Consider the following 144,179-nt stretch of genomic DNA (forward strand, 5'->3'; position numbering starts at 1 on the left):
CTCCGTTACAGAAGATGAAATTCAAAATCATTTTTAAAAAATCTCCAGACAGACGCCATAGCAGGGACTCAGCGCACTGCTGCGTGACAAGCGTAACAGAAAGCCAAAGAATCAAATGGACGCTCATGGACTGGAGGACTCAAGCTATCCCACAGTTCCTGCAGTCTCCGAAAAGCATTTGCATTCTTGGCTGAGCTCCAAATGCTTCTAGTGTCAAACAGTGTCTGCGGTGGGTCAGGGCATAGCTCGGCAATTTACGCACACACACACCCCCCACCCCCAGAAGTGAAAGGGAAAACAATCCTCTCTTGACTCTTTTACATGTCACCCTATCTTTACTGAATGCTGCAGATAGACAGGATGCTGCAGCACTCAACACCAACATCCTTGCTCCCACCCCACCATGGGTGGCTGATGGTACAATATGACTGATATCCATTGTCATCATCAGCCTATTGGCACATGGGGCAGTGCAAAAGGACTGGTAACCATGCCGACTAGCATCAGTGAGGTCGTTCAAGGGTGCCTGCTCCTAATTTTTCCTGGTAGATGGTGCAGTATGGCTGGTAACTGTCTTCATCATAGCAGCAGGGGGCTGAGCTCCATCAGCCCCCACCCTTCATGTGTAAAGAAAAGATTCAATTGCCCCTAGACTAGCAGTGGGATGCTCCTCTCCTCCACACTGCTTAATGTCCTGTCTGGACTATCATAGCAGCTGGAAGCTGACTTCCACTCATTTCTCACTAACAAATCACTGTCTTATTCCTGCATTCTTTATTACTTCATCACACAAGTGGGGGGACAATGCTACGGTAGCCCAGGAAGGCTGGGGAAGAACGGAATCAACAGGTGGGGTTGTTGCAGGAGCACCCCCTGTGAATAGCATACAGCTCATAATTTCTGCAGGATCTGACACAGAGCAGCTGTGCTCTCTGGTTCTATGATACAGTGGTTCTCTAGTACACTTGCCCATATTCTAGACAGGACTGATTCTATTTTTAGATACCAAAAAGGAGGGATTGACTCAGGGAGTCATTCCCAATTTTGACTTTTGCGCCCCTGGCTGATCTCAGCCAGGGGCACTTATAACAGCAAATGGTGCAGTGCAAAAGGACTGGTAACCATGATCATCTTATTACCAATTTATGGTATGGTAGATGGTACAATATGGCTGGTAACCGTCTCTGCTGTCATGCAAAAGCAAAAGCATGCTGCTGTGTAGCGCTGCTGAATCGCCTCTGTCAGCAGCATCTAGTACACATACGTTGACAGTCACAAAAGGCAAAACAGGCTCCATGATTGCCATGCTATGGCATCTGCCAGGGCAATCCAGGGAAAAAAGGCGCGAAATGCTTGTCTGCCATTGCTTTCCCAGAGGAAGGAGTGACTGACGACATTTACCCAGAACCACCCGCGACAATGATTTTTGCCCCATCAGGCACTGGGATCTCAACCCGGAAATTCCAAGGGGCGAGGGAGGCTTCGGGAACTATGGGATAGCTACGGGATAGCTACCCACAGTGCAATGCTCCAGAAATCGACGCTAGCCTCGGACCGTGGACGCACACCACCGATTTAATGTGTTTAGTGTGGCAGCGCACTCGATTTTATACAATCTGTTTTGCTAAACCAGTTTATGTAAATTCAGAATAATCCCGTAGTGTAGACGTACCCTGATACTAGAGTGTATTATTGCTTGCTTGCAGATGGAAATAAATTAATAATTTTACATGACAAATTCAATTGTAAAATTTGGCAACCGTTGTCTGTTGTTAAAACTACAGCAAACAAACTGAAAGAGGGGAGCTCAAACATAGCTATATAATGAAGAAATGGGATGCAGAATAAGATCCTCTTATTATTTTGGCTTCAAACTGGACCGTGGGAGCTTCATATGCCCTGCTACACTAAACATACACTCAGATCCAACACTAGGTGGGTAGGTAGAACAGTACTTGAATACTATGAACATAAGAACGGCCATACTGGGTCAGACCAAAGGTCCATCTAGCCCAGTATCCTGTCTTCTGACAGTGGCCAATGCCAGGTGCTTCAGAGGGAACGAACAGAACAAGTAATCATCAAGTGATCCATCCTCATTGCCCATTCCCAGCTTCTGGCAAATAGAATGACTATATCTGTTTCTTGCTGTTCCAGCCTCCTGGGAGTTGGTGGAAGCAGTAAATGAAATTTATTGTTTTATAGAGCACTAGTATAAAGACTATGGACAACTTAAATCCTACTTAAATCCATGAAATATAGAGTATAGGGCTTGTGCTTCCCCCACCCCCCACACATGGGGGGCTCTTTGACAGAGGATCTCTGTGAAGGCCAAGACTATAACAGGGCACAAAAAAGAACTAGATAAGTTCATGGAGGATGGGTCCATCAATGGCTATTAGCCAGGATGGACAGGGATGGTGTCCCTAGCTTCTGCTTGCCAGAAGCTGGGAATGGGAAATGGGGATGGATCACTTGATGATTACTTGTTCTATTCATTCCCTCTGAAGCACCTGGCAGTGGCCACTGTCAGAAGACATGATACTGGGCTAGAAGGACCTATGGTCTGACACAGTATGGCTGTTCTTATGGGTGAATTTCACCCAGATGGAGCATGTAACTAATGACAAGATTGTTGAAATGTGATCGCAACAGTAACATTAGGCTGATTCAAGGATTTTGTTTCATCTTGCTCATTAAGTTGTTCAGTTCATCCATCATCTACAAGCTGCCACATGAAGGGCTTCAGCATCCATAATCTTCGACGGCCACTGCCAGGCTTTAGTCACACCAACAGCATTCCTCCTTTCACCCTGACTGCATCTTGTATCCTTTGTACTGGCAGAGGCTAAACACTGAAGCAGGTGTTAAAAATCTGTCTTCCCCCGAGAAAACATCCAACACTGGGAGCTGTCATCACCAATTTTTACAGTGATTTTTCAGCCACAAGAGGATAACTCCCTGTGCACCCCCCCAAAAAAAAATTTAAAAAAATCTTTTGCTTTCCAAAGCCTGAATAAGCCTGTTGTTATGGTTCAACTCTGTGGCTTGGGAATATTAGTAACAGAAGTAGAAACAGTGAGGACAGCACTACTGGCAATAGCAAGTGAGATACTACTGATAGTAATTTTAACAGCAGATTAGAATTGCTCAATTCTCCCATACTCTACCAGTCTCTGTGCAGTTCACTCTGTGTAGTAAATTTCTTTGATAAGAGCTTTAGTAATCTTTGTGCCCTAAGAATAAATTTTCTGCATCAATTTACAAATCTAAGGACTGACCAAAGCTCTTTGATATCTTTGGTGGAGAGGTTTTCATGGATTATAACATTGGCTCTTGCATGCAAATACTGACTTGTCACACACACAAAAACACCACCCCCACTGAAAAAACAGTTTTTACACTGAAAAATTAGTTGCCAGAATATCTGAGACCTATGCAATGCACAAGCCAGCCCAAGAATTGGCTTCATGTGTCTGTTCCCCAAAGGAGCGATCTAACACATACTAAAGTCAAGGAGAGTACTTCAGTAAGCTTTGGATCAGACCCCCAAGTGCAGATTTTCAGAAAGAGCTCAGCATTCACAATCAGAGCCAGATTTTATGAAAAGTTCAACTTCCATAAGTAGCCAGATTCCAAAAGTGCGCAGCACTGTGGTTGTGGAGCTCTATACAGAGTTCCTCTGAAAATCTCACCTCAACTATGAATGCTGGTCATAACAAAATGGAAAATCATATCAAATCAGATTGCACACCCACAAAAAATTCAACAAGTCTTTTACTACTGAAGCAAACACATCATTTGCTTTAATGGTAAGGAGAGTTATGCCCAGTTTTAAAAAAATTTACTGCAAGAATACTCACATGCAATACACCTCTACCTTGATATAACCCTGTCCTTGGGAGCCAAAAAATCTTACTGCATTATAGGTGAAACTGTGTTATATCGAATTTGATCCGCCGCAGTGTGCAGCCCCACCCACCCGGAGCACTGCTTTACCGCGTTATATCCAAATTCGTGTTATATCGGGTTGCATTATATCGAGGTAGAGGTGTACTAAGTGATCATTCATTGTTTCAAGTTGCTGAGATCCTTTTCACAGTATTTACTCAATTTTCTTACTTACAATTCGAAATATATCAAATATGTTTATTAAAATAGTCAAGGTATTACTTGAGTGTATTTATAATAAAATATATAGTATATATCATTTGAAATTATTATTTTTTTACCTAGTTCCCTTTATATTATGCATAAAAAGATCCTGAAGATTTTCAAATGACCTTAGAATCTGATAGGCTTTAAGATGTCTGTACAAAGTGCAATACAAGAAAACTTCTTGATTAGAGAAACTCCATATGCTTGTTTTTATGTTCTGATGGCAAGTGGTTTTCAGCTATCCAGCCAAACAGTCTTGAGGACAAAAATTAGAAACAATTAATTCTGTTCATTTTAATTATATTGTGGCAACAGATTAATAGAAATTATGCACTTTGCCCTTTAAATCAACATACCATAACATTTATAGTAATAGGGATCGCTCCGATTATAATGAATTTCAGAGTATATTGATTAAAAGGTGTAAAGGCACAATTTCTAATTTATTACCACAATCTAATTAGGAAAATGATGAATGAACACAAGTTGCTTCAACTCTTTCTTTTCTCCCTCCCCTCCTTCCAGGACACTGTTTACGCTGCTAAAGGGAAACCAAAATACAAGCAGTTGACAGAGCTGAAAAATGCAGGAGCCTGTATGCCTCCTTCACATGTGAACACGTAGGGGGCCTCCACATGCACATTTCTTCATCTCCACTAAGAAGGGGACTCGTGCCTGTGCACAGCATTAGCCACCATCACACCTTTCTGAGTCCCCTCTGGGTCTGTTTTCTGAATGAGATAAAGACATACATAACAAATACTTGTTTTTCTAAAGTATTATTGTTTATTGTTCAATTTTTTGTAACCTCAATAAATTAAATGTATGAGGATAGATAAAATGCAATGATGATTTGTTTGGCAAAATGCATACTAGTTTGAAACTACAATATATCATTGTGTGTCAAAACAAGACATACTGGTTTCTCCAATGTAGGTCCATAGTTGATGTAACAATTTAACTTCAGACAATGTATAAACAAAATGCTTAATTTCTGAACATACAAACATTCAAGTGATTCCACCACTGTTTCCCAAGTAACATACAGTAGCCACAAACTAAGACGTTTTCCTCAAATAAATATGTTTGCTGATAAAGGAATGTAGTATTCAACTGATAAATCCCTATCATACAGCATATGGGATTCCCATGATTTGTGATTTTACACCACCTTTCAGCTGAGGGCACTTTATTTAATGTTAAATCCAGTATCAGGGAAAATTTGTAAAAGCTAGTTTGACCAATGAAGCTCAAATGAAGATTTAACAAAAGTACATTTATTTTTCTTTAATTAAATTTTTTTCCAGTAACTTATGATTATAGCCAAGTATTTACATTTCTTAGAAGTTCTCTGCATATTTCAGTAACAAAAGAATCTGAAGTTTTCAAGATACCCCTTCTATTTGGACTGAAAATTTTAACTGTGAGGAAAATTGTTTCTTTGAGTTTGACAATGTACATTATACATAATTCAGGGTTTAGACTAATGTTTTTTAGCTTTCAGTAGGAAAGAATTTTTTCCTAATGGTCTTCTTTTCTAAAAATCAGATACAGCTTCTTCTTTCACAAAATAAATGTCTAAATATAGGATTCTATTATTAGTCTATCAGTCACAGTTGTATGTCTCTACTGTCAAGGTTTTCCCTTTTGTTTTCAATAACATTTCCTAAGAGGTTCTGTTACTAAAAAGAAAGAGGTCCATCCTGCTTTCAAGAATATAGCATTACGTCAGACCATTCTTCGGTTAGTAGATGAAGGGCCAGGCCAGCTTATGATTTGCTAAATGCTAATAGGGAAAGAAAACGAAAACTGTTTTTAATTAATTTTTAAATCCCAGGTAGTCATTGTAGGTAATTTTAAAACAGGCTGATTCATTAGTTGTACTGTAGAATTCCAAAATAAATATGACCATTTACTCTTTAGCATGGTGATTTCACTTATTCCAAAACCACTCAGTAGATATTAACAGCTCCCAACACGATCTCTGGGAATAATCCGTAGTTCTGAACCATGCTTTAGGAAAACATTTCCTAAACAAAAAAGAGAAAGTTGGTCACCTATAGGTTAAATACAGGTATGTGTTATCAATAAGAGCTCTTCAAGGAAATCAGTTCCCAAAAAGTGTAAGTATGATCTTAGGAACAATAATATCATCATGTTTCAGTTTTCAATTACATAGTCAGAATTTCTCTCATGCATGAGAAACTGACTGCATGCTTTGTAACATTTTCCAGTTCCTCTCACATATGCACAGTCTAATGAACACTTTGCAATTTAAAACAAAAAAGCCAGGCACAAGATTACATATTAAGCTCATTAGTTAACAATATAAATTAATAGTTTCACCATGATTTTAAACATGACCGACAAAAATTCAAGGAAAGAATAAAAAGCAAAGATACTGCAAATACAATATGCTTTCAAGGCCTCCTGGCATTGTGTACAGCCTGCTATATCTGTTTTGTTCATCCCATATATTGTGTACCGTAGTGAGTTTTTAACAGTCTGGATCAAGTTGCATAGTCTAGCTGGCTGTCACAAAAATTAAACAAAGTGCTAAAAACCGAACACCCTTGCTCTGCCCCATCCCAGCTCATTCTATCCCCTCCCTCCCCCTGCCTCCGTTGCCCGGCCAATGGGAACTTCCCCACCCTCCCTCACTCACTCATTTTCACTGGGCTGGGGCAGAGGATTGGGGTGCGGGAGTGGAGGGGACTGTCTGGGGGTGTGGGCTCCGGGGTAGGGGCAGAAATGAGGGGTTCAGGCTGCGGGAGGGGGCACCTGGCTGGGGCAGGGAGTTGGAGTATGGGGTGTGTGTGAGGGCTCCAGGTGGGGGTGTGGGCTCTGGCATGGGCGTTGATGTGTGGAAGGGGGCTATAGGCTGGGGGTTGGAGTGCAAGAGGGGGTAGGGGCTCCGAGAGGGAATTTGGGTGCAGGAAGGCGTTCTGAGCTGTGGCAGGGGGTGTGGGCTCTGGGAGGGAGTTTGGATGCAGGAAGGGGCTCAGGACTGGCACAGGGTTGCAGAATGGGGTTTGGGGTGCAAGATCAAGGAGGGGGCTCAGGGCTGGTTCCCGGCCAATGGGAACTGTGGAGCTGGTGCTTGAGGTGGGGGCAGCATGCGAAGCCCCCATGGCCACTCTTATGCCTTGGAGCTGGAAGGGCATGCCAACTGCTTCCTGGGAGCCGCGCGGAGCCAAGTAGGGAGCCTGCCAGCCCCGCGCCAACCGGATTTTTAAAGGCTTGGTCAGCAGTGCTGATTGGTGCTGCCAGGGTCCCTTTTTGACCGGGTGTTTCAGTCAAAAACCGGACACTTGGCAACCCTACCCATCACTGATATATATTCCCAACCTTAACTATCTCAACATATTTTTTGTCTTTGAATATAAATATATTATCTTGCCTGAATAACAATGAAGCAGGAAAAGTCAGCTCCTCACTCATTAGCTTGTTTTCTCAAGAACTTTTTTCAGAGGTATCTAATGTATTGAGTCTTCTTACAGGTTTTTAAAGTTCTCCAAGCCTAAGGTGATCTTACTATGAATTTATATACAGACACACATCTCTTGGTGGAAGTACAGGGGCACAAGGTGCCCTTAAACTCAGTACCAGCTACCCACATCATGGGAAGCAACACCGAGGGAGAAGCAGGTTCAGCAGAGTTGCTACTTCCACCCTTTTCTAGAGGGACACAGAAGGGGTGGGGGTGGAATAGGTGGAATCTTAGCTCTGCTCTTTCCCACACACCCAAATGAACCTTGGTGGTGCTGTACATCAGGGAGATTCCACAGCACTAGGTATAGACTTGATACAGTTTAGGCTAATCTGGAGCAGCCAGGAGGCTGGAAAGTAGATTTTCAACTCCTTCAGACACCTGTTTCTTACACTGGGCAGTTTGTAATGTCAAAACGTAGTCCTAAATTAACTTAAATGTTACCTATTCTGTGCTCTACGAACCTCAAATCAATCAAACATCATTAAACTCAGATTTCCTTCAAAATTTGCTATCCTATTGTCAACATATGTTATATGTTAGTACTGTTCACAGGTATTTGCATATCGGGGAATAAAGCTTCAAATGAATAAAGCTTTCTTGATTGGATGTTTAACCTCTCAAATATCAACCAAACTGTCTGTTAGAGACGGCGATTAAAATATACATCTAAAAACAAAAATTAAAAAGCGGTAAGTCATCTTGATTTCCTGATTTCGTAAATAGAGCTATGAAAAATGTTGGGGTGGGGGGCGATGAGGGGGTGGAAAGAGGGTGGGGCAAAGAGGGCAATATTGAAACGTTGCCCTTTTTCAGAATATTTTGACCAGTTCTATATTTGGTTGGAAGGGGGGCGGAGAGGGGGGAAGGAATGTGAAAATTTAGTCAAAATTTTCCATTTTTTTTTATTTTAAAAAAATTATGACCAGCTCAAACTGTAAATGAAATGAAGAAAGAAAGCTAGTGGATCCTTAAGAAAGACGTATTACAATGGTTATAAGTTTATAAGAATCATCTCCCTACATCGCTGCAGAAATACTTTTTAATCTCTTTCCCGAGCAGGACATTGAAGAGAAAAAAATAGACTCACTCATCTACTTTTATGTATTATACTAAAAATGTATCTTCTAGCCCTGTCAGTGGTTCCTCATCTCTGCCTCTGAAAACAGAAAATGATATACTATTTTTGCTTGTCTCTTTTCCTTCTCCTTAATTCCTTCCTTTGCCTTCTCTCTTTCAGCTGTATTGTGCGGGCAGCAAAATGAAGACCGCTCTCCAATATCTTGAGAACCTGCAGACAGTACACTTCAGAGATCAGGAATTGAGTAAATTTCACTTTAACGCTCACACATACACCAGGACAGGTTGGAACAAAGCATCAGGAAAACCAAAGTAGGGAGGGAGAATAAAACAGAGAGAATAACGGTTGCACAGGGAATGATTCAAAACACGACCACAAGGTTGGAGGTGGAAAGGAGATGAGAGAAAGTAAAATGAGAGCGGAGGGGGGGAGTAACTGATAAAGGGACATAAAGGGTAGTGGTAGTGAACAGATGAGACCACACAGGAAATGAAAGGAAGACAGAGTACACTGAAAAACAAGGGGTGAGAGTAAGTCCACCTTTTCAGAAGCACTGTCCAACCCTTGGCTAGCTGTTCCAATCCAATGATAATACAAAAAACACAAGTACACTGAGGGCTTATCTACACTACCTGCCGGATTGCTGGGCAGCGACTGATCCAGCGGGGGTCGATTTATTGCAGCTAGTATAGACACACTAAATCGATCACTGAGCATTCTCCCGTCGACTCCCGTGCTCCACCAGAAAGAGAGCGCAAGTGGAGTCGATGGGAGAGTGCCAGCTGTCGACTTACCGCAGTGAAGACACTGCAGTAAGTAGATCTAAGTATGTCGACTTCAGCTATGCTATTCTTAGATCGATCCCGCGCGGTAGTGTAGACAAGTCCTGAGACTGAGAAGTACTAGTATGACTGAGCAAACAAAACCTAGCTTTTGTATAACCTTAACCATCATTCAAATGGATCGCAGGCGTATACTGCTGGTAGTGACAGGCTTTTAAGGAAGAGAAAGCAGTTTTAAGTAAAAATATCCAATATTTAGGGAAATTTCAATTCTATTCCCCCCCTCCCCCCCCAAAAAAATCTACCTACATGTGACAAATATCTAAATATCCCTTGATACTTATGTGTGAAAATATGTCTGTTACAAGTTCTCTCCCAGAAGCCTCAACATCACTCTGCTAAGTGCTTGCTTTTATGACAGATCAAAATCTCTAACACTTGTCCAAGTTATCACTAGAGTGGAGCAAAATTTACCATTTTCCCTTGAAGTTAAAACTAAGGGACACTTTAGGCACAGTGGCTGAGATTTAAAATACTCTATTTGTCTAGCCTAACGAGGGCTGGCAGATCCACGCATTTGGAGTGTCCTGCCACAAGCATATACTTTTAAGAGGTTTGCCAGGAGTATATATTGCTGAAGCACAAAAAAGCCAAAAGATTTTGTATGGCTATTGTATTATTTTCTGCTACTCACAAAGCCAAGGCACAACAAAGGAAACATGAAGATAAAGCTGATTATATACAAAACACATTAGGTCTTGAACAATGAATCTGATACCCTGAGGACTAAACCTGCTAATCTGGATGAAATGTACTTGTGCCACTATGCACCCGACAAAAGCTGTACAAATGTTATTTAAACAGGCCCACATTTGCCCCCAGGCACATCACTCACTCCTGCCCCTCCCTCCCTGCCTCTACCATTAATGCAACAGTGTTTTCTTCAAAAAGGTACGGCATGCTTGCCCCCAAACCAGAGAGTCTTCCAAATCGAAATCTGTATGGGAGTTAATGCTGGTTGGTTCGCTTTAACTCCTGCTCTGCACCTTTTACCTCTCCCTCCCAAAATGGAGGTAGCACAGAGTCAATGTGGGGGAGGAGGAGAGATTATATTTTGGCAGTATAACATTACTGTTGTTGGGGTTGGGAGACAAGGGAATGGCATGGAAGGACTGTGTCTTCTCATGGAATGCCTGAGATCCACAGGGAAAACATTACATTTTTTCCAATAAATCCTCACGTTCTGAGGTTTTTGTAGACTGAAACAATTGCTCTATCAAATGAGATTTTAAAGCACTAAAAGCATTTTAAATGAAAATATCAAAAACACTAGTTCTTGCATGGTTACTCCTGAGGGCATTCTGCTCCAAATCATTTAAAATCCTGCACTAAAAAATTAAAAAAGTCTGTGCACAATATTTTAAAATTCTGCAAAATTTTTTGTGACAAATAAATGTGGAGGCTTGAGCATGGCACTGGGGGGCACAGGCCACAGGGTTCACAGCGGTGGGAGATCACCCTGAAGCTTCCCCGACTCTGGACTCTGCGGTGAGGCTGCACCCAACCCTGACACAGCACAAGGACTGGGCCTACCCCAGAAACATGCACCTGCACACGGGGCGGTAACAGGCAGGCTCAGCAACGCAGGATCCAAGTGTGGAGGGGCTTAGTGTCAGGGTTTCCAGGTATGGGTTGAGGGTTCTGTGTAGGGCAATCTGGATGCGGGCAGCTTAGTGGGGGATCCAGGTGCGGGAAGAATCTGGATGTACAGGGGCTTGTTGGGGGGTTCTGGGTGCAATGGTAATGGGACTCTGCAGGTTGGGTCCAGGTAAAGGTGATTGGGGCTCAGCGGGGGGGGGGGGGGGGAGGAACTGGATGCGGGGGTATAGAACTCTGTGAGAGGGGGCTCAGAGGGGGGTCCAGATGCTGGAGGAGTGTGGCAGGAATTCAGGTGCAGCTGACTGGGGCTTGGTGGGGTGGGGATCAGGGTGCGGGTGTCTCATTGGGGTGGTCCAGATGCAGGGGGAGTGGTTCATCGGGGGGGTTCTGAGTGCAGGGGAGTGAGGATCGGCGGGAGGGTCTGGGTATGAGAGGGTCTGGATGCATGCTGATTGGATGGATGGGGGAGCTGCTCCCTGTACAGGGATCCCTCCCTCTGCAGCTGAGGAGAGATGGGTGCAGGAAGCGGGAGGATGGGGGAGTTTGCAGAGCTTCCTGTGGTTGAGGGAGACCCAGCCCCAGATGCTGTGCAAGGCAAGAGGAAGTCCCATCCTCCCGAGCCAAGCCAGGACTAGTAGCTGAGTCCGGCACAGGGTAGAGGAAGCCGGGTCTGCCCAGTCCTGCCTCCTGCACCACAGTGATTTACCTCTCTGCCAGCTGCCCTTGGCACCTGAAATATACTGCTGGGGAGGGTCGCATGACCGCTCTTGTGGCTTCCCTTTGCCTCCCCATTAGAAAGTCATTTTTCTGTGGGGAAGCAAAGAAATCTACATGGGAAATACATTCTGTGCATGTGCAGAGGCATAGAATTCCCCCAGGCGTAGTACATGATGCCATGTCTATTGATAACCAGCTTTGTCATAATTCATCTAGGTTAACGTATGACCCATCACAACTGAAGCATGGGGGACTAAATATGAGTGAATGTGCCGAGCCTAGTGCTGGTGAAGACTTTCAACACTCTCAGAAGGGCAATGCGCCAGCATTGCTTAGCAGCATCGGTGCATATTTAAGAAACCATCACCTGATGCTGACAATCTGGCTTCCAATCACCCTGTGTCTAATCTTCCTTTTGCAGCTAAGAATCATGAGAAGATTGTGGTAAGAACTCTTGGTACCTAGATGCCTCTGATTTATTTGACCCTTATCAATTATGTTATTGCTCTTGTAACACTGTGAGATGACTTTCTAGTGGTGATGGATGAAGTTCAAGTATCCATACTGCATTATTAGATTTATCATCTGCCTTAGATTCTGTAAGATGCTATCTTGTTCTCATAAGAACGGCCATACTGGGTCAGACCAAAGATCCATCTAGCTCAGTATCCTATCTTCCGACAGTGGCCAATGCCAGAGGGAATGAACAGAACAGGTAATCAAGTGATCCATCATGTCGCCTCTGGCAAACAGAGGCTACAGACACTCAGAGCATGGGGTTGCATCCCTGCTCATCTCGGCTAATAGCCATTGATGGACCTATCCTCCATTAATTGATCTAGTTGGTTATTTTTAATCTGTTATAGTCTGGGCCTTCACAACATCCTCTGGCAAAGAGTTCCACTAAGTGACAGTGTGTTGTGTGAAGAAATGTTACCTTTTGTTTTAAATCTGCTGCCTATTAATTTCATTTGGCATAGTAAGGAGTAAATAACATTTCCTTATTTACTTTCTCAACACCAGTCATGACTTTATAGACCTTTATCATATTCTGCCTTAGCTGTCGCCTTTCCAAACTGAAAAGTCCCAGTCTTATTAATCTCTCCTCCTTCTCATTCAGTGTGTATTTGAGGATGTTAGTGGATTAGACCCTGATTCAGCAAGGTGCTTAAATCTTTTGTGGGACTGGGCCTTAGGGGGAAAGAAAGAGTTGCTATATCTCCAATGTGTTGAAAACACTCAACTTCATTTTTCTCTCTCTCTTTTGATCCCAACAGAGTGGTTGTGTCTCTTCCACAATGTTTGGTGGAGAATGAGGCACAGATGAGTTAGATCTGGCTGAGGCTCAAGCCAGATAAGGAGAAGATATTGGTAGGCTGGGGAAAGCAATCAGAAGATATGGCAAAAGTCACATACATTCCACCTACTGAAGGTGTTTGTCCACCAATTGTTGCTCATGTTTGCAACATAGAAGTCTTGTTAGATTCCTAATTATCATTGGATGATCACTGTTCAGCAGTAACTAAGACCACTTTTATCATTTGTGTCTGAACACAAGGTCTGACCATTTCTTTCCCAAGTGGACCTTGACAACATATTTCGTGCCTTTGTCATTTGGAGACTAGACTACTGCAATGTTCTCTTAAGGTTACACTTTAAATTTATTTGGAAGGTAAGGTAGGGCAGAATGCAGCAGCCTACTTTGTAAACAGTCTTTCCATGAGCATACTCAGTCAGGGCTCCAAAATCTGCACTGGCTGCCTGTGTATTTCTGGGTGCAGTTTAAGATGTTGATTTTAAGATGACTTCAAACTTTCCTATTTGAGAGACCACCTCTCTCTCGCTCTCTGGCACATTGCCACAGTTGAGCTTAGAAGAGGTTTTTGAACTGGGTCCCCCTCGATCTGAGTGAGAGGGGACTGCTGGCATGGGCAATCAGGGAGATCCCTTTCCTTTGGAATGTTTCTTTCACCCAGTCCAAAGTAGTTTTAATCAGTTGACCTTCAGAGCACACTGCTAAATCTTTTTAGAAAGGCTGCAGAAGTAGTAAATATTGCTGGGTGATGTACAGGGGAAGTTAAGGGTTTTTTTTTTTCCCTGCAAGGTTATTTAGTATTATATATTATGGGGTTGCTATTTCTTTTTCTTTATCATATTAAGTATTTATGAGAGGGTCCTGGAATATTAGCTAGGCGCTTACTGTTGTTTCACAGATCTAAATAAACAAAATATTGAGCAATAACTATATGATCTTAATGATGTTTGACATGAAACTTTGAATGCAGCTTTCAGCCATTGTTTAGTACTTCTGGGTCCCTTGAAAAGCTGTTAAAACTTGGATAAACTAGATGAGGACATAAGTCATTCACTGTGGTGCATCGTAACTGAATAAAAATAATTCAGTTTTTTCTTAATTGGATGTCACAAATATAACTACTTACCCGCTGTCTGTGCAGGGTTTATTCCTATTCCATCTAAGTTTAAAAAATATATATATTAATTTTGGGGGCTAAAACAAAAACAGATCTAAGTATCTAGTAGTGTAAACTTACAACATTAAAATGAATGCAAAATATTCAAACTTCTAAACAACATACTGTAATAATTATTAAATATCAGTCTTTATTAATTTCCTATTGCCAAAAAATATCGCTAGTCATCTTTATTACTTACAGCTGATGATAAAAATTTCAGCATAGTGAACCACAAGATATGCTGTAGGATAAAACCTCTCAAATAGCAATAAAATATTCATGGCAAAACCCCATGCACCAGCATTATGAATAACAGTGAGGTATTACTTTTGAAGCTCATCTGTTTGTATGCTGGTTAGATTATAGAGAAAACCTGCTTATATACTTTTCTGGAATACAGCTTAACTGAATCAACAATAGAAGAACTATTTTCTTACCATTTGTTATAATAGCACTTGTTGCTGCAGGAACTTTGAACTAAATGAAACAAAAGTATGACAAATTAAATTTAAAGACAGACAACAAAGTGGAAAATCCGACAGTGAACATTTAAACTCTGTTGTAATTTTAGCTGCTTAGGCCTGTATGAAGAATAATTATGGAAAAAAAATCCTCTTCAGATTTTATAGGACTATCAAAATAATTGTTTACAATCAACGCTTATTATTCACTAAGAGGTTATATGGAACAAAGTACACAGTGTTAAAACAGTTGATTAGATCTAATCATCTGAAAAAAAATTCTCTGGAAATAATGTCAAAATTATGCTAATTGAAGAGTTCAAAAAAAAAATTCTGATAATACTGTAAGGAGCAGCACCAAAAATGTTGATGAAAATGAGTAACTACTCAATTGCATACATTTCTGGAACAAAGATGCAATTTTGTTTTATAATTTGCTTTAATTTAAATTGATCAAATATAGATGCCAGAACCTTCTGGAATAAAAATGGACAAATAAAACCTTCAAACACTTATGTACATAAACAATTTCATGGAATTTATTCAAGTATCATTCATGGGCACAAAGTTAAGTGTGTGCATAAGCATTTGCAGGACTGGAGCCTTGGTCTTTGCGTAAAGGTGATTTTATTTTATTTTTTTTAAAGACATGGCTATAGCAAAAATGGCTCAAGTCTGAAATCTGACACATACACAGTCCTGGTGTTGAGAGCTATGGTGTTTTTCAGTGCATGAGCAACTGTAAAATCACTTGTGTGCATATTTAGAAACATTTATTAAGATCACAATGAGCAGAATCACAGTGCAGAGTTCCTGCTTGGCTTGACTTGGAGCTGGGCAGGGATGGTCTGCTACTGGGACAATTTATGTGGGGGAATTTACAACCGTTTCATAAACTGCTAACTCCTTAAAACAAAAACACACAAAAAAAAGTCACAGCTGGCCAGATAGAAAATAGTCTCTACTCTGCACTTCTGAATGTATTTTCAGTAAGTCTTTCAAAAGTCTCTTGGATTGAAACACTCACTTCAGGCTACTAGATTTTGCTATATTAAGGTAATACAGTGAAAATAGTTATGAGTTTTGATGGACTACGATATTATTTTTATGTGACAGTACTGTCCATGGGTCCCAGCCAGAGCTGGACCCCACTGTGCTAGGTGCTGTACAATGATATAGTAAAATATAGCTCTTGCCTCAAAGAGCTTCCAATCTAACATCCCGATCCTGTAAACACACAGGTCCATAAAGTTACTCACAAGGTTAAATCTTTGAAAAATCTGACCTAGTATGCTCTGTTTCTGGACTCAGATGGTATCATGCTTAAAATCAGGTCCAGGAGAAAATAGTAGGTGTGGACAAAGGGTTACTGTTACAGGATGATTCAAGCCCCCTTTCCTTTTTTTAATCTGAGTCCTGGTCAACATTTAAAATTTAGGTAAACATAGACAATAATATTTGCAAATGCATCAATGACAGGAGAGGTCTCAGAAAACTGGAGAAAGGATAACGTAGTGCCCATCTTTAAAAAGGGGAAAAAAGAGGAGCCAGGGATCTGTAGATCAGTCAGCCTGACCTCGATACCTGGGAAGCTACTAGAGCAATGTATAAAACATTCAATTTGTGAATACCAGGAGGATGAAGGGGGAAATAACTAGCAGCAAGCATGGATATATTAAGAACAAATCATGACAAACCAGCTTGATTTCCTTCTTTTACAGGGTAACTGGTTTGGTGGATGGGGGAATGCAGTGGATATTAATATACCTGGACTTTAGCAAGGCTATTGACACAGTCCCACATGACAGTCTAATAAGTAAGCTGGAAAAATGTGGGCTCAGAGGAACTGCCATTAAGTGGATATATTACTAGTTAAACAACCACAAAGAGTAGCTATGAATGGAATGATGTCAGATTGGAAGGAGGCCTCAGGAGGGATTCCACAGGAATCTGTTCTGGGTCCAGAGTTATTTAACATCTTTATTAATGATCTAGATGTAGGAATAGAGAGCATCCTGTTCAAACTGGCAGATGACACAAAGCTCTGGGGGGGCTGCAAACACTTTGGAGGATAGAGCTTAAATTCAAAGGGATTTTGATAATAGGGAGATCTGGGCTATAGACAACAAAATGAAATTCAACAAAGACAAATGCAAGGTGCTACAATTAGAGAAGAAAAATCAAATGCACAAATACAGAGTAGGGGATAACCGGTTTGGTAGCAGCACTGCTGTGAAGGATCTGGAAGTTGTGGTGGATCACAACCACAACATGAGCCAATAATGCGATGCTGTTGCAAAAGAAGTAAATGTAATTTTAGGTTGCATTAACAGAGGCATTGCATGCAAGTCATGGGAAGTGACAGTACTGCTCTACTCGGCACTGGTTAGGCCTCAGCTGGAGAACTGTGTCCAATTTTGTTCATCTATGTATAGAAAAGATATGGAGAAACTGGAAAGGATCCAGAGGCAACCGATAAAGATGATCAAAAGGATGGAATGCAAGCCATACGAGCAAAGGCTGAAGGAACTGGGTATGTTTAGTTTGGAAAAGAGGCGATTAAGAGGGGGGACATTACAGTGGTCTTCAAATAGTTGAAAGGCTGCTATAATAAAAGTTGTTTTCTCTTGCCACAGAGGGCAGGACAAGCGGCAATGAGTTCAAGCTACAGCAGAGCAGATTTAGATTAAATCTCAGGAAAAACTTCCAAATAGTAAGAACAATAGGACAACGGAACAGACTGCTTAGAGAGGTCGTGGAAGTTCCTTCACTGGATGTTTTCAAAAGTAGGCTGGATAACCACCATTCTTGGATGGTTTAGATACAACAAATCTAACCCTTTGCCAAGATGCAGGACTACATGACCCTTGTGGTCCCGTCTAACCCTATGGTACTATAGTTCTCCAGTCAACATAATAAAACCACCTCAATGAGCAATGGTAGCTATGTTGGCAGGAGAAACTCTCCCCATCAACATAGCGCTGTGCACACTACCACTTATGCTGCAAAACTTATGTTGCTCAGGGAGGTGATTTTTTCACATCCCTGAGCGACATAAGTTTTGCCGACATAAGTGGTAGTGTAGACATGGCCTAAGTCTAGGACATCTGGGATGAAAGGGGAAAGCAGCAGTAGTCAGGGCTCCCAATGTTACTCAATATTTGCTACTGTTCCAAGGAGCCCCTGAATTCATGCACCAACTGTATGTAACGGAAAGGATACTGTTGGCTATCCCCAAAGAGCAACTGAGCATCCATCTTCTCACATCTCCTATATGACTGGTCTGTATATGCACCATCTCCAGTGAATGACTGAACATGCTTCCTTCCAGCCCAAGGCTACAGAGGAGAAGCTGGACTTTCCCCGTAATGGCTGCTAGAGGCTGCAGCTGGTTTGGCACTGGAACTGAGAGCAAGAAACCAGTCTGTCCTGTGCTCTCAGCGACACCTCTGTTGGAACTCAGCCAGTAAGAAGGTGGAAACTGCCAAATTCAAAAGCAGAGCAGACACAAGGCGGACTTGGGGAGAGAAAAGAGGAGATTCGGTCAAGTAGTCTGGCAAAACTGTGGCTGAAGGGGGCAGAGAAAACCAGAATTGTCTGAGCAAGTGCAGGGTAGGCGGGAGGTGACTGGGGATAAAAGGGAGAGGAAGCTTGAAATGGAAGCTATAGGGGGCAGGGAAACGGAAGGCTTTAATTGGTTGGGTAGGAAGGAAGGGCAGTTTGGAACTGGTTGAACAAAGAGATTATGACTGGGAACTGGGGTGGGAAGACACTGAGATAACACGAGATGAGGAAGTGGGGGGAGGAGGGAGGCTGAACAAGGAGGCTGGATCTAGGAACCAGAGTGTGTGTGTTGAGGGATGGGGAGACAGATCTGAGAAAGATATGGGTTGTGAGGAAAGAACTTGGATTTTCTGGGCAAAGAGACTGGGATAAGACAGTGGGGGATACGGGGAAAAGTGAGAAGGTGGGAGACTGAGATTGGATGATGAATGCAGGGAGGGAGACTAGAACTGGGAGCCAGTGGAAGGAGAGAGGAGACAGACAGATTGGATGGGGAGGTTGGGGCTGGACTGAGACTGACTGGACAAGGAGAATGAAAATGGATGTTGGGAGGGGAAATTTGGAACTGCGATAGCAAGACCAGAGGGGTAGATTCAAGTCCCAGCTTCCTTGTCCAGCTGGTTCTAATGAGAAGCCTGAGGAGTAGAGATGGACTGGACAAGCAAGAGAAGAGGGACTGGGACAGGCTGGAGGGGGAGAGGGAGGGGTATAAGGAGTCACGTTGGGGAAACAAGAAGAGTCTGTTCCCACTAGAGCTCACTCCCCTCCAGAGCTTGAAATGGAACCCAAGGTTCCTATCCCAACAGTCCTCTGCTGTCTGAAAGTGTGTGTGAAACCTATTGGCAAAGTGTCTCATCCCCATTTACTGCTGGCCCACACAGAGGATAACAACTTACTACTACTATCAGTTACTTTGTTAGCTCAGGTGGCAGAGATTTGCATGGTGGATCTATAGGATTGAATCTGGTTGATAAATTATTGAGTGTCCATATGATGGAATTTATGTTTGTTCAGTTTGCTTGTTTAAAAAGATAGGAAATTACACACACCCACAAAAACTATACTAAAAAAAATTCAGATTGCAAAGTCATGCACTTAACAGTTAGGAAATGCCTCAATTAAAGTTTCCAGTGTAACCTTAATTGAGCCCCCTTGTGCATATGCATTACTACACAGCCTTTAATTACATGATCACATACCCTTTTTACCATTGATCCCTGTCTCATTCAGTGCACTGGATGGACAGCTATACAATACTTTGTATTAATCTTTTTTAATGTAAGGTGTGGCCATAGACCTCATTAAACACACAATATTCAAACCCTGCTCCGAAGATATCTGCATGAATTTTTCTATGGCCCTCACCACTCTTATATACGAGTGCTTCATAAAATTAATTTATCTTCACAAACACCCCTGTGAGGTGACAGAGTGGAATTATCTCCATTTTACGATGGGGAGCTGAGGCACAGAGACAGGAAGGTAAAAAGTACCCACCAATTTTGGGTGCCCAAGCTGAGATGCCTAGGACTTGATTTTTGAAAGTACCTAACTTTTCATATCACTTTATATACTCAAATACAGCTCTCCCGGACTTCAACTGCAGTTGTGAGAGATCAGCATTTTTGTAAAACAGGCCCAAGATCTCAAGTTGGGCATGCAGAAAATGAGGAACACATAATTAGTGACCACCTCTGAAAGGTTTGGTCTCAGTGACTTGCACGGTAGCATCACACAAGAACTCTGTCGTAGAAGCAGGGATAGAATCCAGCGGCCTTAACCGTGAAACCATCCTTTCTCTTCTCCAGTTCCCTGCGTTATTCATTACTTTTCAACTTCTGCAACAAATGAGGAAGGGATACCACAGACAGCAGCCTCCTTTACTACACTGCCCTGATTCATCTCCAGAACAAAAGATGTGCATTGAATGAGGGAGTGATCCAGTGGAAAAAATAGTGTGTGATCATGTAATGAAAAACTATCATAACCGGGGGAGGGGCGGGGGCGGCTAAATTTAGGTTGCACAAGCAGTTTCTAACTTTTGAGTGCTTGACTTTGTAACTTGTTTTTAACAGAGTTTTTGTGTCCGTAATACGGATTTGGGGATTGATCCTGCTCCGTTAAAAGAAGGAGGAGCCAGATCAAGAGCTTTTTGCAGGAATGCCTATATTTCAAACCGATGCGGGTAAATAATGTGAAGATCATATTTGATATTATAGAAAAAGCCATCCAATTTTGCTGGACTTATGCTTTTTGCAAGCAAACACCATGTTTATTGTAGAAATGTACAAATTTGTATTCTTTGCAATATTTGTGGCAAAATAATGCTTAGGTATAAAAAGAATGGTTAAATCATGGCTTAAATATTTGCTTCAGAGTCATACCAAAAAAAAAAAAATCATATTGCTATGGGCTGAGTTAAACGTTATTGTTATGGGTCAGGCTTAATCATCTGCTGTATATTCAGGATAAATACGAAGACGACATTGTAATCAGGTGGTTGAAACAATGAAGCTGACTCCACCCTAAACACAGGCCCATGTCTCCGGCCAAAAACAAAGGGGCACATCCAAACTACTCAGGAACATGAACTATGTGGACCGGGGCTCAGCTGGGCATTGTTAGAGGGAGAGGGAGAGCGAGAGAGACCCCGAAGCAGCAAGAAAGCCAAAAGTAACAGAAGTGCTGGTAATGTGGCCCTGATAGAAAGCTAAGAAAGAAAACTATCTAGGCACAGAGTGCTGGTGGCAAGGCAGGTATGGAAGTGCAAGTAAAGAAACTGTCTCCTGCTGTTTGATTCCTATTGTATTCAGGAAAACAGGACTTTATGTATACTTTTTGTAAACAAACAAGATTGCATCAAAGAAAATACCTGTCTTTGTCATCAATTTCTCCTCCTACCTGCAACACCCCAAATTCGGCTAACAGCTCAGTCAAAAGGGGTAATAATCTTAAAAGGTATAGTATTAAAAACATTACTCATATGAAACCTATTCATACTATATTTAATAATTGATAACATCTTAATAAACTGAACAAAATATCTACATATTTCAGATAGCATGCCCAAGTAAAAATTATTTACTTCTCTACCGCTAGAAACACGTAAACAATGCTTTTTTTAAATTTAAAAGAGCACTAGCATGTTTATTCTGAGGGGCTACAAGATATTCTGTATGTTATCTTTAAAAATTCCCTCCACAGTAAATGAATGATTCATCTATTCAAATGATTGAGTTAACATTAAACTAAGTGGTTCATGGAGTATAGTCCATTTATAAAGCCAGAAACCAGGTCTTGTTCTTTTCAGTGACAAATACATGCAGTACCTGTGGTCTGAATTAAAAATTAAATTACACCTCTCCCCTTCCCCAAAGAATGTAGCTAATAAGCAAGGAAGCAAAGTCTTTTTATTCTATGTTTGTATAGCACTTTAGCACACTGGGGTCTTGGGTTCATGACTAGAGCTCATTGGCCCTACTGTAGTATAAATAAATATTATAAATAACAACCACCAAAGACAATGCAGTATTTTGAAAAGCGATCATTTCACTATTTCCTCCTCCCCATAACAGATCCTTGTACCAGCGTGTGAAAGAGCGAAATCTTGTCATATTGTATTATAGGTGGCTTCCAAAAAAACCTATAAAAGTATCAAAACCTATCTTTTAAAAATAAAATGTTTTTTTGTGTGTGCGCGCTAAGCGGATTTATATAACTGAACACTAATTATATGTGGGGTACAAGAGCCCACTACAACAATTGTTCTTCATTTTCCCCACTAAACCGCCTGAAAACAGCTGTAATTATCCCTCTAGGTTGTAAACCTACACAAAGGGGATGATTCAAAGCCCACTGATGTCAACAGAAAGACTCCCATTGATTTCAAAAGGCATGATCCAAAGTACATAAATACACACTAGTTGAAACTGTATCTTGTTTAATGGGACCATTTTAATAACTAATCCTTCCTAACATGGCTGTTTTTAAAGCATGGGCTGCTAGTATACACGAAAGCCTTAGAAATAGAAAAGGCCTATAAAGGTCTAGTCTACACTTTTTGGATGCAGTTATACTGGCAAAACGACTGTTTTAATGGTATAACTTCTATTGTTTGGGGAATTGGTATAAGCTATACTGGCAAAAGCACTCTTTGCTGGTTAAACTGCATCGCCGGTAAGAGGATCTGCCTGAACAGCTATACTGGCAAACCCTTTCTAATATGGAACGTCCTATGTCATCAGGTCCATTCCCTCTGCCAATACACTATTATTTCTTCTAGTACATTTTCCAAGGAGTAATGTGTGATTGTACTTGAGCAGCTAGCCTGAGCCACTGCAGCCATACTGTTATTTTTAGCCATTTAACAGAGAGAGAATAAGGGTTTGACTACACAGGAATGTTTTACCAGTTATACTGATACAATTACACCGGTATAGCTTCTTGTAGTTATATAGTTATACCAGTTAATTAATATTAATATAGTTATATATATATATAGTTATAGTTATATAGTTATACCAGTATAACTCCCTGTGTGGACACTCTTATTTCTTAATAAGAGTGTCCACACAGGGAGTTATACTGGTATAACTATATTAGTTTAAGGGTATATTAGTCGAAGGGGGAGAGCTCTCCCAGCAATAAAAAAATAACCACCCCTAATGAGGGGTGGTTGCTTTATTGCTGAGAGCGCAGCTCCCAGTGATAAAGCGCTGTCCATACTGGCGCTTTTCAGCCCTAAAACTTTTGTCACTCAGGGGACTGGTTTTTTCACACCCCTGAACAACTAAAGTTTTAGCACTGAAAGTGGCAGTGTAGACACAGCCTAAATTCACATCTTACTTTATACTGGTATAAACTTTTCTACAATGGCAAGCCATCAGTAACTTGCTCGAAATCACACAGGAAGTCTCCCAAATCTCAACCTGACATCCTAACCTCGGGACCATCCTTCTTCACTACTCCTTGTAATTTATACCCTTTAAATATTTATAAGCTATGCCTCCACCCTTAATCATCACTTAGCAATTTATAAACATTTCTCTTGCTTTTTCTTCACATTTATCCCTCCAGCCCCTTCGTCATTTTTACTTTCTCTGAAATCCCTCCAAATTATCACTTTCCCTTGAGCAAGGGAATGTTCAAAATATAACAATATTCCAGGTGTAGATTCACCAAAGCCAAGTAGAGATACACCATTTCCCCACTGAACTGTGATGCAGCACTTCCTCATATGCAGCCCAAAACAAGTTACATGTGTTATAGCAAAAAAGCCAACAACATTTTGTTGTCCACAATCACTACCAGAATTTCAGCATTACTGCTTTCCAGGTTACTCTCTTTCATTAACTTAATGTTTACTTCCTATTTTCTATCTCTATATATTTGTAAATCATACACACACATTTTATACCCATGCTATAAGTATGGATCAGATATCTTTTATTACTTTAAAAAATAATAAATATGTAACTGCCTTGATGAAATTCCAATTTGCTTTTATTGAAAAAGCTAACTTCCAACATGACTAATTCTTGCCCCAGCCATCTATAATTTCACACAAAAATGTACACGAGTCTTGTAATTTAACTCTTTGGTTAATGATGTAAACATTGTCACAATTCAAAACTTACTTCTTCTGCAGCAAACTTCAAGACAGCTGTGAAAGGTGTATTTTCAGGCACACTTAACCTGAAACAAAGAAAAGTTAACAGAAAACATGATTTCTAGACCAAATTAGAGACCAATTCCAATGGCCCTAAAGTTATTGATTATAATTTCACGGAAATCAATGGGAGTGCTCCTGCCGTTCAAATTAAGCATGTACTCACATGCTCTGCTAGATCAGGGCCCAAAACACTGAAAGAAGACTGGTACATTGCAAAAAAAATAACTGAACTTTTTATTTTTAAATACATTATTACAGGCATTCCAGAAGAAGTGATGTCAACATGTCTACCACATAAGAATTGTGGAAGACTTCCCAGTATCTAGTCTCCATACCTTTTTGAATGTGTGAGATTACATATTCAACTTTCCCCTACAAAAAGCCTGGTCTTGCAAACACTTCCTATGGGGGATGGTGTTTAATACATGAGTAGTACCACTGATTTAATGATAAGACCTCAAAAACCATATTGTGGTACCAACACAATGAGCAATATGGCCACAGTTACGAACTCAGGGCTTTAGTGAAGACGCTACTACACTGACGTAAGAGCTTCTCCTGTTGGCATGGTTAATCCACGTCCTCAAGAGGCAGCAGCTATGTTGATGGAAGGACACTGTCTATACTGGGGTTTAGGTCGGTATAACTATATTGCTGAGAGGTGTGCATTTTTCACATCCCTGAATGACGTAGTTATACTCATGTAAGTTTGTAGTGTAGACCTGGCCTCAGTGCTACATCATACAGATTAATGAGGTGTCCTGCGTGTCATTCCAGCCCACAGTGATGATACCTAGATAAATAGATCAGGAGCAGTATAAAGCTGTATACCATCTATAAAGAACACATCAGCATGATGTGGAAGAAGATAAGAGCTCCCCTTTTGTGCATCTGTAAAGTACTGTCCAGGTGACAATAATAAAACAATTTAAATTCAGCCAGATCAGAACCAAGTATCATTGAACCACACCCTAATTCTGCACATTTTTAACTTTACCTAGTTATAAGGAATACCACTCATTTTAGACCATATATAAATTATTATTACTTAGACTATGTCTACACTATGAGGTTAAGTCAATGTATAGCCACTGCGGTAATTAAATTGCTGTTCCATGTCCACACTATGCTCCATGTGTCAGTGGAGCACATTCATAGTAGCAGCTCTTACATCGACGCAGAAAGCAGTACATCGAGGGTAGCTATCTCACTGTGCTGTTGGCCCCAGGCTGTTTTGGGAAGAGTTTGCAATGCTTCATGGTGGCAAGTTCAGCATCACATGACACAGGCTTCACAAACCCATCATTCCATGGGCATCCTACTAGATTTCCAGTGCTGTTCAACTGCCCTGGTAACCTGTGAGCCAGCCATCTGTGTCAGAAAGCATGGAACCTGCACTGCTCTTCACTATTGCGCTGTGCGTTATGAGCACAAGGCAGGAGGAGCTCAACGGGGGAGGAGGAGAGCTATTCACCACCACCCTGACTCCAGCCACCTCCTTATAGAAGCAACAGGTCTGCGGCTCTGCACCAGAGGCAACTATTTGCCTCCCATGTCTTCTGCTATGCCTGCCTCAGCTCTTTTGAGTTTTACACAGCACTGCTGTGTGTCCCCTATCATAGCCCTTCCCCATTCCCCAAGCAAGTTCCTGCAGCTGGATTGGAGCTGTGCCTGCACAGCCTCCTCTCCCCACAGACCCAGGAGATCCATCACCTCCAGGCAGGAGTGTGTTTGCTGGGTGAGCTGGCATGCTAATCTGGGCAATTACTATGCGAGTTCTCCACATGGAGCAAACAGGAAGAGCAAGTTCAAAACTTCTCAGGGCTTTATCAGGAAAGGAGTGTTCACCTGTGTACCTGGCTGCAGGGAAGTGGAGTTCAAAACAATGACTAGAGCAGTCATGGTGGGCACTGTGGGATGCCGCCTGGAGGTCATTTATGGTGACGTAAGCAACACAGTGTTTACACTGACACTGTTAATCTAAGGGTATGGCTACACTTAAGGTTTGCAGCGCTGGTAGTTTGCAGCGCTGGTCATCCAGCTGTGCAGGGCCAGCGCTGGTGTGTGGCCACATTTGCAGTATTTGCAGCGCTGTTGGGAGTGATGCATTATGGGCAGCTATCCCAGCGTTCAAGTGGCCGCAACGTGCTTTTCAAAAGAGGGGGGTGGAGTGGGGTCTAGTGTGACAGGGAGCGGGGGGAAAGAGAGAGGAGATTTTTGGAGCCAACACTGTGTGTTTAGCTTCCTGCATTGAAAACTCAGAACATGTTTCCGACCCCTTAGTCTTAACTCTTAATTGCAAACAGCCTGCAGCCAACATGACTCCCCGCTGTCTCACTCCCTCCCTGCCTGCCTCTCATTTGATTGTTTACAGCCAGGTACAGATGATCACAGCAAACAGGAGCTCTGTTTGTTTTTTAGATAAGCAACGGAGCTCTGATCGGCTCGTTCATAACAAAACAAAGAGAGGCTGCATAACAAAACAAAGAGAGTAATTTATAAAAGCATTCTGGGATACATCCTTATACCCTGGAGGCCAATCACAGCGCTGGTGTGTGGCCACACTTGATGACCAGCGCTGCAGCACCAGCGCTGGAATCCTTATTCCCCATGCTGAGTGAGGTGTACGGCCAGCGCTGCAGCCAGGGAGTTGCAGCGCTGGAAGTGCCCTGCAGGTGTGGCCACTTACTAATTGCAGCGCTGGTGGAGGCTTTCCAGCGCTGCAACTCGCCAGTGTAGCCATACCCTAAGTGTTACGTCTCTCCTCGAGGTGGTTTTATTATGTAGCCGTAGCAGACAAGTTAAAGTGGCAGGAGCACTGCAGTGTGTACACCTCCGTAGTTAATTTGGCATAAGCTGCCTTATGTCGACAAAACTGTGTCCTGTGAACATGGCCTTAGTAAACTACACAAAAACATCAATTAAAATAACTATGTAACAAACAAGCTCCACAAGAATACCATTGCTATCCGTGCTACACTTGAAACCAAAATTACAGAAAAATGTATGTTAAAAAAATGAATTCCACACAATGCCACGAGGCTCTTTGAGAATAGTTTATGTGGAAGAGGCTTAACAATCTCCCACTGTGTAACCAAATTTTGCCCAAATATGAGCTGTAAATTTCCAGATTACGTCAGATTTCCTATAAATTGCTATAAATCACTGCATTTGCCCCTATCTTTAGTACAGAGTACTGGACTAGGAGTAATAGACTGCATCATTTATTTTAGACTTTTCTATAGAGCAATACATTAACTAATCTTAATCTCATCCTGTCACCTTCATCCTGCAATGCTAGGTGAGCAGCGTTCACAAGAAGAGGAGTCAGTGTGGGGCAGTAACCACAGACGAAACAGCAGATGTGGAGCAGCGTCCACGTGGAATGAAAAGGAAGCTATAAGCATGGGGCAATACCCACATGGAAAGAGAAGGAAGCTGAAGTGACATGAGCACTCACTCTCATGTGCTTTGCTGGCTTATTCTTGTTCACATGCTCAGGGTCAAACTGACTACCATATATGGGGTTGGGAAAGAATTTTCCCCCCAGATCAGTGAACCTAGGGGGTTTTCACATTCCTGTGCAGCATCGGGTATGGGTCACTTACCGAGATTACCTGGGTATATCTCAATTTTCTGCCTTTGCAGGGCCCTTTGGCATCAGTGCAGTTCAGTCCCTCCTGTTCTCTGCCTGTGGCATATAACAGTCTAGTCTCCTGTGGGCTGCAATACTTTAATATAATTTCACTAGTTGGGTTTAGTGTGGGGTGTTGGTGACCTATGCTACACAAGAGATCAGACTACATGATCTGATGGTCTCTTCTATCCTTAAACTCCCTGATATTCTATGATTCTATAATTCTGTGACTATGGGCATGAGGCAGTGTCTATGTGAACAGAGAAGTCTGTGGGAGGGAGCAGCCCTCATGGGTTCAGGGACAGTGCCTGTAGGCAAGACGGGTGGGTTTGGGGCACAGCTGAGGGTGGGTTACAGATGGCATCAGTAGACGGGGGCAGATCAGTGTCTGTGGGCAGGGCAGTGAAAGGGGGCACAGCGCCCATGGAAAGGGCAGCAGGAGATGGGGGGCTGAGGGGCAATACCCATGAGTGGGGAGGGTCAATGGCCATTGGCGTGGGAGGGGCTGGTGTGGGGATGCAGTACCTGTAGTCAGGGTGATTGCAGGGCTGGTGTGGGGTGGTGCCCATGGACAAGGCATAGGGGTTGGTAGCAGGGAAGTCGGTGGGGGGCAATGCCCATGGGCAGGGCGGGGGGGCTGGCATGCAGGGGTCAGTGCCTGGGGTGGGGCAGTTGGGGGATTAATGGGGGGTTGGTAGCAGGAGGAGGCTGGTGTAGAGGGCAGTGCCCGGGGGCGGGGTGGCTGGGGGGTGCCCATGGGCAGGGTGGGGGGGCATACAGGGGTCAGTGCCTGGGGGATTAATGGGGGGTTGGTAGCAGGAGGCGGCTGGTGTAGAGGGCAGTGCCCGGGGGCGGGGTGGCTGGGGGGTGCCCATGGGCAGGGTGGGGGGGCATACAGGGGTCAGTGCCTGGGGGATTAATGGGGGGTTGGTAGCAGGAGGAAGCTGGTGTAGAGGGCAGTGCCCAGGGGCGGGGCGGCTGGGGGCACAGGGCGGGGCGTGCCCGGGGGCGGGGCGGGGGGGCAGTGCCCGCGCAGTCAGTGGTGCCCCGGGAGGACGGGCAGTGGGCGCGGGAGAGGACGGATGTGGCAGCGCATGCGCACAAGGCATGAGGCAGCGAGGGGGGGGGACACTCACACTTTGTAGGGCAGCCGCGGGTCCGAGGTCAGCGTGATTTTAAAGGTGACTTTCGACCTGGGGAGGCAGAGGACAGAGCGTTAGAGCCGGCGCGGCGGGGGCGGGGCAGCGGAGGGGGGGGGTCGGGTCCGTGTCACTCACATGATCCGGTCCGGGCCCAGGAACCGCCACCGCCGCCGCCGCCCCCAGGCACACGTCAGCCGCCGCTGCGCCGGCCGGCCGAGGGGGCCTTCGCCGCCGCTTCCGCTTCCGCCCCGCCCGAGCTGCCCGGCCGCTGCCTGAACAAAACCGCCACGCAGCACAGGCAGCGGCGGGGCAGCTACCCGGGGTCCTGCCGCTGGAGGCGAGGCCGGGCCTGGCTCCTCCCCGGGTGGCCTGTGCTGCTGGGCCCGCGCGAATACCGAGACTGGGGACTGGGCCACGCGGGGGCGGGGGCGCCGGCCGGAGCAGCCCGGAGGGGGCGGGAAGGGGTTTCCCAGGGACCGCGGGGCGGGGTTTCGCCTCCCCCGGGGTGTGAGTCACTTGCCGGGACAGCTGTGGGCGTGTCTGGCTTTCCCCGCCCGGCCGGCCGGCCGGGTCCCGGCGCGCTCCTGGGGGCTGTAACGCCGGGTGTGATTGGCCGTGGGGTTGAGTGGGCAGGTGCCGGTGGCCGGTGCTGGTGCGGGAGGTCGGTCTGGTTCTTCCAGGAACGGGGCGGGCCTGCCCCTGCCAGCGTGACCCCATTGGGCACCACAGATCGTGCCGCTACCGTGGTGCCTGAGGTCGTGGTGATGGGCAGCGCACCCCTCTTTATGGCGGGGGGGGGGGCCCATCTGAGACCAGACAAACCCACACCTGGTTTTGTCTCGGTATCGCGTGGGGGACAAACACCCCAAAAGAGGACTGTAGACTGGTTTGTAACTGGACGAATGGCCTCTAACTCTGTGATTATGACTGTCTGTGAGGCTACAGGGAGGGAATGGTGGAGCAGAGAAGCAGGTGAGAGCTGGAGCCACCAATGGGCTGAGTGGTGTGGAGTCGGGAAGGCTAGATCAAAGGATGACTGAAGCCCAGTAGCTCATCTAGCAGCCTGGCAAAGGAATCATAGAATATCAGGGTTGGCAGGGACCTCAGGAGATCATCTAGTCCAACCCCCTGCTCAAAGCAGGACCATTCCCCAAATGGCCCCCTCAAGGATTGAACACACAACCCCAGGTTTAGCAGGCCAATGCTCAAACCACTGAGCTATCCTTCCTCCTGAAGAGAGGGGAGTCTGAAAGGATCCAACCCAGAGCGAGGTGGGGGCCCAGGCAGTGTTTGCCCACAATAGAGGCTAATTTCTAGAAAGAAGGGATAGCGGGAACATTGCATGATTGGAGATAGCTTTTTGTGAGGGTTTTTTTATTATTATTTATTTAAGAATGTTATAACGTGTGATCTTACTTGTTACTCTTCTCACTTCCACAACATTAATAATTCATAAATTCCAAGGACAGAAAGGACCATTATGCTTATCTAGTCTGACCTACTGTATAACATAGGCCACAGAACTCCCTCAAAATAATTCATAGAACATATCTTTTAGAAAAACATCCAAACTTGATTTTAAAATTCTTAGTGATGGAGAATCCACATTTTTTTTAATTCTTATCATTAAAAATTTGCAGCTTATTTCCAATCTGAATTTATCTAGCTTGAAGCTATTGGATCATGCTATATCTTCTTTTACTAAGCCCATAATATTTGTTCCTATGTAGGTAGTTTTAGACTGTAATCAAGTTACCCCTTAACCTTCTCTTTGTTAAGATAAATAGACTCAAGAAGTTCAATCTATCACTCTATGGCATGTTTTCTAATCCTTTAATCATTCTCATAGCTCTTCTCTGAACCCGTTGAAGTTTATCAACATCTTTCTTGAATTGTGGACATCAGAACTGGACACAGTAGTCCAGCAGCGGTTGCACCAGTTCCAAATAGGCTGCAAAATAACTTAGAATCATAGAACTGGAAGGGACTTTGAGAGGTCATCTAGTCCAGTCCTCTGCACTCAGAGCCAGACTAAGTATTATCTAGACCATCCCTGACAGGTGTTTGTCCAACCTGCTCTTAAAAATCCCAAGTGATGGAGATTCCCTACTTCTACTTGAGATTCTCTTGTTTCGTCATCCCAGGATCATGTTAGCTCTTGGCCACAGTGTCATACTGGGAGCTGATGTTCAGCTTATTATCCACCATGACGTCCCAAATCTTTTTCAGACTCACTACACATGGAAGATTAGCCAGGATGGACAGGGATGGTGTCCCTAGCCTCTATTTGAGAGAAGCTAGGAATGGGCGATAATGGATGGGATCACTTGATGATTCCTTATTCTGTTCACTTCCTCTGTGGCACCTGGCATTGGCCACTGTCGGAAAACAGGATACTGGGCTAGATGGACCTTTGGTCTGACCCAGTATGGCTGTTCTCTTGTTCTTATGCTTCCTAGCATAGAGTTCCCCATCCTGTAACTATGACCTCCATTCTTTGTTCTCAGATATATACATTTACATGTAGCTGTATTAAAAGATGTATTGTTTGCTTGTGCTCAGTTTACCAAGTAATCTAGATCGCTCTGAATCAGTGACCTTTCCTCTTCATTATTTACTACTGCTGTATGGGGAGATGTCAACAAACCAGTAAAGTGCCTGAACCCACTATTGCTTATTGCTAAAAGCAGCCAAGTCGGCAGGCTTAGCTTATCCCGGGAAGGAGAGGAGTGGATTTTGGGTGCCACAGAAAGGGCAGCTTGACCCCACGTCAACAGTAATTTTACATGCCTGTTTATAGATTAAAATGATCTTTTTCTGCCACTTTTCATTCAGTGTGGTAATTTCAAGTTTTCAGCCAAGGGTAGAGAGAGTTGAGAGACTGTGGATGGAGAATGAACTTCCAGAGGAGGAATTCAGATGATTCTAAAATCTGACCACCTTTAGGAAACACTGTGCAAGCTTTCTGGTTTATAAATCTTTTCTGCCATACCCAGAACATTCATAGCATCAAGTGGTCCCTTTCTGCACCCTCTACATCAACAAAACAAAACAAACCCCTATCTCAAGTAGAGTTTCTATAATCTGGTAATTTAAGAACCAGAGATTCCATGAACTTTGCTATTACCAATATATTTTGCTCAGAAGGCAACTGGGTATGGTCATAGGCAATAATACACAGTTTTAAGTTAGATGGTTTTCACAATGCATCCCACTAAAGAGACAGGGTATTCAGGAGCTTTGGCACAAACTGGGATGAATTGTATGAGAGGTATTAACCATGACTGAGATGTATAAGGAAAGATTAAAAGAGTTAAATATGTAGAAGTTGGCTAAGCAGTGACTGAACAGAGGGATATGATAACAGATGACAAAGATGTAAACACCAAGGGGGAAATAATTTACTGTGGTACACAAAGGTATAAGAACCGGGGCTCATGGGGTGAAACTGAGAAAGGGAACATTGAGATGTCAAAAGAACTTCATAGTGAAATCTATTATATTGTGGCATAATCTTCTCATTTGTTGCAAGCCCCAGAGTTGGGATATTTAAAATTAAATTCAGGACCTAAAGTGTTCTCAGAGAAGTGCTTGCTCTGTCATTGCCAGACACTGGAATTTTATTAGTTCATTGCATTCTATGTCTTGTACACTTGTTTAAATTCATTTATACGGCTATTGTTTACTTTGAGTGGCCCAGCGAGGTTTTTTTTAATACTAAATAGCAGTAGAGTGGATATGATCTGAATTTGCCAATCAGGGAGTATTGAGTTATTCCATATACAGATCCAGCAAGGGATGGACTAGAGCTGAATGCTACATGTCTAATTTAATTATGCACAGCAAATTCCTTCTCGTTTCCAGAGATAATGTAAACAAAACCTCCTAAAATCTACCCCCAACTAAGTCTCCTCTCTTTCCTCAAATGAGTGAGACTTGGGGCAGCAATTCTAGAGTTTGAGGTTCATTATTGTATTCATGTTTTGTGCATTTCTTATTTATACACCCTTGAGGTATTGACTGTGTTGTGTGATAGAAATGAGGCACAGATAATTAGCTGGCTTTTTAGCAGTGTGTAATTATAACACAGAACCTGGAAGGCAATATTAGAGATTCAAACAAATAAATAGAAATACACCAGCAGACTGGAAAGTGTTGGGTATAAGAGTTTAAAACCCCTGCCACAAAACAACAGAAATACCCCTCTGAATGGCATGATGTGAATATATTTGAATTAAAGAAAAAAAATAATGCAGTACTTTAAAATAATAATTGGAGTTGTAATTAACATGTGAAAAAATAAGCAGGAATAGGGAGGCTACTCCTAAAGCTTGCAAAACAGGCACTTTTCTTCTCATTTGCCTGTAATATAAAGATATCCACCCAAACAGGCCTGTTTTTACTGTGTTGAAAAGGAAATTAAACAGGACAATAGGAAGTAGAATAAAAATAGGATAGGTACAAAGTTTTTACGTTATTGGAATCTACTTACTAATGTTAAACTTACACTGAGATGTATTTTCAGAATACTCTTCTTCCTGAAATTTTACATGCTGCATCTCCTCCCAGGGTAACATTTTTTTCTGGAAAATTTGGTTACATAAATAAATAAATCAGACCTCAGGGTCTTCTACATTAAGGCAATTCCATGCTGGCCACTTACGGCCAGAAGCCAATCCCATAATTTATAACAATCCTTTGTTTGCAATCCTCCACTAATTATTTACCCATGTGCCAGGTGGGTGTAAGAGGTTACTATTCTGATTTGGTAGCATTTTAAACTTGCTGCCCAGAAATAAGACTACACAAGGTAGAAAGCAGTGGAGAATTGCACCTAAAGGGTTTTTTAATTATGGATCTAGATTTGAGCTGTAAGTAGCCAGTAGGGAATTTCCCTGGTGTAGAACTCCATGCTCTCACAAAACCAACAGGCTGTTCCTGCACCAGCTACACTATCTTCCTTCACAACCTGGGTGTATTAGTCATATGTAATGTAATGATTGGAGATATACCAATCTCCTAGAACTGGAAGGGACCTTGAAAGGTCATCAAGTCCAGCCCCCTGCCTTCACTAGCAGGACCAAGTACTGATTTTTACCCCAGAACCCTAAGTGGCCCCCTCAAGGATTGAACTCACAACCCTGGGTTTAGCAGGCCAATGCTCAATCCACTGAGCTATTCCTCCCCCCATATCACTACTACTCCATCTCACACATGGAGTAGCAGAGTTTTGCAACACCTATCATCCAGTGGTGTGTTGTCCATTTAAAATGCTACACAAGTGGCATAAATTAGAGAAGATCTAATTCAGGTCAGGACTGGTGCAGACCAGCCTTCAGAACCAGGAAGTCATAATCCGCTCCCTAATTCCTCCCCATTACTCTAGCACTAACCAGAGCTTGACCACAGGAAAGAATCTGGCCCATAGTGTGGAGTTTTGAAAATGCAGCTGTAGCTTGCTTTTTGAAAAGTTTTCCAACAGCTTTTTAACTCGTGATATGTCTAAAATGTATTGGCCTAGAAACTTCGTATTTTGTTGCCATTGCTGATGAGAAATGCCTTTTTTAAGAGTGTAATTTTAATTTTATTCATTGTTATACAGTAGACCCTCAGTTTTACAAACACTAATCTTATGAATGACCAGTGATATGAACTGTTTTTCTTGATGGAAAAATAAAAATCACATAATGAAAGTGATGTTGATTAAAGAACAACTCGACATCCCCTCATATTTCGATGCCTTAAATCATTTTGGAGTGGTTTGAAGGGCGAGAGGAAAGTGATGCACCACATTTACTGTAATTCTGAGATGTTCAATTAACTGTTTGATCATATGAACTTATTCCCCAGTTATTTTATAAAATAGGACATTCTTCTGTACTAGAAGATGAGGCAGTTGACAAAAAGTTACCCTCATCTTCCAGAGAAAGATCAAAGCAAATACAATATAACTATGTGTGTGTATATATGTTTAAATATACACATTAAACAAAAATTGCCATGCACAAAGTGTTTGTGTCTCTTCAAAATGAGACATTAAAAAATTAAAGCTTTAAAATCATGTCAACATCACGTCAAAATATATAAAGTAAATATCCTTAAATCAAACTTTAACAAATGATCAAGCAGCATTTTTCTTACTTTGCTTATCTGTAAATTTCAATTATCGATGAAAATGTTTTTTTCATTGCTTTGTACACATACAGTGAAATGAAGGTTTACTGACCTTTACCAATAAAAATCTAATCCTTCCAAAATCACATAATGGAGAATCTTAGGGTGTGTCTACACTGCAATTAGATACCTGTGGTGGCTCATGCCAGCTGATTTAGACTCGCTGGATTCAGGCCAAGGGGCTGTTCAGTTGTGGTGTAGACGTTCAGACAAGGGATGCAGCCTGAGCTCTGGTAACCTTGCAGGCCCTAGAGCCCAGGCTCCAGCCCAAGGTGGAATGTCTACATTGCAGTTAAACGGCCCCCAAGTCAGTTGCCACAGGCCAGCTGTGAGTTAGACATACCCATAGACTAGGTCTCATATATTGCAAAATTTCTTTTCTACGTATTGATATAAGGGCAGTCTACATACATATATAGTTCTGATACTTGGCTGCCAAGCAAGCAGTTAGATTCCTCCAAAGCAAGAATACTGAACGCATTCATCAGTTGTAGATGATGGTCTTCTTTTCTGCATGTGGTCAGTAACATTCTTTAGCTAAGAGAAGTTGATTACTGAGATTTAAAAAAATGAATCACAAGGATATTTAGCATCCTACAAGTAAAATGGCTGGACCAAGTGGATCCTGCACTCCTGTGATCTCATTTGTGATGTCTTTGACCTTGGACCAGAAATTTAACTCTAATGAAAGGACAAAGCCACCATAAACATATAAAGGAACCAGGACATTTTTTTCTGAATTTTTATGAAGTGTCACTTATTTTGTGTAATTTTCCAGGTGTCCCAGATTGATTCATGTTTCTTTCCTCATGTATGATGAGCACTATGACATTTTTACAGTGATATTTAGTGTACATAATATTTTCTTTTTATATATATATATGAATGCTTGTTTTTACAACAAAAATTACTTATTTACTTATTCCCATAATATGTACTTATTTCCATAATGCAAGAACTGGGGTCACCAAATGAAATTAATGGGCAGCAGGTGTAAAACAAATAAAAGGAAGTTGTTCTTCACACAGTGCACAGTCAACTCGTGGAACTCCTTGCCTGAGGAGGTTGTGAAGGGTAGGACTATAACCGCGTTTAAAAGAGAACTGGATAAATTCATGGAGGTTAAGTCCATTAATGACTATTAGCCAGGATGGGTAAGGAATGGTGTTCCTAGACTGTTTTTCAGAGGGTGGAGATGGATGGCCGGAGAGAGAGATCACTTGATCATTACCTGTTAGGTTCACTCCCTCTGGGGCACCTGGCATTGGCCACTGTCAGTAGACAGGATTCTGGGCTAGATGGACCTTTGGTCTGAACCAGTACGGCCGTTCTTATGTTCTTAAGAACATATGAATGGTTTACAAAACTTGCCAAACTTGGTCGGCACCTAAAGTCACTTGGTGCCTAAGTTTCTGAGACAATTCTCGGGGTGCCCAGGACTGCCAGTGACCTTGTTACTCCCCGCTTCCATGGGAAGGAGCTTTTCTTGTGACATCTGTGTGTTGGCTCCTTAGCATTGCCAGCCCTTCAGCCACTCAAGCACTCTCCTCTGGCAGGCATGTTAACAGAGGGTACGCTCAAGTCCCTTTGAATCTTTCCCCTATGATATCAAGCTCCTGACACTGGCTACTCACAGAAATTCCACATCCGTTGCACTCAGAGATGCAGTGTATACCTGCTTACTAGTTTATTATTAAACCATGGCTCCTGTAAACTAAACAGCACTTTTGAATACTTATAATTAGGGCTCCTTGTCTGTCATGGAGATTGCAGAAGTCACGGTTTCCATGGCTTTCTGCAAACTCCATGGCTTCTTCAGTGGCCAGCGTGGCTGATCCCAGGGCTGCCCAAGCAGCAGGCCCCAGAGATAGCCACACCAGCCGCTCAGGCAGCCCCACAACCAGCCACATTGGCTGCTCCTGGCGCTGCTCCAGGGCCAGATGGATCGGCCGCTGCTCAGGTGGCCCCAGGTAATTAGCCCTGGGGACCGCTTGAGCAATGGCAGTGTGGCTGGCCCTGAGGACCACCTAAGCAGCAGTCTTGGGGGCATTGGGAGCAGTGACAACTCAGCCCCCAACAGCAGTCCCAGGGGCAGCCAGAGCAGCGACGGGGTGGGGGATGCCCGGGGGCGGCCAGAGCAGCCATGACTCAGCCTCTCCCGGCAGCTGGTGCCACTGGCCCTGCCCTCCCCCACCCCAGCAGTGGCTCCCGGGGACCGTCCAGAGCATCAGCTCCTGCCTCCCCCAGCAGCGCCCCCCCCCGAGCAGCATCCCTCTGAGGCCCTGCAGAGCAGCCACCCCCCCCCAGGGGCCCGTCCAAGCAGCGCCTCCCCAGAACCTTCAGACAGTGGCCCCCCAGCTAAGATTTAGTCAGGCGTATTTATATTACAGGTCATGGGCTGTGAATTTTTGTTCATTGCCCATGACTTTTATTAAAAATACCCATGACTAAATCGTAGCCTTACTTACAATAAAACAAGTGGTTTTTTTAAGCAAAAAGATTTACCTAGAAGTGAGAGAAAGTGATGGGACAACTGATGACAAAACAAAATAATAAAATGCGAATCTGGCTCTACACTTATCAATACCTACCTTTCCAATATAATAAAGTAGGCTTTTTTCCCTCAAAATTCAGGCTATTGCAGATCTGGCTGGTTTCACAAAAGCCAGGATCCAAACATTCATGAAAGCATCCCCCTCCATGAGGGGTTTTCCTGAGTGAATGAACACAGAGTGCTTCTCCCTCCTCTGTGTTATACTGAAAACAATCTTTTGTTTCTATTCACAGACAGGGCAAACTCCTGTCTTGTTGTAATATTCCTCTTTTGCCTCCTAGAGGTTTCAATCATTTATAGTTGTTTCTGGTGGTTTTCAGTTGATAATCTTGGGAGCAAGCAAGGCTAGACACTTCACTGGCTAACCCCAAGGTGTGGTGACAATTCTCCTTGCATCAATGAAACACATTATCCCTGGTGAATATTTTTCACTCTAAGTCCGTAAAGCATACCTTCAATATAAATACATAATTCCTTAAATATTGCCCATACTTCCACCTCACAACGATTATGAATCTTGACAAGTTACAAGATTTCTGTAGATACCTCACATGATACTCTTTATAGATAAATATTCTGTAAGACATATTTGGTGTGCTGAGTTTGCCAGGTCTGAGCTGAGAGGAGTTTGCAAAGAACAAGAGACTCTTTGCCAAGGGGTTTCAGTGTCACAGTTTCTGTCTCTGGGCATACTCATTGCTGCCTCACTCAGCATCTGGATGTCTGTCTCCCACCAAAGTCCTAGAGCAATTCATGAACTAGGGAAAGACAGGCATTTGGCCACCTAAGTCACATGCAGGGCCCGAACTGGTGGTGACCTCTGGCATGCCAGCCAGATTGGGTGCCATTCAAAATCAGGTCAAAGGAGGAGTTGGTGCTGCTGCCCACTGTATAACTTTTAGCCCCATAGTTAGAGCACTCACCTGGGATGTGGGAGACACAGGTTCAATTTCCGCTTCTACCTAAGGTAGAGAAAGGGGGATCTCCCACCTCTCAGGAGAGTGCTCTAATCACTAAGCTATGGGATATGCTGATGTGAGGGCTCCCTCAATCCTATTGAAACTGTTCCACTGTGCATACATAATGAAAGAACAATGGTGTGCCATCTGTGTAAACAATGCATGCCTCACATGTCCCGGGGCTGGCTGTGCCCGTGGGGTGATTCTGTCCAGCTCCTGAATGTACATGGAGGATGCCACTTTGTATGCAAGTGTAGAATTGCATGCCTAATTAAAAATGTCACAGCACATTGAAAGAATGATTGGAGCAGGGGGACTGCATCCTGGCTCTCCCATCTCTCAGTCATTTTCTCTCTGGCACCAGTGATTTTCACAGTGGGCAAATACTTAGGTAGTCAAGAATGGGGGGAGAATATGAATGAATGATTCTGTAGTCAGGGTACCCACCTGACAGGTGGGAGACCCCTGTTCAAATCCTTTTTCCTCCGACAGAGAGAGGGAAATTGAACCCAGGTCTCACATTCCAGGGGAATATGTTAACCACTGATTGCTAGCTCCTTACTTAGTCTCACAAGAAACCCCTTAGTGACCTAAACTGCCTGACTCCAGGCATCAGGTTCCTATTCCTGGATCGCTAAGCAGAGATAGGCATCTTCCTGCTGCCCAGACGTAGGTGCCTATCTCCAAGAAAGGGTCAGGGGCCAGGGCTTAGCACACCCACCTCTTGTCAGCATCCTCCATTGGCTGGCTTAGGTGGCTTCCTGCCTAGCATGCTGGGTTTTGTGGGTCACATTTTTAGGCACCTATCTCACCTCATTCATTATATGGAGAGCCTAGGCGCCTAACTCAGCTTTGTGGATTGCAGTGCTGTTCTTGTAATTTTCTAGGTGCCATGACACTCAGCATTGCAACACCTTAGTCCCTTCATGAATCATACCCTTTGTGCCCATACTTTGTTGAATTGTGATATCATTGTAGCTATGTTGTACAATTTAATCGCAGGGGTGCTTATTTCTTTACTGCCGGGTCATTTACTGTTACCAGCAAATGCAAAAGATCATCCTTATATGATCACACTCCATAGTTCAAGGAAGTAGTTTCATCCAGTTATACAGAATGCCTTACCCATTAAGCTTGCCTCTGGGTTGATTCCTCTACTTCCATAATCAGGTCATGTAATGCTATAATTGACTTTATTTATACACAGTAATACTGTAGATTGGCTTGTTAATGGAGATGAAATGACCTTGTTTACAAGATGACTCAGAGAATCAGGCAATGTGCACAGACATTACAGGCTCATACAGTAAAACAAAACAGGGTAAAAAGATTTAAATTCAGTCTGAGTACATTTTTATTGCAGTCTGAGTATCTTTCTGTTTTTGGAAAACATTAACATTATTCTAGACCAAGTTACTTCCTGATTTCTAACAGTAACTAATGCGACCCTCTCACCGTTTTTCTACTTCAGGTTCTTGGTAGAGCACTGCTGTATATTCAGGGTGAAATCCTGGCCCTACTACAGTCCATGAGAATTTTGACTTCAGTGGCACCAAGATTTCACTCTCATCTAGGGCAATGATAGAGAAACTAGAAACTAGGGCCCTATTTCTACTGTTGCTGTAATTCAGCTATTCCTGAAGTGCTTATGCTGTTAGGACTACATTTCTACTGCAGTTAATTTAGTTTATTGTAATGACTTCATAGTTAATATTGATTTAGTTTTATTTTCTTACTTCAAGAAATAGCAGGAATTGGACTATATAATAAGACTTTAATGTCAGCTTCTGAAAGGTTGATTAGGACAGACTGAGTAAAATGTCAGTTAAAATAACCATCACAGTACTCTAAAAAAGGTCAGTGGGCGTATATTTCCTTTATTCTGTCATTCATTACTCTTCTATTCCTCTTTTTATGTTCTTTGATGGCAAGCCCAGAAAAAGGCTTGTAAAGTCTGCAAGTGGTGCTGCAAGAGGACTGTTTTCACTGTCAGGGAAGTGAAGTTATGCAGATCAGTAATCTAGTGTTTCTGAAGAGTGTAAAAGAGAGATTTATTGAGACAGCATAGGATAGAGCATGTGTCTGCAATTTACAGAGAAAACCTGCATTGTGTTTGTGAAATCGGAGGTTTTCAATTGCTGAAGCCCTTGTTTGGCAACAAAATAAATATGACCTTTTATTTTCTTCATCCAGGACAGGTCTTTCTAACCTGTTGCAGCAGAAGACATCAGAAAAACTCTTAAGACTGTGTATTTATCAGACTTCAGCTTCTAATTTCTTTGAGTACAATGCCAAGACCCACTCCTCATATGTCTCTTTTCTGTGGATTTCCTAAGGAGTTAGAAGCTTAGTGGAAAAGTTCTGAATTGGGAAACATATCTGCAAATGAGTTACCTCCTCTAATGCAATGCTACAGTGCTAAAATGTTTTTGGTAAGTAGAAATTTAATACACTGGCACAGAGAATTTTTTTAAGCTTCAGAGAGTAACAAACAGTTTAAGGTAATAAATAATATCTAAAAAACAGTAGAAAGTGGCCCTTTAATATCAGAGAAGAACCTGAGATATGCATTTTTATATTATATTTTAGTTTAAAACTCAGTCCATGTGATTCCTTTGATGTTGTACTTGCTTTCAACTGCAATCTTTCTATAACACGTTTACAGGTTAAGACAACTTTCTGCCACTTTCTGCACACTTTGTTTTGGCAATATGTAGACTTCTAAATGTAGTATGTATTAATCTCAGGTGCACCACTATTAACATTAGGGTTCATGTCCTGGGTGTCCTGCTGTTGACACTACCGATGTGAGCCCTATGACCATCTCCAGAGCTCGCTGAGCGAACACTGATATTTTGGGAGCTCAGCGATGAACCTGGAGACTCCTCTTCTTTGTGGATCAGGAAAAAATTGATTGCTGGGAAGAAAGAGACCATCTCTGCATGTGGTCAGACTAGATGGTCACATTGGTCACTTCTGGCTTTATAATCTATTAATCTAGTGGTCAGGGCTGGGGCATGGGCAGCCTGGCCTAGGGGTTAGCGTCAGACATGGGCTCAGGGGCCAGAAGGCAATTACCAGGAATGAGACTAGGTTAGAATGTCAGGAGATCAGAATCGACAGTCAGGATACCAGGAGGTCAGGATCAGAAGGCAGGAACAGGTAAACACCAGACTAGCAGTCCATGGCAGGATGAGACCCAGTTGTACAGAAAACTTCCTGTTTCTTCCTCTGGCTTAAATAGAGGCTGCAGCCCATTAAGGAGTTTTGGATCTCACCCAGTCAGAGTGTAGGGGCAAGTCTTGTGGCCCAGTTGGGCTTCATGGACCCCAGTCCTAGGTGCTGTCTGTGAACTGCTAGGTGGAGAATTGGAATGTGATGACTCCCAGGACACCTATGCACCCAGGTTTGAGACCCGCAGGGCCTGACATCACCCCCTCTCTCCAAGGAGTGCCCTCTGGTGCTGTGGGTCTGGACTTCTCAGGGTGGTTCTTCTGGAAGGCTTATTGCATTAGAGCAGGTGTATGAATGTATTTCCCTGGCTCCCACATATGCTCCTCAGGACCATAACCTTCCCAGTCAATAAGGTGTAAAAGTTTACCCTGCTGGCATTTAGAATCCAAGATCTCATGTATGGCATATTCTTTGTGGCCTTATACACACACTGTTAGGGGAGGTGGTTGGGTCCGGTGTGGAAATGAGTTCTTGATATAGGGTTTCAGGAGGGATATGTGGAATACCGGGTGAATCTTGAGAGATTGGGGTAGGTGTAGTTCAGTGGTGACCTGATAAACTTGATGATGGATTCCATAAGGGCCAAGGTACTGGAAATCCAACTTATGCAAGGGGGTCTGTTCATGCAGAGGTGTTCTTTTGAGAGCCACACTTTTTGTTCCACTGAATAGGTGGGACCTGGTTGATGATGTTGGTCTGCATGTCACTTGTAGTTAGCTTTCACTTTTTTTTTCCAGGTGGCCCCTTACTTCCTGAATTTGATGAATCGTCTGCACTAAATCTGAAGTGATGGAGTTAGGAGAGGTTGTAGGTAGTTGTGGGTAGAATCAGGGGTGGAACCCATAGTTGGCAGAGAAGGTTTTTTTCCCCTGTGGATGCGTGATCTGCGTTATTGTACACAAATTCCATGTAGAGTAGTAGTGCGGAGCAATCCTCTGGTTAACATAACATTGTAGATATTGCTCTAAAATCTGATTGACCCTTTCCATCTGGCCATTAGACTGAGGATGGTAGGTGGAGGAGTAGTGAGGCTGGACCCCCAGAAAATGTAGTGCCTCACACCAAACTTGAGCTGTAAATTGTGACCTTGGGTGTCTCTTTGGTAGAAGGTAACCTGGCGCAGGGCACAAAATAGACCAGAGGTCGGCAACCTTTAATTTAATTTAAGGTTTCGCGTGCCAGTAATACATTTTAACGTTTTTAGAAGGTCATAGAATCATAGAATCTCAGGGTTGGAAGGGAGGTCTGTTTCTATAAGTCTATAATGTAAAGTAAATAAGGTTTTTAAAATGTTTAAGAAACTTCATTTAAAATTAAAATAAAATGCAGAGCCCCCTGGACCGGTGGCTAGGACCCGGGCAGTGTGAGTGCCACTGAAAATCAGCTCACATGCCACCTTTGGCACGTGTGCCATAGATTGCCTACCCCTGAAATAGACCATTGTGGTGAAGTGGTCTACCACTGTCAAGATCATCATGAATCTGTTGGACTCAGGGAGCTCCACAATAAACTCCAATGCCATAGTGGCCCAGGGTCGAGATGGAGTGTCTAGAGGTCGAACTTATACTGCAGGGTTTGTGGCATAGCATCTTGGCTCAAGCCACATCACAGGATGGTATGACGGCCCATATTCTGGGGCTTATTCGGGGCCACCAGAAAAGACCAGGTATCAATTGCTGAGTTTCAAAGTAACCCACGTATCCTGCCAGTTGGAGTCATGTCATAACTGTAAGACTGCCACTCTAGCCTGACTTGGAGGAATGTAAATGCTGTTATTCACAGACGTGACCCCCTCCTGAGTGTCATGTCGTTCCCTGTTGATGGCAGCTAGTTTGCTGGACAGAATTTCCGAGTCAGAGTCAGAACAAATCAGTGCAACTAGGTCCTAGCAAGGAGCAGCATTCAGGAAGTCATGGGGCTTGAGGATGTGGGCTGGTTCCCAGCTAGGTCCATGTGGTTCAGTATCAAAGCTCTTGGACAAAGCGTCGGCTTTGCTGTTTCTGGTTCTGGGGCAACATATGATAGTGAAGCTGAACTATGAAAAGAATAGAGCCCACCAGAGCTGCCATTGATTTAACGTCTTTGCCTTTAGCACATGTTCCAGGTTTCTGTGGTCAGCGTATAGTTGGACTGGATGGTGAGCCCCTTCCTAATAATGTCACCACTCCTCAAAGGATGTCTTACTGGCTAGGAGCTCCTTACCCAGGATCTCATAGTTCGGTTTGGTGGGGGTCAGCTTCTGCAAATAATAGGCACATGGGTGTAGTATTTGTTCGGGTCCATGTTGCTGGGAGTATTGCCCCCGTTTGCCGCACTAGAGCCAATGGCTTTTACTAGAAAGGCTCATGTGGCAGCAGACAGAAAACAATAATTAGGCTAATCAGTTTCCAAAAATCTGGAAAAGAAATTTTAGGGTTAGGCCCTGGACTGGGATTCAAGAGCTCTGGATTAAATTCCTGCCTCTGCCACAGACTTTCCATATGATCCTGGGCAAATCATTTAATCTCACCGTGCCTCTGTTCTCCATCGGCAGAGTGGGACTGACCCTTCCTTTCTCCCACTCTTGTCTATGTAGGCTGGTAAGTTCTTTGGACCCTGTGTTAGTGCAGGCCTAGTACAATGAGGCCCTCATCTTGGTTGTGGCCTCTGGGCATCAACTTACAAATTTAAAGCTTCTTGACATGAGAATGTATAAAATTTTCTCTGTTGAGCAATGTGCCTTCAGTTTTACAGGATCACCTCTCCTTTGTTGTCTGTGTCCCCACTGTCTCTTAATTTGAATATGATCCAAGGCATGAGCACTATTGATTGGCAGACTACCACCACTATGTAATTTGCAGGGACACTGTTAAGTAGTTACAGTCCAAAACTTGTTTTGTTAAATTTTATAGATAAAACCTTAAGTGTCAATGAAAATTCCTGATTTCATAGTAAATTAGCTTAAACATTTTAGCCATGAACTGGAAGGTTGAATTATACTAATGCATTTAAGGAACATTCTCATCCTGAGTAAATTAGGGAATATAACAGTCATGTAATTTACAGTCAAAATGATGTGCTGTGTATTGTAGTAGACATAACGTTTACTCCTGGGAGAATTCTATGCCACTGTGTGTGCCCAGAAGTCACTTTCCCCACAGATTTCTTTGCTTCCCCACAGAAAAATGGGGAAACAAAGAAATCAGCAGGGGACATGCAGCCCAGGCGTGTCTGTTCGAGTGCTCGCAGTAGCTGATGGAGATGCGCGTGGGGAGATGTCAATTACCATCGCGGGGCGGAGCTGCATGTGTAAGCGAGAGAGACTCTGTCCCTCTTGCTCGCTATTGTGACGCACCTGACGTGGAGCAGCAGGGCTTCAGGGTTTGGAGGAAAGCATGAGGCAGGCTCTGTCCCGGCAAGCAGAGCAGAAAATGTAGCAGCCTGCCTGCATAATTGTTCCTATTGTTGTTAGTTGATTGTTCCCATTCTTAGTGAATTCCCCCAGGAGCATAAAACAGGTGTAAACGTTTTAGGGCTCCTTTACATTGCCAGAGTGATGTAAAGGAGCCTTATTGTAAATGACAGTAAGGGAATCCTCAGCTAGGATGATCTATGTGCTTTCTTGCATTTTTCCTGTGCCCGAGAGGCACAATGGGGTTAGATTACAGCTCAGGATCTATTTTACTTACCCATTAGCAAAAAGACTTTGAGGGCAAATAAAATGTTTATCAATCAATCAATAAAATGTCAGGACAGTCAGAACCAAGTACTTCCAAAAGTAGCCAGCCAGGATTATAACTGGAATGCAGGGTATTGGTTAGCAAGTATCTGTAACTTAACTTTCATGTGTTTAGGAAATGCTGAATAGTTACTGTGACTTTTTTTCTGTGTTGTTTTTAAATAAATTACCAAAATAATTGAAACTGGCGTGATTATATTGCTTTATTTGACAACATAGGAGGATGCGACGTTCCCTTGGTGTGATCTGTTAGGTCACTCCAATCCTCGACTCTGGGAGCCAGCCTTACTCTGCTCTGCTGTGAGAACTCCCACTCCTGGGCTGTTCACACACAACCTCTGGCATGTAAGCTGCTCCCAGCTACATGAGTGAGCACTTTTGGCCAGCTGCTTCTTGGATTGTGCAACCGAATGACACTAGCAACATCTCCGGTCCCAGGCACAACCCTAGGAACCTCCGTATTACAGTGTCCAGTTATGCCCGCTGGATGCTGCAAGCCTATATGAGTTCGTCAATTTAACAAAGAAATTGATATGTACCAGGCTTGTTATCCCAAGGGAAGTCTCTGACATGCTTCAAACCAAATGCACTGCTTCAGGTAGAATAAACAAACAAATTTATTAACGCATTCTAAACTGATCTTAACACTGTCAGTGCCCTTACAAACTTAGGCCTTGTCTACACTAGGGGGTGGGGTGGGGTACACTACACTACGGGAATAGCATAGCTGAAGTTGAAGTATCTTATTTCGACTTACCTCCTGTCCTCACGGCGCGGGATCGACGGCCGCGGCTCCCCCTGTCGACTCCGCTACCGCCGCTCGCCCTGGTGGAGTTCCGGAGTCAACGGGAGCACGTTCGGGGATCGATATATCGCATCTAGATGAGACACGATATATCGATCCCCGATAAACCGATCGCTACCCGCCAATCCGGTGGGTATTGTAGACCCTTAGATGCTTCTCACCACAGGCTGGCTGGTTGCCCTTCAGCCAGGCTCTCCCCTTTGATCAGCACTTCAGTCGCTTGGTGGTGATGTCTGTAGATGTAGGTGGAAGAGAGAGGAAGATCATGGCAAAGGTCTCTACCTTTTATCATGTTCTTTCTTCCCCCTTGGTTTTACCTCCCCTCCTCCCCCGTTAAGAGTCAGGTGAGCATTACCTCATTGTAGTTCTAAACTAACCAAGGGAAGTGGGGTGACTTACTTGAGGGTCCAACATATCCTTTCTTGCTGCCTAGGCCAATGTCCTTTGTTCCTGTGAGATTGGGCTGGGTTTGTCCCATACATGTCCTGATGAGGTATGAACTGCCCCTCTGTTCCTGGAGAGTTTTGCCTGGGCTTGTTTTAAGCCATGAGGAGACATTTTAGCCTCATAACTATATACATGAAATTACAACCTATAACATAACATTACTATATCAACAATGCTCAGTGCATCATGAGCCTTCCGAAGACTCCCAACATTACAAACTTTGCATTGGATACCACACAATTGTATTATAAGGATCCTTGAGCGGGCCATTTAGAGATCTGGGACAAAAAATCTGTCTGGGGATTGGTCCTGCTTTGAGCAGGGGGTTGGACTAGATGATCTCCTGAGGTCCCTTCCAACCCTAATATTCTATGATTCTTTCTATGATTCTATGAACATGGGGGTGCAGGGTGTTCCCCAAGATACAGAGTGTCACAGAAGAATTTTGCAGTATTTTTAATTTTTTGGCACAGATTTTTTTTGGGGGGGGTGCAGAATTCCCCGAGGAGTAAATGTTATATTGATCTTACTTGTGCACTGTTAATTTTTCTTTATAGATTTATAGAATTAATTTCTGCTGTTCTTTATGCTCTGAGTTATTGTGATACAAAGGAACAACACTGAATATGTGCAACACTTTTATTCATATCCATAAATCATGTCATTTGTAGGAGAAGGAGTAATAAGACATCCTTTGAATTTTACACACTAAATGTATACTATAGCTCATTTGAAGCATTTATAAAACAAAAATTATGACCTAGAGGATATATTTTTTAGCTGAGTGAAGAGATTTGTTAAATTTTCTTAATCATACAGGTAGTTTATGTACACTCCAATATGTGCATATATATTGTTAAAATATCTGCTTATCTCAATAGAATATTTGCTGTAACTAAGGAAAGCAAAAGATTCACAGAAGATTCTTGAACTCATTAATAAAATTGGGATGATTAACCAGAGGGCAGTAGGAAGGTGAAGAGAAGATGCAAACTGAAGAGCAGGATAGAAATTGTGTATGGTAGGGCAGTTTTCTACTTTTGTTAAATGGTTCTCCAATCTATCAGGGCTTAGATACTTGTGATTTTTATAACAGAATAGATATTGCCCAGAGGTTACTTAGGAAAATTCTTCTTAATCTCATAAATCATATGGTAGCATTACATATATAAACAGAATCTTCAAGACAGTGCTACTGCATGAGACTAGAGGAAGGAATCCTGGCTCCAGTGAAGTCAATGGAAGTTTTGCCATTGACCTCAGTAGAGCCAGGATTTCACCCTTGGTATTTAGGAGGCTGTAAAAATGGTTTAAAAACCAGAATTGTCTAATAAAAAAGATATTGTTCATCCTCAATTTTCTCATTGAACTGTAGATCTGATTAAAAAATGGGATGCAATTTTCATTTTTTGACAGAGGACAATGCATAAGTCCTGAAAAAGCAAAGTATCAGATAATTGAGAGAATTTGCAATGTAATGTATAGACCTTGGGATACATTAGCTTGTTTTGGATAACTGCAATAATTCAGTTGAAACTGCAAGTCTGATTCAACAAAGTCTGTGTACAAACTTTGCCATACACACTTTAAAATTTAGATTAGAAATTCTAGCGGGCTTCTTGGAGTAACACTCATCTGAAGCATGAACATAGTTCTGAGTCCCAGGATACAGACAGCTGTCTTTCTTGTTCACCAGGCCTATTTTTTTCAAGCTACATCACATTTTATCCTTTGTCTGTGTCAACTCTTTCAGGGATTCTCATAACAAATATTTTGGTGCCCTCAGACAATTTTTCCGGCACGTTCTTGTCTTTTTTCTTATTGTTTCTTTTGCTTTTTTGGTTGCTTTTTTAAAAGACTTGCTAGCTACTAAGTTTGCTGTGAAAAGTGATATTTGTGTCTTTGTTAATATCACTTTTCACAGCAGATTAACTCAGCCCTGGCAACCCCAGGGACAAATTGAGCCAAGGATGGGGAGGTGGGTATGGAGGCAACAGGAGCCAGGGACAATAGGGAAGGCAGCGGGAGCCAGAGGTGATGGGAGGGATGGTGAGCTTGGGGAATAGAGGCCAAAGCCCTGGGGCTGGAGCCTGCCACTTGCCACCCCAGTGCTGAAGCCTGACCACACTGCCTCTGGGGAGGTGGAGAACTCACTGCCTAGCTGCTCCTCCAACTTTTGTGTCCTCAGAGAGGGGCTACTGCTTTGCCATGCGCCCACCAATAACCACCCAGAAGGCTGTGGCTGCAAGAAAAGCCCCTGGTGGCCACATGTGGCCACCATGGCTGCATTTAAGAAACGCTGCTCTAGATGCCCCAATTTGTGGATTTACAATACAGTTTTCCCATTTTTTCTGTCACCTGTTCCATAATCAATCCATGGAAACACAAACTATCTACATGAGGGAAAGAGTGAAACTGCTATACACAATATTGCCAGATACACAAAGTAAACAAAATGGTGAAAAATAGAGAATTTCTGTTCTGTGATTATGTTCATTTTATAGTAATCTTCGCATTGCTTGTAAAAATAACAGGTAAAAAGAATCAGACAGATGTGATCTTTAAGTTAATGTTATTCCTATCAATGCATTCTCACTGTAGCTACGTTGCTAACAGCTACTGCACCCCAACAAGACTAGAGATGGTGAGGCTCAAGCAAGAGAAGCTGCATTCACAGTTACTGAAATGCATGCATGTGTTCTTCAGGGCAAAACATTCACTTGTACTTTGCCACAGCCTTAATCTCATTGAAATGAGTGCAAAGCAGTTGGGGCAGTGGGGGAGCAGAGTGAGGGCAGCTGGCTTTAGGGCCGGCTCCAGGCAGCAGCAAAGGAAGCAGGTGCTTGGGGCGGCCAAAGGAAAGGGGCCAGGTCTTCGGCAATTTGGCGACAGGTCCCGCATTCCCTCTCGGAGCGAAGGACCTCCAGCCGAATTGCCGCCGAAGAATGAAGCGGCATGGCTGATCTGCCACCGAAGTGCCACAGATCGGAGCTTTATCTTTTTTTTTTTCCCCGCTTCGCTGCTTGGGGCAGCAAAAAAGCTGGAGCCGGCCCTGGCTGGCTTCAATAGTGTTACTGAGCATGCTCAGTCCATGCTCAGTACAAGCCAAGCAGCAAATCTATGGAGGCACGTGATCCCGCATGTCTGTCCTATTCATCTCCTCTGTTCTGGGGGATGGAAGGAAGGAAGGAAGGAAGGAGAAGAAGCATAAGGAGCTGAAGCATTTCTACCACTGAGTATAGTTTTCCTCAGCATGTTTTCACAGATTTGTTAGGCAGATGTCACTTGAATCACTCCCGTCCTGCCAGGATAATGAATAGGTGAACTAAGTAAGGGTTTATGCAATTGGGCCCCTTTATTTTATCTCCAATTAAGAGTATTTCTAATCTGATTTAGTTGTAAAAAAAAGGAAAAAGAGGGAGCACAATCTCTTCTGAAGCTGCTTGGTACTGGGGAGCAGGGGTGGGATTTGTACACTTTGCAGATTAATCCTCATGGTGTGTTTTCCCCATTCTATGGACCAGACTAGAAGCTCAAAATAAGTTTGCATTTGAAGAGCTCTTATGCAATCAGAAGTGTATGGCTGGAACTTTTAGAGAATTGAACAGTATGGGTTAATGTAATGAGAACAGCATTAAGCAGATTTAAAAAAAGATAATAGGCATCTATGTCACCTCTCAAACAGATTACTTCATCATACTCCAGTAGAGACACTGACAGTGAGATCACACACAACACTCATATACCATGCAGCAGGTGCAGTGAAATCACTCCCAATCTTCAGCACTTCAGTACAGGTGAGATGTGATGTCTCTGCTGACCCAGTAAAATGAAGAGCCTCAAGCCAGACAGTAATACCAGAAGACAAATGTAAGAAAATTGATAGTAACCTAATGAAGAGTATGAGAGAGTTACAATTACTTTTCTGACTATAGCCTATAATGAGGGTTGACAGAAAGGAGTGAGGCAGAGGTGCAGGAGCGGGGAATTCATTTAGTTAATTTTCAAGCTAGCAAACATTGCTAGAAGGAGGGAAAGTTAGGCTTAATATAGACTTCACTAAACTGGGAGAGATGCTTCCCTAGATACTTTTTAGTTTTGAGTCACATATAGTAGTAAATTCATTTTAAAAGAAATTCAAATTACTGTGCTTCATAAGCTGTGCTGTTCAACCAGCCTGTTTTAGTATAAACTGAAAATACACTGATCCTGTACTACTCACACTTGCAAATTGTTTTTTTTGGGGTGGGGGGAATTAATTTGTGTAGTCTGCTTTTGGCAACAGCTCAGTTTTGCAATACATATTCAATATCCATATCTTTAGCGATTCCTGTGCTTGTTCAAACAATGCCCCTCCCCTTTTAATGCTTGGCTGATCAAAGCAGGAAATAAATTATAAACCTGGTTCCCCGGTGAGATCAAAGCATACAGTAATGATATAACTTTGTCCTGTCTTCTTTTGGAACTAATAGGTCTGGGTTCATTGTCTAACAGGGAGGGTGAGATACCTCAATTGGAGTACTGCTTGAAAAGCCGGATTTCTTTTTTTGTATGGTATACTCAATTAAAATGGTTGTGAACACATTTGCAAGAACTCCAAGAATTCCTCTAAATTACAATATAGGCAACCACACGTAAACACTTCTCAGCTATAGAAAGAGTAAGGAATACAGAAAACAAAGCCCCCCATGACTTTGTTGCGATGTCTTGATTATAAGAAATACATTCATCCAGTCAGGAAACAGGAAGGGCCTCAAGTATCTTATGTGGCCAATTGCAACTAACTAATGCAACTTGAATTTACAGTATAAAATATTAAATACTGGCAACACCCTGTACACACCTGATCCATAAGATTAAATAAGTTTTCTAAATAAATCTGAGTTAATTCAAATAATGAACAAATGAGAGGACATCACAATCTGCATGTAGACATTCTGTGAACTGAAAACAGTCTAAAATTGTTGAGTAAATTATTTGCTCACTATTATCTACCATTACATGTACATTTTCAAGTTGATTCCAAGTATCTGCATCCAATAATACATTGTTTTGTATTATTTTCTTCAAGAATATTAACATTGTATTGTACAGTAGTGTAGAACTTGCATATTTCAGTAAAATAACCTTTCACTATAACAGAAAAGTACTGAAATACAATAGTATCAGAGGGGTAGCCATGTTAGTCTGGATCTGTAAAAGCAGCAAAGAGTTCTGTGGCACCTTATAGACTAACAGAAATACAATAGACTGAGAAGGGCCGAAATGTAAGCTCTCTAATGGACTTCACTAAATGTAAGAATCTGATTCTCCACTCCAGTAGAACACTTATGTCAATGTGACTTCAGTGGAGCAGAGAATCAGACCCTAAGGCTTTGTCTACACTAGCACTTTTGTCAGTCAGCGGTGTGAAAAGAATACACCCCTGACCCAAGTGCTGGTGTAGACATTGCTGCATCAGAGAGAGACGCTTTCCCACAACATAGCTACTGCCACTCATTGAGATGCTTTAATTATGTTGGTGGGAGAACTCTTTCCTGCCAGCATAGAGTGGCTACACAGGAGACCTTACAGCGGCGCAGCTGTAGACAAAACTTAAATCTCCATATGTTTTAATGAGGTTGTATTTTCAAAAGGCCTAAATCACCAAGGTGCTTTTGAAAACTGTCCCCATTATCCCATTATTCCTCTGAGTTTTTAAAGTAAGAACATATTAATAGACTAGACTATATTTAATAGTTGCTTTAAAGACTTTTGTGAGGGGTATGGGATAGAGACAGCTTTGTGTTCTAAACAGCATGACAGCTGATAATTGTTCCGCAGGACAGAGCAGTGGACAGTGGTGTTAAAAATTGTCTTCCCCCTTTTAAATAATAGCATTCTTATCATCATTTTAAAAGTACAAAAGTATATTAGGCAGGCCAAAAAAGAATTAAAAAAGTAACTAGCCAAAGACTCAAAAAGTAACAGCAAATTATTTTTTAAATACATGAGAAGCAGGAAGCCTGCGAAAAAATCAGTCAGGCCACTGGACGACCTAAAGGAGCACTCAAAGAAAATAAAGCCATTGCGGAGAAACTAAATGATTTTTCTGCAACAGTCTTCACTGCAGAGGATGTGACTGAGATTCCCACACCTGAGCCATTCTTCTTAAGTGACAAAATCTGACGAACTGTTCCACATTGAGGAACAAATTGGTAAGTTAAACAGTAATAATTCACTAGTACCAGATGGTATTCACCCAAGAGTTCTGAAGGTACTCAAATATGAAATTGCAGAACTACTAACTGTAGTATGTAACTTGTCATATAAATCAGCTTTTGTACCAGATCACTGGAGAATAGCTAATGCAACACCAATTTTTTAAAAAGGCTCCATAGGCGATCCTGGCAATTATAGGCTGGTAAGCCTAACTTCCAAAAGCCTTTGACAAGGTCCCTCACCAAAGGCTCTTCTAAAGCAAAGTAAGCTGCCATGGGATAAGAGGGAAAGCCTTCTCATGGACCAGTAACTGGTTAAAAGATAGGAAACAAAGGGTAGGAATAAACAGTCAGTTTTCAGACTGGAGAGAGGTAAATAGTGGTATCCCTCAGATCTGGAAAGGGGTAAACAGTGAGGTGACAAAATGTGCAGATGATACAAAATGACTCAAGATAGTTAAGTTCAAAGCAGATTGCAAAGAGTTACAAAGGGATCTCACAAAATGTGACTGGGCAACAAAATGGCAGATTGCATTTATCAACATTGAATGTCAAGTAATGCACATTGGAAAACATAATCCCAGCTATAAATACAAAATGATGAGCTCTAAATTAGCTGTTACCAATCAAGAAAGAGATCTTGGAGTCACTGTGGATAGTTCTCTGAATACATCCACTCAATGTGTAGTGGCAGTCAGAAAAGCTAACAGAATGTTAGGAATCATTAGAAAAGGGATAGATAATAAGACAAAAATATCATAATGCCTCTGTATAAATCCATGATAGATGCCCAAATTTTGAATATTGCTTGCAGACCTGGTTGTTCTACCTCAAAAAAGATATATTGGAATTGAAAAGGTACAGATAAGGGCAACAAAAATGATTAGGAGTATGGAACAACTTCATATGAGGAGAGATTAAAAAGACTAGGACTTTTCAGCTTGGAAAAGAGACGACTAATAGGAGATATGATAGAGGCCTATACAATCATGACTGGTGTGGTGGAAGTGAATAAGGAAGTGTTATTTACTCCTTCATATAACACAAGAACCAGGGATTACCTAATGAAATTAATAGGCAGCAGGTTTAAAACAAACAAAAGGAAGTATTTCTTCACAGCATGCACACTCAACTTTTGGTACTCATTGCCAGGGGATATTGTGAAGGCCAAAATGATAATAGGGTTCAAAAAAGAACTAGATAAGTTCATGGAGGCTAGGTCCATCAGTGGCTATTAGACAGGATGGGCAGGGATGCAACCCCATGCTCTGAGTGTCCCTAGCCTCTGTTTGCCAGAAGCTGGGAGTTGACCACAGGGGATGGATCACTTGATGATTGCATGTTCTGTTCATTCCCTCTGATGCACCTGGATTTGGCCATTGTCAGAAGACAGGTACTGGGCCAGATGGACCATTGCTCTGACCCAGTATAGCCATTCTCATGTTCTTAATTATTTAACACATTTTAATAATTTAGTACATTATCTTGCCATTCAGAAGTCCCAATAAGGATCAGGGCCTCATTCTGCTAGACACTGTATAAAAACACACAAAGACCTGGGGACAAGTTTGTAAATATATTTGGGCACCTGAGATGGTGTTTCCTCTCCATTCACAGCACCTCCTGCTGGTCACTTTGGGGATTAGCTCAGTCTCTCAACCCATCTTCTCTATGTATGTGGCCTCTCCTGCTCTTGCCACTTCTGGTCCATGGCTTGGCTCTCCAGTCAAGTCACTAAGTCCCTCACCTTCTGGGGAAATCAGTCTTTTCATACCAGCTGTCACCTCCAGCATCCTGACCCACAGCTGGTAAGGTAACCCAGGCCCACTCTCTACACTAGATTCCAGCTCAGGGACCCTATAACACACAGCCAAGGCCTATACTTCCTTTGATCTTGCTGCTGTTTCCCTGGGCCTTTTTCCTTACCTGACTCCCCTGTCTCTGGGTTCACCAGCTTCTCCTCTCAGGGAGTCTGTGCAACCTGACTTTCTACAGACCACATCTGTTCCGGCCCAGGTGAGCCCATTCCTCCTCAATTAGCTTCCTGGCTTACAACCTAATTGGTAGCTTGGGCCCATCTGGCCCCACCCAGCTCTTGCTGGGCCAGTATGGGGTGCACACCCCATCACAGTCCCTAAGGATGTGAATGGGTGCCTAGGCACTTTTGAAAATCCCAGTAGGCACTTACCTTCATCTTTTAGGCACCTAAATACCTTTTAAAATCTGGTTCTTCGTCCCTGCTTCAAAACATTTGTTATTTAATTTTGAGTATCGGTATATATTTTAAAGGGAAGGGTAGGGACTGTGCTCATTTTGGAAAATGTGCAACATTGAACATCCTGTGCAGCAATTTACTATGTTCCTGTGTTTATGGACTATGTTCATTTGTTTTGATGTCACCACATGCCTCTGCTACCAATATAACAGCTTGCTCATGAAATGTATTACTGTGTAAATGCTAATGTTCTTAAGGAGAAATGATTTAGATGGAAAACTTCACACTATTGTAGGTTACTCTAAATTATTTCATTTCCTCTACAGAGGGGCCAAATTCTGTTTCTAATTTGAATTTACCCTTTCATTTTTGTGTCCAATTAGGTGAATGATCAGAAAAAAATAAGTTTTTCCTTCCATCCTCATTCTGTTTTCTGTGCAGTTGAAATATCATTAAACAGCTAGAGAGATTTGGTAACTGCACTCATAATCGTGACCTGAAGTAAATCTAGAGCCAAACATGGCATAGCTAATTTCCTGCTCACTGAGGAGTAGATTGTGTATCCCTTACTTAAGATGGCAGTGGGGTTTCCAATGTGAGTAAGTGCTCACTGAGGAGAGTAAGGGCTGTACAATCTAGCCCCAAACTAAGTGGCAGTTTATAGTATTGTTACTCAAAATGTTCCTTGGCTGTTGACATTGGAAAGGACTATATAAAGTGGATATAGCCTAGCTAAACATTTATAAGTGTTATGGATTCTTAGGCATTTAAATTACTCCCTCTTGTGCTTGTGCCTAATCTTATTCCATTCATTGTGACTTTCCCCTTGAGACAACACGCTGGCATATAATTAATGGACACTAAATCCTTGGGCCAGTTTTCACATCTCATTCAGAGTAATTCAATTCATAACCTACCTGCCAACTTTCTTTTCCTTCCATAGTAGGAGCCAAGATTAAATGTTCAGAGAGAATGAAATTCCCCAGTTCTACTTGGGATTCCCAAACATGCCTACATATAAGTGGACAGTAGTGTGTGTTTAACTACTATAAAATTTATCCAATGATACTACTCCAACTACTGGGCAAAAACATCTCTTTCTTCTTGTAAGCAAGGACCATTAGCTGGGAATTTTGGGAAAGGGATTAATTTTATGTGGACATGATTTTAATTCTAACCTTTTTGCATTAAACCAAAACATATTAGTCACCCTGAGGATATTTTTAGCACATGGAAAGGTAATCAAACACAGTATGTGCCTTTTGATATGAATGTTAATGAAACATGTTGTATTATGGATTCTTCACATTATTACAAACAGTGTTTTCTGCAAGGTAATTCTCTGATAGCCAGAAGAGCTGACCACCTATATAAACCATACCACTAGCAAAGGAAAACATTGGGTCAGGGGATATAACAAAGAAATATTTACCTACTAGATTAAGTGTCGATGACACATAACAAAGGGGGTGGGGGAGAGAAGCAGATTTGTGCTAATTGGACCTAATGCCTTCCGACCACTCATTTCCCAAAGCAAGCCTCACCTACAATGCAGTACTACCGTCCATTGTAGTGAATATTCATTTAAATATACTGACTAGTTAAATCAACTATCTGCATAACAATTTTGTGGTTTTATTCTGACTGAATTTTATGTTCTGTTTACAGATAGATAGTTCAATTGGAAAAGCAGTAGATTATATGCATCTTGTCTGATAAAATGAGACTATGGCAACCTGAACTTTGGGTCTTGCATAGCTGTATATATATATATCTGTTATGAACAGACACAACCAAAACAAAGTGCAGGACAATGGATCAAGGGTGGGGAAAAGGATATAGCACAATTATGCAACATTTTAAAAAGTTGAATGCCTTGAGAGTGCAATTTGGCTTTTGTTTTCTTTTGTTTTTTTGTTAATTGGGCTTAAGTAAAAGATTTAACAAGAGGAACTGAATTTCCATTCTGTCATCTCAGACATCCAGTTGTATTCTCCCCCCACAGGCCAGTTTCACTGGCAGATATCCTAAGGACTCACTGACCTTGGCAGGATTGTGAAGCAATTTTTGAACAGTTAGAGAACAATACCATCAATGGGTTAGGCACACATATGGTTTACTTCAACATCATGTATTTCTCACAGATAGAAGATTGGTGTCTAAAAGTACCCAGGACTCACACTGTAAAGGGATTTATAGACTGAAACTAACGTCTTAATTTACAACTAGAAATTGGAAGTGAGTGCAGACTATGGAGCACAAATGTTATACGCTCCCTGTTTGAAAATGGGGAGCTATGTCCTGTGCTGCCTAAAACTTCAAAATGGTCTTTGGATGTAGCCTAAGGTAGAACCCATCATGGTAAGCCAAGCCAGAGGTGAGAAAGGCATAGCTAAGGTGACCATGTATTCCAGAGGGAAAATGGGACACTGCGTGGGGCTGGCCCAAGCATTCACCCGAGCCCCTCATCCTCTACTTCCCCCTCGCAGGGCTTGAATTGCTGCTGGCCCGAGCCCTGCCTGCCCCCCACTCAAGCCCTCCCCACCCATATGGGGCTTGCATTGCCGCTTGCCCCCACCATGTTCCTCCACACCCCACTTTTTAGACAAAAGTGGGCATATGTCCCATTTGTTCTTGCCAACTGATCAAGCCTGTACTATACATTACACAGCAATGAGATAATAGGACATTTTGGCTATCCAAAAGATACCCCAGAGGGCAGACATGCACTTTCCGAACACTATCCTCTGGGTCCTTAGCCATACACAAATGTGTTGTTGGAATAAGTGATCAGCCAAACCAGAGCCAGTGCCAATTTGCAGTTATATATTTCTTATGTCCCTTCTGCTGGAAAGCACTGTTGAGGTGCTAGGGGGGAGAAAAAAAAAGACAAATGTGTATTCCAATGCCCAGCGAATTCCTAGTAGAAGTTTGATGCGTCCAGCCTTAAGCTTATTAGATCCACCTTCTCACCAAGACTATTCACAATTCTGACACATTTCCTTTATGTCCCACTGCTTGGCTTCTGAGACAGCCTGTCATTTTAGAGTCCTCCTTAATGCACCTGAAATAAACATGAAGATAGTAATTTCTTTTGATGATGTCCTTGTATTGCTCAATAAAATGTCAAAATAAAGAGCAAGTGATGGCATTTCAATGTAAAGAGGAACAAGTAATCCCTTTTGTGATTCTTTTACTGAGCTGCAGAATGGGGGACATCAACAATGGTGGAAGGAGCATTCTAAAATTTGAGAAGTTGAAGGGGGTATAATAAGACTGAGAGGAAGCCATTAGCCTCGCTGAGATTTATTTATTATTGCGATGGTTCTAAGCTACTTACTGAACTTTGGAGGTCATAGCATATCACCGGCTAAAACTGCACACAACATTCTCCATCTGTCTTCACATCACATCACACCAAAAGGGCTTTATAGCACTGCTTCATGTTTGGCTATGTTATGAGATGATGCGTTTTCATACTAAACTGTGTCAAAATGCTCAGAGACAATATCAGCAGTTTTTCAAACTTATATATCAGGTGCCTGAAATGTAAAATAATTGAGGCCAAAAAACCCTTTTCTCTCAACAAAGCCAATTCCAGTCTCCCATTCGAGTCTGTGGCACTTGAATCTGGTTGCAGTGATCTTCTGAATCATAATCAGCGGCTGTGGCTTTTAATGTCACTTTAGTTTTTTTTAAATGTCACTGTAGTCTCAAGGTACAAGTTTACTGACTATACAGATTACTTTCATATAGTTAATTATGTCCCTAGTTGAGCTTTTTAAACTTGGGAGTTGTCCAGTTTATTAATTCTTATGTAAAGTGGTAGGGGAAATAGCTTTAAAATTATTTTTTGCTTTATTTTAGTGTTTTATTGCTTTAATTTAGTTAGTATATGCCAGTGTTGCCAGCCTTTACTGCCTATTGACTCATTTCTCTTATACACATCTCTGCGCTTTCTCCCATGCTGTCCCCTATGTGAGGCCTCCCCCATAAAGCCATGCCCTTATCTTCCATCAGATCCCTCCTTTTGACTCATGTCTGCTTTGATACCTATAGAACCCTGTCAGCTGATAATTAGATGGGTGGTAGGCTACTGTGTGTGCACAGCTAATCTACCTAAAAATGTGGTCATATGATTGTTACTTTGTCATGCTTATCCCCTCCATATCCCCACCCCCACCTCTTGGTTTCATCAATAACCTAGATTGTAAGCTCTAGGGCAGGCACTGTTATTTCACTACCTGTTTCTAGACACCTAGAATGATGGCGATCTAGACCCTGCCTGTCAGGGCCGGCTCTAGGTTTTTTGCCGCCCCAAGCAAAAAAATTTTTGGCTGCCCCCCCCGCCCCCAGACATGAGCCCCCCCCGCCCACCAGTACCCCCCACTCACACCCCTGTTGCCCCAGCACTGGCCTCCCCCCCAAATGTGGGATCCGCTACCAGCACACTGCAGCCAAGCCCTGGCCCAGCTGCGACTCCGTCCCCATGCGGGTGGAGCTGCTGGGCGGCGCGGAGCGGGAGTACTTCCAGGTGGCGGCACGGCTACGGGGTGGCGCAAAGAACACGGCCCCCTCCCTGGGCTTCGCAGCACTGCTTGTGGCCAAGGTGGATCAGTTCGCGCTCACCGCCCTCACCCTCGACATGCTGGCGGCCAAAGACCTGGAGAGCCCCCTGGACCTGCTGCTCTTCAGCCTCACGGTGCCCTGGCCCAGCCCTGGCAGGAGGGAAGGCGAGGATCTCCGGCTGCAGGGCTACCTGCTCAGCACCGACGAACCCAGTCGGCCGCTCACCTCCTCACACACTCCAGGAGCCCCTCGCCACCATCGCAGCCTGGGCTCGGCTCCAGGGGACCCCGTTTCCCTCCCTCCCTCCCCGGCTCCTCACACACACTGGGTAGGGCCGCCCAGAGGATTCAGGGCAAAGCAATTTTGGGGGCCCCTTCCATAAAAAAAAGTTGCAATACTATAGTAACATGTATTTGGAAATGTAAAAAATAACTAGTGAAAATTAATTTGTAATAATTTGAAAATACACCAAATACATTATTTAAAAACATTAAATGCTTTACTGGTCTGTATACATTTGCAATTACAAAATGGGCTGTTGCTGGGTGATGGTTGGTGCCAATGGGCTGTCACTGCCTGGAGGTGGTGCTGCTGTTGCCCAGGGCTGGGTGGGGAGCTGGGCTCTGGGGGGTGCCCGGCTCACAGGGGCTGGGCTCAGGACTGTGAGGAGATGGGGTCGGAGGTTGTCTGGCTCAGAGGGGCTCGCCTCAGAGCTGGGGGTCTGGGGTGGGGGGATGGGGTCGGAGGGTGCCCACCTCAGAGCAGCTGGGCTCAGAGCTGGGGGTCAGGGCAGTGGGGGATGGGGTCGGGGGTGTCCGGATCAGAGGGGCTGGGCTCGGAGCTGGGGGTCAGGGCTGTGGGGGGAATGGGGTGAGGGGTTGTCTGGATCAGAGGGGCTGGGCTCGGAGCTGGGGGTCAGGGCTGTGGGGGGAATGGGGTGAGGGGGGTGTCTGGATCAGAGGGGCTGGACTCAGAGCTGGGGGTCAGGGCTGTGAGGGGGATGGGGCCGGGGGGTGCCCAGGTCCTAGGGGCTGGGCTTGGAGCTGGGGGTCAGTGCTGAGTGAGGAGGATGGGTTTGGGGGGGGCCCACCTCAGAGGGGCTGGGCTTGGAGCTGGGGGTCAGGGCTGGGCCTGGGGGGTAATGGGGTCGGGGGGTGCCTGACAAATACCTCCCTGAGACCCCCCCAATCCAACCCCCCTTCCCTGGCCCCTGACCGCCCCCCCCACAGAACCTGTGCCCCCTCCCTGCCCCCTGAGTGTCCCCGGGACTCCCTGCCCCTTAGCCACACACCCCCCCCGCCCCGGCTGCTCACCCCCGGCTCACCGCGCGGCAGCCGCATGGCTCCGGAGGGGGCTGAGCTCTTCCCCGCTCAGAGCCGCGTGGGGAGGGGGCGGGGCCGCGAGCTCCAGGCTCAGCCCAGCTGCCTCCGCTCGGCCCGGAGCTTGTAGCCCCGCCCCCTGACCACGCGGCTCTGAGCGGGGCGGGGCTCAGCCCCGCCCCCCTCCCCCCAGCCAAGCGGCTGCCGGGCTGTTTAGGACCCAGGGAACAAGCGGAGGAGGAGCGGCCCATCTTCTGCAGCCAGGCGGGGCCGCGCTACCGGTAAGGGCCCTCCCCCCTCCCCCAAGCGGAGCCGGTAGCGCGGCCCTGCCCGGCTGCAGGGGACGGGCCGCTCCTCGGCTCGCAGCGGCAGGATGAGTTGGGGCCCCAGCCCCAGCCTTTTGCCACCCCCTCTATTTTGCCGCCCTAGGCAGCAGCTTGTTTTGCTGGTGCCTAGAGCCGCCCCTGCTGCCTGTGGTCTCTAAGCCTTACTGTAATATATTAAAAATAAGGTAGGAATTGCAGGCTTTTTTTCTCCATTGCTTTATTTTAAATTAAAGACTATAAAAAGTTAGTTCACTGTAAGACTCCAGGATGAGTAGTGAATCAGTCTCCCCTAAGCTCGTAACAAAATCTTTGTCTTTGGAAATTTCCCCTTTCCCACTTGATGATATTGAATATGTTGGATATTACTGAGACAACTCTATTTTGGATGAGGGATTAAAGTTACATTTTTTCCAAGTTATTTTGCAGTCCTGTGAGAGGATTAAAAGAGTTCTGTCAAACCTACAGCAAAATATTTGTTTGTGCAAATATGTAGGTGTGACTGAGTATAAATAGATATTAACTTACTTCACTGAGCATGAGATTTGCATTCCTGTTGTTACAATAGCTGGTAAACATAAAAGAAGAAAATTCAAAAGTAACTGGAAGTAGAAATGGCATGTATTGATTCTCATGACACAAATGCCACGGGTCAGCTCATCAGTTGTATCAGAGTCACAATCAGCAGAACTGGTAGGTTGGGGCAAAGGTGTCTTTTTGGCCCATTACAACTTGGAGCAGCATTAAGTTGTGCTTGCTTTTAATGGCTCTTTAAAGGCCACGACACGAGGGACAATTGCTGAAGTGAAGTGTACTCCACCCATAGCCTCTATGCCAGTGGGGCTAAGATAGGGTATCACAGAGCCAGCGATGCTGTCCTTATCCCATTTGGGGGATTTCCCCATTCCAGGGTCTCCGCAGCTGCCCATTTAGGGTAGCTTGAAGTCTCTCATGCACTGCTGGAGTGGTGCAAAGAGGAATTAGAGGGTCTGAGAATCTGGCCTCAAACACCTAATTGCCCCTTTTATGAATTTGGTTCAATGTATCAGAAACTCAATACAGTAGAACCTCAGGAGTTACAAACACCACAGTTATGAACTGACCAGTCATCCACACACCTCATTTGGAACCAGAAGTATGCAATCAGGCAGCAGCAGAGACAAAAAAAGAAAAAGTGAATACAGTACAGTACTGTATTAAATGTAGTGGTTTGAGCATTGGCCTACTAATCCCAGGGTTGTGAGTTCAATCCTGAGGGGACCACTTAGGGATCTGGGGCAAAAATCAGTACTTGGTCTTGCTAGTGAAGGCAGGGGGCGGGACTCGATGACCTTTCAAGGTCCCTTCCAGTTCTAGGAGGTATATCTCCAATTATTAAACTACTAAAATATAAAGGGAAAGCCATATTTTTTCTTCACATAGTAAAGTTTCAAAGCTGTATTAAGTCAATGTTTAGTTGTAAACTTTTGAAAGAACAACCATAATGTTTTGTTCAGTTATGAACATTTCTGAGTGATGGACAATCTCCGTTTCTGAGGTGTTCAGAACTCTGAGGTTCTACTGTACAGAATGATAAAATAAAATAATAATTAGTAGGCTATTTAGTCTACTCCAAGCTGACCCTTTGATAAACATCTGCTTGAAAGAACGTGTCTAAATCTTCAAGAAACTTAGTATTCTATTTGTGAGAAAAGTTGGGTGAGGTAATATCTTTTAATAGACAAACTTCTGTTTGGTGAAAGAGACATGCTTTTGGGCTTACTCTGAAGAAGAGCTCTGTGTAAGCTCAAAACCTTGTCTCTTTCACCAACAGAAGTTGGTCTGATAAAAGATATTCCCTCACCCACCTTGTCTCTCTAATATTCTGGGACTAACATGGCTACAGCTACACTGCAAATAATTAGTATTCTGTGAAAGTCAGACTAAGCCCCACAAGAATCAGTTATTAGATTATAGTCCAACATATTTTGAAAATATCCATAAATGGCATCCAATTAAATATCCATCAGGGGATTAGATCTTTGGGGAAATTCTGTCATTTAAAACAATAGGACTCAAACATTAGCAAATGTATTAGTTACTCGGGAGGCTTATAACATGTAATACTCTAAATTTTTAATCTAGTTGTACTAGACTGCATATATTCAATCATTCTGGACAATTATGAATACAGAGGGGCAGATCTGTTACTGCTAGGCATTGTACTGACTAATGAATTACTAATTTATGATAACTTTATTTCACTGAACTCACCAACATTAGTGAATCAAACCCAGTTTAAGGGTAGTGTGCCATCAGTGTACAACTGCAACACAAATTAGAGTCTGGCTTTCAAAAGTGTGTATAAAACTGGTATTGTGGTAGTCTGTTTGTTGTGTCAATGATTTTCATAGCAAATTTTCTCAATTTACAATATAATTTAAATGCCAGCCTTGCAAACTAGTCTTGGGCTCTGCAAGTCAATTTTTTATGACTATCATTATTTTAATTCCTGCATATTACCATCAGTAATAAAGCTGCTGCAGACCATGTTATGCTCTCAGTTAAACCTATGCAATCAAAATAAGGCTAACCAAAGGGCTGAACATTTTAAAAAATTTCTCTTTATTTGTCAGCTGAGGAATTTCAATATGGAAGTCACTGAGGATAACAGATATGGAACACCACATTTTTAGGGGTACTTGTGAGACTAGGACTGTATTTTAAATTGGGGCAATCCTTGTTTTTTCATCCCCATTCCTCTGGTGATCTTGCCCACTCCTATGGTCTCAGCTCCTCTACCACTACAACAGCCTGCTGCCCACTTAAGGATCTAGCGCTCTCCCCAGGATTGTTCTGCATCTGACCATTATCACAGAACTGCCCACCTCTCAGGTATCTCAGCCTTGATAACCCAGTGCTATTTCAGATTGAATAAAACAAATCTGAGCTTCCTTATCTCCAATGCCTTTTCAGTCACCATTAAATATTGAACTATTTTACCCTCATGAAGATTCACATCTTTGATCATCTCTGACTGTTCTCGGTCATTCACTGCTCCTCCCTAGTAGTCCTAGCTCTCACCAAATCCTGCACCTTTACATTATACAAATCTACCCCATTCCTCTTTGTTTTATCTGTTACAATCCTGGTCCATGCCATGGTGATTTCTCAGTTTACAGTCTATTTAAAATATTGCACCCCAAATATTCTTCCTCTCTGACACTGTCTCATACATAACTTCTCTGGCATCCTTTCAACCTCAAATTCAAGCTTACGGGACTTACTTTTAAGACTTTGAAAAGTATGACCCCTAGGTTCTTTGACCTGGTTTCTTCCTATACAAGGATTAATGTGTTCCACATCAAGTTAGATTTATCCAAAATAGATTGGCAAATGACAATATTAAATGCATATGTTCAAAACAGACAAAAGCAGGTGGAAATCATACTCTTAATGTGGCAAAAGCCATTCATCTAATGAATTGAGCTGTTTGTACCTTTAAAAAAGTTTGGTTATGGCGAAACTTCTGAACATGGGTAAAATGGTTGTGTTAAGTTGTGAACGAATAAGTAATAATGATGCTGCTGAGAGGCTTGCTGAATATATAACCACAACGCGACATGGGCGTGTTCTTACCATTAGTCAAATTAAATATTGTCAGAGAATAAATGTTAATAATATTAGGAAAGATTATTACTTTGAATCAAGTTAATATTGATTTTGGATATTTCAGAGACTTGTTTAGGTTAAGAGATTTAAAAAAGTTATCTCAAATAACTAAAGCATGAGGGATGATTTTGTTGAGGCCTAGTCTAAAAGGTGCACGTTACTAAAATGGAAATAGGAGTTTGGCTTTTCTCCAGTCCACATTTTTAATACAGCAGCATGTAATGACTCCAAATGATGGATGTTTAGATATGGGATGGTTTGTGAGACACAGATTTCAGTGCCCACAGGGAGTTCAAAGTCACAAATACTATATTAATGATTAAATGATTGAAAAATCAGATCCCCAAACATGCAATTAAAGGACACTAAAAGATAGTAAAAGTTTTTATGCTGCAAGTCTTTTTGCTCTACCGCTTTTTATAATGTGTATTACTGTCATTCCTGTCAAATAATAATGTCTCTTTTTTTCTAGAATTCATCTTATAGTTTCATATGCCTTTTAGGCAAAGCTTAAATAAGACCTAGATAACAAAGTTAACAGCCATATCTATATTAAAATACCACCCATTTGTTGCATTAAGTACACAAAAGTAAGGCAATTAAGAGTCCCAATGTCACTCTGCCCTCCTGTGTATATGTATCACAAGAGGTTTGGTTCATTCAAGCACCTAAAGGCGTGCATGCTTATATAAACATTTTGGGTATGCAAAACTGAGGTGAAAATCATATGAAGACTGGCTATATCATTAGATTTCTTGCTTCCAGTCCTGCTTCCAGTCATTAGATTTCCTGTTCCTTGCTATACCTCCAGAATAGATTTATTTTTTGGAATGTTGGCACTTTCATTTCCATCTGAAGCCAGGAAATGCTGAGGCATGCAACAAGAAAATCAGTTTAAAGTAAATTCATTCCTGACCTCTTTGAACTTCAAAAAAATCTGTTCTGGTCAGTTCTTATTTTATCCGAACTGATTCTCCCATCCCTACTCACCTTATTTTCAGTTTCAGCAATTTGACTGGCTGTTGAAAAAGCTCTCCCTCCCCTCCAGTCAGCCTTATCTGCAGAATTATTACTCTTTTTGTCACCCTTATTTTATATTTGCTCTTTAATGGATGTTTTGAGATGTGCAGTGAGGAACTAACCTAAGGGGCAACTGTAGTAAGGGTTCTCGTGAACCCTTATGGGATTTAATCACAAGAGTTCAAGAAACTGTGTCTCACAGTTTTGTGACGCACTACTCTCAGGGGCATTGCCTACATCTTCTGCAAACGCAAGGACCATATATTTAAGCCTAGATTCATAGTCTTATGTATGTGTCAATTGCATGAGTTTGGTAGGTGCACCATAATTTAGGAGAAAGCTAAACAATGCTTCCACAACCCAGACCTAAGTCTTATTACATTAACTTCCTTATCTAGCTGAGTGAGAATTTGATTTTATGCACTAGCTAGTTTTGGGAGTAAGAAATATGAAAGACAACAAAAGCATCAGTTACAGTAATAGCATTGTTATTTATAGTGCAACAAAATTTTCTTTAAAATGTAACTATGTAAGAGGCTGCAAATTTTCATAAATATCGGTACATTTTAGCATTACAAAGTCATTCACTTCAGATGTGTTTCTATAGGGGTCCTGCAGAGAACAGTTCTTGGTCCTACCCTATTTGCCATTTTTATCAATGACTTGGAAGAAAATATAAAATCATCATCAATACATTTTGCAGATGACACAAAAATTGGGAGAGTGGCAATTAATGAGGACTGGTCAGTGATACAAAGCGATCTGGATCACTTGGTAAATTGGTTGCAAGCAAACAATGTTTGAATATTGCTAAAGTAAATGTATACATCTAGGAACAAACAATGTATGCCATACTTACAGGATGGAGGACTCTATCCTGCGAAGCACTGACTGAAAGAGATTTGGGAATCATGGTTGATAAGTAACTGAACATGAGCTCCCAATGCAACGTTGTGGCGAAAAGGACTAATGTGATCTTTGGATGCATGAACAGTGAAATCTCGAGTAGGAGTAGAGAGGTTATTTAACTTCTGTATTTGGCACTGGCGTGACTGCTGCTGAAATACTGTGTCCGGTTCCGGTGTCCACAATTCAAGAAGGATGTTGATAGATTGGAGAGGGTTCAAAAAAGAGCCACGAGAATGATTAAAGGATTAGAAAAACCTCCATTATTGTAATAGATTGAGCACCTTGAATTTATTTAGTTTAACAAAGAAAAGATTAAGATCACAATCTATAAGTACCTACATGGGGAACAGAAAATTGATAATGGACTCTTCAGTGTAGCAGACAAATATATAACATTTCAGGAAGGATGTGGACAAATTGGAAATAGTCCAGAGAAGAGCGACAGAAATGATTAAAGGTCTAGAAAACATGACCTATGAGGGAAGATAGGAAAAGTTGGGTTTGTTTAGTCTGGAAAAGAGAAGACTGAGGGTGGACATAACAGTTTTCAAGTACCTAACAGGTTGTTACCAGGAGGAGAGAGAAAAATTGTTTTTCTTAACCTTTAAGGATAGGACAAGAAGCAATGGGCTTAAATTGCAGCAAGGGAGGTTTAGGTTGGACATTAAGAAAAATTTCCCAACTGTCAGGGTGGTTAAGCACTGGAATAAATTGCCTAGGGAGGTTGTGGTATCTCCATCATTGGGGATTTTTAAGAGCAGGTTAGACAAATACCTCCCAGGAATGGCCTAGATAATACTTAGTTCTACCATGAGGCAGGGGACTGGACTGTATGACCTCTCAAGGTCCCTTCCAGTCCTATGATTCTATGAACATGATCCAATGGCTGGAATTTGAAACTAGACAGATTCAGACTAGAAATAAAGTGCAATTTTTAACAGTGAGGATAATTAACCAACAGAACAATTGGCCAAGGGTCACAGTTGATTCTCCAACAGGCAATTTTAAAATCAAGATTAGATGTTTTGCTAGGAGATAGTAGTTCAAAAGGAATTATTTTGGAGACAATACTCTAGCCTGTGTTATACTTAGGTCAGACTAGAGATGATCAAAGCAGTCCCTTTTAGCCTTGGACTCTGAAGCCCTGCCAGTGGTGGACTCTCAGACTCCATCCTCTCTGATTGTCTTGTATAGCAATCAACAATAATGGAATGGTTTCAAAGAGCAGGATCCTCCCTGGCTGACTGAAGGAGAGTGGCCCATTGGATTGAACATCTCATTACCTCCAAACTGAGATTGGGGATGGAATTTCAGAGAACCTCACCTCAACAATTTTTAAAAGCAGCAAAGAATCCTGTGGCACGTTATAGACTAACAGACATTTTGCAGCATGAGCTTTCGTGGGTGAATACCCACTTTGTCGGATGCAAGTAGTGGAAATTTCCAGGGGCAGGTATATATATGCAAGCAAGAAGCAAGCTAGAGATAACGAGGTTAGTTCAATCAGGGAGGATGATGCCCTGTTCTAGCAGTAGAGGTGTGAAAACCAAGGGAGGAGAAACTGTTTCTGTAGTTGGCAAGCCATTCACAGTCTTTGTTTAATCCTGAGCTGATGGTGTCAAATTTGCAGATGAACTGAAGCTCAGCAGTTTCCCTTTGAAGTCTGGTCCTGAAGTTTTTTTGCTGCAGGATGGCCACCTTAAGATCTGCTATTGTGTGGCCAGGGAGGTTGAAGTGTTCTCCTACAGGTTTTTGTATATTGCCATTCCTAATATCTGATTTGTGTCCATTTATCCTTTTCCTTAGAGACTGTCCAGTTTGGCTGATGTACATAGCAGAGGCGCATTACTGGCATATGATGGCGTATATTACATTGGTGGACGTGCAGGTGAATGAACCAGTGATGGTGTGGCTGATCTGGTTAGGTTCTGTGATGGTGTCGCTGGTGTAGATATATGGGCAGAGTTGGCATCGATGTTTGTTGTATGGATTGGTTCCTGAGCTAGAGTTACTATGGTGCGGTGTGCAGTTACTGGTGAGAATATGCTTCAGGTTGGCAGGCTGTCTGTGGGCGAGGACTGGCCTGCCACCCAAGGCCTGTGAAAGTGTGGGATCATTGTCCAGGATGGGTTGTAGATCCCTGATGATGCATTGGAGGGGTTTTAGCTGGGGACTGTATGTGATGGCCAGTGGAGTCCTGTTGGTTTCTTTCTTGGGTTTGTCTTGCAGTAGGAGGCTTCTGGGTACATGTCTGGCTCTGTTGATCTGTTTCCTTATTTCCTCGTGCGGGTACTGTAGTTTTGAGAATGCTTGGTGGAGATTTTGTAGGTGTTGGTCTCTGTCTGCGGGGTTAGAGCAGATGCGGTTGTACCTCAGCGCTTGGCTGTAGACAATGGATCTTGTGGTGTGCCCGGGATGGAAGCTGGAGGCAATTTGGTGATGATAGACACCCCCGATGGCCTGTGGAATCATGGATTCCATAAAAGGTTTGTTTATAATGCATATGGAGGCACCACAACTGGCTGGACCAAATTGTTGTACCTCACAGCCTATCCAGTATAACATCTCTCATTCCACTACAAGAGCATGTCACGGGGTTCATATTGCTCATCTGTTTTCTGACTTTTCTCAAGAATAACAAGATTATTGAAAATTAAGATGTATTTGTCCTTCCTTTGGAATTGCCTTCACTCAGTAGGTGGAGTCTCAGGTAAACAAAAGAGGATATCTGACTATTCTCTGGAGCTTCATATTCGTCTAGCATAGTATTTCCTTCACGAGAATTCTTCTAGCCCTGATCCTAGCTTGTCACTCTCAAAACTTTGTCCCATACCACACTTAAATCTAGGAGAACCACAAAAGGTGATGTGGTTATAGTCTTATAGTTCTCCTGCTGTTGTCAAGCTGTGGAGATCATCCTTCATAGCCTCTCTTTCACTTTTCTTAGTCATAGCATCTTCATACATCCCCTGTGCGATCTTTGACAAACTCTCTGAATCACCATTCTGGATCCCAACCTTTCATTGGATGTCAAAACAAAACTGTGAGAGTGCTGCTAGCAATTAATGGCTCACTGCATCTGACTCAACTATCGTGAGAACTTATATTAGTGAACTGTTGTCAGTGGTTACTTCAAATCCTACACTGTATAAGATAGAAATTTCATGTCTTACCTCTCTCCATTTCTGTGCAAGAAATTGAACTTTTGGACAGTATAATTTCTCACTTCAGATCAGCCCACTTCTTACACTTGCAAACTTGCTTTCTTGGATCTGACAGAAATGCTGCTTCCAATCTTGGGAAACTTGCCTCAGTATGCAGGATAAGGCAACTTCCAAATGCCTGTGCTAGTGTAGAGATTAACTTCATTTTCCAGGTATTTACTGAACACCTGCTAGCATGCCACTGTCCAGAAACCTATGATGTCTTTATTGATGCACTTCCTCAGGCCTTTTCCTTTGTTTTATAGCTTAGTCCCTCCAGAAGGGCATTCAGTGGCTTTGCAATGGCAGGAGACTTCCGGGCAAAATACAGGTAGTATCTGGCAAATCCCAAGAAGGAGAGTAGATCCTGGACATAATAAACCTTAGCCATTCCTCTGTCACAGCTGTTTTGTTTATTCTGTCTTCTGAGTTTGTGTGTTCCAAAAACTTGACAGATCTTTCAAACAGTTTGCATTTTGAAGGGGAGAAGTTCAGCACATGATCAGGTAGTTGCTTCACTAGGTGTGATTTATGTTCCTCCACTATTGAGAGAGTGAATAACCTCAGGAGGTAACCGCATCTTTGAGACTCATGACTTACCTCAACATGTTTTGGAAGACAATTAGGGTATCTGTCAATACTTGGGGCTTCCTCTTGAATTGTTGGATCCCCACAGGTGTAGATAAGGCTGTCCTTGAATACTCTTTCTCCACTTTCACATAGTAGTAAATCATCCTTTAAATTCTGGACAGAAAACCATAAGAATTACCATACCAATGGTCCATTTAGCCCAGTATCCTGTCTTGTGACAGTGTTCCATGCCAGATGGGAACCATTGGGAACAAGAAACCAGGGCAAATACCTCCTCTATTCATGGAAATTGATAGGCATCTTTATAAGTCAAGTCAAATGATTAAGCATCTAGTAGTCCATAACCATTTAAAGAGAGTTCTATTTTTCTTTCAAATAATTACTACTAGTGATGTATAAAGACTGTCAGGCTCTTCAGTGATTAATTTGACCTTTAGTTCATGTTGAATGCAAATCCTCAAAAACTACTTCTGGCTCTATGTCTGAAAAGACTGTCATCCTCCAGCCAGATCCTATTGGTAACCTGAAGATATGTTCACAATACAGTTCATACCTGCAGAAGGAATTCTCAAATTCCTCAGAGACCCCTTTTTCAATGTATTCTCTCCAGTTTATCTGGAGTTGCCTTGTCAAAGTCTAGGTGCAAAGATGGTGCTTCAATAACCCTCCCTTGTGTTTTCCCTCGCTCTCTCCTTCTCTCCTGTCTTCACTCGAGCTTTGTTGTCTAGGATTTTGCTCTGTCCTCAGGGGACCTGGGTCCCCCCCTCACTCTGGGTGAGGGAGGTAAGGGTTTCCCCTCTCTTCAATGGGGTCTCCTTTCCCCTTTGGGACAGGGCCCCAATCTGTCCCCAGGACCATGGTGTACAGCAGGGATTGGCAACCTTTGGCCCGCGGCCCGCCAGGGTAAGCACCCTGGTGGGCTGGGCTGGTTTGTTTACCTGCCACATCCGCAGGTTTGGCCAATCGTGTCTCCCACCGGCCGCGGTTTGCCATTTGAATGGGGGCTGCGGGAAGCAGTGTGGGCCGAGGAATGTGCTGGCCACCACTTCCTGCTGCCCCCATTGGCCTGGCGCGGTGAACCGCAGCCAATGGGAGCCACGATCAGCCGAACCTGCGGATGCAGCAAGTAAACAAACCGGCCCAGCCCTGCCCACCAGGGTGCTTACCCTGGTGGGCTACATGCCAAAGGTTGCCAATCCCTGCTGTACAGCAACCCCACTACCACCCCCTCTCTTTGCCAAGCAAACCAGCCCCTGACCTCCAGAGGCACCTGGGCCATGGGGTAGAGCCTCCAATTCCTGTGGATGCACTTGCACATTATTCTTGGCCCAGGTATAAACCACTGGGGTGTCACCAGCCCTCTCTGAATGAGGGAGCAGGCCAAGGCAGTATCCACTAAGCCCCTCTGGGGCTTCCTCTCCACCCGCATGGGGATGGTGGCCAGTCTTCACCCCTGCTTCCTCCCTCCACCATTCATTCAATCTCAGAACTTGGCTAGTCCACACTCCATTTCTCAGCAATCTCTGCATTTGTGTCCCGGCCATTCACATCGCCAGCAGATCAACTGGCCCAGGTGATTAGGGCTCCCTTAGCCTCCTCCTTCTTTTTCTCTGCGTTCCTCCCTTGGGGGAGGAGGGGAGGAAGGGGGTTCTTGGAATGTCTTCCCTGAGTCCAGGTCCTGGCCTGTCCACCCGTCCCTAAGAGGAAAGTCCACCTTGGCATATTCCTCGGTCAGTTTAACCACGGCCTCCACCGTACTCGGCTGGTGCCGCAGGACCCAGACTCGCAGGTTTTCCAGGAGGCCATGCAGATTCTCCAGAATCAACCAGTCCATTATCTCTCCCACTGTCTGGGTATCTGGCCTTAACCACCATGTAGCCCAGTCAGTAAGTTTTTGGGCAAATGCTCGGAGCTGCAAACCCCTTGTCCACCAGGCCACCCAAAACTGATTAAAGGCATTCCTAGCAGTGCCCTGCCACATCTTCCCTTCCTCAGTTTCCTGACATCTTCAGATTTGGCATAAAGTTTGGCCCTTTGATGGTTCTGCATTATAGGACAGATTTACAGAAATGAAGACCCAAGTCCTCTGCTTCTCAGGTATTCCTTTGTCTGAACGCTAATCTGTCTTGCTATGCAGTAGGGCCAAGAAAGGTCCCAGAGCTCTTACTCCTATGACTGCTGTATGTGCTCAGCAAAATGATATAGACTCACTGGGAATAAAAGAATATTGCATTGTGTGAGAGGTGGGAGCAGGACAACCTCCCTACTGAATAGGTTGGCTTGTTTCACAGCTAGAACCACAGATATTTTCAACAGGATAGAGCTTTAAGTGCATTAGTAAGCCATTTGATTCTGAGAGAATAAAAGATATAAAGAAATTGTAAGAAAATCACACCCCCTCCTATCAGATTTGAACATACTGGATTTGCAATATAAACCATTAGGCTGCACACAATCTTTCATTAGAATCCACGGGAGATGAGATTATTTTTTGCAATAGGAACATACTTTAGTGAAAATTACAAGTAAAAATTAATAAAACAACTGACGGATAAAGTGTGCAAGCCAAATCTCTTTCCTTGATTGTACCAACAACTGAACATATGACATTTCATGCAGACCAGATTTAAATTCATGTATGTTTACTTTTTTGCAGTAAAAATATAACACCAAGAATTTTCCTATAATGTAACTACCTATTTCTCTGTGAAAATGGCACATACAAGAATCTTTTTTAAATGTGATGTTAGAATGTTTATTATGACTGTACAAAGGCACAAAGAATACGGATCCAGTGCCTGGTGTTGCCCAGGCTTCTCCACCATATTTGATCCTTTATAGACAATGCTCATGATTCACCACTGTGCTACTCCATTGATTTCAATGGAGTTACATTGGTGTAAAACTAGAAGAACACAGTGGTGAATCAGGCCCCATAACGCCAGTGCATTATTTCTAACATGGTTTGAGTCACTGCTCTGATTCTCAGTATCATTTGCCTTGGCGTTTGTTAAAGACAATTAAATACTGTCACTTCATTTCACAATCTCTAGTCTAGAGTTTAACTGATGGAATAGATTGCATTGAGCTTGCTTGCAGTATCTCAATGAACCGGCTCTTTCCTGTGATGCCTGAATCTTGTACTCCAGAATCCAAGCTTTCATTTATAGAAAAATAAGTCTTTTGAATATGATAACTACAGCTGATTGGAAAGTGGGGATTGTTTAATGAAGAGTTGACAAAATTTTGTTTCCATTCTTTTGTTGAGATTTAAAAAAATCTGAATGCCACTTCCCAGTATTCTTGCAAATTAAGAAATTGCATTTTAAAAAAAATCTATTCCTGGGGCAAATTCCTTGTTTTCATAGAGACACCTAGGGGAGGGGAAGAGGAAAGCAGGAAAACTCTTAGGGAGGAACAACTCCTGAGTTTCTTGTAGAATATCCCCTTTAAGAGAAGGTGATTAGAAAGCCATAGAGTTCTCTTGGAGAGAGGTCTCCCAAATATGTGGAGTGAGAAATAGAGCAAATTTTCAACTTTATTGAAATCCTGCCCACACTGTTGTCATTGGCAAAATATCCACTGATGTCAGTGGGGGCAGGATTTGCTAATACTGTTTGATATGTTCAATAAGGTATGTCTTCGGACAAGGCTGCCATTCTTCTAATTCAAATAATTATGATTTTAAAGCATTTTAAAGCATTGTTTCAAATCTTTAATTCCTTCTAGGCTTTCCAATTAAAACAAGTAAATTAGTGTATTTTTAATGCATTCATTGCTCAAGACAATGCACAGTAAATGTTTCAGCTCTTGAATGCATTTTGGTTATAATTAGAGAAATGCAAAGTGAAAACATGCTGGGGAAAGAAACACTCACTGAGAAATATTGCATCCCTTCAAAACTTGTTTTTTTGTCTTTGCGGCAAAAATAATCTCTCTCTAATAGGTATTCCTATTAACTTCCAACTATCCTTTGTCTATGTATCTCATGGCCAAGTCAGTCACAGGGACGTCATTTTTCATAATGTTTCAATGGGTGTTTTTTTATCTGGTGGTGCCCATCTCTTCCCTGGAACCTGTTACAGATGGGGAACTGAGGTACAGGGGAGCTAAGTGATTTGCCCAAGGTCATCCAGGACATTCGTAGCCAAGCAGGGAATGTGAATCTAGGTCTCCTCTGTCCCAGGCCAGTGCCCCCAACTACTGGGTCATCCTTCCTCAACTTTGGCACAGATTAATGGCCCAATGGTCACCCTAAATTTTGGAGAACTGGGAATAGAGTGTTTAAGGGGGAAGTTTATCCATAACAACACCAGCCAACCACAGGTACATGAGCTAATGCCAGCTTTTGCATATTTTACATCTGCAAATGTCTGACCACAAGAGTGCCATGACAATGAACTGATGTATCTTATAATAAATTGGAATCATTAATATCCTAACCCAGTGTTTCCTAAACTTGGGATGCCGCTTGTGTAGGGAAAGCCCCTGGCAGGCCGGGCCGGTTTGTTTACCTGCCGCGTCCGTAGGTCCGGCCAATCGTGGCTCCCATTGGCCGTGGTTTGTTGCTCCAGGCCAACGGGAGCTGCTGGAAGCGGTGTGGGCTGAGGGACGTACTGGCCGCTGCTTCCAGCAGCTCCCATTGGCCTGGAGCAGCGATCCATGGCTGGTGGGAGCTGCCATCGGCCAGATCTGCAGACGGGACAGGTAAACACACTGGCCTGGCCCGCTAGGGGCTTTCCCTACAAAAGTGGCATCCCAAGTTTGGGAAACACTGTCCTAACCTATAGAAGAAGAGCACCCCAACATTAGTAGGGTGAGGAAATACAAATAAGGAACAGTGGAGACACCCCTACTATATATGCATTAGGCATAGTGATACCAGTGTAACATATTATAAAAATTGTAGCTCAGCCTGTGTGCAGGGGAGGGAGAGAGAGAGAGATGTAGCACTTGAGAGGTGCCAGGATGATGGCCATTGATGATGAGGAGGAAGGTGATGGTGGAGAGGAAGATAACGACTAACATATCAGGTTGTTCTCAAGGGATGTTGTGAGTATATGGATGTTCAGATGTACATTCTGTATTATCTCTATCTACCTTGCTGGGTTAGAATGTTTGCGACTTTGCTAAATGCATTAATAAACTATTAGAAATACATAAGAAAGGCTATATTGGGTCAGACCAAAGGTCTGTAGCCCAGTATCCTGTCTTCCGACATGGCCAATGCCAGGTGCTTCCTATGGAATGAACAGAACAGGCAATTATCAAGGGGGGAGGGATAGCTCAGTGGTTTGAGCATTGGCCTACTAAACCCAGGGTTGTGAGTTCAGTCCTTGAGGGGGCCACTTAGGGATCTGGGGCAAAAATTGGTCCTGCTAGTGAAGGCAGGGGGCTGGACTAGATGACCTTTCAAGGTCCCTTCCAGTTCTAGGAGATTGGTATATCTCCAATTATTACTATTACTTTACTAAGTGATCCATCCCCTGTCGCCCATTCCCAGCTTCTGGCAAACACAGGCTAGGGACACCATCCTGCCCATCCTAGCTAATAGCCATTAATAGACCTATCCTCCATGAACTTATCTAGTTCTTTTTTGTGCCTTGTTGTAGTCTTGCTATATAGTATTCCTAAAGTGAGTGTCGCAACTGTGCACATCAGGATTCCCAACTGAACACTGATTTTAATAATATTGGCCTGATCTTGGGACAAGAACCTGTCAAACCTCAGAGTGATAACTGAGAATTCTTATGTAATCAATATAGTTAATACACAATCCATAGATCAGGCTACAAAACTAGCCCTCTCAAACTGATAATTTCAGTGTCAGCTCCCTGAGATTAAAATTGCATTGATTTTCCACAAGATGGCAATGTAAGAATCACAGTATGGGCATTTTAATTAATAGAATCCATTTAATATATACTTTATATATGTCAACTGCGTATGCATATTCATAGAAGTGATACCTTATAGGTTGGAGTGTGCTATTGATGTTCTGTTTAAATAACTATAATCACAAAGTGATATGCTGGCTGCAAATAAATGATTCTGTTGCCCAGCATATCACTTACATAATTAATGAAAACTAAATTCTAACAAACCTCTTCCCACCCCTGCTCCACCCCAGCTTTGCCCCTCCCCATCCCAAACCTTGTCCCCTGAGCTATGCATCCTGGGGGACTGCAGCAGGGGTTGGGGTCGGGCCCGCCCTGCATTCACCAGGCGATGTGAAGTGGAGCGACCTGGCCCCAGCCCACTCTGCTACGTCGGCTCCCAGCCGTGCTGCTGATGAGTGCTGGGGGGCAGTTCCCCCTCTTCCCCCAAGCCTGGGAGCCAGGGGAGCAGAGTGGAGCGAGCTGGGTCACTCCACTTCCCACCACCCCATGAGTGCGGGGGTGGGCCTGGCAGAGCTGCCAGGGACAGGGCTGAAACAGTTCCCGTCCCAGACAGCTTGATGTAAGTCTGCTTGCCCACGGGGCCTCTGTCTGGGCTCAGTTGTGGGGGTGTTGCTTAAATGTGGAAACCAATGCAGATTGCCCCAGTGCCCCCTGTCTGAAGCACAGGCCCGCCTGGGACATGGTGTTTACTACAGGCTAAGTGGGGGGGGTCCCCCTTGATCAAACAGTGTCAGAGACTCCCTGATTGGATGCCTAGGCACTACCACAGTGGGCTCTATATAGAGCTAGAGCTGGGCAAACAATGGATATTTCAGTTCAGTGGCACTTATGAGAAATACGTTATTTTAAAGTTTTGTTTTGGGTCAAACTGAATGTGAAATTTTTCAGACTTTTCAGTGACTCAAGGACAGCCCATGGTGGGTCTATTACAGAGCAGAGATTTGAACTGTTGCCTTTTACAGCGAGGGTAAATGCAGCCTAACCACTGGACTAAAGGCAGAGAAGTTGCAACACTACCAGCAGCACCACCTTTCTCCTTCTCTCCTGGCCCTTTTGTGACTGGCCAAAACTGTATGTGTCAAATGCGCTATTCATTTCAGGTCACTCAAAACTGCATTTTTCATTTAGTAATCCTCTTCATCCAAAGAACGTCACCCAGTTTGACATAGAACACCAAGAGCTAAATTCACAATGTGACTGAGGTGTGGTGACAGTGAACGTCACCATGCCTAACTTTTGGATGATTCACAAAACCTGGGTTGGTGCCTGGGCTCCCTGTAGAACAACTGGGGCGAGACACACACCTGAGAAAGGGACTCACAAAAGCTGGCAGTGGATAAGACTCCAGGTTCAAGGCCAACCCTCTAGCTGAGGGGAGAAGAATTTGAATGGGGATCTGCCACCTGTCAGGTGAATACACTGGGCTTTGGGACAGCCTGACAGGGGCTCCCTCAATCACTTCTGTTGAAGCTGTTCCATGGGGGTGGGGGGGAATAATCAAAAAATCATTGGTGCAGGGAGCCTGGACACTGGTCATCCTTTCCTCACCCTCTGTAAGCTCACTTAGAGGAGCCTGATTGGGTCCCACAGCCAAGTTAGGTGGCCAGACTCCTTCTGCCATGGTGTGGGTGCTGCAGGGAGCATGCTCAGAAACACAGATGCCTAGTGAACTTTTACTACAAAAAATGTCACTGTCGAGCGAGTTTAGGAGCCTGCAGTGGTGAGCAGCAGCTGGGCGGGGGGTTGGGCATCCCAGTGGGGCCTGATTCTGGCCGTTAGGTGCCTAAAGAAGCAGTTAGGCACTTAAGCCCTGTGGTGAATCTGGCCCCAAGAGGTCGGCAGAGCTGGGAAGGGATATGAGCTCATAGGAAGAAGGAATCACAACTGGGAGGGGCTCAAGAAGTTTTGGGGTCTTAACTACGTGGGATCCCCTCTGAGGCATTCCCATCTCTTGGAAAGCAAAGAAGTTCCTCATAGACTTTAAGGCCAGGCGGGAACATTGTGATCATCCAGTCTGAGCTCCTTCACCTTGCAGGCCAAAGAACCTAACCCGTCCCCTCCTGTAATAGACCCATAACCTTCCCGGGCCTTTATGGCTTGGGGCAAACCAACCAGTACTTGGTTTTGTCAGAAGTTGATCTCATCAGGTTCCTTGGGCTAGATACCTCAATAATTCCCAGGCTTGAGAAGCTCCTTGTAGAGGTATCAGCTACAACACCTTCCCTGGGCCCTAGTGCCACCCCATCCAGCCTCTCCCCCCGCCCAGTGATGCTGGGGATGGCTAGCCAATGGGTTGCTTGTACTTGAGGCTGCTATCCCTTGAAGGCTGGAGAGTCCTGCTGTAATAGTACCTGCCTCTCTAAGGGGGTTAGCAGAACCTTCTCTCCAGCCACTTGTCTGCTCCCAGACATTAGGTAGATGGCCCACATTCTGCTCTCCAAACCTTGGCCTTGCTACGTTCCTGTGCTGCAGGTAATCGAGCCCAGGAAGCTCAGCTAATATGTGGAATGCAGGCGCAGTGGACTGGGGTTTAAGTTGCAGGGCACCTCAACTATCCAAGCCTCAGTTCTTGAGATCTCTGTTTTCCACAGCTTGGCCGTGGCCATTCATTATACTAAAGCCCCCTTTAATTATTAGTATCTTCCTCCCCTGCTCCGACACCTCAGCCCCATGGCATCTCAGCTCTTGGATGGTGTGCTGTAGAGAGGAGAAATTGGGGTTAGTCATACTCCATTCGGATGGCACTCCCCTCGGGTCTGTGGCAGATCTCTCCTTCTTTCGCTCTTTGGTTCAAGGGCCTCACTTCCTTCCTGCCCCAGCCCCTCCCTCGGGTCTTGTGTCTGCCAACTTGGAAATGCCAAACCAACTTTCCATCACCCCAGGAAAGCCCTGCCCTTTATCTCCTAGGAAGTTTCTCTTCTGAGCCCTGTGCAAACCAAGTTCCCCTGGGAGTCCCCTGCTTTCCACCCTCTAGTATAAACATCTCTGGGACATTTCTGCCCACTGATGCCACCGTTCGATGTCTAGCACAAGGTCAGTTTCTGAAAACTTAGAGGGTTTGCTATTCTCCTCCTCCATGGGTTGTTGGCTTTTATTCACACACATGGTCAAAACATCTGTAAGGATGAGATTTCGGCCATGCATCTGCCAAGGAAGGATTGATTCTTGAACCAGATGAGGTAAAATAACAAATCCAGTGAGCTAGTCACACCATCAGTCTCATTGAAGCCCTAGGCCCTGCTTTCATCTTGGAATCTGGGGTTAAACGTCATACCCCAAGGAGAGTCTCTTATCATCAGTCTCTGTGTCCGAGGTTAACAAGCCATTGTTCTCAGCCACTTTGACCCATGCTTACAAGCTCCGCTGGTTGCTAGGGAGATGGTGGAATTAGTGGGCCCCTTCTGTTAATGGGCATGCTGGCAGGGTGGGATTCAGTAGTATGGAAACCAGAAATAGTATAAGGGACCTATCATCAATCAAACCCTAACCCCTCCCCTTGGCCTCTTAAACCCTGCCCCTTGATCCCTTAAGCCCCGACCACCTGTCACTGGAATTCCCACCCATGGGATCAAGGAGGACACATGACCGGAAGTAACGTGTGTCATGTGACCCCTCTAAGAACTCCTCCCACTGCCCTCTACCAATCAGGAGGGGTTTCTCCCCTGTAGGCCCACCCCGAGAGGAGATTTGTCCAATCAGGGGTGTTCCAGGGCATGATGACCCATCCGGAAGTGGTTCGTGTGGCCCCTCTAAGAACTCCTCCACTGCCCTCTGCGAATCACGATGGGTTTTGGCCACACAGCACTGCCCTGAGAGCAGATTTGACCAATCGGTGGTGTTCCGGGGCGGGGTAACCTGCCCAGAAGAGGGTCGTGTGACCCCTCTAAGAACTCCTCCCAGCGCCCTCTGCCAATCAGAGCACAGCACCATCACCCAATAAGTCCCAGCAATCGGGGCAGAAGCGGCCATCTTTTACCAAAAACATGTGCTTTAGAAATCATGGAAATATGGACTCCTTCACCACCCTAGTGAGAACTTCAGACTTTGTGTTAGCCCCGAGGGCCTTTGGACTTGTGTGAAGAAAGCGCTACATGAGCGACAGTTCCGACGAGGGTCCTTTGACTCAGTTGTTGATGGATACGCCAGAACCCGAAACCCAAACCCTCGTGAGGCACCCCAATGAGCATGAAGGCCTCTCATTGTCTACCCCCCAGAGGTGGAAGACGAACGCAGCTCGGGGGAGTCACCAGAGGACAAGGTGAACAGAAAAGATGTCGTTCAGGTAAATGAATTATTAAGAAGTGACGGTTGATGATGAGGTGTAATGAGGTTAGGAACCGGGAGGTTGTGTAAATCTAAAAACAAGCAGTGAGGTGCTTACACTGTTTTTTTTCTGAAAAATTTTCAATAGCTTGATGATGCCTTTCTAGAGGCCTTTGAGAACTGACATTGGTAGCCCCGTGGGAGTAAATATATCATGCATCAGCTGTTTTTGCTCATGTCTGTGAGACAGATCTCAAGAGGAAAATCCAGAAAAGGACAAAATGGAAGAATGAACCAGCTCAGACTCCCTTATGGTAGGGGTCATGGTGTCCATTTTTACAGGCGGCTGTAAAAGGTCGTGTTAAACCAGGTGATTAATAAAACTTATTTATTTAAATGTGTCAATATGAATGTGTCCCCCTTCATATTTGTGTTAGTAAAAGACAGTACTGGTAACAGTCATTTCTACACAGGTAGCTCTGTTAAAGAAAATATATTACACCCCCGGGGAAGTTGGGAGCTTCAGCAGGGTGAACCCTCTTTCTCAAGTGTCCAGAAAGCATAGTAAAACTTTAAATAGAAGACAGGTACAGCTTGGCTTTCAGACAGGGACACTTCCACTTTACATATTTCCACCCCACCATCAACCTCAGCCTGGACCATTCCACACAAGAGACACTACAGCACTAATAAACGATGGTCACATAAACACCACCCTATACCGGAAACCTACTGACCGCTATACTTACCTATATGCCTCCAGCTTTCATCCAGACCACACCACTCGATCCATTGTCTACAGCCAAGCTCTACGATACAATTGCATTTGCTCCAACCCCTCAGATAGAGACAAACACCTACAAGATCTCTATCAAGCATTCTTACAACTACAATATCCACCTGCTGAAGTGAAGAAACAGATTGACAGAGCCAGAAGAGTACCCAGAAGTCACCTATTACAGGACAGGCCCAACAAAGAAAGAAACGGAACGCCACTAGCCATCACCTTCAACCCCCAACCAGTGGCGTATTATCACCTAGGCCAACAAGGCCTAGGCCTAGGGCGGCAAATTTGCTCATGGCCCCTCCCCAACTCTGCCTCTTCCCCAAATCCCTGGCCTGCCTCCTCCCCCAGGTGCGCCGCACTTCCCTCCTTCCACTTCCATCCCAGGCTTGCCACGCAAAAGTGCTGGGAGAGAGGGAGAAGTAAGTAGGGGCGCACTCAGAGGAGGCGGAGCAGAGGTGAACTGGGGCCTGCGGGCATGGGGAGTAACCTGGGGAGGGGCCCGGGAACTGCACCCTGCCCTGGCTCATCTCCGCTCCACCGCCGCTATCCAGTGATGAGCTGCCAATTTTTTAACAACGGGTTCCCTCCTCCCTCCAAAATTTTAACAACGGGTTCCCTCCTTCCCCCCCCCCGTGGGGGAGGGTCGTGCCCCATCCAACCCCTCATGTTCCTTAACACACACACTCCGAGACCCCTGACCCATCCCCCCCTTCCCTGTCCCCTGACTGCTCCTTGCCGCCCCACCCAACCCCTCCTCTCATTCTCAATGGCCCCCCAGAACCCCTACCCCATACAACTACCCCTTCTCTCTGTCCCTGAGTGCCCCCACCACCTCATCCAACCCTGCTCTTTCCTGACTGCTCCCCGGGACCCTTGCCCCCATTCAATCCCCCTGTTCCCTGCCCTCTGACTGCCCTGACCCCTATCCACCCCCCCACAACCCACCCCCTCCCTGCCCCCTTACCACACTGCCTGGGGACCGGGTCCACTCTGCCAGAACCACGACCGGCGCCGCTCGGCCCGACTCCCCGGGCCGGGCCGGCGCCGGGGCCCGTCTGCTTGGCCCGACTCCCCGGGCCGGGCCGGCGCCGGGGCCCGGCCGCTCGGCCCGACTCCCCGGGCCGGGCCGGCGCCGGGGCCCGGCCGCTCGGCCCGACTCCCCGGGCCGGGCCGGCGCCGGGGCCCGGCCGCTCGGCCCGACTCCCCGGGCCGGGCCGGCGCCGGGGCCCGGCCGCTCGGCCCGACTCCCCGGGCCGGCACCGGGGCCCGGCCGCTCGGCGGCAGCCGCGGGGCCCGACTCCCCGGGCCGGCGCTGGGCTGGAGGGAGCCGCGGTCTGGGACCGGGAGCTGCTGAGCCAGCCGCACCTTCCCTCCCCCTCCGCGCCCCAGCTTACCTGCTGGCTGCCTCCATGCTGCTTGTTCAGGCTTCCCGCGAACATCTGATTCGCGGGAAGCAGGGGAGGGGGAGGAGAAGGGGGCGGAGCAGGAGAGGAGTGGGCGGGAACTTTTGTTAAATTTAGCAGCCCTTAACAAGCGGTTCTAAAATGGCTGCTAAATTTAACAACGGGTTCCCGCGAACCCGTGCGAACCCGCTGCAGCTCACCCCTGCCGCTATCCCCCAAGTGCGCCACAACTCCCCTTCTCTCCCCTCCCTCCCAGGCTTGCCGTGGGGGAGCGGAGGTGAGCTGGCGTGCAGGGGGGGAGTGCACGGCAATTTTTTGAGGGCCTAGGGGTGGCAAATTTGTTAATCCGCCATTGCCCCCAACTAAAACCTCTCCAGAGCATCATCAAGGATCTACAATCTATCCTGAAGGACGATCCATCACTCTCACAGATCTTGGGAGACAGGCCTGTCCTCGCTTACAGACAGCCCCCAAACCTACAGCAACCACACACCAGACAACAAAAAAACTAACCCAGGAACCTATCCTTGCAACAAAGCCTGTTGCCAACTCTGTTCACATATCTATTCAGGGGATACCATCATAGGACCTAATCACCTCAGCCACACTATCAGAGGCTCGTTCACCTGCACATCTACCAATGTGATATATGCCATCATGTGCCAGCAATGCCCCTCTGCCATGTACTTTGGCCAAACCGGACAGTCTCTGCGTAAAAGAATAAACGGACACAAATCAGACATCAAGAATTATAACATTCAAAAATCAGTCTGAGAACAATTCAGTCTCCTTGGCCACTTGATTACAGACCTAAAAGTCACAATATTACAACAAAAAAACTTAAAAAACAGACTCCAACAAGATACTGCTGAATTGGAATTAATTTGCAAATTGGACACCATTAAATTAGGCTTGAATAAAGACTGGGAGTGGATGGGCTATTACACAAAGTAAAACTATTTCCCCATGCTTATTTTTCCCCCCACTACAGTTCCTCACATCTGTTGTCAGATGCTACCGGTGTGGTGGTCTGCTCTGTTCAATGTTGATATCAATCGGCTGCGTGTGTGTGTTCCCTCTGTGTGCTGTCCCAGCTCTGCGCAGATAGCTGACACAGCAGACCCTGAGAGAACCCCCAATGACCACAGACTCTAGTAAGGTACGAAGGCATGTCGGCCAGGTTTATTGTTGAAGAGAAACACAGTCTCCAGCTCCCTGACAAACCAAGTCCAAGGTGCTGCTAAGGTGCAGCTAGCCAGTACTTATGTGCTCCCTGGCAATGGACTCAGCTCAGTCAGTGGCGGGACTTTCCACTGCCCCCTAGGCTGGACAAAGACACCGCCCCAGGGATGCATTCTTATACACAGGTACAAACAAGTTACACATCACTCCTGACGTACTGAGGTGCAACCCCTCTACGTAGCAAGGTACAACCCCTCTACGCAGTAAGGTGCCGCCTCTCACCTTGTACAAGTTGGTTCGAACAAAACAACTCTATCCATCATATTACCCTTTTGGCCCTGTCATTGGGATGGGTCAGCCTGTCCCTTGTTATCTGTGTGGAGTGTACAAGTATGCGAAAGTTCCGCTATCTGGTGTCAAGTACCTTTTAGGTATGTCTCTTTTTGCAGCATCAGCCCTTTCCTTGCCAGCTTCTGTGAGCAGGGCCTGCCTCTGGCTCACAGCTTAACTTTGCTTTATGTTAGCAAAGTCTTGACCATTACCTTAGTTCAGGCCTTAGGCCTCAAACCAGGCCTCTGATACCAAGGTTTATATCTCAGGGCCTCCTCTTACTACAACATCTTCTTGTCAATTGCTGGAAATGGCCATTTTCATTACCACTACAAACAGTTCTTTTTCTCTCCTGCTGATAATAGCTCACTTTAACTGATCACTCTCCTTATAGGGTATATGGTAACCCATTGTTTCATGTTCTCGGTGTGTATATATATATATATATATCTTCCTTCTGTATTTTCCACTGCATGCATCCGATGAAGTGGGCTGTAGCCCACGAAAGCTTATGCTCAAATAAATGTGTTAGTCTCTAAGGTGCCACAAGTACTCCTGTTCTTTTTTCACTTTACACAAACCGGCTCGAATACGTTTTAAAATAAACAAGACCATTGTTTCAGATGTGGATGTGCAATGGCAGGCAAATTTGGTGGATATGCACCGGTTCTCCAAATGCAACAGCGGTTTTAAGTACATCTTAACAGTGATAGGCATTCTATCCAAATATGCCTGGACCTTAGGCCTAAAAGACAAGACGAGTGGTGAGGTATCCAAGGCCTTTCAAGCTATTTTCAGCAAATGTCACGTGCCTCAAAAATTACAAACCGATCGGGGGAAAGAATTTTTAAACAAACCTTTAAGCAGATTATTAAAGTGGCATGGAGTTCACCAGTTTGTTACTAATAATGAAGTCAAAGTAGGGGTTGTAGAGTGATTTAACAGAACTTTAAAAACTAGGATGTGGAGATATTTTACAGCCCATAACACCTTTTGCTACATTGATGTGTTACCTGACTTTAAAGAGTTACAACCAGAGTTTCACAGAACTATATGTACCAGACCCGCTGATGTTAACCTTTCAAATTCTTTGAAGGTATGGGAAACGGTTTATGGAGATGGTTTAAAATAAAACCGGTTGTTGCCCCCTTGAGAAATGCGACCACATGAGACTATCTAAAACCAAAGGAGCTTTTGAAAAAGGTTATGAACAGACATTTACCAATGAGATATTCCTTGGGCATGCCTAGCCTTGCTCAAAACATGTTTCAACAAGCACAGACATGTATCTTGCGATGATTTTCATAGCCATGTTACCCAATAAATACCCCAGGTGAGGGGTTTAAAGACAATTGATGTTTGGTGTTTGTTTGTTTTTTTTAAAAAGAGCAATTCAGAAAAAAGTACACAGATTATTATTTTTCTAATTAAAATAATTGCTTGTGAGGTCCCCTAAATAATCACTCACTCTCCCTTTTCACAAATATCACCAAGTCAGTGTCGTGGTACAGGCACCACTCTTGCAACCTCTTTAAGAGGTTGTATAGTTCTAAGCGGGCATAAGCGGTGGTGAAACAGGCTATGAAGACATTGGTATTGCCAGAGACAGAGAACTGGTCTTTTGTGTGCTTCCAAGACACACACGTAGTTTCATCGTTGATAAACTCACAGGATGAAACCTTGTAATTGGGGGGAAACAGGTACTGAAAGAGTGGAGAAATTGGAGAGGGTCCAGAGAAGAGCAACAAGAATGATTAAAGGTCTTGAGAACATGACCTATGAAAAAAGGCTGAAAGAATTGGGTTTGTTTAGTTTGGAAAAGAGAAGACTGAGCGGGGACATGATAGTAGTTTTCCGGTATCTAAAAGAGTGTCATAAGGAGGAGGGAGAAAACATGTTCACCTTAGCCTCTAAGGATAGAACAAGAAGCAATGGGATTAAACTGCAGCAAGGTAGGTTTAGATATTTAAGAGTAGGTTAGATAAATGTCTATCAGGGCTGGTCTAGACAGTATTTGGTCCTGCCATGAGGGCAGGGAATTGGACTCGATGACCACTCAAGGTCCCTTCCAGTCCTAGAATCTATGAATCTATGAATCTATAAAATCTAAAGGTTTATTCATAAAAGGAAAAAGATACAGATGAGAGCTAGAACTGGTTAAATGGAATCAATTACATACAGTAATGGCAAAGTTCTTGGTTCAGGCTTATAGCAGTGATAGAATAAACTGCAGGTTTAAATTAAGTCTCTGGAGTACATCCCCAGCTGGGATGGGTCATCAGTTCTTTGTTCAGAGCTTCAGTTTGTAGCAAAGTCCCGCCAGAGGTAAGAAGCAGGATTGAAGACAAGATGGAGATGAGGCATCAGCCTTTTATAGTCTTTCCCTGGTGTAAGAACACCTCTTTGTCCTTACTGTGGAAAATTACAAGCAAAATGGAGTCTGGAGTCACATGGGCAAGTTCCTGCATACTTTGCTGACTTACAAGGCGCATCTGCCTTCTCTCAATGGGTCAATTGTGTAGCTGATGGTCCTTAATGGGCCATCAAGCAGGCTAGGCAGAGCTAACACCAACTCGTCTGGGATGTCACCCAGAAGCATAGCATAAGTTTGAGATACAGACAGGATAGAGCCAATATTCATAACTTCAACTACAAAATGACACATTCATACAGACAGCATAATCATAACCAGCAACCCATAACCTGGTCTTAGACCCCTTATATGACCCCCTTTACATAAGATTTGGTGTCACTACAGGACCTTGGTTGCAACCATGTTCTATACGGTCCCAGTTCAAGTCAATAATGTGACACAGGCATCTTCCGGTTTGGTCATTTTCTTTAAAACATGGTTAGAGTCTGCACTAAATTGCACAGCATTTATCAAGGTCACCCCTTACGCTAAATGTTCTTGGGTTAGGCACAGACATTGCATAGCATAACCTATGGCAAGAACAGTGTTCAATAAGCTTTTCAAACACAGCTCAGCACACAGGCCCCGTAGCTTGCAGTTTATATCTACGGAAGTCCAAGTCACACAGTCATGGTGCCGTTGGGCTGGCGCATGTATGACACAGCCCTCACAATGTTCAAAAAGCTTTTCCCTAAGGCAGTGATTAAGGACAGCATAAACAGCAACACGTACAATAGTCCGCATGACTTTTTAATGCTCACGACGTGGCACTGGCTCAGTTAGTTCCATGCCAAGTCTCCTAAACTCCTCATAGCCGTCAGACCAGGTTGTTGTGGAAAATCTCCTCCTAGTTTTTAAAGAGGACTCTTCAGAGTCCTCTTCAACAATTTGTATCGGCATTGAGCAAAATCAAGGAGAACCTGGTTCATCTTTGCTGCTTGATGCAACGCTGTCCAGGACCTCTGGGTCCTCTAGAAGGCATTGTCAAGCTGTCGAGAGATTTTCAGAAAAGAAACACTGTAAGTTCCCACTCTCTTGGTAGTCCATCGATCCGATGATGACAAATCTGTGCAGATCATCTATTGTTGGTCTCATGGTGTGCCCTCTGATGACTGTACAAGCCAATTCTAGAGGTGCACATTTTGCTGCAGATGGTGCATGGGAAGTTCGCGGTCGGTGGATTGTGTGCTGCTGATGCTCTGTGATGTCGTTCGCGTGCCTCTTGTAGACGCCAGCAGCGGTCTTCCTCAAAGGTGATGCAGGTATTTCTAACTGTTGCACGCCACTGTGTTCTGTCACTGGCGGTGTCCTCAAGGTCCCTAGGTTTGATACTGCTGTACTGCAAATTGGCTTTGATAGTGTCCTTGTAATGTTTCCGTGGACGACCTAGATGCCGGATGCCCTGGGAGAGCTCACCATACAGAAGCTGGCGGGGGATTCTGTTGGCATCCATGCGGCTGACATGACCGGTCCAACGTACCTGTGACTTCATGATCATCATTTCAATGCTTGTCATCTGGGCTCTCTTGAGGACCTCAAGATTGGGCACTTTGTCTTGCCAGCAGATCTTCATGATGTGGAGGAGGCAGCGCATGTGGAATGCTTCGAGAATCAACAAAAGATGGTGAGAACACTTTAGCAACCTTCTCAATAGACCATCAACCGTGAATAATAATGTCCTCAATGAAATTCCACAACAACCTGCTCTGACAGATCTTGATTTCCCGCCCACTATAGAAGAGATTAAGAAAGCTGTTAGCCAGAGGAGTTCAGGAAAAGCTCCTGGAAAAGATGGGATACCAGCAGAGATATGCAAAGCAGCAGGTCCAGCAGCACTAGCAGCGTTCCACAATGTGATCATCAGCATCTTGGAGGATGAAAACATACCACAAGACCTCCGCGATGCTACTATTGTCCCTCTTTTCAAGAACAAAGGCAGCAAAGCAGAATGTGGAAACTATAGAGGCATATCCCTCCTCTCCGTTGGTGGGAAGATCATTGCCCGCATCATCTTGAACCGCCTAATAGCCAGTATTTCCGAGGCAAATCTACTTGAAAGTCAATGTGGTTTCCGACTTGGCGGAGCACAGTCGACATGGTGTTTGCTGTCAGACAAATACAAGAGAAGTGCATTGAACAGAACACGCACCTGTATGCTGTCTTCATAGATCTGACAAAGGCGTTTGATACCATCAACAGGGAAGCCCTTTGGACCATTCTAACACGACTTGGCTGCCCAAGAAAATTTGTCCAGATTATATGCCTTTTTCATGACAGGCGAAGTATTGTCTGATGGAGCCATATCAGCCCCCTTCAACATCACCAATGGTGTGAAACAAGGATGTGTTATCGCTCCTGTCCTATTTAACCTGTTATTTGCATGCGTCCTTAACCATGCAATGAAAGATCTGGACTGAGGTATATACTTGAAATACTGGCATGATGGTTCACTTTGACTTCCGTCGCCTGAATGCAAAGACTAAGACAGTGCAGAAACTCCTTCTTGAGGCACTCTTTGCCAACGACTGTGCCCTCATGGCTCACACTGAAAATGCTCTTCAGCACATTGTCAACAAGTTTGCTGAGGCCTCGCAACCTTTTGGACTAACTATCAGCCTTGGAAAGACAGAAGTTCTTCATCAACCTGCATCTGGATCAAATGCTTCTGTCCCGAGTATCTCCATTGATGGGACTCAGCTTAAAGTAGTGGAGAACTTTAAATACCTGGGTAGTGTCATATCCAGTGATCACTGGATAATGAGATCAACGCACGAATATCCAAAGCAAGCCAGGCACTTGGCTGTCTGCGTGTCAAAGTTTTAAACCACCACAAATCCGGATGTCAACAAAACTGCTTGTGTACAGAGCTGTTGTTCTCTCATCTCTTTTGTACAGGTGTGAAACATGGGCACTATATAGGCATCACATCAAGCAGCTCGAAGCATTCCACATGCGCTGCCTCCGCAATATCATGAAGTTCCCACTGCTTGTTTTTAAATATACACAACCCATCCCACCCCCCGGTTCCTAACCCCATTACACCCCATCATCAACCGTCACTTCTTAATCATTCATTTACCTAAGCAATGTCTTTTCCGTTCACCTTGTCCTCCAATGACTCCCCCGAGCTGCGTTCGCCTTCCACCTCTAGGGGGGCGGACAATGAGAGGCCATCACACTCATCGGCTTGCCTCACGAGAGTTTGGGTTTCGGGTTCCGGTGTATCCATCAATGGCTGAGTCAAAGAGCCCTCATGGGAACTGTCGCTGATGTAGTGCTATCTCCACACAAGTCTGAAGGCCCTCGGGGCTAAAACAAAGTCCAAAGTGCTCACAGGGGTGGTGAAGGAGTCCATGTTTCTACGATTTCTAAAGCACGCGTCCTTGGTAAAAGATGGCCTCTTCTGCACCAATTGCTGGGACATATGGGGTGATAGTGTTGCGCTCTGATTGGCAGAGGGCACTGGGAGGAGTTCTTAGAGGGGTCACATGATCCTCATCTGGGCAGGTCACCCCGCCCCGGAACACCACCGATTGGTCAAATCTGCTCTCGGGGTGGTCCTACGTGGCCAAAACCCATCATGATTGGTAGAGTGCAGTGGGAGGAGTTCTTACAGGGGTCACATGAGCCACATCCGGATGGGTCACCCCACCCTGGAACACCCCTGATTGGTCAAATCACCTCTTGGGACAGGCCTATGGGGGCGAAACCCCTCCTAATTGGTAGAGGGCAGTGGGAGGAGTTCTTAGAGGGGTCACATGATACACTTTGCTTCCGGTCATGTGTCCGCCTTGACCCCAGAAGTAATACCCCCATGGGTGGGACTTATGGTGATAGGTGGGCGGAGTTTAAGGGGTCAAGGGGTGGGGTTTAGGGGTCAAGGAGCCAGTTTGGGTTTGATTGATGGTAGGGCCCTAATAGTACTACTGGACACCCTTAGAGGCCCTTGCCTTCCAAAACGGTAGCTTTGTAAATTTAGTGTCAGCTCTTCTTGAAGGAAGGATTGATTCTTGAACCGCATGAGATAAAGTAAGAAATCCAGTGAGCTAGCCACACCCTCAATCTCATCCAAGCCCCCAGGTCCCCCTTCATCTTGGAATCTGGGTTTAAATGTCATACCCCAAGGAAAGTCACTTATACATCAGTATGTGTGTCCCAGGACAACAAGCCATTCTTCTCAGCCACTTTAGCCCATGCTTACCAGACCCACTGGATGATAGGGAGATGTTGGAATTTGTGGGCCCCTTCTGTTAGTGGGCATACTGGCAGGGTGGGATTCAGTAGTATGGAAACCGGACACCCTTGGAGGCCCTTGCCTTCCAAAAGGGTGGCTTTGTAAATTTAGTGTCAGGTGTTCCTGAACGAGAGTCCTTGGACATTCGGGACTTCACTTTGTTTTGAAGCTTGCTGAAGGTTTGCTTGAGGCACATTAACATCTGTTTGAGAACTTTGCTCCTTGAAGGGGATGGTGTCCTAGCTCTGGAGGTCTTTGTTGACTTTGGGGGAGAACCGTCAGGACTCCCAATTGATTTCTCCCCAGCTTGCGAAAGCCCTATTGTACTCGTAGCAATGGACACCATCTTTGGTTGCTTGGTGGGAGCCTTTTTCCCCATTCCATCCTGCGTCTTGCTCTTGTCTGCTGGAAGGAGCCACACCACTGGCATCTTGTTGTGGTTGGATGATGCTGAGGAGTCTCCTGGAGTCCATCGCTGTGGAATTCCATGGGATCCTCTGGGCAAGTCAGCACCTGCAGAGCCAGCTGGTCTCTTCCGTCGAAGCTTACCGCACTTCTTGCAAATTTTGATTGGCGGCTGGTCCCTGGAGAGCTTTGAATTCACAGTTCCATCAAACCCATGTGAATCCATGATGTCTCGAAGACCATGCAGCTCAGCAGATGTCTCCTTCTGAGTTTTCTTACCTTTCATCTTTCCTGGATGTGCCTTGCGGCAGACTGAGACCAAGGGGCGGGAGCTGCTCAACATTTCCCTCAGGTGCTTGATCAGCAGGTCGTGTGCAGCCTGCCCAGCAATGAGAGAGTCAAGGGTGGATCTTGTTAGCTGCTCACAGCCTGGTGCCTCTGGGGCAACCTGGTGGCATTGGGTCCTGGGAAGATCTGCCCTGCCCTCACCTGCCTGTGCCGCTGGCCCCAGGCAGGAGCCTTCTCCCAAGATAACCTTCCTCTCCATGTGCAGCTCCAGCTTCTCTTCAGTCCCTTTGGTGCCACTCAAACTGGTAAGGGGCTTTCTCAACTCACTCCTATAAAGGTGGAGTGTCGCTGTGAGTGTCTTCTCTGTTATTGTGGTCCTGGAGGTGGCGATGTCAGATCCACCCTTGCTGGCAGAGTGCAGCGATCTGGGTTAATCTGGTTTCCTGCCACGCCATCGTTCTTGCCTGTCTCCATGGTAGTATCTTCCACTGGCGTTGGAGGACGTGTGGAAGAAGAGGAGCTTGTGCTTTGCCTCCATGTCTGCAGGAAATTGGCCTCCATCTCACTGAACTCCACACTGGCTCCCCTGCCTTGGACGGTGTGAGGCAGCTTTGCTGAGGGCTCTGGGTCCAGGGTGAGCAGCCCCCTCTGCTTGACGAGATGATGACGCCTTATGTAGAGTTCGATGGGGTGGGCAGGCTATTGTCCCATCATTGAGAATGCCGCTGTCCTGTGCTTGCCGGGAACTGCAGTGTCCTCTTCTTCACTCAGCGTTTCCCCCTCTTGCAGGGTACAGTCCTTCAATTGCCTGTCACTCCCACAGTGACCCGGACAGTCTTCCTGTTCACTGCCCCGCCGGTCTATGCCATGCCCTCGGTGGCTGGTAGGGAAACCTGGGACCACACTTCGCTCCAGGCCAGGGACCCTCAACCCAGCAGTTCTGGGCTTTCCTTTCCCAGCGTGGACTGCTTCCTGGTTCCCTTCTTTGCTCTGGGTGCACCAGCTCCAAACACTCCCCCCCTCTTCCCAGGGAGGGGCTGCTCTTTCCCAGCGGCAGCCCCTGTCTGTTGCCAGCTTCCTGGCTTCATAGGCCCCGCCTATTCCTGCCCAGCTGAGCCTGCTTGGAATCAATTCCCTGCTCCATGGCTCTTCCTCCAAGTGCACCCTGTGGAGTTAATGGGCCTGCCTGGCCACCTTAGCCCCTCCCAGTCCTATGTGGGGTGGACACCCCCTCACAGTGTGTCATTTGATTACTTTTTCTTTCAAACACAGCGCGGGCAGGTTCTAGACAGTCGCCTGCTGGCAGATATTGTCATACAGAAGGATTTGATCCTACTCACAACCCCAACTTGTAGTCTCTGCATTTAATTTCTGATAATTCCTCACCTCACTTTCACTAGTATCTCATCTGTTATTTTAGGACCCTGGTGTGTCTGGTTTTCCCTGCTCCCTCCTCTCTACATTCACTATCCCCTCCCACCCAGCCCCCAGTCTGGTGCCCCCCGTTCAGTTGCCTTACGGTATCAGAACTTCATCCAGGTGTCTGGCCACGTACTGTAGCCTCCTCTCAAGGAGCCTGAGGCTCTGAGCCAAGGGAAACTTCTCCAGGGGCACAGGGCAGCTGTGGAACAGAGAAAGAAGATAGCTGAGTGCAGGCTCTGCCCTCAGGCCCTCTTTTACCCAGAGGTGCGGCACTGAAAGGCTCCCTGTCCCATTCTCCACTGAGGCAGCTTCCTCCCCTGCAATACCCGGGCCTTGGATGTTCTGGTTTTGGGTTAGCTGGATTGTTAGGTGATCCCTGTCTAGTGCTGAGGAGGTGAGAGTGTATCCTGCTGACAGCGTGTGTGTCATGTCCCTGCCACAGAAGCTAATCAACATATAGGATAACAGCCTACTATAGCTACCAACTAATGCAGCTACCTCTTTAGCTCTAAGGGGTGCTTTATGCTGCAGAGCTGAAGGTCCAGGGTTCAAATCCTACTGGGAACCGATGCTGGGGGACTGGAGAAGGGGCCATTACCCAAGTGCTGCTGGATCCCTACTCACCATACAAGAAAGGCCAGCCTTCCTCCTGACCTCTCCACTTCACCTCCCCGGGGTGCACGGGGCTGATCCCAGAAAACATTTTCTCTCCCTCTTGGGAGGGGAGGATGGTCCAGTCCAGTTGACACAATCTACCCCCCCCCCACTGCCCCAGGTTAAATGAGCCGTATGATGCTCGAGGAAGGGAGTGACCCACTGTACGAGGCATGGGGATGGATTAGAGATGGCAACTTCTGCAGGGTGGGAATGAATTGCATGAGTCTAAAGGAGAAGAGTTGCTTGTGTGCTACATAGGTCGGGGCAGGGGAGGGATTACTCAGGCTACTGCCTCTGGGTGGGGATGAATTGCATGACGATAAAGGAGGGGACTGACCCACTTCAGATTTATGGAGGAGGGCATTGCTTACCATGTCTCTAGGGATGCACAAGCCTCCTCCAACTCTTCCTCACTTATGCAAATCCTCCCAAACAAGTGCTGATATAACCCCTATATCATCCTTAAACGGCAGCTGTTTTACACCAAAAAACAACAACAACAGTTTGGCATGAGTTCAGTCCACTTGCCTGGGAGCTGCAAAATTTCTTGAAGGTAAACTGCACTGCTTGCAGCTTAAATATCCAGGTATTCCTTTCACAGGCTAGATGTTTCTCGCCTGGGCTCAGCCCCTGCCCTCCTCCCCCACAGTTTAGTTCATTTCTCCAGTTGTTTTCAGCAGTCTTCCTTTTTGGGCAGGGAGGTGGTGGAGAAGAACCTAGATTAACTCACTTCCAAGCCTTAAATACGATTTGGCTATGACAGGAATCCTTTGTCTCCCAGTTTGACCCCCCACTCCCTCCTAGTGGAAAAATACCACCAGTCCAAAATGATGTCCATCAGAGGGAACTGGGATTGTTTAGTCTGCAGAAGAGAAGAATGAGAGGGGATTTGATAGCTGCTTTCAACTACCTGAAAGGGGGTTCCAAAGAGGATGGATCTAGACTGTTCTGAGTGGTAGCAGATGACAGAACAAGGAGTAATGATCTCAAGTTGCAGTGGGGGAGGTTTAGGTTGGATATTTGGAAAAACTTTTTCACTAGGAGGGTGGTGAAGCTCTGGAATGGGTTACCTAGGGAGGTGGTGGAATCTCCTTCCTTAGAGGTTTTTAAGGGCAGGCTTGACAAAGCCCTGGCTGAGATAATTTAGTTGGGAATTGATCCTGCTTTGAGCAGGGGCTTGGACTAGATATCTCCTGAGGTCCCTTCCAACCCCGATATTCTATGGATTCTATGATTCTATGAGGTGACATGATCACATGACCCTGCAGTGTCAAAGCAGCATCTCAGGAAACTTCTCAGGAAGGAGGAAGATTAGTATCTTCAAAGTCCTATTGTCCTTCCTAATGGCCCATCCAGGCCGATTGACTACTGTTTGGAGGCATTCCCCTGGTGCAAGCACTTTTGTAATTGATACAGAGACCATATTCCTAACTTCAGATACAGAAATGATAGATCCATACAAATAGGATAATCCCATTCAGTAAATCATAACCTTTCCAATGATATCTCACATGACCCATCTTGCATAAAACATACCGTAGTTATGCCATATTCATAGAACAATATTTCTATGAAGAATATGGGGCGTAATGTCATAGGGGTGAAGAAGCATGTGGACAAGGGCGATCCAGTGGATATAGTGTACCTGAACTTTCAGAAAGCCTTTAACAAATCCCTCCTCAAAGGTTCTTAAGCAAAGTAAGTTGTCATGGGATAAGAGGGAAGGTCTTCACATGGACCAGTAACTGGTTTAAAGATAGGAAAGAAAAGGTAGGAATAAATGGTGAGTTTATGAAGAGAGATAAATAGCAAGGTCCCCCAAGGATCTGTACTGGGACCAGAGTTGTTCAACATATTCATAAATGATCTAGGAAAGGGGGGAAACAGTGAAGTGGCCAGTTTTGCAGATGATACAAAACTAAAGATCGTTAAATCCCAAGCTGAATATGTCCTCCTTGTTCCCAGATGTATAACTCTGTGTTGGTCAGCCTGTGTGAAAATGCATTTTGTTTGAATTGGCTCCATTTGCCAATCAAACTCTCCAGAACTCTCTGTATGACTGCCCTGTCCTCATCGTTATTTACCATTCTGCCAATCTTCATGTCATCAGGACATTTTTATCAGCAGCAATTTTGTATTTACTTCCAAGTCATTGAAAAAATATTGAATAGCATCAGACCTAGTCCTGATTCCTGCAGAGCCCCATTAGAAACACCCACATTCGATGAGCCCTTTGACAATTACTTTTTGAGATCTGTCAGTTAGCCATTAGCCTGTTCTCAATCCATTTAACGTGTGCTCCATTGATATTGTATAGTGCTATTTTTTAATCCAAATATCCTGCGGTACTGGTATGCATAAACAGGGGAATCTCAAGTTGGAGGAGAGAGGTTATTTTACCTCTGTATTTGGCACTGGTGCAACCACTGCTGGAATCATGTGTCCAGTTCTGGTGTCTAACACTCAGGAAGGATGTTGATAAATTGCAGAGGGTTCAGAGAAGAGCCATAAGAATGATTAAATGATTAGAAAACATGCCTTGTAGTGATAGACTTTAGGAGCTCAGTCAATGTCGCTTAACGAGGTTAAGGGTGGTTTGAGGAAAAGTCTATAAATACCTACATGAGGAACAAATAATTAGAAATGGGCTCTTCAATCTAGCAGAGAAAGGTCTAACATGGTCCAATGGCTGGAAGTTGAAACTAGACAAATTCAGACTGGAAATAAGGCGTCCATTTTTAACAGTGAGAGGAATTAACCATTGGAACAATTGACCAAGGTCATGGTGGATTGATTCTCCATCACTGGCAATTTTTAAAATCAAGATTGGACATGTTAATAAAAGATATGCACTAGGCATTATTGTGGGGAAATTCTTTGGCCTGTGCTAGACAGGAGGGTCAGACTAGAAGATCCCAATGGGCCCATCTTGCCTTGGAATCTATGAAAAACAACACCTTACAAAAGTCTAAGTTTGTCATATCTATGTTTGACATGGCCCATTTTCCATAAAACATTGTTAACCTGCTTTCAATACATTCCCGTCCTTTAATTCCTTATTGATTGAATCCCATATCAGTTTGTCCATTATTTCAGGCTCACTGGCCTATAAGAAGCCGGGCCAGCCTCCCGTAGCTTTTTGAATATTGACAAAACATTAGCACACTTCCAGCCTTCTGGAATTCCCTCAGGAATCCTAAATTTGTTAAAAAATTAATGTCAGTGGGCCAATAACCTCCTGAGCCAGCTCTTTGAGGACTCTTGGGTGGAGATGATCTGAGCCTGCTGATTTAAAAATACTTATGTTTGGTTCCTGCATTCAGCTGGCATCAATCCAGCCTTTCCATCTCTCTAGGAGTCTCACTTACCTCAGATCTGGCGAGACTTATCACAGCATAACAGACAAGACAGAGCAGCGTGAATTTCAGGATCGTTAGGCAGGAGGCAGAGTTGAGATAGAGGAGGAGTGAACTCATTTCCCCGGGCTCAGGAACTAAGAAAAACAGACACTCTCAATCCAGCAACAAGTACCCAGACTACACCTGAGGGCAGGTTGCTGCTCTGGCACCAGGCAGGCGTTGATGTCGTCTCTAGGTCACAATGGGGCTGCCCTCCTGCAATCTCCCTCTAGCCTATGAGGTGTCAATGCTGTACTTAGATCAGGAGATAGGCTGGGGCAACTGCCCAAGGGGGCTGAGCTGCTGAGCTCAGAATAAGGCAGGAGAGAGGGCATCAGGTTTCCCAGGAAAACCCTGGGTCTTTTCCGAGCTCTATGACTCTCAAGCCTCTAGGCAAGGTACATTTTTTCCCTACAGAATCTACCAGCCTGAAGTGAAAAGCAGTCCTGAAGTGATTATCTAGTGCTACGAGTGCAGAAAAATGTTCACGGTATCGCCAGCCCAAGCATTCCAAAACCTTAAGCTGGGCCCCAATCAAAATCATGAGATTGGCTTCAAAATAATGAGATCTTCAAAAAACATTCATCTGGGGAACTCTTCATTTGCCTTCTGGTGTCTGAGCCGCTAGGGTGCACTCAATTCACGTTCTCCAGCTTCTCTTTGAAACCACGAGGGCTTAAAATTGGCTAACAAATAAAATAAAATAAAATAAAGAGCAGAGATTCTCAAATAAATCACTTGACTCCAGCAGTGGGTGCTTTAAGAAAAGCACCCTATATCATAAGATAATAAAGAGCCCTACCTCTTATCTAACGTGTTCAATCAGTAGATCTCAAAGCACTTTACAAAGGAAGTCTGTAGCATTAGCCCCCTTTTCGAGATGGGAAACTGAGGCACAGAGACGAGCAGTGACTTGCCCAAGATCACCCAGCAAGACAGTAGCAGAGTCAGGACTAGCACTTAAGTCTTCTGAGTTCCATCTAGTGCTCTATCCACTAGGCCACAGTGCATTTGAAGTAAGGGGTCATAGTCAATACATTCCTGTAGTGGTTATTTTGGGCTGTTCCAATACCATTGTTATTGAAGTTACACATTTTGACCTGCAGCCTGTGCTGGCACAGGGGCATCCTTGTTAAAACGAGTTTCTCACAGCAGGTTGCGTCTGAGTTCTTGTTAGGCCTGAACATAAGTTCACTGGACCATGTCTCCGATGTCCCCATGGGAAAGTTTAAAAGCCATTGAAGGTCTTGCAGTGCACTGACATACCGGGATTTTCAGAAAGCCTTTGACAAGGTCCCTCAGCAAAGGCTCTTAAGCAAAGTAAGCTGTCATGGGATAAGAGGAAGGGTCCTCTCATGGATCAGTAACTGGCTGAACCATAGGAAACAAAGGGTAGGAATACTGCATGCAGATGTGGTCTCCCCATCTCAAAAAAGATATCTTGGAATTGGAAAAGGTTCAGAAAAGGGCAACAAAAATGATTAGGGGTATGGAACAGCTTGCATAGGAGGAGAGATTAATAAGACTGGGACTTTTCATCTTAGAAAAGACAACTACAGGGAATATGATAGAGGTCTATAAAATCATGATTGGTGTGGAAAAAGTAAATAAGGCAGTGTTATTTACTCCTTCTCATAACAGAAGAACTAGGGGTCACCACATGAAATGAATAGGCAGCAGGTCGAAAAGAAACAAAAGGTAGTATTTCTTCACACACTGCACAGTTAACCCAGGGAACTCTTTGCCAGAGGATGTTGGGAAGGCCAAGACTATAAGAAGGTTCAAAAAAGAACTAGGTCCATCAATGACTATTAGCCAAGATGGGCAGAGATGCCAGACCATGCTCTGAGTGTCCCTAGCTTCTGTTTGCCAGAAACTGGGAATGAACGACAGGGGATGGATCACTTGATGATTCCCTGTTCTGTTCATTCCCTCTGAAACTCCTGGCATTGGCCACTGTCAGAAGACTGGATACTGGGTTAGATGGACCTTTGGTCTGACCCAGTGTGGCCGTTCTTATGTTACAGCTGTTCAGCCTCCTTGATACCTGTGATGTCATAATCCTGCTCAGTTCTCCAGTCTTCCTTGGAGTCTGGATGGAAAGACAGGGTAGATGTCACCTAGTGAGCTGGGCCTGTAAGAGCAACCTGTGTTCAGGCAGAGAAGGGCTCCTGGGAGAGCAGAGTCCGTGCTCCATTAAAGAGTCAGAGACAAGGGCCTGGCCTGAGTGTAATCCACCAAACTTTGATTACACCCGTACCCGTAATAATTCCATTGTATTGCAGGGATAGTGAGCAGGTTCAGTCTGTTCTGACAGCAGAACTCCCACCTGTGGAGAACAACACAAATATGCAAATTGGGACAGGTGCGGATGCCAGTACCCAGAGTTGCTCCGATTTGGAGGAAAGACACCACAGTGTAGTAAAGCTGCTCAGACTAAACAAAAAAATTCTTCCATTGATAAGACGACAATCTGTGGGTTAACTAAGACGCCTCATATATCGAAACATTCTGTTATCATTACAGGAATACAGCACATACCGGTCAAAGAAAAATAACAGGATCTAACATACAGATTTCTTCAGTACTGAAAGGTACACGGGCCACTAATCCTATGCATTGAAAGCACGCGCTGCTTATTTGGCATTTATGTCCTCACACCCTCCTGAGCTGACCAAGCAGCAAGCACCCTGTTCTTTGAATAGGCTGGGATCCTTTTCCTGGCAGTTATCTGCTTGCTGCAAGTAGCCAAAGCAGGCCTGTGAACATCAGCCCTCAGGGCAGAGATCTTCAGCGCCCTTCCGATATGGCTGTCTCTCTCTGGGGCTGGCTGAACTGGCCAAACAGGTTGGCACCCCCTTTTTTTTAAACTTGGGAGTGGAATTGGCCCTCCACCCTTGGAGATGCCCTACTGAGCATGTGTGACCCAAAGCAGCCCTCTAGTCACACCCGGCATGCGATGGTAATAGTCTTTGTACAAAATATGCCTTGTGAGGTACCATTTGAAAACTAACAACTCTCTGGTCAATAAGATCATGATGCAACATTACATAGAGAGTTATGAGTTCCCCCTGTACGACATTACTTGTGAAAACCCGACAGTCCCTCCTAGGCAAACGCTGTTAAAGAGGTCTGTGCTAAACAAAAGAATGGGGGTTTATATAAGTAGCAAACAGGATCATCAAGACAGCAGGGGAAGGAGATGGTAGTGAACAGAGCAATTTACATTTCAGCAAACACAAGTGGAGGGGGAGGGGGAGGGAGAAGAGCACGTGTAACGTTGACAGACACTGGTTGTTAGCAGGCAGGATCTAACCTGGGACTTCTGGAGCTTAGTGCATGATCCTCTACTGCATGAGCTAAGAGCCAACTGGCTGCTAGCTAGGGCTGTAGGGCAGACTCATTTAACTGTCTCTAAATGGTCTCGGTGCCACTAGATAGGACAGAACACCACACCCAGGAGGTGTGTGGGTTACACACGGAACCTTCACCACCAGACTTCAGGTCACCTTCCTCACAGCTTGGATAAACTTTGCTTTGAAGGGATCCTTTAGAACAGTGGCTCTCAAACTTTTCAGTCTACTGTGCCCCTTTCAGGAGTCTGATTTGTCTTGTGTACCCCCAAGTTTCACCTCACTTAGAAACTACTTATATATAAAATACAGATATGTCACAGCACACTCTTACTGACAAATTGCTGACTTTCTCCTTTTGTCTGTATGAAATTTTAATCTGTACTTATTTCGCTAGTGCTTGTTATGTAGCCTGCTGTAAAACTAGGCAAATATTGACAGGAGTTGATGTGCTCCCTAGAAGACCTCTGTGTACCCCGTGCCCCTGGTTGACAACCACTGCTTTAGAAGAATCAGCTTCCAAGACTCAATGGACTAGAAAAGAAAGGGGCAGACAACCCCACATTCTTTCACCTAAGAAAACAAAACCGCCAGTACCTTTGGGCCCCTGGAAGAGAGCCAGTCACCATTTTGCTGGGAGACTGTGGCTGAGAGAAATCATCTTGAACAGAGCCTGTGTGAAATAAGGCATACATTTATATTGGTGAGAGTAATTAATAATTGGAACAATTTACCAAAGGTTGTAGTGGATTCTCCATCACTGACAACTTTTAAATCAAGACTGGATGTTTTTCTAAAAGAGCTTCTCTAAGAATTATTTTGGGGAAGTTTTCTGGCCTGTGTGATACAGCATTCCGGCCTTGGAATCTATGAAAGCACCTTTCAAAGGGCAGTATGGGTTAATAGACTATTAAACACATGAGGAAACTGAGGTACAGAGAGGCGACTCATCCAGGCTCATGCAACAGGTCAATAGCAGAACTGCGACTGCACTGAGGTTTCCTGACTGCCCAGGCAGTGCTCTGCCCATTGGAACACAGTCTCCTCGATAGTACATTATATTCCCTAAAAATCAATTCTGAATAAAGAAAGGAGAGCATTCACGCTATCAATCAGATTTCTTGGAGTTCTGTTCATCCAATCAGGGAACAGAAGTCAAGTCATCTGACCCGAGTGTCCAATCCACACACTGTGAGTTTTAACTAGCAAACTGATTCCTGGAGAAGAATTATTCATTGAACTCACCCCATGATTATTTTTGAAATAGGGATAAATTTGAGTACCCTGTAAGCTTTTTACAGAGAATTTGTGAAGAGGAAATGGGATGGGTTCACAGCCTAAATTATTCCCCATGAATTATTTGCTTGGCTGTAAAGATAAGTGCTTCCATACCCCCCACATATCGGCAAGTACTGCCGACCCAATACATTCAAACATCACAAGTCAGGTCTCCCAAATCATGAGATTTTAAAATTATCTGGGGGATTCTTTTGATTTGCCTTATACTTTTTGAACCATTAGGGAGGTCACATTTTGAAGCATGACGGGCTAGACATTTACTATTTTTTAAATGAAAGTGGAGATTCTTGTGTGCTCGGGGGTGGCCCCACTCCGGGGTACTCTCTCTGCACCGGCCGCTTCCCTGACCCCTGATCAGCACATTAAGTTCAAACCAAATACAATTGATTAAACAGCAACTGTAAGGAAAATAAGGAAAAATGGAAGAGGGTTAAGGGGAACAAGGGACCCGCCCTGTGGGCTCGGGGGCACCACAACCGGCATCTCTGGGACGTGAGGGCAGGTCACAGCCTGTTCCTCACACTCCCAGCTCCCTCGCAGGCCTCAGGCTCTAGCCAGCCGGGCCCTTCTCCCCAGCATTGCCCACCCCCCCAGTCAGGGTCACATTCCCTCTCCCCTGAGTCCGGCTTGCATGTCTGGGGGCATCTCCCTGTGCTGGGTCCCTGCCCAGGGCCCCCCTCACTCTCCTCAGCCACTCCCCGCACCTGGCTCCAGCGTGACCGGCGCTCTGGCCCCGCAGCTCCCCGCTGCAGCTTGGCCCTGGCTCCCTGACGGCGCGGCTGGTCTGCGCTGCCCCAGCTCCCAGCTGCTCCAGCTCCTCTATCTCTGGCTGCTGCTCTCCCCTTAGCTCTGCCCCGCTCGCCTCAGGCAGCTTCCCTCACATGGAGGATGGGATCCTGGGCTCCTGGCTCCCTCATTGGCTGGCCTGCCCTGTCAGTCAGGCTCACCTGGAGCGTTGGCATTTCCCCCTTGGCCCTGGGGACTGTCAGTCTCAGGATCCTGATTTCTCTTCATCCATTCCCCTTTCTTTTGGTACTGGGAGAGGCACAGGTGAAAATAAGCCGGTACGGGCTGGTACGGAGGACCGGTAAGAAAAGGTGCAGTAGCTACCAGCAAGAAAATGGAGCATTCTCTCCCTCTCTGACTCTGCCTCCTGGCTCCAGCAAATTTGAGGGTCCGTGAGCCCAGCTCCACAAATGTTCAGGGCCGGGTCTCCCACCTGGCCCCACCTGCTGCCCCCCTGCGCCTCCCCTGAGTGTGCCTCGGCCCCCCTTTGCTGCCCCCATGCACCTCCCTGGGTCCCGGAGCAGAGCGTTTGTCTCGCCCCGTCCCCTGCAGCTCCATGCTGCCTGCCTGCATTAACTGCAGCCACATGGTCCTAGTGCCCCACCACCACTCTTGCCAGGGCAGGCTGCCCTTCCCTCTCAGACCCTTCATTTTCCAGTGGGACCCTCCACAGTACAGCCGCCCCCTGCCCACAGTCACTGCTCTTGCCCTATGCTGGGCAAGGGGTAGCCCCAGTGAGGCTACAGTGAGGTGCAGCAGCAGGGAGGAGGTGCACATGTGATGGCAGCCCCCCCACCCCGGCTTGGCACCCACCACAGCGGAGGCAAGGGGGATTCCTGGACCTGAGAGAGGCCCTAGGAGCACGTGCAGTGACAGTGGGGGGGTGAGTGTGCTGGCAGGGGGGAGAAGGGGGTCCCTACCCCAGAGCTTGTTGCTGCTAGCAAGGAGAGGGCTGGAGGGAGTCCTCCTCTCTGGCTCCAGTCCCAGGGCAGCCTGCCTGCACCCCAAACTGATCCCCAGCCCTGCCCTACCCCAGAGACCACACCCCCAACCAGAGCCCTCATCCCCCGCACCCCAAACCTCTGTCCTAGCCCTGAGCCTCTCCAACACCCCAAATCCCTTATCTCCAGGCTCATCCAGAGCCCTCATCCCCCTGCACCCTAACCCTCTGCTTCAGCCCTGAGTCCGTTCCCAAACCCCTCATCCCCAGCCACATCCCAAATCCGCCCCTAGCCTCACCCCGCAGCCCTCACCCCAGCAGCTAGAGCCCCAGGCCCTTTAAATCACCCCATTTAAATTGCCCCCAAACCTCAGGGCTCCCAGACACCTCTGCAGTTGGGAGTTCAGGGGGTGATTTAAAGGGCTTGGGGCTCCCAGCTGCTGCTACCACAACCCTAGCCCCGGGATCTTTAAATCCTGATTTTAAGGGCCTGGGGATTTAAAGACTCCATCTCTTCCAGTGGAGGCCACGCCCCTCCTCAGGATTCCAGAGTACCAGCAAGTCCTTTAAGTTACTTTCACTCCTGGGGGGAGGCCAGCCAAAACCCCCACTAAGTGTCAGTGGGGGGGCAGCAGCCCCCTCCTGCTGGCCTAGATCCAATCTTCAGAGCAGGCCCCTTGGATTGAACTGGAAATTGGGATTCAAAACACACACACATCCAGCCCCTGATGCTTTGAGCTCCAAACAGTTCTTAGATCTGGCTGAGGTTCCACTCTCACAAGCTCTTCATCTACCCACCCTCCTGTCCCTCATCCAAGTGCACGGGCAGCCCGGGGCTGCACTGACAATATCTTCAGCAGTACCAGGGATTTCCCTTCACCCCCCCTGAATTTCCCCAACACCCCCCCTGAGTTTTGTGAACTAGTTACATGCCAAACCTGGCAGCTGAACTTTGCGACTTTGTCCTCACCCACAATTATTTCACATTTGTGGACAATATATACCTTCAAGTCAGTGGCCCTGCTATGGGTACCCGCATGGCACCATAGTATGCCAACATTTTTATGGCTGATTTAGAATAACGCTTCCTTAGCTCTCATCCCCTAACGCCCCTACTCTCCTTGCGCTACATTGATGACATCTTCATCATCTGGACCTATGGAAAGGAAGCCCTTGAGGAATTCCATCATGATTTCACCAATTTCCATCCCACCATCAACCTCAGCCTAGACCAATCCACACAAGCGGTCCATTTCCTTGGCACTACTGTGCTAATAAGCGATGGTCACATAAACACCACCCTATGTCAGAAACCTACTGACCACTATACTTACCTACATGCCTCCAGCTTTTGCTCCAGTCCCTCAGACAGAGATAAACACCTACAAGATCTCTATCAAGCATTCTTAAAAACTACAATACCCACCTGCTGAAGTGAAAAAACAGATTGACAGAGCCAGAAGAGTACCCAGAAGTCACGTACTATAGGATAGCCCCCCCCAAAAAAGAAAGTAACAGAGCGCCACTTCATCCCCCAACTAAAACCTCTCCAGCGCATCCTCAGAGATCTACAACCTATCCTGAAAGATGATCCCTCACTCTCACAGATCTTGGGAGACAGGCCTGTCTTTGCTTACAGACAGCCCCCCAACCTGAAGAAAATACTCACAAGCAACCACACACCACAGAACAAAAACACTAAGCCAGGAACCTATCCTTGCAACAAAGCCCGATGCTAACTCTGTCCACATATCTATTCAAGTGACGCCATAATAGACCTAATCACATCAGCCACACCATCAGGGGCTTGTTCACTTGCACATCTAGCAATGTGATATATGCCATCATGTGCCAGCAATGCCCCTCTGCCATGTACATTGGCCAAACCGGACAGTCTCTACACAAAAGAATAAATGGACACAAATCCTGACATCAGGAATCATAACATTCAAAAACCAGTAGGAGAACACTTCAACCTCTCTGGCCATTCAGTAACAGATTTAAAGGTGGCAATTTTGCAACAGAAAACCTTCAAAAACAGACTCCAATTAGAAACTGCTGAACTTCAATTAATATGCAAACTAGATACAATCAATTTAGGCTTAAATAGAGACTGGGAATGGCTGAGCCATTACACACATTTAATCTATTTCCCCATGTTACGTATCCTCACACCTTCTTGTCAAACTGTCTTAAATGGGCTATCTTGATTATCACTACAAAAGTTTTTTTTAATCCTGCTGATAATAGCTCGTCTTAATTAATTAACCTCTTAGAGTTGGTTGGGCAACTCCCACCTTTTCATGTTCTCTGTATGTATATATATCTCCTCACTATGTGTTCCATTCTATGCATCCGATGAAGTGGGCCCACGAAAGCTTATGCTCAAATACATTTGTTAGTCTCTAAGGTGCCACAAGTACTCCTGTTCTTTTTGCGGATACAGACTAACACAGCTGCTACTCTGAAACATGCCAATTTAGTGACTGTTTGGAAATTTGAATTGAAATTGAAACATTAATACATACTTTAAAAGCATATACAGTGTATGATAAAATACGTGTATCTGAAAATATAATAGATTTGAAAAGTATGAACATAGACTAGCTTCCTTATACAGCTGTTGTTTTTTATGACAATGTCAGTGCATTCATTTCCATGATGTTGGCCAACCTAATAATTTCAAATGATGATTTGTAAGCAAAGTCTCAATGAGCTCTCCCTGACAGCTAGTGATGAGCTGGGGGCTGGGGGGAAAGGCTTCAGGACCAGATTGTATTTACATTCACACCTAATCTACCTAGGTATCCAGCAAACAGAGCTGTGTTGCCCAAGTGATAGATTTTGGCTGGGGTTGGGTTACAAATCACTTGAATGACGGGGTGGGGTTGGGAATGAAATGTTGTTGTTCTTATTGTATGAGTAAAAGGCAGTAGAACTGTACTTAGCTTGTGCTGATTGAGGGCATCAAAAGAGAGGGTGGGGACCTGTCCCTCTCCACTGTTTAAAGACAGAGCTGATTAGGCTCCATAGATAGTCTTTTGTTCTGTTAAGTGACCACTGCAGCTGAAATCACTGATAATCAGGTCTAAGTGCTTAGTCCTGCTGTGGGGACAGTGTTCCTGTGGGTACAGTGGTTTTGAGTAAAAGACAACCCAGACTGCACTAGCAGCGAGGTTACCCCACTGAGAGTTCAGCTGAAATCACTGAGGTCACAATGGCAGGTGGCAGCAGAAGGTGACTGCACAGAGCCATTGGCAACAGAGTGGTGGAGTGAATGAACAGCCATGGCCAGAGCGAACAGTAAGCAGCTGGAGGAATGAGCAAGATGCCTTCTTGCCCCCCACCTAGGAGGTGTACTCATGTGAAAGCACCTCCGACGGCTTAAATAAGGGGCACATTAAATAAACATTTGTTTGTTGGACTATATTTTAGTGACTTTGCTCCAGAATGCTAGATTTGTGACTGGGAATGGAAACTTATATAAATATGTTTCCTAGTAGGCCAAGATTTTTAAAATGCAGTGTTTGCCAAGGTTGTTATCTCACATTGTTGCTATCTTTAGAGGTCATTATGTTGGGGAGTTTCTGTACTAAACATTTTTATTATTATAATTAATTTTTACATAAGAATGGTCAGACTGGGTATAGTCTAGTATCCTGTCTTCTGACAGTGGTCAAGGCCAGGTGCATCAGACGGAATGAACAGAACAGGTAATCATCAAGTGATCCATCCCCTGTTGCCCATTCCCAGCTTCTGGCAAACAGGCTAGGGATACTCAGAGCAGGGTGTTGCATCCCTCCCCATCCTGGCTATTCTCCAGGAATGTATCTAGTTCTTTTTTTAATCCTGTTATAGTTTTGGTCTTCACAGCATCCCTTGGCAAAGAGTTCCATGGGTTAAACTTTATGTTGTGTGAAGAAGTACTTCCTTTTGTTTTTTAAAAACTTGCTGCCTATTAATTTCTTTGGGTGACTGCTAGTTCTTCTGTTATGTGAAGGATTAAATAACATTTCCTTATTCACTTTCTTCACACCAGTCAAGATTGTATAGACCGCTATCATATCCCCCCTTAGTCGTCTCTTTTCTAAGATGAAAATTCCCAGTCATTTTAATTTCTCCTCCTGTTTCATACCCCTAATCATTTTAGTTGCCCATCTCTGTACCTTTTCCATTTCCAATATAGCTTTTTTGGTATGGGGTGACCAGATCTCCTCACAGTATTCCAGGTGTACAAGTACCATGAATTTTATATTTTCTGTCTTATTATCTATCCCTTTCTTAAAAAAGCAACGGTTTCAGAGTAGCAGCCGTGTTAGTCTGTATCCGCAAAAAGAACAGGAGTACTTGTGGCACCTTAGAGACTAACAAATTTATTTGAGCATAAGCTTTTATGAGCTACATCCAATGAAGTGGGCTGGAGCCCAAAAAAGCTTATGCTCAAATAAATTTGTTAGTCTCTAAGGTGCCACGAGTACTCCTGTTCTTTTTAAAAAAGCAAACAGAATGTTGGGAATTATTGACTGCTGCTGCACATTGAGTGGATGTTTTCAGAGAACTATCCACAATGACTCCAAGATCTCCTTCTTGAGTGTTAACAGCTAATTTAGACACCATCATTTTGTATATATATAGTTGAGATTGTTTTCCAATGTGCATCACTTTGCATTGATCAACATTGAATTTCATCTGCCATTTTTGTTGTCCAGTCACCCAGTTTTGTGAGATCCCTTTGTAACACTTCCCAATCTGCCTGGGATTTAACTATCTTGAATAGTTTTGTATCGTCTGCAAATTTTGCCACCTCACTGTTTACCCATTTTTCCAGATCATTTATGAATATGTTGAACAGTAATGGTCCCAGTACCGACCCCTCAGGGATACCACTATTTATCTCTCTACATTCTGAAAACTGATAATTTATTCCTACCCTTTGTTTCCCATCTTTTAACCAGTTAATGATCCTTGAGAGGACTTCCCTCTTAACCCATGATGGCTTACTTTTCAAAAGTCAATTTAAATTAAATACATTTAAAAAAAAATTATATGTTTTTAGAAATCTAGACCTGTTATATGTTTTGGTGTAACTTGCATCATCCTTATGTTAAATTTGCATCATCCTAACAAAACATTTACTTTATTCATATCTCTTTTATATATCTCATCGGTCCTGACACCTCCCCCCTGTAAATTCGAACACCTCTCCTAATTTCAGTTCCTGGGGAAACCACTGGCCTGACCTCTGCTGCCTTCCTGCATTGGCTGCTCCTGCCTCCCAAAGTCGCTGGGATGCCCTCCCCTTGGAGGCCTGGGGCCGTGCCCTCCCCCACAGAGGGGCTGCGTAGGGCACCACAATCTCTAGGGATAGCTCTGCTAAGACTGTACTACTATTTTTTAATTCAGTGTTGTATACTTCAGCATCCTCTTCATTTTCTAGTTCTGCAGCAAGTAACAGGAAGAAAAGCTACTAAACTAACATGAACAAGGCTGTTCTTGCAATATTTAAGCCTGAAGTGCCAGAAATCAACTGTACTCACACTTTTAGCACAATTTTGCAGTCCAGAGAGATTTGGATAAGCAGCATATAAACTTTTGAGTGTTGAGCTGGACTGAGCAATGCCCCTTCTCCCCCGCAACTTTAATAGGATTCTGCATGGGCTCAGGGGTCTACCCTAGCCCTAAAGTGCCCGAAAGAGGATTGGAACCTAAGCACCACACTCTCGGCCCTGGTAAGGCTGCATTGCACATCTAGGAACACAAAAGCAGTCTTAAAGCCACTTTAGTTGACCAACAGAGAATGCCCCATGCATAGTGGATTTTTTTCCAGTGGTGAAAATTGCAGTACCCACCTCTCCTCCAGTCCCTACAGAAGGGAATGCAGCTCAGTCAAGAAAAAGGGATTGTCTCTATGTGCTGAGAACAATCTCTGGTGGTCAGAATAGCCCCTTGGGGCCACAGACTGCTAGGTATAAAGTGTATTTGCCTTGAGACTGCTCTGCTTAATGCCAGAGACTGGCCTACTGGCCAGGAAACCTCAGGATCTGGTGCACTACCATTCTCCTGAGCTTTATGGGTCCTAGCTGCAGCCCCTGGGCCTGCCTATGTAAATAACGCACACAAAGAAGGAGCTCTGCCTGAGAGATATGCAGAATGGGCAATAATTTCAGTAGGGGTCCCAATATGTTCATAACTGGCAGTTTGTTTTTGAAAATTCAAAGCTTTAGACAGAGTTCAGTTTTTTACAGATTTACAGCCCAAATCAGTTTGGGGGAAAAATCAATTTGGAGGTTTTACTATCTCAAATGAACAATTCATACAACAATGCACATTGGTGAACCTCTTTCAGTTGTTTTACTGCTGTCTGCTGCTTGCTGAAAATTCCATTATTCTAGTCTTCACAGATGAAAACACTACATCTGAGAATACAGAACACAGGGCTATAAATACTGAAGGCAGAAAGACCTCATTGATCTGACCTCTACTTCAAAGGACACTCAGTCAACTTAGATTAAATAGATTCATTGGCAAATAATAAACTACCATAATCTCTTAATTACAGTGAAGAACAAGCTTTTCAGTTTTGTTCTTTTCACATAAGAAGAATCTTAGAAGGAAAACAAAATCTTATATGGAGTGATTAAATGGATAATTTAGCTAGAAATGTTCTATTATAGATTTTTTTGGTTAAATAATGTAGGGCCCAATGCTGCTCCCTATTGAAGTCTCCAATCTCTTAAACACACACATATTAGCTATTGAATATATATAGATATGAAGGCTGTTTTATGAAACATTACCTTTGTTTTGTGCAATTATGGTTTTGTTAGGTAGGGTTTAACTTTTTTATTATATACAATGTCACAGATACTAATTTTTAGGTGAGACTTTATGATGATGTCTATCATTTTAGATGACTGAAATTTGGTATGATGTCATCCTGAATGTTCTTAGTGTCACACTAAAGTAGCATGAGAGAAGCATATTACACATGCTATGATCATGCGAGGCCAAGAGGGCAACTGTCATCCCAACGCATCCTTCTCATGGCGTGGGGGGAGCCCCTACTGACACCCTACCTCATCTTCCCCCTTAGTTCTTGGTAATAAATTAATCCCAGGCTGGAGTATTTCAACAAGTGTAGCGCCCCTTCTGTTCACTGGCCCAGTATGAGTTTGTTCAAGATAGAGGAAGTCTGCCTTGTGACTTTTTACACAACTATGGGAAACTGGGACTGAGGCTCCTCTGTGTGCTTTGCATTGTGTGTCACTGTGTGTTCACCTCAGACCTGACTCACTCAGATAAACCACCAGGAATAAGGTTTTATTCTGTAAAGAAAGATAGAATGGGATTACAGTCCAGCAGAGTCCTCCCTTCTTGCCTGCCTCATGCTCCCAGCTTCAGTCAGTGCTGGGACTTCCTGCTGGGAGGGGCTGAGGGTACCTCCCGGTAGGAACTAGGAAGTTTCCCAACATGCCACACTTTGTAGCCCACAATTTGTAGTTCCCATGGCTGCTGCTGATGAAGGACACTGGACCATGGGCTACACAAGCATCCCCTTTTGTGGGGAATTACTTATTTAGTCTTTACCACAAACAAAGACTTATTAGCCCTAACACTTCTCCTTCATTCAGGAGTCCTGCAGCCTTCTTTCTTGGAGTGCACATTGGTTCAGTCAGACGTCTCCTCCTAGGAGCCACAGTCCCTTCTTCGGGGGTCTGTATCAATTCAGGCGAGCTGCAACCTAAGAACCAGATTCTCCCCAGCTGGCCTTCCCTTTGTTGCTCAGACCTTTTCCTTCGTGGGCTGGGAGAAGGCAGTAAACCACAGGGCTATGGGATATTCTGATATGGGTCTCCCTCAACTTCACCTGTTGAAGTTGTTCCACTTTAACTGAATAATTAAATATTAATTGGGGTAGAGAGTAAGACTCCCTGTGTAGCCTGGTGGTTAGCACACCTCAGCTGAGAGGTGGCAGATCACTGTTCAAATTCCTCCTCTTCAGCAGGCAACAGGGAGACTTAAATTGGGGGGTCTCCCACATGCCAGGTGAATACCCTAACCACTGGGCTAAAAGTTATAAGGGAGGGCCTTCTCTTTCCTATCCTCTCACGGCTGTTTTGTGTGGAGTTAGGCAGTCTCACGTGCAAGTTAGGCCTGTGAATATCTATCTTCCCCTGGTTCATGGATGGCTCTGAGGCTTAAGTAGAAGACAGGTACCCAAGGGGAAGCAGCTGTGCACATGCTCAGAGGCAGGATCATAGGCTACAAGGAATTTTGGCATTGAATGAATTAAAAATTAGGCAGCTGCCAAGTGACAGTTTTCTAGCCTAAAAATGGGTCTTAGGCACCTAAGTCTGGGAGTCCGGTACGAAGAACCACTATGGATCTGAGGCTTTGCCTCTTGAGATATTGGCTGTGGTAAACGTAGGCACAGTCTGAGGTACTGTAATTCTTTGTGGATAAAGGGCCTGATCCATAGCCCATGGGAGTCAATGGAAAGACTCTCACTGACTTCTTTGGGATTTGGATAAGGGCTAGCGTTACGGAGTCCCATATGCAAGGGCATGCCAAATCCAGGCCAGTATAGTGAGTAAACAAAAGCAAACCTGAGAGATGTCTTGCCACATCTAAAACTGAGATGTGTGAATGGTATAGTGACTGAGTCATGGAGCACACAAACAAATCACCTTTATGTCAAATCTGAGTAGCAGCTGTGCTAGCTGCATAATACAGAAAAAACTAGTAAAAACTCCCCTCTGGGCTTAAGAAACTCTGGATAATAAATCAAGTTGTATTGATATGTCATTTTCATTAATACACCTCTACCCCGATATAACGTGACCCGATATAGTGCGGGTTTGCATACAACGCGGTAAAGCTCTGACACGCTGCTGTGAGCAGTGTGTTAAGGGTGCTGGGTCAGGCTGGGGCCGAGGGGTTCGATAAGGGGCAGAGGGTCTCGGGGGCGGTCAGGGGCTCCCCCCCAGGGTCTGGGGGGCAGGAGCTGTGGGAGGGCACTTTTGGGGGCCCTGCAGTCTCAGAGTGGCCCGGGGATTAGCGGGGGGCCGGGAGCAGCCTGTTCTACTTCTCTTGCCCTGGCCCCAGCCATGCCACTTGGGGGAGGGGACTTGGGGGAAGGGATCCCCCCCGCACTCAGCCCGCTCCACTCCGCCACTTTCCAGCCGCAGCACTCCGCTTCCCGCCACAGGTGAGTACGGGGGCCGTCCTTTCCCCAACCTCCCCGCACTCACCTGCAGCGGGAAATGGAGCAGCCCAGCCCCAGCCAGCTCCACTCTGCCAGCTCTCAGCCGTGGTGCTCCACTTCCCACCGCAGGTGAGTGCAGGACCTTTCCCCAGTGCTCCACAGCGACACAGCTGGGGCTGGGGCAAGGAAAGCGGAGTGGGCTGGGGCCTCGTCGCTCTGCTTCCCGCCGCAAGTGAGTGTGGGGGGGCATCCTTTCCCCAACCTCCCCGCACTCACCGACGGCAGGAAGTGGAGCACCGTGGCTAGGAGCAGGCAGGGTGGAGTGGACTGGGGCCAGGCTGCTCCGCTTCCCGCCGCTGCCAGTGAGTGCCTGTCAGGGGGCGGGGGGTGAGGGGGTGGATAGGGGTCGGAGCAGTCAGGGGACAGAGGGGTTGGGTAGGGGGTGGGGTCCTGAAGGTGATTAGGGATGGGGGTCTCTGGAGGGGGCGGTCAGGGAACAAGGAACAGGGGGCGGGCAAAGCAAGTTTGATATAATGCAGTCTCACCTATAGTGTGGTGAGATTTTTTGTCTCCTGAGAAACACGTTATATTGGGGTAGAGGTCTATTGCAATAGTCACAACAGTCCTTGTGCCGTGTATATGTAAGGATGGTTTAAATATTCTTTGGGCTCTTTCCATCACCTCGTCTATTCATAGTTTTATGTGAAGCCAGTCATTCAGATCAGAAACAAATGGAGACTTCTGAGAGTCTGAGATCTAGTGTCCCTTTTTCCTTCATAGGGTCAAAAACTGGTGAAGCTTGAATGCTTTATATTGGAGAGCGATAGCACAACTGAAGAGTGGAAGGAGTAGTTAGGGAACCTCAGTGTGCAGAGTTTATGAAAACTGAAGCATTTTGGCAGGTATTAGGATATGCCTGGTAAGATATTTTCCGCCTGCAACCACCCCAGATGCTTCAGGAAAAAGTCATGAAATTGCTTAGCTCAGGCAACAAATAACTCACTTCACTTTATAACAGACCTGTGGCACCTCCACCACAACAGTCACCTCCTGGGTGATTTTCTTCACCGCATCATTGGTCAGTCTGACAGTGATTTTTCCATTTTTCCTTTTCTTCATAAGAAAAACAATGTCCTATGCCAACTCTGTTAGGCACTAGCATAGAACAGTTCCCTGAGAATGTGCTTGGGGTACAGATTTTCCCGTCCCACGGAAAACCAATAAGATGCATGGGGGACGATCCCCTCAGAGTTTTCTCTAGACCATTATATTGGGGGACAGGGTTTGTCCCTTGTAGAATAAGCAGGCTGGTCAGCTTCCATGAACAGTGGATTTCAGGGGACCCACCTAGACCAGAGTCATTTGTGATGCATTCTTGTGTCGTCATAATGTCTCCAGGGCCCTCTGCTCCCCACTTCCATCCCTCTGGCAGCATTGCTTTGTTAGGGACTCCCTATTTACTGCTGCCACTAGAACCTCTCCTCTCTGACCCAGCCCCATAAAAATGAGTTCTGCACATGGTCAGGGTCATGGATAAGGAAATGCATATGTCAGGCTTTAACTTTTCAGCAGAGCCACCTCTGTCTGCATATGATGTGAGGGGGGAACAAAGTGTATAGAGCACCAGTTTTTGCTACCTGCCCTTTACAGAGGGCTCTCTGCAGGTCCAGGGGTGCGGAAGGAGCCCCCTTCCCTTCCATGGAAGGAGGGGAAGGTCTATGTGCAACTCTTGTGGGATGATTTCTTCCCCTCTCCCCTCAAAAAAAAATACAGATGGTGTTTTGAGATCAGTAAGTCTAGATAGAAATATTCAGTTTTTATATGTAGCACTTTTGCAGAGTTTTTTGTTGATATTTCTCTCTCTCATTTGAGGAACAAGACAATCAGAACATCAATACTGTGAAAACAGACGTCGTAGGGCCTGATCAACCACACTCCAAAGGAAATGGTATCTTAACCAAACTACAATGCAGCACAAAATATTGTCTAGACATCTAATTAAGCATTCTCTTTGCACTGGAACTCCAGCTTTCTGTATGAGTGTAAAGACAGCAATGGATGATTAGTCTACTAGAGTCCATATCAAAACAGACAGAAAAGAGTGGCTTGCTGTCTACTAGAAAATGCTTGCTGTTAAAGGTCTTATTAGCCGTTCCTACACTATTCTGAGACTGTCTGGTTGCTATCATAAGGGTAGAGAAAGAGCAATAAGTGCAATTATTTCAAATGAGCATGAGACAACAGTAATTACAAAGGTGACAGTCGTCTCTGTCCATCTTATGTCAAACCTGGGTCAGCACCATCTGTGAATTAAAGGCAAGAAATATGATCTACAGCATGCCCTTTACTACCAAATTCTAAATTCAGAGCCAGTGAGATGAGCAACAGAGACATAGAAAACCATTTGTAGTCTGGATCACTTGGAGGATACTATTGACCTAAGCGAACTCTAACATTTGCATTTACTGTTTTTAATCAATGTAAAAGTTACTATAAAACAGGAACATTCTGGAGAAGTCACTTTGGATTCAAATTCCAAAAGGAAAATCTTTCAACTCTGCTGCTAGTACTTTCCCATCTCAACAAAGCATACCATAACGCCTGAAAACGCCCACATGCTGGCATCTTTTGGAAACAAAGCTTTCAGCAAATGTAGAAAAGGGAAGGAATATGATGAGGTGAATTCGCAATCAAGAAATGTAATGAAATCAGGCTACAGCAACAGGGCCTCATGTGCTCCTGCAGTCACAATTAGGAACATCTTTAATGTCATAGTTAGTGATCTATAGCAGACATCGACTCCTTAGCCACACTGGTGGCATTCACAGCTGCAGTATAAACAGCTGGTTTAGTTAGCAGGACTAAAACCTTTTGGCCTGAGATTGCTGCATCCCTTCCTAAGAGGTTGCTCCATTAACCCATGATGTGAATTTCAAGTTGGGATCCACCTTTCCTCACATACAACCACTGCTTCATTAGCCCAAGATGTCAGCTTCACCATGAAAAGTTCAACAGCCAAAACAACAATCTTACTTAACTTTGGAGTTCAAACTGAAAATACTTTGAACCTAAAACTTCTAAGCCAAGGGAAGCCAATTTCTACCTTATAACTTTTAACAAACTTAGGGCCAGATGTGTCTAGCCTCTCTCTAGATATGTAAGAAGGTAAATAGCCAGAAGGAGCCTTCCCTGTGAGCCTGCACACCTATGAACAGGGGAAGCTATAGTCCAGGTTTTTGTGATCTCTGAGTTCAAGAACTTGGTAGTGATGGCACCACTAATAGTGCAAAGTATTCCAAAAGGGTGTAGTATGACAGAGGTAGAACCATGGTCTTACCTCCTTCACTTACTCCCTTCTGCATAAAGGAGGGATAGCTCAGTGGTTTGAGTATTGGCCTGCTAAACCCAGGGTTATGAATTCAATCCTTGAGGAGGCCATTTAGGGATCTGGGGCAAAAATCTGTTTGGGGATTGGTCCTGCTTTGAGCAGCGGGTTGGACTAGATGACCTCCTGAGGTTCCTTCTAACCCTGATATTCTATGGCTGACAGGCTGAAGCTGGTGCAATGATGCTACAGTGTAAAAAAATGAGCCACTATTAATCACATTCTCTTCAGTACCCCAAAGGCATTCTGCCTGCCTCTGCCCTGCAAAAACAGAACATCTTCAGAAGACGGTCTCAGTGCAGCAACTGTGCTCCCTCATCCCAGCTGTGTCAAGCTAGGTAAAGCTCTAGCAGAATCTTCATCTGTATTTTAAATACTTCCTCATTATCATACCTAATACTGTTGTAAACAGCTGGCTAATACACAAGGCAACTCATTCGCTTACTGTGAAGCTTTAATTATCAACTATTTTCAGTAATTAAATCATTCATCTGAAATTGCAAGTCCACACAACTTATTGTTAATTGTATCCCTTATAATTTTAACAAGATGATTCTTAAATCTTATTTTAAGTAGTAGCACTCATTTGGTGACTATACTAAATCTGTTCCAGCAATAATTGTGCTGCTAAATATGAAAATTGCAGTAGCTTAGTTTTTAGTTAGAATAATTCCTTCAAAATGCTCTGAGCAATATTTGTATTGTCCCAAGGAAGTGCTTCAAATAATAACATATGGATGTTAATGAAAATAGAATTCAATAGTACAGTTTTAATTAGTCCTCTATAATTAATTGGACACATTATGTGCTGAGTAAAAAAATAATTGGGGAGAAAACAAGAATATTAAAGTGAAATAAAATTCAGTATTACAGTTTTAATTAGCCCTCAATAATTAATTGTACACATTATGTGCTAAGTACAATTTTTGGGGAAAGAAAATAATATTAAAATAAAATAAAGAAAAGTTTTGTTCATTTGCTGTCTCCATGAAAAAAGCAAAGTTAAAACCTTTATTCTTAATAACAATCAGGTGAAAGTCCGTAGATTTACATTTGTAAACAAGTTGTCAATTTCCCATACCAGTATTGCTAATAGCATGGCCCAAAAATGGTCAAAGTTTCCGTGATGTGCAGACTTGAAGTTTATTTACAGAAAAAGCAGAGATATTTCTTGTACACGATGCCACTCTCACCACCAGCAATGGTGAGGATGGGTGGCTAGTGGAGAGGTAAATGAGCAGAGAGTTCCTTGGTTGCATGAAATTATGAGTATGGGGCAATAGCACTGAATACTGGCATCAGTTTCCAATGGCAGTGGTGATTTTAGCTGATACCTCAATCCTGAGAGTTACAAAGGCACAGAGAACACAGCTGCTGCTGGTGTCCCAAAGCCATCCGGGCCCATATGCTGCTAGCCTGTTTACAGCAATGATGCCCTAGTCACAGGCTTCTGCTGTAAACAGCAAGGACGAGGAGGAGGTGGATGATGGGGGGCATGCGACTGGGGGATGGTCTGCCTATGCCCCGAGCCAGGACCTAGCTGAGATTCCACCACAAGCCAGTCAGTTCCAGCAGTCGAGCACAGGCGAGCCCAGTGCAAGGGAAGGAACCTCAGAGAAATGTGTAATTGTATTTTCTATTACACTGATGTCCTGATGGACAGAATACAGCTATTGACTTTCCATTAATTTACTCATACTAGAGGAGGTAGTGGTCAGGGGCGGCTCCAGGCCCCAGCACGCCAAGCGCATGCTTGGGGCGGCATGCCGCGGGGGGCGCTCTGCAGGTTACCGGGAGGGCGGCAGGCGGCTCCAGTGGACCTCCCGCAGGTGTGCCTGTGGAGGGTCCGCTGCTCCTGCGGCTCTGGTGGTCCACCAAAGCCGCGGGACCAGCGGACCATCGGAGCCGCCTGCCGCCCTCCTGGCGACCGGCAGAGCGCCCCCAGCGGCATGCCGCCCTGCTTGGGGCGGTGAAATGTCTAGAGCCACCCCTGGTAGTGGTACAACAAAGAGAGGCAGTGTTGTTATCTACTTTTCATTCCTCTGTAGAGTTAAGCAGCGGGACTATGTGGATCAGTTTGTTTAGGTACACAGGATGTCCCTTGAATCTTCCTGAGCTATCTCGATTAAACTTTCATGGAGGCACTCTGCAATCCTCTCCTGAAAGTTTCTAGGGAGGGTAGGCTTATTTCTTCCTCTGCAGTAGGACGCTTTCCCATGCCAGTCAGTGATAACTTCAGCAGGCACCATTGCAGTAAACAGGGTAGACAGCATATAGGCTTGCTCGGCTTCAGGACACCACCAGCAGCTGTGCTGTCTGTACCTTTGTTATCCTTAGGAATGAAAGATCAGCTTAAATTACCACCACTAGTGGAAAATGGTGTCAGTATTCAGTGCTATCGCCCCATACCCATAGTTTCATGCAGCCAAGGAATTCCCTGCTCATTTCCCATGGCTGGTGCTGTGAGTGGTGCCACACACAAGGATTCCAAAGCAGAAGTGTCAATGAGCATGTCTGGTTTAAAACTTTAGGGGAGCAAGGGAAGGGGAGGGATAGCTCAGTGGTTTGAGCATTGGCCAGCTAAACCCAGAGTTGTGAGTTCAATCCTTGAAGGGGCCATTTAGGGAATTGGGGTAAAAATCTGTCTGGGGATTGGTCCTGTTTTGAGCAGGGGGTTGGACTAGATGACCTTCTGAGGTCCCTTCCAACCCTAATCTTCTATGAACAGCTGCAACTTTTATGCTGACATAACTTGTGTCAACCAAAGCTTGTAGCGTAGACATGGCCATAGACACATGAACAGCTAGGTTGACACAAGGTGACTTACATTGACCTAACTTTGTAGTGTAAACCAGCCCTAAGGGAAAAAAGAGTACAGGAAATTTGACAGTAAGGTCTCTTTGAAAAACTAAGAACACAAGAGCAAACTATCCCAATGCATAGGAAAGACAGGAAGTATGGTAAGAGACCACACTGGCTTAACCAGGAGATCTTCAGTGACCCGAAACTCAAAAAAGAAGAATCATTAAAATGTGGAAACTAGGGTCAAATTATGAAGGGATGAATCAAAAATAAAAACATTATGAAGGGACAAAATTAGAAAGGCCAAGGAACAAAACAAGATTAAACTAGCTAGGGACATACACAGTAATAAGAAAACATTTTACAAATACACTAGAAGCAAGAGGAAGACCAAGGACGAGGTAGTATGAGCAGGGTGTCAAGCAGTCTGGCACAGCTCATGACTGTGAGTGGCTATATCAGGGCAGGCTGTCAAAAGCAGGGCAGAGCCCCCAAACTGGTGGTACATTCTATAATTAGATTTCACAAACAGTACCAAATGTGAACCCCCAAAGTTCCACAATAGTCTTATAATGGAGTCACAGACTGTTCCCTTAGGCACTCTAGTCTATCTTGCCATTCAGGCAAGCTGGGCTATGTGATAAATGGCCACTTAGATGAAAAATCACAAAATATTCAGGTTACACCCAGACTCAAGAGAATAGTTACTCACCAAGGTCTATTTGCTTCCCAGATCTGACACCAAAGACAATACTGGTAGCCAGTTCTATAGTAAACTAAAGGTTTATTAGCTAAGAAAAAAGGAATAAGAGTTATTGAAAGGTTAAAGCAGGTAAAAAATATAGGTGCAGGAGAGTCACAGTCTATAATTTTAAAATGTAGCAGAAATGTAGTAATCTACTAATTTCCCAGAAGTCTTTTAGGACTTCCAAGAGTAACTCTGGGGATCTCCGTCTTCTTGTTTGGTTGTTCCACCAAGTTAGAATCCAAACAGTTCAGAAATGAAGATTTTTTTCCTTGTGTCCATATTTATAACTTCTCACAGAAAAACAAGCTGACAGGTCGGCTACCCACTTGGGCTCTTTCTTTGATGACCGAGAGAAAGGAATGCATTTAGAGTCTTTGATCTCTGATCATCACACAGGACCGCTTGCTTTGAAATGCACAGGAATTAGCACCTTCCAGTTATAGTCCTTCATTTGCATTTTCATTAGGTTTCCTTCTTGAGTCACTTAGTTAAAGGGTACATACAATGTAAAAGTTTGCTACTACAGTCTAACAGGATGCAGATAAATGAAAACAATAAACGCAACATCCCAAACACATTCTAATGCATTTAACAACCACTGTGGTCCATACTAATACACAAGTGAACTGGCCGGTTTTGCAAGTTTGTCAGTTTTTTAGCTGATGTCTATGGCCTTAGCCAGAGATGACAAAACACAACAATGGTCAAAGTGTTAAATGCCTGTCTTTTTTTTTTTTTTTTAAGTTTTCATCAAAAAGATTAGCAGTGATTGGATGACTAACATAAAGAACATCAGTGTAAATGGGGTAGGAGCTGAGGCTAAAATAGGAAAATAACAAATTAAGATTTGCTTAGACAAGTTAGATGTTCTCACGTCAGCAGGGCCTGAAAAAATACAGATTGTTGCAGCTTAGATCATTTGATCATGGATGTGTTTAGTTGCATGAGGAGTTGTGGCTTGGATGTGAGCTGCTGAGATTTATTAGATTTGCATTCACAACAGGGATTCTAAGTATAGGCCACTCATCCTGGCAAGTATGATTCACAGATGCTGTGCATCTGCTGTGAACCCCATAAGACCATGTCTGCCTGTCAAAATTACCTACATATGAGTCTATAAGATGCCACAGGATTCTTTGCTATTTACACAGTGATGTCCTGCTCTGGGGACACATACTCATGCCACCATGATCCCTCTGCCCCCCAAGCCCCTGGGGCTCCCTGGAGTGCAGTGGTATGAGCCACAGAGTACCACATGATGATAACATTGATTCACCCATCACTTCTGGGTCAAACAATCCTAAGCATCAGGAGAGTGCACCATGCAGAACCTTGTGGTGAGCCCTGTAGCTGTGCCTATGTCTCCACTCATGCTCAAACCACTACTGCATCCAGAGAGTTCCTTCACAACATGGCCCTGGTGCAGTATTGGGGGTGGATTGTGCACATTGGTCTACAGGCCCATTGAAGGTCGTGGCTGATTGAAGGACCACCACAGATAGTTTCCTATGTGGTGTACAGTCCCAGGCCAGCAACAGTGCAGAATTTATGGGATCATGACACAGAGCAACTGTGCACCAGTTCTGACTTCCATGAGCAGTTCCTCCAGGGCATTAGAGGAGAAGTGGGTATCCAGATCCAATGGATGTTCGGATCCAAGAGTCATTTATTTATAGGGAATCAAGGGTGGCCTCCCAGGAAAGGATCAAGAGGTTGAATTGTCTGACAGATTGTGATACAGCATGGCCAGAGGGCAGCAGGAGAGTGTTAGCAGGGAGCCTTATTCCCTGCAAGGGGTGGAAGGTTTGCTATAAATTAACTAGAGCACCTGAAGCCAATTAGAGCACCTGAAGCCAATTAGAGTACCAGCAGTGAGTCACATGATATAAACCCCTGCTTCAGGTCAGACAGTGTGGGTTGTTGGAGCAGGAAGGTTTGGTTGGAGCAGAGAGCGGTTTGAAGGAGTTGAAGCAGAGAACAGTTTTGAAGAAAGACAAAAGGAAAGTTTGGAAGAGTGCTGCGGTGGGCTGAGAAGTCCAAAAACCCTAGGTAAGGGGTACCTGGCTTGTGTAGAAGGAAGGCAAGAAGCCCCTCCACAAGCTGAAGGGCAGGAGAGGGAAGTAACCCAGGGGAAGGAACCACCAGTACAAGTGGTTCACCACTAACCTCAGGGCCCCTGGGTTGGGACCTGGAGAAGAGGGCGGGCCCAGGTCCCTCCCTCTCCACTCCACTCCTCAAGGACACTAGTGGGGTAATTAAAAATACTGGTTCAGAGGCAAGCAATGGCGCCCTGAACCTTCCCCAATGAAGAGAAAGCGCGAGACCCAGCATAACAGTACCGGCAATTTGCCACACAGATGTTCTCCCAATGATGGATGGCCTCCCCTAACTCTATTTCCAACTTGGTGTAAGGCAGCCACACTCTCATTTTTCCATAACGTTCCCTGATAAGCTATTTGAGCTCTTCTAGTAATGCTATTTTTGTATGTTTCAAGTCAAATAAATAGATATTTATCACAGCATGGGTGAGGTTTCATATATACTGTGTCATTTGTATTCGTGGACACTTTCTTTTTTTAAAAATTATTTCCCCCCATACATTGTGAGTAGGTCACCAGTCATTATCTCTGTGCAACTCTGTGTAGGGAAGCACATAAAGGGTCTATACTAGAACTGACTAGTGGACAACAATTTTTGTTTCATGACAACTTTAGAGGTTTCAAAATTTGGAATGAAAATAAAAGCATGTGTGGTGCACATGGCAATTAGATCATTCCAAATCTGGCATAGCTGGGATTTGAACTCTGCTGGCACCTATCCCAGACCAGTTACCTACACACCCAGGTAGAAGAACTTGTGGGGGAATTATAGTGAGGTACAGTGGGACTGAAAGCCTAAATTCTCAGTCTGGCGGGAGAAGGACATGGGTCTCCACCTGAGATACCTGACAGCTGAGAACTGGAAACCTTAAGAGGGTGCCCTTTAGGAAGATCTGAAGTGGGGATAAAGGTGCAGTTAAGCCTGAAACTGTGACAGAAAGGTCAAGGATTGAATGTCTGTAGCTGCTGAATAATGGACCCTTGTAAGGGAAATGTTGCACTGAACCTCAGAGCTGTGTTGTGACTTCATTGAGTCAGCACCTGACAAGGAGGGAAAAATGAGGCAATGGGCAGACCCAACATTGGACTGGGTGAGCATCTGTTAAACCCAGTTATTTCACAAAAAAAACAGAAAAAAAAATTGCTTGCAAACTTGTTAGTTCCTTCATGGAACAGACTAGCAGTTATACGGACAGCTGTTTCCCACATGTCCTGTGGCTCATTAGGCCTACTGAGGGTGGTACTGTAGCCTGTAGCCCATGAGGAAGGATTTCCTAAGCTCCTGGGTTAGCAAAAGCAGAGTTAAGAGGCAGTAACTGTTCTCAGAAGCCAAGCACACTCAGCTGTGAAGTACATCAGCAGGAGGGTGCATTTCTCCTCACCACTTTATGTGACAAGAGAACAGAGGCAGTCCCAGTACAAGGAACACAGATCAATCATGCACATGCTGCATTAGAAGCAGCACATAGGAGGCAAACATATGTGAATATCTCATCTTGGCTTGGATATGCGAATCTCATCCTGTATTACCATGTGTTCATTATCTACCAGCAGAAAGGTAAAAGCATCTCTCAGAGTTTTCTCCAGTTCTAGCTCTTTGTAATATCAAGTCTCATAATGGATCCACCTACATCTGAACATAGAACGGAGGAGAGTGCTGAAAGTCTAACTGTGCGTTTTTTTTGGCCAGTCAATTCTATCAACACAAAGGAAATTGTGACTTCAAGAGATGCAGCGTGTACTTCAAACAAGATAGAGGCAGGGACCCCTGACACTGCTATCCAAAACAATCAAAGCCATAATTTTGCTTGGAAACATTTCAAATGCTACCACATTTCTTTGGAGCAGGGGTTGGCAACCTTTGTCATGCACGCGGCTCGCCAGGGTGAGCACCCTGGTGGGCTGGGCTGGTTTGTTTACCTGCTACGTCTGCAGGTTCGGCCGATTTCGGCTCCCACTGGCCGCAGTTCGCCACTCCAGGCCAATAGGGGCTGCGAGAAGCCGCAGCCAGCACATCCCTCGACCTGCGCTGCTTCCCGCAACCCCCATTGGCCTGGGACAGTGAACCATGGCCAGTGGGAGCTGCGATCGGCCGAACCTGCAGACGTGCCAGGTAAACAAACCGGCCCGGACCGCCAGGATGCTTACCCTGGCAAGCCGCGTGCCAAAGGTTTCCGACCCCTGCTTCACAGCATTGATGATAATTTCTGTATGTTTATAGAATCATTAAATCACAGAATAGAATAATAAAATATTAGGGTTGGAAGGGACCTCAGGAGGTCATCTAGTCCAATCTCCTGCTCAAAGCAGTACCAACACCAACTAAATCATCCCAGCCAGGGCTTTGTCATTATGCATATTACTGTGCAATAAAGAAGTGAAGTGTAAAAAAGTGAATTCCTGGAAATGTGCACAAGATTGGCATGCCTACTCAGACACAGAGGACATAGGGGAACAAAGGTTATTCCAAACAAACAAAGGACAGAGACAGTTAGGTGGGTATCCCCAAACAGTTTTTGTATTCAGCCAGCAACAGCCCAACCCTTGAAATCAAAGGCAAAGACATTGAAAGACAATTCAGGTGAGTACTGCTACATGGAAATCATTCATGGTCAAGACAAAGAGGAACATTTCATTATGCCCTGGGGCCTCCAACAGCAGATGGGAGAACATGCCGGGCACCCAGTCATTGAAACATTCCAGGAACCATGTCCTTGATGAGACCGTAATCACTCTTGCATGAAGCAGGGATGCCCAGATATGTTTCCCCAAGCAGATTCATACATTGTAGAGACCAAGTCCAATCATCTGTATAACATAGGCCATACAATTTCACCCCTTATTTCCTGCATCAAGCTGATAACTTCTGGTTGAGCTACAACATATTTTTTTAGAAAGGCACCCAATCTTGCTTTAAAGACATCAGATGACAGAGAAACCACCACATCCCTTGGCAAATTGTTCCACTGATTAGTTACCCTCACTATTAAACATTTTTCACTTTAGGGCTTGTCTACATGGTGGGGTAATGTGCACTGCAGGGTGATGGTGGTATAATTTCTAAAGCGCACTAATTGGTCTGTGTAGACCAGGGGTCGGCAACCTCTGGCACATGGCTCGCCAGGATAAGCACCCTGGTGTGCTGGGCCAGTTTGTTTACCTGCTGCATTGGCTGGTCCAGCCAATCACGGCTCCCACTGGCCGCGGTTCGCCGTCCCAGGCCAATGGGGGCTATGGGAAGCAGCACGGGCGAGGGATGTGCTGGCCACGGCTTCCCACAGCCCCCATGGGCCTGGAGCGGTGAACCGCGGCCAGTGGAAACCACGATTGGCTGAACCTGCCAACGCGGCAGGTAAACAAACTGGCCTGGCCCACCAGGGTGCTTATCTTGCCAAGCCGTGTGCCAGAGGTTGCCAGCCCCTGGTGTAGACCCTACTGGTGTGCACTGAATGTTCCATAGTGCACTCCAGCAAGGTTTATACAGACCAGTTAATGTGCAACATACAAGTGCACTTTATATATCACATCTCCTATAGTGCACATTGTCCCACTGTGTAGACAAGCCCTTATTTCCAGCATGAATGATGTATCTCCCAGCCACTGGATCTCATTATGCCTTTGTCTGCTACATTAAAGTGTCCTCTATCTACCAGATAACTTCTCCCCATATAGGTACTTCTAGACTATGACTGAGGTTACGATTTTGTCAAGGTTATTTTTTAGCAAAAGTCATGGACAGCTCACAGGCAATAAACAAAAATTCACGGAGGCCCCCCAACCTGTCTGTGACTTTTATTAAAAAGGGAGGAGGCTGACAACTGGGGGAACTGAAGCCCAAGGGCGGGGGGGACTGATTGACAGCCCAAGCACCGCCACACAGCGGGGGGGGGGGGAGCAACAGCCTTTGCCACGGCAGCTGACAGCTCCAGCCCCGGTTGCCATCTCAGGGGCTGATAGCTCCATCCCCTGTTGCCATCTGGGGGGATGACATCTCCAGCCCCACTGCTGCTGCAGGGATTGAAGCTGAAGAATCACAGATGTTCATTAAAGTCGTAGAATCCGTGACCTCTGTGACTAAACTATGATCAACTCACCTTTTAAGAAAAAAGAACAGGAGTACTTTGGATAAATCTGAACAGTTTGAAAGCTTAGTCATCAAAGTCCCTATCTCTGAAAGCAAAGATAAGTTCAGATGAAATATGCTACAGGGAATGAAGTGTTTATAGCAATTAATGTGCAGAGTCTATAGAAAAAGTCTCTGGTGTTAAAAAGAGACACACAGTGAGCTTGATTGCCAGCTCTTTTGTGTATCAAGTTGTGCAGCATTTCAGTAATTCCTGAACTAGAATCTGTGCAGGATGGAATGTTTTGGTCAGGATCCTCTGACATTCAGCAGCTGGTTTTGTTGATCAAAATGTTACATCTAAAACTCAGGATTTTGTGTTTTGCAGCTTTTGAAAATAGAATTGGGAGATGGTCACCTTAGAGCAAATGGCAAATCTGGGTTTCCTAGTATTTAATTATGATGAGCTCTTTTGGTGCTAATGTGAAACAATATGTAATTTCATGGCCTTTTCAACAGCACTCTTCAATTTATATCAAAAGGCAGAAAGAGCTTTTGATCTGGTCAACATTAATTAACTACAGAAAGGAAAATGAAGAAAAAATTGCCACTCTAACTTTTACTCTGAAAGCAGGTGAATCTACGACAAATGAACAGTGAAATGCAATGCATACATATAATATTTATTTTCTTTTAGGAAAATAAATAAATTAATATACGGTGCAAAAAATAGGACAGTACTGAAAGTGGGAAAGCAGCTAAACTCAGTGAAAAAGGTACCCTATCGTGACTATACCCCTATATTCAGCACTTTTACAAAACTATGGTAAATTTGTACAAAGTATGCCTTGTGAGGTATCACTTAAAAACTCATAATTTGCTGATCATTATTGTCTTGGTAAAATATGTCTGGCAACATTATATGCAAAGTTATAAGAGTCTACTGTATGATGTTACTAAGGCATATTCCAAATCTGGGAAAATAGTCCAAACCAGTATCTCAGAGACAAAAGGCAAACGGACATCTCAGCCAGGTGTGAACAAAATCGACTGAACAATCATCTGGGTAAGAGGCCATTCTTTGGCAGGAAGAGGGTATGAGCGAGAAATTTACATCTTGGCAAAAAGACTTCTTTATTTTGAATTCACTTAGCTTGATAAGTTAGGTATTAGTTTGTGTTTTACCTTTTATTTCTTTGTAATCAATTCTGACTTTTATGCCTCATTACTTGTAATAACTTAAAATCTATCTTTCTGTAGTTAATAAACTTGTTTTATCTAAACCAGTGTGTGTTTGGATTGAAATGTTTGTGAACTTCCATTTGAGATAACAGAGTTTGTGCATATTATTTTCCATTAATAAAATGATGGACTTTCTATGAGCTTGTATTGTTCAGGAGGATGCTGGACAGTACAAGACTCACATTTCTGTTGACAATTTTGGATCTGAGAATTTGCTGGTGTCACTCTAATTTAATTCAGGAGTGGGTGGCTAGAACATTCATGTCATTCAGCTGAGAGTAATTTTACATGTTAGAGGCATTGTGTGAACAGGCCAGGTGTGGTGGTTCTCACAGCAAAGCAGTTTAAAAGGCATCCAGGTTGGAGATTTGAGAGGACACAGATGTTCAACCATCCAGATTGTACCATGGGGAATGTCACATCTACCCTCGCTGTGATTAGCCTTGCTACATCCTGTGGCATGGTGTTAAACTGAAGATGCTGCTTAGCACCTGGCCAGTCTTCCTCCTCAGAACTCCTCCTTCTCCACAATGGTCTCAGTAACTAGGCTGATCTTCTCCTCCATGTATTTAGATGATCTCTCAGCAGGTCTACTGGATTGGGCCCCAAAGGCAAGATTGGTGGGGAAACATCTACTTTATGACTCCTTTATGAGCTGAGGTGTGTTTTAGGCCCCAAAGTGGCTGGGCAGTTTAAGGACTGAGGCAGCTTGAGCATGCACAGCCACTGAAATTCAAGCTTCTTGGGGACTTGAATGATGGAAACTAAGGAACCTAGGGGCAGATTCACAAAAGAATTTAGGCATTGCAATGCTAAGTATTGCGGCACCTAATTTTTAGGTGCTTAGAAAAATCACAGGAACAACACTGATCCACAAAGCCTGAGGTAGACACCTAAGTTCCCTATACAATGCATGGGGAGAGATAGGTGTCAGATTGCAATACACAAAGCCAGCATGCTAGGGAGGGAGCTATCTACATTAGCCAATAGGAGATGCCAGCAAGAGGGAAGTGTCCTAAGTGCTGCCCCCATCTCAGAAATAGGTGCCTCCCTACAGCCTTGATTTAGGTGCCTATCTCTGCTTGCGATCCACAACTGGGAAAACCTCTCCCAGAGTCAGACAGCTTAGTTGGGGTTTTTTTGGTGAGAATGAGTCAGGCTGCTGCCTCACTCCCCAGAAAGTGGGCAGGGGCAGTGGTGCCAACTTTATAACTTTTTAGGCCACTGGTTAGAGCACTTTTTCCCCATGTAATTCACATAATGGTTACTGGAATTGTTCCTTTCTCCCATGCATCACTAGTTATTTCTATTTATATGTAAGAAGAATATCCAACCCCCACAAGGGACTGTTAAGCTAAAAAGGCAAATGTATGTATTTACCATATGTCAAAAGCACTTACATTTATGAAGACATCTAAGAATTCTGAAAAGGAGGATTCATATGTGGTGTCAGCCCTAGAGTACCAATAGCTTATGCATTAACCTCATACATAAAATCAATACACATAAAACTAGTGTAATTGTACTCTGAGGGATTCACATAAAAATACCTCTTAAAATACTTTCAACGTGATGCACACACCCTCTGTGAGATACAAGGCATATTAGGACTATGAAGATTTGCTATAGCAAAGGAGACAAATCTAGTCTGATGGCCCATTGGCGTGAAATATCCTAGATATTTCATAGGAACAAAATTCACCATATTAACAACAATTGTACTGGACCCATTTCATAGAGTCACTACAGTGATTTGGAACTTAAGGGACCACTTACTAGGTCAGCTATGTCTAACCCCTACATGATGGCAGCCACAGGTAAGAGAAGAAACAGTATGAGGGAAGGGAGGACAATGGGTAAGGGTAATAAAATCAGACAGTTACATAGGCTAAAACTCTGGACAATTCAATGGTTCCAAATGATTTGAAAGGGTTTATTTTCCTTTTTTATTTTACATACAATCAGGTATTTGAGTACTACTCAACCTGGTCCACCTTGGCTGGCTGATTTTTGGTGGGCAATACAGTAGACATGGAACTTGAAGAGGAATGTGAAGGAGAAGACAGCAATGACTTTAATTCAGGTCACATGTCACCATTAGAGGACTAACTGCATCTTTATCCCCTTTCTAGACTCTGAGTGAACCCCCTCAGGTGATAGGTGTCTTGCCCTTACCTGTCTCGGGGTGGAGTCATGCGATTCTCACACTTAGACCAGGATCTAGCTATAGCATCCTGTGTATAGCAACTGCTTACCACCCTTCAGGTCCACCTGGGTTTCAGGCCCCAGCGTTTCCTTTCCTTGGGAACCCATGGCCAGCGAGTGATAGTATCAACTGCTTTCTTGAAACAAAGTATGTGTTATTTAGCAGTAGGAACAAAGCATTAGAGAGAGAAGAGGATTTTAAAACACAGGCTACAGGAATAGTTAGTATCATCTACACTTCATTACAAGCTAAGTTAGAGAAGAGTTAAGCCTATGTTGCAGGAACTGAACTTACATTTTTCGAGCAACCCAAGGTCATCTTGGGCTGCTGCTTGGTCTCAGTTTGTCTCTGAGGGTCTGTCTATACAGCCTGCGTAAGTGAACCTCCCAGCCTGGGTCAACAGACTTGCGCTAGCAGGGCTTGCACTAGCATTCTTAAAATGGCTGTGTAGACAGTGCTTTTAAGTTGTGACTTGGGCTGGAACACCTGCTCTGAAGCCTATGGAAGGGGTAGGTTTCAGAGCCCAAGCTGAAACTTCAATGTGCTTTCTGCACAGACATTTTAAGAATGCTATTCTCTCCTCTCCAAAGGAAAAATACCCCACCCCCCCAAATGCCACTTCCTCTGTGTGTCTGGGTTTGATTACCAGTGCTCAGAGATGTCTCTGTTACAGGGCCTAGGCGTGGAGACTTCCTTCTGCCTCAGACTGGTTTTACCCAGTTGGCCCAACAGGCCATTTAGGAGACCATTCCATCCATTGTTGGTAGTTAGACGCATTCCACCTTAATGACTTGTAATCATTGGTATTCTTTCCACCATATCTTCTTATGGGGGGAGGAGGGTGTGCTGAAGTAGTCTGACATGATCTTAGACCAATACATAGAGCACATTTTGGGATACAGATCAGTAATCCTTAGGCACTGTTCCTTGCATACTGATCAACCAGGCAGTCAGGGGGTATGTTATAACCCCTGAGGAAGTATCTTTTTTTTTTTTTTTTACCAAAGGTTTTATTCATCCTGATCATCCATTTGTTGCCTTTAAAACTTCTGGAACTGCTTCTTGGTGCCAGCAGCCTTTGTAACCTTGAGGATGTTGAATCGGACTGTATCATAGCAGGCACACACCCCACTCTTCAGGGGGAATTCTAATTGTCTGAGGCAGAATTCATTCCAGAGAGCTCCTTGGGGTGGTGATTGTGAGGCACATCGGAACCCTTGTGTAGTCCTTTGCTGCTACACAAAAGTAATCGGATCCTATTTTCTTTCTAAATAAGAAAGTATTCCACCCCCCCAGTAATTGCTCCACATAAACTTTATTTATACAAACACAAACCACTTCTGACAAGTAATGAAATGACCTTGCCAAGAAAAATTATTCTCCGAATTTTTCGTGTTGTCATCTAAAATTTCATTAAGATCCTTAATTGTGATTTAACTGCTTTATATTAATATTTTCATTACAATTCACATATAGCTAGAATGACTGGCAGTGACTTAGCAATGGTAAACTAACGGGAATATGAGGTTTTAAAAATGAACTGAAATTTATGTCCGGACTAATCATTTTCAAAAATACAAGATTTGTTTAATTTATTTTAATTTGTGGGATGTGGGTTTTTTGCTGGTGTGTTGGTGCATATAACTGTTTTCTAACACATTTTTGTTCTGTTTGCATATAGAACAGGATTGATTTCCACATTAAGAAGTGTGGTTGTGGTTAAGGCACTGTTTTACGCAGTACATCTATTCCCTCTATTTATTCCAGATTGTGAGCTCATTTTATTATTATTCATTTATAATAGGGGCCTTATCGTGCCAGGCACAATACAAACAGATAGAGAGAGAGCCCTTGCCCCAGAGAGCTTACAGTCCAATAACCAGGGCCGACTCCAGGCACCAGCACAGCAAGCAGGTGCTTGGGGTGGCCATCAGAAAGGGGTGGCACTTCCGGCTCTTCGGCAGCACTTCGGCAGCAGGTCCTTCTCTCTGAGCGGGACTGAGGGACCCACTGCCGGGTAAGTAAAAATTAAAAAGGAGCCAAGTTAGGCGTTCTTCTTTAGGGCACGGGGCCCAATTCAGAGGAATCAGAGGAATCAGCCTAAAGCCGGCCCTGCCCAAAAGTCTGCAGATTTAGGATCCTCAACCTTCCTCCCACCCAGTGGAGGGGATGCCAAACACTGACCATCTGAGAGAGCAGGCAATGGAAAGGAAATTCTAGGGGTGGGGGTGGGGAGCCTGCAGGAGGTTCCAGATCCTCTACATAGTTGGCATTCTGGTGGAAAGCCTGACCTGGGCCTAAATTCAAATTACACAATCTCTACTGATTACACATGAACCAGAAAGGGCACAAGTCCCAATTAAGATTTCCAGGTGAGTTTATGCTATAAAACCCCCATCTATGGTCTTGCAATGTGAAAGCATTTTTTCTGTACGTCACTGAGAGTTAAACTATAGAGTCACATTTCACAGCAGAAAAACAAATGAAACCCAAGTTTACTTTAAATCGATGTTTTTTAGTCATTATAATGTTTAATACAGCATAGGAATAATATTCTAGGATAGCAGCCCCTTGTATTTCTGACATCCTGTCACTCTTGCTGCAGACATCGACCTGTGTGTTTCAGCAGAAACAGCTCAAGCATGGCTAGGAACAGCCAGTGTTATTTAGAAGTGGCCTATAGTAATAATACAACTGAAAAATCAGGTTCTTATAAAGAAGTTGCTTCATAATTCATCTGTATACAAGGATGCAGTTTTCATTTATGAAGCATAAATTATTTTGACAAGAAGATGGTGCTGCATAAAAATGAATTTGGTTTTCATGACATTAGTTTTGAGGTTGTAGCAGGCACACTCAGAGGCCAGCAGGCCTAGTGGGCAGGCTGTGGCTCAACAGTCCCCAAAGTGCTGGGATGGCCTTGCTGGTGGTCTGCAGGCCTGGCAGCTGGAGCTGCAGTCCATCGCTCTGTGGTGCTCCACGAGTTCTCCTGGCTGGATGTGGGGAGGTGCAGGGCCCAAGGGGGGTGGTGGTGGAGGGGGAGAGACCAAGGAATGTCTGAGTTGCCACTTCCTGATACACCAGACCAGCCTCCCTGGGCCACTTCCTACCTTCCCCTTCTCTCCTTAGTTTGGGGGCATAGTCACAGTACTCTGCCCCCACTTGTGGAGCATATCCAGGTCAAATGGGTACTCCCCAGCTCACTTCTCACAGTGTCTAGTTACTCTCCCAAGGCAGGGAGTAGGGAAAAGAGAAAAGGTAAGGGGAAAATCCTGGTTGGGATTTAACCACAGTCCAGACCCTTCTCCTGTGGATCTCTCTGTCCCAAAAGCTGATTTCCTCCCTTTAGTCCTGTCTCCCTCCCCCCCACACTTGGCTGTTGGAGTCACCCTTTCCCCTCCATATGGAGCATGTTCCACAGCTGAAGCGTGGGGCCTTCGTGGCCCTGTACTGCCCCTTCCCTCCCATATAATTTCTTTGGGGTCTGTAAACCTCACCACAGAGGTATAATTGTCCTGTACATCACTAATATTCTGAAAAGACATTCCCACCTCCTTTTGCATATCCTAGAACAAAACTTCAGAATAACGAAAGTGTAGCAAGCTTCTGAATAATGTAGCCCAGGTTTGGCACAAGTTCTCCATCATGGTAGGACACAATGTAGGAAATTTGAGTTAGACATCAAACCTCAAAAGATTCTCATCCCTAACTCAGTACTTGATAGGTTATTTAGGTTTACAAATCCCTTCTAAAGCTATTTTTCATTAGTGCATGACTGTTTGTTGGGTTATTTTTAGTAGCTATAGTTAGGGATAATTGGGAGAAAAGATGTGTGAATCTTATTAGTTGGAGATGACATTAATGGGAGTTATGAGGAGCGCTATTCATACCCTTCCAAGTTCTGTTTGTGTGAAATTTGCTGCATGTACTCAATATTCGAGAATGCTTGGTTTGAGTGAATCTGATTTTCTGATAGTCAAATCTCAGTGAGAGTCCACAGATCTCGTTAGGGCTTAATAGACTCATGCCCAATTTCTTCACCAGTTTCACTGAATCCATATCTAGAAGGGACCGCTGATCATCTAATCTGATGTCCTGCATAACAGAAGTCATAGGACTTCCCCAAACTCTCTGTCTGAATTAGACCGTGTCTTTTAGCAAAACATACAATCTTGATTTAAAAATTGCCAGGGATGGAGAATCCACCATGACCTTTAGTAAGTTGTTTCAATGGGTTAGTTATCTTCACTGTTAAAAATGTGCATCTTATTTGCAGACATTTGGCAGTTCAGATTTAGAAGTGAGATTGGGTTGCTGGTCTGCAACAACAAAATTTGGATATAAAGGAAATATTTTCCCCTTCTAAAATTGTTATAGGAACACAAAAACCCCCAAAACAAAACAAAAAAACCCCACAGTTATAAACAGCAAGGCAGTTCTCAATAACTGGATGAATAACAAAGTTAATAATGTAGTAGGCCAATGCTGACCAGACAGAGAGGAGTCAGAACACTGGCTTCTAGACATTTCCAGATGGGACAGAGATCTCAGCTATTATGCAGCCTCTCTTGTTACAAAATACAGTGGAACTGGCTTCTGCAGAGCTTGACAGATGCTCCTGATTCCACAGGATAGACTCAGTCAATCACAGACATGAAAGAAACATTACAAAACTTCCAGCAGACTTGTGCACGGAATTGATCTTGGTATAACATTATGGTGGGGGTTGTGTAATCACACAAACTCATTGGGCATGCTAGCTGCCTTCTAGTCAGGCTAAATGAGGAAAATTAAGTGCATCTTTGTTTAGCGATAGATGAAAACTACTGCCCAAGAACTAGCCCTCATGCAAACCTGGGCAGTGGCTGGGACATGCAGTTGAACAGTTTTCCTGGGGCATGATAACAATGCAGGGGTGGGGGATTGATTTGATTGCAGGTGTATGTGAGCACAAGCACTGCAAGCAGCAGAAGCACCAGAGAAGCAAACAAAAGGCAGCAAAGAAGCCTCAAAGACAGTCAGAAATACTTGTAGCATTACTCTGAGAAAAAGCTCAGAGAGATTTTTGGGTAGAGAGCTGGCTGGAAAAGGGCTTGGAATAGTGAGCAAAGGAACTGTGTCCTGCTGTTTGATTCCTACTAACATAGGCGCCGACTCCGTTGGTGCTCTGGGGCTGGAGCACCCCCAGGGAAAAATTGGTGGGTGCTCTGCACCCACCGGCAGCTCCCCGCCCCAGCTTACCTCCACCTCCGCCTCCTCCCCTGAGCGCACCGCTTCTCCCCCCTCCCTCCCAGCACTTCCCGCTGCGAAACAGCTGTTTTGCGGCAGCAAGCACTGGGAGGGAGGGGGAGGAGGGGGAACGTGGCGCGCTCAGGGAAGAGGCGGAACCAGGGTGGGATTTGGGCAAGGGGTCCAATAGGGACGGGGGGGGCAGAGTTGAGGTGGGGACTTTGGGGAAGGGATTGAGATGGGGGCGTGGCAGGGGCAGGAGGCAGGATGGAGGCGGGGCTGGGCCGGGGCGAGCACCCACCGGTGCCTGGAAAAGTTGGTGCCTATGCCTACTAAGTTCAGGGAACCAGGACTTTCTGTTCATTCTTTGTAAATAGACAGGAATGCATCAAATATACTTGTCTCCATCACCAGGTTCTCCTCCTAATGGAAAGAAACCTCAAGACCCCAAATGTTGGCTAACCCAGTTAAACCTTAGTAAACTAACTAAGAATTAAGAAAACAATAGAGTTATAAATGGTTAAAAGTTCATTAACATATACATATTTGCAAAGTCCTTATATCAGGTTTGTGGCAGGGATGGAATAAACTGCTGTCTTGCAAAAGTCTCTGTTAACTTCCATGAGATTGGAAGGTCCTCAGTCCATTGTTCAAATACTCCTTTTGGCTGTAAATCCACTCTCCAGAGAATCGGAGTAGGAATAAGATAAAATGGAGAAGTCTCAGATGTCCTTTATATCCTCTGCCATGTGCATGGAAATTTACTGTCCCAAACAAAAGCCCACAGCCTCTGTGTGTGGAAAGTTACTGACTAAAGATGGATTCTGAGGTCACGTGTCCATATCACATGCCCTTACATGCAGTGATGAGCTGCCAAAATCTTAACAACGGGTTCCCTATAAAAAGTTCTGATTTAACAACGGGTTCCCTATAAAAAGTTCTGATTTAAGGGATGTTCGTCCACTCATTATATTCAGCAGTTCCTGGAGCTTCATAGAGGACAGAAGATGCTTTTGTGTGGGATTTAAAGCCTATTTCAAACCCTTGGAGGGAGAGCCCTATAGGTCTTGGCTGCAGACTCAGTTCAAATAGGCAAACGGGGATATTTGCAGTAACTGTATAACAGATTGAGGAGGACAACTGGGGAAGCTGAGAAAATAGCAAAATGAGAAACCCTTGGAGACAATGCTGAGGACAGTCTCTGGCTCAATGTCCACCCAAGCAACACCCAAGGAGGAGTCCACTCAGAGTCTGACAGAGAAGGATGTTCCACACGAGCAGCCCTTCTCAGCCTGTGGATTGCTCACCACCTGGAATGAGTTGCGGATTAGCTCCTGGCTGAAATCCACCATTGCACCTTTCACAAAGGCCAGGCTGTCCACATCCACAACAACACGAGCACCACCTTGTTCAAACAACCTGTCATCAGGATTGATAACTGTGTCCAAGGAAAACTTGTACTGGAATCCAGAGCAGCCACCTCCCTCCACCTGCAGCCTGAGAAACTCAGACCCTTCTATAATCCCCAGCAGCCTCTTCACACAGCTGTTGCTGAGGTAGATCTGTCCCTCACTAGAGTCAGACACTGGTTGCCCTGGCTTAGAAGAGGATGATGCCCACTGCACCCTGATGCTTGGTACATAGGCTCCATTCTGAGAACAGGGTGGTGTTCTCACTAGGCACAGTAAAGTAGGAGAAAGGCTGCTGCTGCCAACTCCTGGCCCGGCACCGGGCCCTAGCGAGTCCCTGCGCATTATTCCTCTGGCAGGGTCACACTGCGCAGCGGAGCTAACCGCACCCTCGGCCCGAGCCCTCTCCAGGGGCGCCCCCCCCCCCGGGAACGGCCGGGTCATGCGCCGCAGCGGGGCTTGGCGGCGCCGCACGCTCTCTGCACGGCAGGGGCCGGGTGCTCGGGCGAGGCTCCAGGAGGGGAGCTGCAGGCGCTTAACAGCCGGGCGGCGCGGGGACGGCGATGCCACCCCGGCCGTGCGGCGCCCCCCACACGCGCCAGGGACGGAGAGGGGACCCCTAGCTCCACCCGAGCCAGTAGGGGGTGGCCTGCGGGGCCAGGCGGTGGCTCTTCTCCCCACCTGGCCAGCGGGACTCGGGAGCAGCCGCTGCTGCAGCTCCCACTGCTGCGGAGGGAGGAAGCGGCCGCTGGCCAGGCTCGGCGGCTGCAGCTCTGGCGCCCACGAACCCCCCGAGTCTGGGCCTGCTGCGGGGACCCAGCGGGCACACCGCGCGCGCCCAGCCCCTGGCCAGTCGCATCTGGGCTGGCTGCCCAGCTGGTGCAATGCCGTGGGCGACCCCGGAATAGGGGCAGCAGGCCCCAGCCCCCCCAGGTCCCACAGGGGAACGAATGGGGCTGGGCTGCCGATGCCTCTGCCGCGGGATTGCACCAGCTGGGCAGCCAGCCCAGATGTGACTGGCCAGGGGCTGGGCGCAGCGTGCGCGCTGCTGGGTCCCCGCAGCAGGCCCAGATTCGGGCCCGGGCGCCACGTGCTTGGTCACGTCCTCCCCCCGCGGCAGTGGGAGCTGCAGCAGTGGCTGCTCCCGAGTCCCGCTGTCCAGGTAGGGAGAAGGGCCGCCCCCCTACTCTCCCTCCAGGTGCCAGGCCGGACTCACACTCACCCCGACTCCGTGCTCCCCTGCGTCTCCTGGGCATGGCGTGCTTGGTAAGAGGCGGGGATTTGGGGAGGGAGCCAATGGGGCAGTAAGGGGGCGGGGATTTGGGGAGGGATCCAATGGGGGAAGGAGGGTGCGGAGTCGGGGCAGGGGAGGGTGTGAGCCCTTTCGGGCTCCGGAGCCTTTGCTTGTTTGCCCAGTGTCCCGACCTAACATTGGTCGGGACGCGGGACAAACAAGCAAATATCGGGACGTCTGGTCACCCTATTCGCAACGGTTCGCGCGAACCGTTTGCTAAAATTAGACGCCGGACAGAGAACTTTAGCATCCGGTTCTCTGTCCGGCGTCTAATTTTAGCAAACGGTTCGCGCGAACCGTTGCGAACCGTCTGCAGCTCACCCCTGCTTACATGTTTTGCTGAATCACAGGAGTGGCCATTGTTTTCTTGCAACAAAGAGTCCTGTGGGCACCTGTCATAAACAGATAGTTAAGGTTAAAAAGTTCACCTAGCCTAGCTGACACCTGACCAGAGGAACCAATGAGGGAACAAGATGTTTCAAAAGGAAGGAGGGAAGTTTCCTTTGTTTAGGTCAGTTTCAGTTTCAGCCGGAGTGAAAAAGATCAAGGAACTAGCCTCTTATCAGAGTAGTAAGTTTTAGAAAGGAATAAATAGGTTTATGTTTATTTTCTTTTGTAATTTGTCTTGGTGCAATTAGGGGAATTATCAAATTGGGTATTCTTGTGTATATTAAGGTTTTTGCCCAGGGGAACATCCTGTGTTTTCAATCTCTTGTCTGTGAGATTAGCTGGTATGCTGTCTCCCAGAGGTTTTTTTTTCTTTCTTTTACCTTTCTTTTCTTTAATTAAAAGCCTTCTTTTTAAGAACCCGATTGATTTTTTTCCCTGTTTTTGAGATCCAAGGGAATTGGATCTGGACTCACCAGGGAATTGGTGGAGGAGTCTCTCAAGGCTACCCAGGGAGGAGAAGGTTTCGGGGGGAAAGAGAATGTTCCAGGTACTCAAAAATTTGGATGATGGCAGCGAGACCAAATCTAAGCTGGTAATTAAGCTTAGAAGTGTTCATGCAGGTCCCCACATCTGTACCCTAAAGTTCAGAATGGGGGTGAGACCTATGACAGCACCTTATAGACAAACAGATGTATTGGAGCATGAGCTTTCATGGGTGAATACCCACTTTGTCAGACACATGCTCATGAAAGCTTATGCTCCAATACGTCTATAAGGTGCCACAGGACTCTTTGTTCCTGTTTACAGATCCAGACTAACACAGTTACCCCATTGTTTTCTTGCTGTTTGAGGCATCCCCGAAAAGAGCTTTCTGGAGAGTTGATTCTTCTTACCAGCCCATCAAGCTTGAATAGTCCATTCACAATGGGCTGGCAAGACTGGATGTAAATTACCTTGTGGGTGTCACCCCCAAGAACAAACAGCTGAGATACAGATACATAGCTAATATTCATAACTTCAGAGGCAGTAATGATACATGGATTTAACCAGGATAATCATACGTGACAGATTGTAACTTTTCCATTGACATTTGACATGATTCTTTGTATCATATTTAGTGCAATTGTGCAACAGTGGTAACAACAATAGAAATGGTCAATTTTAATCAGACAGCATCACACCCACAAGAGGGATTTACCGATCAGATTATTTTGAGAGAAGTGGTTGGGACTGGTTCTGAAACTGGGCCCTACAACAGAAGCTGAAACTGCTTGTAGGTTTTAGAATACTTCCTCTAGTTCTTGAAGTGCATCTGACAGGGAATTGCCTTCATAGAATTTATCCTGCACTCCCAATGGGTTACAGAAAGCAGCTTTGGAGTCATGGCTCCTGCTCCTTCAAGGTTTACCAAAGATATTGTGAAGGACATGGATTGTAATGGTTCTTCAAGAACACAAAGAAAGAATGAGCAGGGCCTGAGCAATGGGCATGAACACTGACAATCTGGGTCAGGATAAGGCAGACACATGAGACATAAAATGCTCTAGAATTCAGCTGTCTCCTGAGTCATCATGCCTGCTTCCTCTAAAAAAAAAATCACTGTTTTTGTAACCTTTTCCTTGGCATTCCAGAATATCCAGGTTAAATCCCTCAAATGAGTGAAGAAATGTCTGCTAGTCCTTCACCTGCTGTATCAGTCACTAGAATGATTTCCATAAAATGCTCACTGATGTAGGCTAGCAACCTATTTTAGCTCAAGCATGTCTACACTGCACATTGCTCTCCAGTTCTTAAGAGGTTCTAGTGGTCTCATGTTTGTTAGCTGTTTTCCAGGAGAAAATTTTCAGTCAGAAGCTGAGTTCTGGTCTGTCTGAATAATTTACACCAGAGTAAATCTGTTCACCTTTGGGAAAATAGGTCTTCCATATATGCTGAATTTTCCTTATTGCCCAGATTATTGAAAAAGTTTTTGAGGTGTAAACTTCCTCTCATAGAATCATAGAATCATAGAATCTCAGGGTTGGAAGGGACCTCAGGAGGTCATCTAGTCCAACCCCCTGCTCAAAGCAGGACCAACCCCAACTAAATCATCCCAGCCAGGGCTTTGTCAAGCCTGACCTTAAAAACCTCTAAGGAAGGAGATTCCACTACCTCCCTAGGTAACCCATTCCAGTTCTTCACCATCCTACTAGTGAAAAAGTTTTTCCTAATATCCAACCTAAACCTCCCCCTCTGCAACTTGAGATCATTACTCCTTGTTCTGTCATCTTCTACCACTGAGAACAGTCTAGATCCATCCTCTTTGGAACCCCCTTTCAGGTAGTTGAAAGCAGCTATCAAATCCCCCCTCATTCTTCTCTTCTGCAGACTAAACAATCCCAGTTCCCTCAGCCTCTCCTCATAAGTCATGTGCTCCAGTACCCTAATCATTTTTGTTGCCCTCCGCTGGACTCTCTCCAATTTATCCACATCCTTCTTGTATTGTGGGGCCCAAAACTGGACACAGTACTCCAAATGAGGCCTCACCAGTGCTGAGTAGAGGGGAATGATCACATCCCTCGATCTGCTGGAAATGCCCCTACTTATACAACCCAAAATGCCATTAGCCTTCTTGGCAACAAGGGCACACTGTTGACTCATATTCAGCTTTTCGTCCACCGTAACCCCTAATCTCTTCATCCAGTGGAAAGTTTGAGAAGTTTGCTGATGTGTCTTCATGACTATACTTTACTGCAGCCACTTGAACTTGGCTTTAAATAGTATCTGGCAAGTTTCAAAATTAGGTGGTAAAATTTCACAAGGGCCCAGCAAATCATACTTAATATCTGCACAACGTGGAAGGTACTACAGATGGCAGCTTGCTCCTTTTCTCTTCCTATATTTATGGTAAAACTTCCTTTCCAGGCCAGCTGGAAAGATACTTCAGCTTTAACGATAGAAGTCTCCTATTGCACTGCAATAGCAAGGCAAGAGCATGGTTTGGAATACGTGACTGTTCAAGTGGGTAAAGAGGAGTAAACATCCCTCTTGGGTCCAGATGAGTAGGGGTAAACAGAGGGTTACTCTCTTGTAATTTTCACTTCTGCAGTATAGGAGGCGCTTAGGACTTGATTTGTGAAATTGTCTCCACCCACAGTAAAATAGGATGTAATTGATAATGCCTGGTTATTTAACGAGCCAACAAAAAGCAGGATTTTTTTTATTATCGGAAATGCTGCTACCAGTAACAGAACAAAATGCTGGAGAGATAGATAGCAGTCTTAAATGATAATATGCAACATCTTCAAAGATTCATGGAGCCTATTCATATATCCAATGCTGCTAAAGCTGTACCAGTAGGGCACAGTCAAGAACAATCTAATGTTACGATAGCCCTCATACTGTAACTCAGGAAGGCTTAGTCAGTATTTCAATCGCTGTGTGTTCTAGCTTGTCCTATAAGGGATTTATGCAGAAGGAAATGAAAAGAATAAAATTATCTGATAAATCACCCATGAAACCTTTGTGTTCAGATAAAGTGGTAATTTAAACAGCAAACATTACATGAGAACTTTTATTATGGCATCAGCAGTCACCACAAAATGTGTCTTGTATAAGACAACAACCAGTGATTGGCTGATAAAAGATTGTAGTTAATAGCTATTATTTTTAAAAAGCATTATTTCAGCTACTATAGTCAATACATGCAGTTGTCAGGAGAAATCATAGCTAGTACCACTTGCCTATGCCATTGTTATGAAAGGATAGTCAAGTGAGCTTGCATAAAATCACTAATGGTTCTTAAGGTCAGCATATAAGGGTGCTCCTGAACAAGGTTTTTAAGCCCAGGCTTGACAAAGCCCTGGCTGGGATGATTTAGTTGGGGATTGGTCCTGCTTTCAGCAAGGGGTTGGACTAGATGACCTCCTGAGGTCCCTTCCAACCCTGATATTCTATGATTCTAAGGTACAAGCAAAGAATTTTGCTCTCTGTACAGCTAAGCTTTCTTTCACTTGAGAAAAAAATTGATGGCATCGAATTCACCGATTTACCAAAATTACCATGGAAGTGATCCTGAATTCAGTTTGACTTTCCATTACCTGCAAGGACCTTCATTTTCAGATTTTATTTTGTTTAAAATTCCCAGGAATTTATCAATGTTTATTACAAACATTTTTTAAAAGTGTGAAAATAGGTGCAAAAAATTAACTGTGGTTAATATCAGGAGATTGGAGGACAGAAAAAAACAACAAATAGAGAAGAAAGTATAAGAAGTAAAAACAGCTTGATTCTATGGTTTGTTTCATGAACCGTACATTAATAGTACATCACACATGCACACACAGATCACTATAAAATAAAGGGCCTTATTTACCTGCCAATATCAGTGTCTTGGGTATTTTGTGGGAGGGCAATTATCAGCCCTTGGAATTTCTTCAGATTAAAAAACACTATAGACAAACACAAAACATGTTAACCACCCACTGATGTCAACAGGAGTTGTACATGCATATTGTAGGAAAGAATTCAGTTCCAAATGCTTTTGGTAGCAACGTGACATAATTCTCTAGAGGCTCGTGAAGCTATACTGTGGTTTAAAGATACTTGCCTGATAGAATCAAGTACTCTTGTACTTACAGAAACGGGACCGCAGGTCATCAACATGCGGAGTGAGTTATTGTGTTTCGTGACAAAAGAAATACTTGTCTGTTATTGAGAAATTCCATGTGCATGTAAAAGTCAGGGTCCACATTCTACAGCTTTACAAGGTAAGGAAAGAAGCTGTTTGTTCACTAACTATACTAACAATATTTTCCAGATCATCCCTTGATTCTTCAGTTTTGTTTTCCTTTTTTAACTCTTGGTTGAGTTGTCTGACTCCTTTATGCATTTTTTTTTCTCTGTAGTAGCCTTAGGAAATAAATTCATGATTTTTTTAAAATGTCCTCTAGAATCTCTTTCTTGGTTACCAGTTCACCTGCAGGTCTGCGGGTGAATAAAAATATGTATAATTATCATTTTTTTTTATTGTAAGAAGGAAAAGGGATTTCTTTGAATTATTTGTCCATAACACAGTGGATAGAGTGGAAATTTCTCGCATTCCTATATATACATCATTGTAGCCTGCAAGGTGTCTGTTATAATATATTAACTTAGAGGAAGGACAGAGACAAGTGGCTTGAAAAATATTTTAAACAGCCATAAACTGTTGCAGTGGAATTTGACAACTCTTAAGAAGGTGACATTTAAATGGCTCAAGAGCTATTTTTGTCAAGAAAAATGTCTAGCTTTAGAAAGAGTAGAGAAGTAATTCATATGGAAAATGTAGAGCATGTGATTTTTGAGAAAATTTGCATTATAGAACCTTTTATGAGTGTAGAAAGACGGGAAAATTGAGACCCTGAACAGAGAAAAACAAAACAAGAAGTTACACACCAAGTGACGTGCTACAAAAAGAGCTCTGAGTAAGCTCTAAAGCTTGTCTCTCTTGACAACAGAAGTTGATCCAATAAAAGACATTCCCTCACCCACCTTGTCTCTCTAAAGTGCTACAAAGATATCTGGAAAGAGATTGCTAGTGGCCTTTTGACTGATCTCCCACCTACTAAAGTTAAGCAGGTGTGACATTATTGACAGGAACTATGTGACCATATAGATCATTGTTGAACCAGGGTCCTATGGTTGCACCAGATCTTGTACAGAGGAAGCCAAGTGGGGTGTCTATGGAAAGGTTGTAGTTTGCTGGTTATGACTATCCTGTCTATATGTGTGTATCATTTTTGTATTTGAAGTTATGAATATTGGCTAAGTACTTGTTTGATTCTAAGTAGACTCAATGACGCATTTGGTCAGCTTCTTGAGAAAGGACTACTCTCAGTAAGTGCCCAGTCAAGAAACACTTAACTGACAATGGACTTTGGGAGACACCAATCCACATCTGAACTTTCCTGAAAAACTAACATGTAAACAATAGCATCTGCCTGCAAAAAGCTGAATCATCCATAGACATGTGACTTGCCCATATGGCTACAGACTCCATCTTGTTATTGTGATTTTGCACAGGAGAACAAAGAGGTTTCTGCCCACAAGAGAGAGAATATAAAAGGCCTTGGAAACCTCTCCATTTTGTCCTCAGCTGGCTCGGAAGATAGCCTCTCCATCCCAAAGAGATGCCTGAAAGAAACTGGAACAAAGGACAGTAACTACAGGGGTGCAAGTGATTGCTGGACCCAAATGAGGAAGGAGTCTAGTCTGTGAAAGAAGCTTATTGGAACATCTCTGAGGGTGAGATTTACCTGCATTTAGTTTCCTACTGTATTAGGCTTAGACTTGCATGTTTT

The 144,179-nt window shown here is 44.6% G+C and overlaps 2 protein-coding genes and 2 long non-coding RNA genes across 4 annotated transcripts; 1 reads left to right on the forward strand and 3 right to left on the reverse strand.

Annotated features, from left to right (window-relative positions):
- Positions 1 to 4,921: 4,921 nt before the first annotated feature.
- Positions 4,922 to 29,116, reverse strand: UFM1 (ubiquitin fold modifier 1). The gene is made up of 7 exons (XM_045015133.1): positions 28,972 to 29,116; positions 28,831 to 28,887; positions 24,023 to 24,080; positions 14,799 to 14,838; positions 14,329 to 14,361; positions 6,075 to 6,188; positions 4,922 to 5,944 (listed from the first exon to the last, which is right to left on the reverse strand). Coding segments are annotated over exons 1-6 (258 nt in total). The 5' UTR covers positions 28,974 to 29,116; the 3' UTR covers positions 4,922 to 5,944; positions 6,075 to 6,120.
- A 91-nt stretch (positions 29,117 to 29,207) lies between these two features.
- Positions 29,208 to 42,792, forward strand: LOC123369497. The gene is made up of 3 exons (XR_006579063.1): positions 29,208 to 29,808; positions 40,717 to 40,955; positions 42,495 to 42,792. It is a non-coding gene; the product is annotated as an uncharacterized LOC123369497 (long non-coding RNA).
- Positions 42,793 to 57,729: 14,937 nt separating this feature from the next.
- On the reverse strand, positions 57,730 to 97,533 carry LOC123370818. The gene is made up of 3 exons (XR_006579577.1): positions 97,380 to 97,533; positions 93,452 to 93,553; positions 57,730 to 58,206 (listed from the first exon to the last, which is right to left on the reverse strand). It is a non-coding gene; the product is annotated as an uncharacterized LOC123370818 (long non-coding RNA).
- A 38,179-nt stretch (positions 97,534 to 135,712) lies between these two features.
- On the reverse strand, positions 135,713 to 136,520 carry LOC123361677 (iron-sulfur cluster assembly 2 homolog, mitochondrial-like). Its single transcript, XM_045001751.1, has one exon. The coding sequence runs from the start codon at positions 136,518 to 136,520 to the stop codon at positions 136,011 to 136,013; it is 510 nt and encodes a 169-aa protein (XP_044857686.1). The 3' UTR covers positions 135,713 to 136,010.
- Between the last annotated feature and the right edge of the window lie 7,659 nt (positions 136,521 to 144,179).

Source organism: Mauremys mutica, chromosome 1 (assembly GCF_020497125.1).
Source record: "Mauremys mutica isolate MM-2020 ecotype Southern chromosome 1, ASM2049712v1, whole genome shotgun sequence".
In the NCBI taxonomy this organism is placed as follows: domain Eukaryota; kingdom Metazoa; phylum Chordata; order Testudines; family Geoemydidae; genus Mauremys; species Mauremys mutica.

Excerpts from the sequence above, each read along its gene's own strand:
- UFM1 (XM_045015133.1), bottom strand. Across the intron at positions 14,362-14,798 it reads AAGTGCTATTATAACAAATG|ATGGAATAGGAATAAACCCT; the intron begins GTAAGAAAATAG and ends TTTTAAACTTAG. Across the intron at positions 6,189-14,328 it reads AAACCCTGCACAGACAGCGG|GAAATGTTTTCCTAAAGCAT; the intron begins GTAAGTAGTTAT and ends TTTTTTGTTTAG.
- LOC123361677 (XM_045001751.1), bottom strand. The coding sequence starts at position 136,520 with ATGCGCAGGGACTCGCTAGGGCCCGGTGCCGGGCCAGGAGTTGGCAGC.